Genomic DNA, 110211 nt, shown 5'->3' with positions numbered 1-110211 from the left:
GCACATGGCTCATCACAGCTGCCACCTCTGCCTGCGGGCGCTTCCCCGTCCCAGCATCCCCATCACTCAGACCTCAGCATGGACGGCGCCCTCAGAGGGTCTGCCCAGGGCACACGTCGAAGCTGCCGCCCTGTTGTTCTCCAGTGGTCACTGTTTATTATTTTATTTTATTTTAATTTTATTACTAGAGGCCCGGTGCACGCTTTGCATATTACGCTTTGATTGGTTGAATGGACGACTGGACACTTAGCATATTAGGCTTTTAGTATATAGGATATAGGATTTTACTTTATTTTCCCCCTTGTTCATGTGCCTATTCTCGCGTGATCACGTGGCTCCACCCCCTTATTCACATGACCACTTCCAGGTGTTTACATGCCCCTCCCCACTCCCCCTTGTTCACATCCCTACTCTCCCGAGTTCACGTGCCCCACCCCAGGCTCACCTTCAGGGTCACTGTTTTGAACTGATGTAGAGGATGTCACTGCCCAGCGTTTTCTTGTTTGCTTCTGGTTGGTCTCCAGCAGAGCCCTCCTCCTTCCCGGTGACAGTGCCACGTGAACAGGTCTGCGGTCCCGGGCACAGTGCAGTGGGTGAAGGCACCAGCTGCAGAGTCAGGTGGACCTGGTACCAGGACTGAGCCCAGTGACAGCACCTTCTGTGCCTCTGCTTCCTCATTTGTACAAGAAGGCTAACAATAGCCGCCACCTTGCACGGTTGCCGTGAAGTTTAATTTAACAAGGTGGTGACAGACCTTCAGAAGAGTTCCCAGTAGGTCGTGAGTACATTGTAACTCATAGCTTGGCCTTCATCACCATCACCATCATCATCACCATAATCACCACCATCATCACCATCATCACCATCACCACCTTCATCACCATCATCACCATCACCACCATCACCACCATCATCATCAACATCACCACCATCACTATCATCACCATCACCACCATCACCATCACCATCATCACCATCACCACCATCATCACCACCATCACCATCACCACCATCACCACCACCATCATCACCATCACCACCACCACCATCAGCATTATCACCACCATCACCATCACCACCATCATCATCACAGTTTTCATCATCACCATCAGCAGCAGCAGCACCATCATCATCACCATCATTATCACAGTATTCATTACCACCATCATTACCATCATCATCACCATCACCACCATCATCACCACCACCACCATCATCACCATCATCATCACCATCATTATCACAGTATTCATTACCACCATCATCACCATCACCACCATCATCATCACCATCATTATCACAGTATTCATTACCACCATCATCACCATCATCATCACCATCACCACCATCATCATCACCATCATTATCACAGTATTCATTACCACCATCATCATCACCATCACCACCATCATCATCACCATCATTATCACAGTATTCATTACCACCATCATCACCATCATCATCACCATCACCACCATCATCATCACCATCATTATCACAGTATTCATTACCACCATCATCAGCATCGTCACCACCATCATCATCACCATCCCCCTTTCCTGCCACAGCGCCCAGCACAGGCTGCCACCTGAAGGGCCACGTGGTTGGAGAGGCTGGATTGGGGTCTTCCTGTTCTGGGACCAGCCTGCCCCTCCAGGCAGACGGCTGCGCCTGGGAGAGGCGACCTGGAGGCGAGGGGTAGAGGAGGCCATGGCTTTCCTGGGAGAAGGAGCCTGTGAGCAGCACTTTGGGCTCTGCAGATGTGATGCTCGTTGCCATGGGGACTGTCCTAACAATAACCTCCCAGAACTGAGATTCCCACACCCGCCCCAGCTGCTACTTGGGAGGAAGAGCCCTCCTTATGGATGGAAGCCAGCTAGAAAGGATGAGGAGGGGGCGGGGATGACACGGGTGCGGGTGGGAGAGGGCCCTTCCTGAAGGAGAGTGGGAGGCCAAAGCCAGGTGAGAGGCCTCCGGGGGCCCAGGAAGAGTCATGGCTGACAGCCCTTCCCCCTTCCAGCTCTTGGACCCCACTGCCTGGAGGGAGAGTGGGCTGTTCTGTGAGGGGGTGAGGGGAGGGGCTGTGGAGGCAGGGGCAGTCTGGGTCTTGGTAACCACCATTCCCCCTGGGGGTGCCCTGATCACCCCACCTTCCTGCCTGCATAACACCTTTAATATTTCAGCCTGGGGAGGGGCTGCCTGGGGAACCCCAGGTGCTAACAGTAGAAGGAGGGCCTCAAGCTGCACCCCTTAGTGACCCTGACTTCTTGTGTAACCTTGGTCCTGGGTGGCCTCCCCACCAGGGGAAGGAACCTCAAAGCAAACCCCAGAATGCTGCTGTGTCCTCACCTGGGGCCGCGGAGGCCATGCACATGTGAGTGTGAATGCGAGGCAGTGTAAGTATGAGTTTATGTGATTGTGAGAGTATGTGACTGTGAGTGTGTGTAAGTGCATGACTGTATGTGAGCATGCAAGTGTGTGTGAGTGTGTGTGTGAGAATAAAAGACAGGGGTTCTCTGGAGCAGTGGGATGTCAGGCCCAGGCAGTGCTGGGCTGTGTGACACTGGGCAGGTGACCTCACCTCTGTTTCTGCTGTCCACCTAGTAACGTGGGGGTAACGAAGTACCTGCCTCGGACTGCCGGTGAGTGAAATGAGGTAAGACGTGTGGAATACGTGTGGAATACGTGTAGAATACGTGTAGACCTGGCATGGCTGGTGCCGGTAGGAGTGTGCGTGGCCTTGGCAGTGCCTGACGGCTTGTGGCCTAAGAGCCTGGTTTGTCCAGGGGAGGATGTTGTTTTGTTTGCTAATTGCGCTCTATGTGTGGGTCTGCCTCCTCTCTGCTGAGCTCGGGGTCATGCCCAGGGCCCAGCGTGTGGGGGACGATTCCTGGGGGTCTGAGCACATCCCCAGAGCCAGCCGCCGCGCTTGTGTGGGCCTCACGGAGAGGTGGGTGTCAGCTGCCGGGACAGGCCAGTGGCTCTGCCAGGTGTGGAGGTGGAGGTGGTCTCCCCTCCCACCCCCCTGCTGAGAGCAAGGCCAGGCCCCCACAGGCCCTCCATGTCCGCCTCCCCCCCCAAGGGCTTACCGTTACCCAGTGTCCTCTGCCCCTAGCTGTCTCCTGGGTGTAAATCAGATCTGTAGACCCACCCAAGACCCAGACTGGCCCCCCTGGTCTGCTAATCTGTGGGACAGCCATGCTCCAAAGGCATCTTGGGGGGAGGCCTGACTGCCCCCACCCCCAGAACCCCTTCTATGTGAACTTTGACCCAGGAAGCATTTATTGTGGCCAAGGCAGGCCCCGTGCTGGCCACCAAGGTGAGCGCTGAGCGCACAGGCCCGGAACCCACAGCTGGAAGCTGGTGCCGCCGCCAGGGCTCACATCGGGCAGCTGGGCGACCCAAATCTGGAGCTGGCTGCTGGAAGCTTCCTTCCTCGGGGCCTGCCCGGGACTGAGCCTGCCCTGGCCCAGCCCCTTCATGTGGGGGCACCAGAGCCCAGTGGCCTCTCGTTGGATCCGAAGTCCCTGTTCTAGATGGCAGCCTGGGCGGGCCCTGGGGAGGCTCTTCTGTGGAAAAACGGGTCAGCCAGCCTCTGCCTGGCCGCCTCCTGCCCCCGCTCCGCTCCGGGGCTACTTTCAAGATGGACCCCGTTGGATGAGGCCGGAGCAGGGGCCAGGCAGGTGGACTAGGCCCGGGAGAGGGGAGCGTGTCCCCAGGCAGGGGGCTGTGCGCGCTCAGGGGCCCCGAGTTCCTCAGGGAGCAGCCCCTGTTCCCCTGACTCGGCCTCACTGCGGGCGCCCCCCCCCCCCCCCCCCCGCATTCCTCTCTGGGACCCCTCGTGCAGACACCACTGCTGGGAGGAGGGAGGGGGCTGGGACCCTAGAGGAGGGCAGCCTCTGCCCTTCCATCCCTCCCCCACCCCGCCCCCGCGTCCCCAGTGGGACCTGGTCCGGAGGCCTCAGAACAGCTCCTGGAGGGATGGGGACTGGGGTGCAGCGTGCGGAGGGGTGGAGAGCATCTCCTCCTGGGGGTGAGGAATGGATCCTGGGGAGGCCGACGCAGGCGTCCTGGCCGCCCACGCGCTCCCAGTCCCTCTTGCAGCCCAGGGCAAGGGGGCCTTCAGGGGAGAGGGGGCTGGTTCGTGTACAATCCGTGTGTGTGTGTGTGTGTGTGTGTGTGGTGTCGCGCGCGCGCGCAGGGGGTCACCAGCAGGGAGCCCGTGTGCGGGGCCCTGATCCCCAGGCGTGTGAGGAGGGAGGCACGGGCGCGCGTGTGCGGGGCGCGGGGCCGTGTGCGGGGCCATGAGTAGGGAGCGGGTGCAGGTGAGGGCGCGGGCGCGTGCAGGTGGTACAGGCTGTGGGCGCGTGTGCAGCGCGTGTGCGTGTGCAGGGCGCGGGCTCGGGTGCGGGCCTCGCGCGGGGGGCGGCGGACGGGGCGGAGCGGCGGCTCCCGCTTCCCGGCTGCGCGTAGGTGTGCGGCGCGTTCCTGGGAGCTCGGAGCGCGCAGCTCTCGCGGGCGCTCGCAGCCCAGCCCGGCCCCCGCCCGGCGCCGAGCCGAGGTGTCGCCGCGCCCGCGCCCTGTAGCCGCCGTGCCCGCGAGCGGGAGCCGGAGTCGCCGCCGCCCGAGCGCAGCGGAGCGCACGGAGGCCGCCGCCGCCGCCGCCGCCGCCGCCATGGCCACCACGGTGCCCTGCACCCGCTTCACCGACGAGTACCAGCTCTACGAGGACATTGGCAAGTAAGAGCCGCGCGCGGGCGGCAGGGCTCCGGCGGCAGACCCGAACCCCGCCGGCCCGGGCGCCTGCAGCCCCGCGCGCCCCCGACCCTCCGGCTCCCCCGCCCGAGCCCAGCGCACGGCCCCGCGCGGCCCCGACCCCCGGCCCCGGCCCGGCCCGGCCGGACCTCAGCGCGCGGCCCTCCGTGGCCCTGCCCCGCGCAGCCGCCCGGCCGGGAGCTCGGCTCGGGGCACAGCGGGGGCGGCAGCAGGTGTCCTCGGAGCGCGGGCAGACGTGACGCATTTGGTGGCGGGAGGTCGGAGGGAAGGGGCTCGTGGCGGGGCCTGGGAGCAGGGCAGGGGCGGCCCGGGCGAGGGGCGGCCCGTCCTGCGTGGGTTTCGCGGTCCCCGCCCCCACCGCGCAGGCAGCGGGTGCGGGGGCGGCAGGACCTGCGCGGCGCCGGCTCCTCCGCGTGGCTCCCTCCGAGCGGGAGGGGGCTCCTTGCGTGTCGGGCAGCGGGCAGCGTGGGAACAGCCTCGGCCGCGGGTGTCCACCGGCAACCTGGGTTCCGCGTGTCCCCCCCCCCCCGGCCCTTCTGGGAAGAGGGAGTGGGAGCGGGGGCCGAGGTCGGGGCGGTCGGGTCAGTCTCTGGGGCTGAGCCTGCCGGGAGCCTGGCGGGTCCTTCAGGGTCACGGGAGATGGGGCCTGAGTTGGAGGGATTCGCGTTGCTGGTGGGAAGGGCAGCTGAAGGCGGTTCGGGTGGGAACTCCGCGGGACAGCTGGCTCCTGGGCCGGGGGTGGGGGTGGGTGGGGGGGGGTCGCTGACCCGGGGAGGCCCGGGAGGGGGGCCCCGAGGCCTGGGCGTCTGCTCAGTGAGTCTGGGAGGTTGCTAAGGCCAAGCCCCTTCCTCCTCCACCCCTCGCGGCTGCTGGAGGATTCCTCTTACACACCCGGGGTTGGATCCTTGTTTTCTTCATTTCTTTAAAAAATACATGTTTATTGATGTCAGAGAGGAAGGGAGAGGGAGAGATAGAAATATCAATGAGAGAGAATCATGGACGGCTGCCTCCTGCACGCCCCACACTGGGAATGAGCCCACAACCCGGGCCTGTGCCCTGACCTGGAATGGAACCGTAACCTCTTGGTTCATAGGTCAACGCTCAACCACTGAGCCACACCGGCCGGGCCTTATTTTCTTTCTGAAAACACCTTTGTAATGATCCCTGGGATGGTGAGGGGTGCTGATCGTTGGTGACTGTTGGTGCCCAGATGCTGATGGTTGGTGACTGTGGTGACCAGATGCTGATGGTTGGTGACTGTTTGTGCCCAGATGCTGATGGTTGGTGACTGTTGGTGCCCAGATGCTGATGGTTGGTGATTGTGGTGCCTACATGCTGATGATGGTTGGTGACTGTGGTGCCCAGATGGTGATCGTTGGTGCCTGGTGCCTGGATGCTGATGGTTGGTGACTGTGGTGCCCAGATGGTGATCGTTGGTGCCTGGTGCCCAGATGCTAATGGTTGGTGACTGTGGTGCCCTGATGCTGATCGTTGGTGACTGTGGTGCTCAGATGCTGATGGTTGGTGACTGTGGTGCCCAGATGCTGATGGTTGGTGACTGTTGGTGCCCAGATGCTGATCGTTGGTGACTGGTGCCTGGATGCTGATGGTTGGTGACTGTGGTGCCCAGATGCTGATCGTTGGTGACTGTTGGTGCCCAGATGCTGATCGTTGGTGACTGGTGCCTGGATGCTGATGGTTGGTGACTGTGGTGCCCAGATGCTAATGGTTGGTGACTGTTGGTGCCCAGATGCTGATGGTTGGTGACTGTGGTGCCCAGATGCTGATGGTTGGTGACTGTTGGTGCCCAGATGCTGATGGTTGGTGACTGTGGTGCCCAGATGCTGATGGTTGGTGACTGTGGTGCCCAGATGCTGATCGTTGGTGACTGTTGGTGCCCAGATGCTGATCGTTGGTGACTGTTGGTGTCGGATGCTGATCGTTGGTGACTGTTGACCAGATGCTGATCGTTGGTGACTGTGGTGCCCAGATGCTGATGGTTGGTGACTGTTGGTGCCCAGATGCTGATCGTTGGTGACTGTTGGTGCCCAGATGCTGATCGTTGGTGACTGTTGGTGTCGGATGCTGATCGTTGGTGACTGTTGACCAGATGCTGATCGTTGGTGACTGTTGACCAGATGCTGATCGTTGGTGACTGTTGGTGCCCAGATACTGATCGTTGGTGACTGTGGTGCCCAGATGGTGATCGTTGGTGACTGTGGTGCCCAGATGCTGATCGTTGGTGACTGTTGACCAGATGCTGATGGTAGGTGACTGTGGTGCCCAGATGCTGATGGTTGGTGACTGTTGACCAGATGCTGATCGTTGGTGACTGTTGGTGCCCGGATGCTGATCGTTGGTGACTGGTGCCCAGATGCTGATGGTTGGTGACTGTGGTGCCCTGATGCTGATCGTTGGTGACTGTTTTTGCCCGGATGCTGATCGTTGGTGACTGTTGGTGCCCAGATGCTGATGGTTGGTGACTGTTGGTGCCCAGATGCTGATCGTTGGTGACTGTTGGTGCCCGGATGCTGATGGTTGGTGACTGTTGGTGCCCAGATGCTGATGGTTGGTTACTGTTGGTGCCCAGATGCTGATGGTTGGTGACTGTGGTGCCCAGATGCTGATCGTTGGTGACTGTTGGTGCCCAGATGCTGATCGTTGGTGACTGTTGGTGCCCAGATGCTGATCGTTGGTGACTGTTGGTGCCCAGATGCTGATGGTTGGTTACTGTTGGTGCCCAGATGCTGATGGTTGGTGACTGTTGGTGCCCAGATGCTGATGGTTGGTGACTGTGGTGCCCAGATGCTGATCGTTGGTGACTGTTGGTGCCCAGATGCTGATCGTTGGTGACTGTTGGTGCCCAGATGCTGATCGTTGGTGACTGTTGGTGCCCAGATGCTGATGGTTGGTGACTGTTGGTGCCCAGATGCTGATGGTTGGTTACTGTTGGTGCCCAGATGCTGATGGTTGGTGACTGTGGTGCCCAGATGCTGATGGTTGGTGACTGTTGGTGCCCAGATGCTGATGGTTGGTGACTGTTGGTGCCCAGATGCTGATGGTTGGTTACTGTTGGTGCCCAGATGCTGATCGTTGGTGACTGTTGGTGCCCAGATGCTGATCGTTGGTGACTGTTGGTGCCCAGATGCTGATGGTTGGTTACTGTTGGTGCCCAGATGCTGATGGTTGGTTACTGTTGGTGCCCAGATGCTGATCGTTGGTGACTGTGGTGCCCAGATGCTGATCGTTGGTTACTGTTGGTGCCCAGATGCTGATGGTTGGTGACTGTGGTGCCCAGATGCTGATCGTTGGTGACTGTTGGTGCCCAGATGCTGATCGTTGGTGACTGTTGGTGCCCAGATGCTGATCGTTGGTGACTTTGGGTGCCCAGCTGGAGGAGTGTGGGGTGTGCGAATTCTCCGGCTCATCCTGCAGGTGCTGGGGTGTGCCAGACCTAGGACAGAGATGTGGCTGAGGGAACCCCTGATCGGGGCAAGGCCAGGCCCTGGGGACCCACAGATTCCCTTCCCTCAGGTGGGGGCTGGTGGGGTGCCTGGCCTCTGGAGAGCAGAGCAGAGGTTAGCCCCCTTTTGCCCCCGAGTCCCCGCCCTAAAGGAAGGCATGGGTTGGGGATCCTCAGATGGGGCAGCGGTTGGCTGGGGGAGGAAGGTCGGCCATTCGGAGGTTGTCATGTTTCTCTGCTTGCACCAGGGGCACCCCATCCTCGCCCTCGTAGTGCACCCCGATACTTGGGCCTGAAGTTCAGAGCTCCTCACTTTTCGGTGAGCTCTCTGGGTCCACAGCTGCGCAGGCCCCGCCCCCAGCTCTGACTCCAGCCATGGCTGCTTACAGTGCTGGCTGCCGTCCACCCACCCTGGGGAGTGGAGGCCCTTGGGGCTCCCTTGGGAATGAGAGGGGGTGGCATGCCCTGCAGAGCATGCTGGGTGCCCACCTGCCCGCAGGGACAAGAGCAGCTGACAGCGGACAGGGAGCTGAGCCCAGGAACAGGCCTGAGTGGGTGGGAAGCCTCGCGTGGAGGTGCCAGGAGCCAGGAGGGCTTCGGCTCTGCCCCCTGTTGGAGCTCCCTGGGTGCCAGGTCCGGTGAGGGCTGCCGAGGGGCCTGTCGCAGCTCTGCTGGGTGTCTGGGCAGGGAGGAGGCCAGGCCAGTGTGGGGGAGCCCGGCGGGGGTCCATGGTGGCCATGTTGGCCGGCTGTTGTCAGCGCCGGGCCTGCTGGAGGCACAGTTGGTGTTGCTTCCTGGCCCAGGTGGACGCGTCCAAGTTTATTTAAAGCTGCAGCCCTGGCACCAGTCCGGCAATGCCGAGTGCCCACAGCCGCCCCCTGAAGTGGCCTCAGCTTCTCTCCTCCTGCCCCCTCTCCTTGGCCCGTCCCCTCAACTGCTGCCTCTGCAGGCATTGTCTCCAGGGCCTGGGCAGTGGGGTCTGAGGGCCCAAAGGAGCCGTTTTCTGGGCTCTGCCCTCTCTCAGGCAGCCGGACTTGGCCCTGGTCCCGGGTTAAGAGCCGCCTCGAGAGGGGTCCCAGGCCGGGCAGGGAGCCGGCGGTGAGGGCTGGGCCAGCACAGGCCAGAGGAGAGAACTCAGGAGCAATAAATGAACACACGTGTCTCTTCGACCAGAATTGGAAACGTACTCTTTTACCCTTTTGGCTTTAAGTACTTTTTAAAAATATATATTTTTATTGACTTCAGAGAGGAAGGGAGAGGGGGAGAGAGAGAGAAACATCAGTGATGAGAAAATCGTGAATCGGCTGCCTCCTGCACACTCCACGCTGGGGATGGAGCCTTCAACCCAGGCCTGTGCCCTGACGGAATCAAACCGTGAACTCCTGGTTCATAGGTCGAAGCTCACCCTGAGCCACGTGGCCGGCTTACGTTCTCTGTTACAAGCCGTATGGTTGCAGGTCGAGGTGAGCCTGTGTGGGTGTCGGCCTTCCAGACCCCCTTTGGTTGATCTACACGGATGTCCGTGTCCACCCCTAACGTAGAGGGTTCTCCGTGTGCGTTCTCGGCACTTTACCTAAAAACCCTGAGACCCGCGTTTGCACTCAGCGGCGCCTCCAGGGCCCGGGTGTGGAGACCCCTGTGACCTCCGGCTGCTGCCTGTGCACCGTGACCGAGCACGAGCACGCTCCCGCCCCCGGGGGCGATCTGGGTTGTTGGAGGTTGTCCCCTCTCTGACCCCACGGCAGGTCTGCTGGGCACAGGCCTGTGGCTCCTCGGTGTGTCCCGGTGCTGGGGCCGCTGCCAGTCTGTGCCCCCGTGGCTCACGCCCGCCAGCCCCTCGTGGGTCTTACACGCTGGGTCTTTCATTGAGTCAGAAGAGGTGCTGTCTCCTTTAAAATGTGGGGGCTCACCCAGGAGAGAGCAGCTCGCGGGAGGTTCTGAACAAGGACCCGCGCCGACACCTCCGAGGAGCAGGTCACCTTGAACCTGGGGTTTTATTTAATTAGTTGCCCATTTGACGATGCTGAGTGAGGCGGGTGACTTGCCCCAGCAGTGAGGAGGCCAGAGCTGACCTTGATGTGCCCTTGACTCCATCCTGTGGGTGACCCTGGCTGAGGCGGTCCCTGGCTGGCTGGGTGTAGGGGGTGTAGGGTCTGGAGCCGGATCGAGGGTGTGGGTGGAGGAGGAGCGAGGGTGTTCACTTCCTCCCGCCCAGCAGCCCTCCTGCCTCAGGGCCTTGGCCTCTGCTGCTCCTCCTGCCCCCACGGCCACGCAGCTCCCTCCCTGCTGCTTGGCGAGGTCACGTCCCAGACCCCATTCTGTCTTCCCCGAGCACCTGGCACCGTCGGACACACAGGCAGCCCCCCCAAAGGTGGGGCTTCGGGCCCCCTCACGCTGCCTCTGCTCCGAGGAGGGACGCCCAGGGGCTGGAGCCCTGCCTGGGAAGGAGGGCTTCGGGCCGGCGCGCGGCGCTGCTGCAGGAGCACAGGAAGGTGATGCTCGCTTAGTTACTACCGAGCGGTATTTTTATACCGTAACCTACTTTGCCGAGAGCTAAGAATATAGCTCGCGCTCGCTACCTGCACTCTTTCTGCTCTGGTGACAGGCACCAGCAGTGACACGGTGGCTGTTACATTAGCGCTGGGTCTGCAGTCGTGGCCCGTGTGGGAGAGGTGAGCGCGGCCTGGCCTCCATCCAGGCCCAGCCCCCGGGCTCTGGGCTCTGCCCTCCGCTTCTCTCAGGAGCTGGTGGCCTTACTCCCTCCTGCCTTGTTAAGGCTGCTGTTGCACCAGCTGCTGTGGAGCGTCACCGTGCACCAGTCTCTGGTCCTATTCCCAGTCAGGGCACAGGCCTGGGTTTGGGCTTGATCCCCAGTAGGGGGCGTGCAGGAGGTAGCTGATGGATGATTATCATCATTGATGCTTCCATCTCTCCCTTCACCTCCCTCTAAAACCAATTAAAAAGCATATTTAAGCTCTGGTCTGTGTGGTTCAGTAGTTGGAGCGTCAGCCTGCACACCGAAGGGCAGGCGTCCTCACACTACGGCCCGCGGGCCACAGGCGGGTGTTTTTGCCGTTTTGTTTTTTTACTTCAAAATAAGATATGTGCAGTGTGCATAGGAATTTGTTCATAGTTTTTTTTTAAACTAAGTCCGGCCCTCCACCGGTCTGAGGGACAGTGAACGGGCCCCGTTTAAAAAGTTTGAGGACCCCTGCCGAAGGGTTTCGGGTTCGATTCCCCATCAAGGGCTCGTAACTGGGTTGCGAGTTCACTCCCCGCCCTCTGTTGGGTGCATGTCGTGAGGATTAATTAAAAAATACAAAAACATTTTATATTTTAAATATTTTTATTGATTTCAGAGAGGAAGGGAGGGAGAGAGAGAGAAACAGCAGTGATGAGAGAGAATCATGGATCGGCTGCCTCCTGCACGCCCCACACTGGAACCGAGCCCGCAACCCGGGCCTGTGCCCTGACGGGAATCGAACCCTGACCTCCTGGTTCATAGGTTGACGCTCAACCGCTGAGCCATACCTGCTGGGCAAAAGCAAACATATTTTTTAAACGATGTTAAAAAAAACGTTGTTATTCCCCTGGCTGAGGCTTGTGGTCCGCTCTGACCCTCAGCTCCTCAGGCGGTTCGTCGGCCGTCCTTGTGCCTTCTTAGCACGAGGCTGACCCTGCCTCCCTGTCCTCGCCTCTCCATGGCAACCAACACTCTGCCCCCATTTGGGAGAAGCAAGGCTCAGGATTTTATCTTATTAATCAAACTACAAGGACAATTTCATCTTATTAAAAAAAAAAAGCAATTCACACGTATGTGCAATAAATGTGACTCGTACACGCATCGTTTCCTCGCTCCCAGAGGACCCTGGACTATGTGTTAACGTCAGCACAGGGATCTGTGTGGGGGTGCGATACCTGTGTGTGTACAGACACACGTATGCACATCACACACACACACACACACACGATTTTAAAAATGGAGGTGGAATCTCCGTGTGCGTGATTCTCGATCCGTTGGCTCCCAGCCCTTGTCCGTGACGACAGCTGCATGTCAGCCCAGGGCCTGCCGGCTCTCAGACGCAGGCACGTGTGTGTGTGTGTGTGTGTGTGTGTGGGGGGGTGGGTGGGAGGGGGTGGGGGGGCGGATTTTTAAACAAAAAATGGAGCCCAGCTGGTGTGGCTCAGTAGTTGAGCATCAACCTATGAACCAGGAGGTCAAGGTTTGATTCCCAGTCAAGGGCACCAAAAAATATAATAATAAAATAAGAAGTTAAGTAAGTTCCTAGCAGAGGTGGTTTCCCTACGTGTCCACACTGAGCCGCCTGGACTGAGCCGCGTCACGGGGCAGGCCACGCGGAGGGGGCCAGTGCCCGCTGCCTCAGACCGCCTGGTCCCAGGCAAGAGAGTGCCCTTCTGGAGGTTTCCAATATATTTTCAAAAATGTGATTTTCTCTCTGACTGACGAAAATGGAACCTGATTATTTTTAAAGCATCCTTCACCACTGCGAGCCGCTTTGTTAATGTAGAGACATAAAATGCATTATGTAGCGACGAGGTTTTCCAGAAATGATCCTCTTGGCACAGTACAGGAAACGTATGTTTTATTCATGCGAAGAGCGGGATCTGTTCAAAAGGAAAACATGCCATCGTGCCCGAGGGGCTGCCAGGTGCCAGCCTCCAGGCCTGCCGGGCGGCAGGGGCACCAGCCTGCACAGTGGACCCGGCGGGCCCGTCCTGCCTGGGAGGGCGACTCTCAGGGCTTAGTTAGCTTCTGTGTGAAGCCAGCGCCGAGCCGCTGTTGATTCTGGAACAGATTGGCACTCGCGGGCACAGATTTGAGAACATGGATGGAGGAAGCATGAGCCACGCTGTTCCGTGGGAGCCAGCGTGAGAGCCGCCCCCACCGCGTGACGCAGGCCGGCAGCCGCAGGGGGGGCGGGGGGATGGCGCATGTCTTCCGATGTGACGCCCTCTGGGCGCGCAGCACCTCCACGTGGGTGCCTGTCCCTTGAGGAGGCCCCTGTCCCCAAGCCCACGGGGTCCCAGGGCTCGGGGCGGTGCCCACTGAGCGGCCCTGCACGCTGTGTTCTTCCCAGTGTGTCGGGCACTCGCCCGTGGAAGGTGGGGCCGGGGGGGGGGGGCGGCGGGAGGTGCTGGTGGCCCTGGGTCCTCAGGTGGCCCGAGGGGCCACACAGCCACCTGGTGAGGTCAGTGCAGGGCTGGGTGGGAGCCCCGAGCTCAATGCCAGGGGGTCTGCAGCCTGGAGAGGCAGCCGGGCCCAGGCATCGGTGTGGCGTCGGCTAGGGGCTCTCAGGGTAAAGGGCCGGCGCGGCCGCTGGAGAAGGTGACCGGGGCCAAGTGCCAGACCTGGCTGCACAGAGGGGACGCCTCCCAGGCCGGGGCGACGGGCCCTCAGTGTGGCCAGGGGGCGGCGTGGGCACGGACCTGCTGGGGCCTCTGTGCCCGGCCGGCCCACGTCCCCTCTCGCTGCCCCGCCCAGCGGAGCTCACCTGGCCGTCCGTGTTGGGGACTTGGTGGTCGTTCCCGTGCACAGCGTCGGCCGCCCCATCGAGGTCGCTGAGCCCAACACTGTCCAGAGAAACAAAATTCAAGCCATGAGTGTAATTCAGAGTTTTTATTACTTAAAAAATAAATAAAAGGAAACAGGTGAGCCCAGCGGGCATGGCTCAGTGGTTGAGCATCAACCCATGAACCAGGAGGTCAGGGTTCGATTCCCGGTCAGGGCACAGGCCCGGGTTGTGGTCTCAGTCCCCAGTGGAGGGCGTGCAGGAGGCAGCTGATCCAGGATTCTCTCTCATCACTGATGTTTCTGTCTCTCCCTCTCCCTTCCTCTCTGACATCAATAAGAACTTATTTTAAAAAATAAATAGGAGAGGAGGGTGTCTTGTTCAGCCCGTCTGAGGCCACAGTCCCCGACAGTCACACCAGACAGACATCACAGGACAGGAGACGAGAGCCGCGTCCCTGTGAGCGAGGACACGACTCCGTCAGGAAGGGCGGCGCCCTGGAACGGGAGCCCCCGCCCGGGAGGCGGGGCTGGTGCAGCACAGAGCCCTCAGCCCGCGTAAGCCGCTGTCCGCAGAGCACACGGCGGAGCTGCAGGCCGCTCCCCACAGACATCCAACCGTGTTTCCTCAGTGAAAACACTCAACCAACCAGAAACAGGACGGCTTCCTCCGCTGATACCACAGCGACAGCCGGAAGCTTCCTCCAGAGACCAGGAGCCGGAGGCCGTCCTGAGCCTCCGTCAGAACGGAGGGCGCGGCCCGCCGAGCGCACCGAGACCATCGTGTTTCATCCCCAAATAAAGTGAGGAAACAGTCCGTTCACGGCAGTGTCTCAGACAGCGCGGTGCTGAGGAATGAACCAACAGAGGCCGATCAGGACGTGAACGTTGGACACAGCCTGCTGCTGGAAGAGGTGAAAGGTCACACCTCCGTGCAAAGACGTGAGCTCTGGAGACCTGGTGCCGCACCCCCTCTGCACTGACCGCGGTTCAGGGTGACGCCTGTCGAGGTTCCAGCTGCTTTTTGAAAAAATTCACAAGCTGATTCTTTTTAAAATACATTTTTTATTGATCTCAGAGAGAGAGGGAGAGGGAGATAGAAACATCCATGATGAGAATCGTGGATCGGCTGCCTCCTGCACGGCCCCCACTGGGGATCCAGCCCGAAACCCGGGCATGTGCCCTGACCGGGAATCGAACCCTGACCTCCTGGTTCATAGGTCGACGCTCACCACGGAGCCGCGCTGCCGCTCACAAGCTGATTCTACGGTTCATATGGAAATGCCGGGACCCAGAAGAGCCAGGACAGTCTTGAGCAAGAGGAGGACTCGGGACTCACACTCCTGATCCCAAAGCTGACGGTGCAGCCACAGCCATCAGAGGCGTGTGGGCCACGCGTGGCGGGAGGCCAGACACGGCCCGGAGGCAGCGTGGGGCAGGCATCCGCCGGGCAGGCATCCGCGGTCGGCAGCGGTTTGACAAGGACAAGACAGTTGAATGAGGACAGAATCAGGGTCCATTCAGCAAGGGGACGGCTGGGCACCCACCAAGAACGAAGTCGGAACCCACCCTACCAGACACAACATCACCTGAAAACGGGTCTCGGGCGTCATTGTCGGAGCGAAAACGGCACCATTTTCCGAAGAAAACGTAAGCGTCGTTTGGGTTTGGCCGCGGTGTTTTAGATACGACACCAGAGACACACGACAGAGAGATGGACAGATCGGACGTAACGCCGAGCCCTGTGCGCTTCCTGGACGCCCTCGGAGGGTGCAGGCGTGGAGCTGGCCCGGACTCGCGTGTGGCACAGGTGAAGGACTTGCTGCTGACGGTAAAAAGGTAAAGGACCCAAGCGGACAGTTAGCTTAGGAAGAGACATCGGGGAGGCACGACGAAGCCTCGGTGCGGTCCCCGGGACGGCGTGAGGGGCGTGGGAGCCGCGTGCCCGCTGGCGGGCGGGGCTGCCGCAGCTCCTGGGGAGACGGTGGGCGGCTCCTCGGTCCCACGCCCACACAGCCGTGGTCACCGCAGGTGGCCCGGGACAGCCACAAAGCAGACGCCTGCCCTTGCCATTGGCGATGGTTGGAGCTTTGTCCCGACGTCGCACAGACAGGAACAGCCAATGAATGCGTAAAGAAGTGGGACAACTCGTCGGTGTTTCTTTCTCTTTAAAATCAACAAGTAAAAACCTGAAAAGAAAAAAAAATGTCCCAAATGTGCGTCCACTGATGAGTGGGTAAAGAACGTGTGCGGACCCCGGGCCTGCCCGTCCTGCCGCGCCCCGGCCGCCCCAGCCCTGCCCCGCCCGTGCCCTGCCCGTGCCCTGCGCCTGCTGAGCGATGTGATGCCTGAGCGCCGTCTCGGGGGTGGGCCAGCTTCTCAGAACCGCCTCTTAGGGTCCCTCCCTGCCTTCGTGCCTGACAGCCACGGCCGCCCGAGCCCCCCGGGTGTCACGGTAACGGGCTCCGTGCTGTGGTCCTGTGGAACCCGAGTCTTCCCTCCGGACCTGCCACGCGCTCACACGCGCTCACACGCGCTCACACGCGCTCACACGCGCTCACACGGACAGTGAGGCCCGCGATGGCTGACCTCCCGGTATTTGCGTTCCTCGTGAATAAAGCTGAAGGCGACAAAGTGTGATTGATCTGCAACGACACAAGCCCCCGTCGGCCTGTGGGCCTGTGATGTGGAAAGGAGAGCGGGGGTGGGGGCTGTGGAGGTGGGGGCAGGGGAGGTGGGGGCAGGGGAGGTGGGGGCAGCGGGAGTGGGGGCTGTGGAGGTGGGGGCTGTGGGGGTGGGGGGCAGGGGAGGTGGGGGCAGGGGAGGTGGGGGCCATGGAGTGGGGGCAGCGGGGGTGGGGGCCATGGAGGTGGGGGCAGCGGGGGTGGGGGCAGGGGAGGTGGGGGGCTGCTCCTCCAGCTTTGCAGCCAACTGACCTGGTGCTTCTCCACAAGCCTCGGTGAGCCCTGTGTGGCCACACTGACTTCCATCCATGGGAACACGCGCTGGGTCTGGCTGGGTCCCCTCTGGGCCTCGCTGGGTTCCCCTAGGCCCCCCTGGGTCCTGCTGACCCACGAGGACCTGGGTGGGGGCGGCTCACTCTGCAGCTGCCAGGGAAGAGCCCGCTGCGCTGGGGCAGAGTAGAGGCAGGAGCTGTTTGGGGAGGGAACCCCTTCCTTCACCGCTCCCTGCCCACGGCCGGCCTCACGCGGGGGCTGGGCGTCCAGGGAGACTAACCCGCTCTCTGTCTCTGTCCTGCTTGATCCCAGGGGGGCTTTCTCTGTGGTCCGACGCTGCGTCAAGCTCTGCACCGGCCATGAGTATGCCGCCAAGATCATCAACACCAAGAAGCTGTCGGCCAGAGGTAGGTGAGCCCTGTGCACAGGTAGGTGGGCCGTGTGCAGAGGGTAGGTGGGCCGTGTGCAGAGGTAGGTGGGCCGTGTGCAGAGGTTGGTGAGCCGTGTGCACAGGTAGGTGAGCCCTGTGCACAGGTAGGTGGGCCGTGTGCAGAGGTAGGTGAGCCGTGTGCAGAGGTTGGTGGGCCGTGTGCAGAGGGTAGGTGGGCCGTGTGCACGGGTAGGTGAGCCGTGTGCACAGGTAGGTGAGCCGTGTGCACAGGTAGGTGGGCCGTGTGCACAGGTAGGTGGGCCGTGTGCAGAGGTTGGTGGGCCGTGTGCACAGGTAGGTGGGCCGTGTGCAGAGGTTGGTGGGCCGTGTGCAGAGGGTAGGTGGGCCGTGTGCACGGGTAGGTGAGCCGTGTGCACAGGTAGGTGAGCCGTGTGCACAGGTAGGTGGGCCGTGTGCACAGGTAGGTGGGCCGTGTGCAGAGGTTGGTGGGCCGTGTGCACAGGTAGGTGGGCCGTGTGCAGAGGTTGGTGGGCCGTGTGCACAGGTAGGTGAGCCGTGTGCACGGGTAGGTGAGCCGTGTGCACAGGTAGGTGGGCCGTGTGCACAGGGTAGGTGGGCCGTGTGCAGAGGGCTGGCACAGGCACAGAGGGTGTGAGTGGGGTCCTGGCCACCGTAGGACCTGAGCGGGGCAGGAGGACGGGGACCCCACCCTCAGAATGGGGGTCACACCTTCTCAGGGGTTTGGTGGCCTCCCTGGGCTGGAGGGCAGATGCGTGGTGGCCAGGTGATGCCATCTGCCGTGAACGGGGCCGGACGGGTGCCGGGCGATGGTGAGGCCGTGTGAGCTGTGAGTCCTTCCCAGCCCCAGGGTCTCGCACACGGATGCCTGCCTGTCCTGGGGGTGCAGAGGGCCTGCAGGGGGAGCATGGCCCTGGCACTGGCCCCACCTGCCCGCACCTGCAGGGCTCCTGCTGAGTGACGCCCTCACGGGGTCGGACAGGGTCCCCGGTGTGGGGAGAGGGTGGAGTGTGGGGGGTGAGGATGTTGGTGAGCGGCGGTGACAGGCCTGCTGGTGGGGTTGCTGCCCTGGGAGTGCAGATGGAGGCTGCCGCCGGGCCGGGCCGGGATGGAGGGGCTCTGTCTGCCCAGCCTGTGGACTCGGAGATGCTTTGTTTTCCTGCTTAACTCCTTATTATGGAAAACTTCAGATGTCCCTGAATAGAGAGAAAATGATAGAATGAGGCCCATCTTCAAAACTTATCGGCCACTTTTGTTCCATCTTTACCACCCTCGCCCCCCCCCCCCCCCCCGCCATCTTAGGGCAGAGCCCAGACGCCAGCGCGAGAGTTAGTTTTAAAATTTCATAGTTAAAGGGGGTTGTGAGACATCAGGCCTGCGGATGTGCTGAACAATTCGAGGCCATTAGACCCCTGTTCACAGCGCAGCCAGAGGACAATTAATTGACGGGGCGAGGGGAGGTCATTGTGGACACGTGTTTTCAAACGTTCTGGTTCTGCCCCCCCCCCCATGTTGGCATTGCACGGCGATGTGGGCGACGGTGCTGGGCACCCTGAGGAGGTGAGCTGGGCGTGCGCTGGCTGTGAGGGCCCAGAGAGCAGGCCCAGGCGTGACCCTTGGCCCGTGGCCGTGCCCAGTGGGGCAGGAGGGACCCTGGGCATCGACTGTGCCCAACCTTGAGCCCCACTGTGTCTGCCATGGCTTCTCAGTGACCCCTCAGCCCCCCGAGATCCAGAGTCAAGGATACCTAGCCCCCCAGAAGCAGAGCCCCAGGAACCACAGCCTAACGCAGAACTGGGTGCATGGGCTCTGGACTCCACGGGGGGGAGGGCTGGGCTGACCTCACAGCTAATGCTGACCTCCCAGGGGGCTGACCTCACAGCTAATGCTGACCTCACAGCTAATGCTGACCTCACAGCTAATGCTGACCTCACAGCTAATGCTGACCTCACAGCTAATGCTGACCTCCCAGGGGGCTGACCTCACAGCTAATGCTGACCTCCCAGGGGGCTGACCTCACAGCTAATGCTGACCTCACAGCTAATGCTGACCTCACAGCTAATGCTGACCTCACAGGGGCCTGACCTCACAGCTAATGCTGACCTCACACGGGGCTGACCTCACAGCTAATGCTGACCTCACAGGGGGCTGACCTCCCAGGGGGCTGACCTCACAGCTAATGCTGACCTCACAGGGGGCTGACCTCACAGCTAATGCTGACCTCACAGAGGGCTGACCTCCCAGCTAATGCTGACCTCCCAGCTAATGCTGGCTTCCCAGCCGAGGGTCAGGCCACAGGGAGGAGATCTGGGCTGACCCCTGCGCCTCCTCTCACATCCAGGCTAATGCCATCCCCTCCCCAGGACTGGGGGGCGCCCCGAGGAGGGAGTGACAGGGCCCGTAGCTCACGACCGGGGGCGAGAAGCGACCCCACTCTGGAGAGGAGAGGGCGCCTCGAATCCCGGGAACTGGGTGAACAAGCAGCACGGCACCGCGGGGGGGGGGGGGGCGGCTGAGCATGCGCAGGGGCGCCCTCTCTCCTCCACGCCCTCCCACACCCTCCCCTCCCCTCCGCCGCCCCTCCCCCACTCTCCAGTCCTCACCTGGGCACCTCCGCCCCGCCCCCTCCTAAGTCCCCAGGCCAGCCTGTGCGGAGGTCCAGGTCCCAGCAGGGAAGCAGCCAGAACGGATGCAGGGCAGGTGCCCCTGCGGGGGGCGGGGGAGGGGCCACCACCCACCGGGTCCCTCTGTCTTCCTGGCTCCCCCATCCCACAGCCTGGGAGCCCGTGGGAGGCAGGGCGTGGGGTGGGCCTGGGAGGGTGGGGTCAGGACGGGCTGTCACCAGGGCATGCAGGAGGCGCCAGCCGTGGAGGGGCGCCCTCCCGCTGCCTCAGTTTCCTCCGCCTGCCTGGCCCGCTGGCTCCACGTCCTCTCCCAGCTCCTGATCCCTCGCAGCTTCCTTCATTCTGTTTATTTTTTGGTTGATTCTCCCCTGAGGATATTTTTTTCACTGATTTTATTTTAAAAAAATCTATATTGTCAAAAGTATTACATATGGCCCGGCCTGTGTGGCTCAGTGGTTGAGTGTTGACCTATGAGCCAGGAGGTCAGGGTTCGATTCCCGGTCAAGGGCACAGGCCCGGGCTGTGGGCTGGATCCCCAGTGTGGGGCGTGCAGGAGGCAGCCGACCAATGGTTCTCATTATTGATGTTCCTCTCTCCCTCTCCCTTCCTCTGTGAAATCAATAAAAATATACTAAGAAAACCAAGTTTTACATGTGTCCCCGCCTTCCATTGACCCTTTCTATCCCGCCCCACCCCTACTCCAGGCCTCCACCACCTTGTCTGTGTCTGTGGGTGCTGCATAGATGCATGCACGTTCTATCCACCCGCCCTCCCTCCCCGCCTTCCCTCTGAGGTTCTGAAGTCTGTTCCCTGCTTCCGTGTCTCTGACCTATTGTGTTCATCAGCTTATGCTGGTCATCAGATTCCACGTGTGAGTGTGATCATGTGACACTTGCCTGTCTCCGACTGGCTTATTTCGCTGAGCAGCACACTCTCCAGGCCCCTCCAGGCTGTTGCAAATGGTGAGTTCTTTACACCTGCAGCGTGTTCCATGGTCAGATGGACCCCAGCTTTTTTATCCACGCGTCTGCTGGTGGGCACTCGGCCGTTTCCAGATCTTAGCTATTGTAGATTGTGCTGCTGTGAACATAGGGGTGCATGCGTTCTTTCTGATTGGTGTTTCTGATTTTTTTCCATCAATTTTTAGAAAGAGTGGGGGGGGGAGGGATAAAAGAGAGAGAGAAAGCATGGATGAGAGACACATCTGTTGCTGCCTTCCTGTGCTCCCGGCAGATGGAACCTACAACCCAGTAAGTGCCAACGCTCTGACCACTGAGGACACCAGCCAGGGCGAGGGTCAACTTTTTTAAAAACAACATTTTACCTAATTATGAAAGTAACACCAGGTCATGGTCAAAGCTGGGAAGCCTGTACAGAATAAGTAGAATCCCTCACAGTCCCGCCACCCGGCGTGAAGCGCTGTTACCATGGTGATGTATTGTAGGCAGGTGTGGTGATGGAGTCCTGACCGCCCCCGCCCTGGCCAGGTGCCGCTGCGCTCGGGCCATGAAGGCCAGCGACTGCCGTGATGGGTGGACGGGGCGCCTGCGTGGGGCGGCCCCACACAATAAGTTACGTCCCAAACCCACAGGAGCAGGCGGAGACCTGGGCTCCACCCTCGAGACAGGTCTCAGTAACGACACGGTCCTTAGTCGTTTACCCAAAGACGGGCTCCCACGTGCATCTCTCCCTTGGTCGTTATTGATGATGGAAATCAGGCAATTGTCCCGAAGACACCCACCCCCTACCTCCCAGGCTCCCCCTGACCTCGGCCTGGCTCCGCCCCCTCCCCACAGCGGGTGTCTCCGCTGTCACCCCCGGGACACGGCTGGGACAGGTGGCAAAACTGGAGTGTGGGCTGTGGGCTGGATTCACGTGCCATCTCAGCGTGGGGCTTGTTATGTGGGCGACTGCACCGAGATTGTCCTTGTAGGCACACGGATGTGCATGTGTGTGCGTGCGTGTGTGCATGTGTAAGGAGAGAGACAGAGAAGTGTTGTCCCTGAGAACTCCGTGCTGATCTCGCAGCTCTTCTCCGCGCGGAAACGTCCAGACACGAAGTTTAAAAAACACCAGGAACGGGAAAGGCTCCCTGTGAGCCCGCGCCTGCACCTTCGTCCCCGTGAACCCGCGGGGGGGGGGGGGGGGGGGCGGTGTCGGGCGGCACCCTGCCCGCTGGTGCTGGGCCCCCCTGGACCCCACGGATGGGGGTTGCATTGCCGTCCGTCCGTCTGTCTGGCGGGGGTGCTGGTGCGTCCAGTGTCTGATGGCACCTGGGCTGCCGCCACAGCGCGGGGTGCGGAGGTGAGCGCCCTCCCAGGGCCAGGGACGGGGCAGCGGGAGGCGCGGGCGCCGGCATTCCCCGGAGGTGGAGTGCCGTCCTGGGCGGGACAGCTGGATGCCCAGGTGTCCCCTCCTTCCCACCAGCAGTTCGTCTGCAGGCGCGGCTCCCCGCTAGGGAAAGGCACACGCGTGTTTGCAAGTATGTACGTGTGTCCTGACCCAGCCTGTTAGCAGCACACGTGTACATAGTGGCGTGTGTGTGTGCCCAGTGACACGTGTGCTTGTGTGTGTGCACACATGTGTGCAGAGCACAGTCTGGCTTTTTCTCTGCCAGTGGCTTTTCTCGCTCGGCCTTGCGTGGGCTGGGTGATGCTGGCGTGGGGACGTGTGCTGTTGTGAGGCAGCCACGCTCTGCTCTGCTCTCTGGTCAGTGCACATGTGTGTTTTCCCGTTTTTGCTTTCACAATCTCCATCAGCTTTTAAAATCCTCCCGACACCTGTTTGTGTGAAGTATTTCATTTCTGGCTGGTGAGTGGCGGGGTCCTGGGGTGGCCTCTGGAATGGGGTCCTGCATCAGGGTGTGGGTGCAGGGCAGGACCCGTGACCTCGAGCCCCCCTCCTGCCCACGTGGCAGAGACAACCCACCAGGCGCGGGCCCCTGTTGAGGGGTGTGCGGGGGGGGAGGTCAGGGCCTGTGCCGTCTTCCCAGAGGCCTGCCCGAGGCCCCTGTCCCAGGCAGCCACCTCCGGAGACGGCGGCCGGTCCAGCACAGGTGGTCAGGGGGCCCAGGCCTGGGGAGTGACCGGCTGCCGGGACCGGAGGTGACACCACGTCCCTTTCTGCCCAGATCACCAGAAGCTGGAGAGAGAGGCTCGGATCTGCCGCCTGCTGAAGCACTCCAACATCGGTGAGCGCGGGGGGCTGGCGTCCCCTCCCCCCGCAGCGGGCGGCCTGTCCCTCCGGCCCGAGGCTGCCTGTTCTGCATCAAAGCCCCCGCTCCCCCGCTCCCCCGCTCTCCCTCATCAGGGGGTCTGGGCCAGGCAGCCCCTTGGGGAGATGGAGGTCATGCCCACCCTCGTAACTCCCAGTCCGGGTTCTCAGGAGGCAGGCAGGGGCCTGGATGTCCTGCGGCTTCAGAAGAGCCACAAGGGGGCTGCTCACAAAGAAAAACCGTGGAAACCACAGACACGGCAGGCACAGCCCGGCTGGGGTCCGAGGCCTGGTTCTGCAGAGCCCTGCGTCTCAGCAGCCCCGGACCCAGAACTGTGGGGGGAGGGGGTCCCACCCGCCAGCTGCCCCTCGGGGACGGGACACGTGCAGCCTCCAGAGCCAGGTCTGGTCTCGGGATGCAGCTGCAGGAGGCCCTTCTCTCCGACACCCCAGAGCCGGTCTGTGGGTGGGACAGTCGCCGGAGCTGCTTGGTCCCCAGACGGTGCTGACCCTGGAAATGGGGGTGGGTCTCGGCCTGCCTGGCCCTCTGCCTGCCCCTCGCCCCCCGCGGGCTCCTTTCGGGGCCTGGTATGCGAGTCTCATTGGGATACCAGACACCCCGTGACCCGGCCCGGCCATCAGGGCCATGGCTTCCCTCCGCTCTGGTCCCCGCCCCCGTGTGGTGGGAGCCCAGGCCCTGGGGGGCTCTCCCCTCACAGGGCGGCTCGGCTGCCCGCCTCACGGTCTCCTGTCCCCGCAGTGCGCCTGCACGACAGCATCTCGGAGGAGGGGTTCCACTACCTGGTCTTCGATCTGTAAGTGCTCACGTCGGCCCGGGGGGTCGTCCCGGCTCCCTGGCCTCGCCCCCCTCGCCTCCCCATTGCTTAGCGCTGGGCTCGTCCCGTGGCTGAGGCCACTGCTCTGGGCCCTCCTCCAGACAGAACACTCGGGGGGGGGGGGCAGAGGAACAGGCCTCCCCTCCCCTTCTCTCCCTCGGTGTCCTCACCACCTGGGTGAGGCACCTGCTGGCATGTGCACGGAGTGTGAGAGTGCACGCGTGTGGCTCTGGTTCCATGTGTGCATTTGTATGTTGATGAGTGCGTGTGTGAGTGATCGCATGCACGCGTGTGTGGGATTTGTGAGGGTATGTCTGTGCATGTGTGTGTACCTGGGTGCATGTGTGAACTGTGATTTGCAGGGGGTGTGCATGTGTGTGTATGCGTGGTTTGTGCATGTGTATTTGTGGGGCGTGCATGTGTGCATCATGTCGTTTGTGGGGTGCGTGCATGAGTGTGGGTGCATGTGTGTGTGCGTGCGGGGGCTGAGTGGGAAGGCACCTGGCCCGGCCGCCTCTGGCTTCCTGCTGGATTTAGAAGTGGTGATCTCACCCCTGCTCCCCGACAGCACCCCCGCCCCCCCATCAGCGCCGTATTTAGCTTCTGTGAGTCAGTGCCCTGGGGATGTGGGGCGGGCAGGGCCATGGGCTTCAGGCAGCCCTGGGGCCTCCAGGCTGCCAGGGGCAGGAAAGCCCCACCGGGTGCTGTCGCCATGGTGACGGGGCTGCCTGCACGGAGGACACTCTCCCCTTAAAGGACAGCTGCCTCGGCCCCGGGGGGGCATGAGGCCTGAGGAGCCCTCCGCCCACTCAGCTTCCTGGGTCAGGAGAGGCTGGACTGTCCCTGCGAGGGTGCGGCCTCCGCTCAGTACCGTGTCCCACAAGACACCACTTCGGGTCACCCGTCAGGTGGCCAGGCCCGCGGCTAGGCTCTGCCCTGAGCGCTGTCCATGGTCCTTCAGAGGTAGCAGCTCCCCCCCCCCCCCCCAGGCAGTGCCAGGCCCCGAGCTGGAGGTGCCCTGCCCAGGGACTGGGTGGCTGAGGCGGGCCTGTGGGACTCAGGAGCAGATGGGGAGGGAATGGTGTGTGTGTGCACGCTTGTACATGTAAACGCGTGCACTGTGTAAGTACGTGCACCCGTGTGCACGTGTATGTGTGTGCCCACAGGACTTTCTTGTCCCTCCTGCCCACACGACCCTGCTTTCTGCCCCTCTGTCCACACCCACGTGTCCCAGCCCAGGGCACCCTGGAAGGGCCGGGACCCCCTCCGGGCCCCCAGGCCCTCCGGGCAGTGGCTCTGGGCCGGGGCCACCCATGGAGGGACTGACCCTGCGGGAGGGTCTGCGGACGGCGGTCGCTCTCCTGGCCGTGGGACCTGGAGCCCCTGCAGACCTCGCCCCCGGGGAGGCCAGACCCCTGCTCGGGGGGGCCGCCCTCTGGCCTGTGGGGGGCGGAGGAAAACCCATCTTCTCCTCAAGGCCCCAGCACCACTGCAGACCTGGGTCACGTGGGCGGGTCTGACCTCAGCTTTCTGAGCTTGAGGGCCACTGTCACGGGGGGGGGGGGGGCGGGGGGAGGCAAAATGTGAAATGCCCCCAGCGAGCCGTCAGTCCTGGGTGGCCGGCGATGGGGCAGAGGTGCTGGTGGAGGAGGTGGGGGAAGTGGGGGAGCTGGGAGGGTAGTAGGGGGAGGAGGTGGGGGAGGGGAGCCGGGGGGGGGAGCAGGGGGAGGGGGAGCTGGGAGGGTAGTAGGGGGAGGAGGAGGGGGAGGGGAGCAGGGGGAGGAGGTGGGGGAGGGAGAGCCGGGGGGGGGGAGCAGGGGGAGGAGGGGGAGGGGGAGATGCCCTGGAGGGGACTGACGGGTGTCCTAGGCCGTGACTCACGTGTGCTCCCGCAGGGTCACTGGCGGGGAGCTGTTTGAGGACATCGTGGCGAGAGAGTACTACAGCGAGGCGGATGCCAGGTGGGTGAGGGGCCCCGCCCCGCCCTGCCCTCACCCTGCCCCACACCTGCCCCTCTGGCCCCGCTGCCCCTAACACGGGCCAGGCAGACAGTCAGCTGGCGGAGATGCCAGTCTGCCCACCCCGGCTGAGCCCGCTGGGGCCCTGTGAGCGGGTCGGGGGCAGGGAGGGTGGCCGAGTGCAGGAGGACCAGGCCCCCGGGGGAAGGGTGCTGTCCTCGGGGTGGCTGGTGGCAGGCAGGTGGAGAACAAGCAGGTGGGCGTCCTCCTGCCCCCCTGCATGTCAGTGCATGGCCCCCAGCCGCCCCCACTCCCCGGTGCCTCCTCATGCAGTTTCCAAATCCTTGTCCCAAAGACAGACCTGGATTCCTTCCCCAGCGTTCTCCGGGGCCACCCTCACGGCCAGAGTCCTCTGCCCCCAGATGTTCGCCCTGGAGTCCCTGTGGGGTCCGGGCGTGGACAGGAAGCCAGGCCCCTGCGTGGGGGGGGGGGCCCTCCAGGCAGGGCCTCCCAGGGGACGAGGGGACTGTGGCCCCAGAGGTGCCCTCTGCAGTGCGGCTGCTGGGGGTGCAGGGCGCGTCCTGGAGGGTAGGCCACGGCGGGGGGAGGGGGGACTGCGTCCCCGCCTGTGGGCCAGATGCCACCCGATCTGTGCCGGGAGGGCTCCTGACGGCTCTCAGCTGAGGGCGGCCGCCCCCCTGCCCTCCTGGCCAAGGAGACGGGCGTTTAAAAAGGAAGAGGCTGGCCGTGGCCTCTCTAGGGAGGGGATTGCGGATGCTCTTCCATTTTTAATCCTCTTTGTCTATTTTAAAGCTTTAATGAATATGCATCACTTTTCTAATCAAGGAAAATGAAGGTGGTTTTTTACAGTAGCTTCTGCACCCACAGGCCACCGTGCCCGCTGTGGGGCCGGAGTGCCTGTGAGAAGGTGTGAGTGGGTCCTGGTGGCGCCCGAGCTGGGCAGCTGGGGGGGGGGGGGGCCGGGCCACCGCGGGGCAGGCGCTGGCCGGTTCTGAGGCTCCTCGAGGAGGAGTTCCATCGCACGCAGCCTCCTGAGGGGAGGGAGGCACTACGTCTGCTCAGGGAAAACGCAGGCTGTGGGCACAGCCTCTGCCTCCCGCTCGCCTGTCCAGGGCCGGTGCCCGCCTGCCTGCTGGGAGGTCGGATCCAGGGCCAGGCTCCTGGACTGAACCCACTGGAGGGGGAGGGCGCCCCCTGGCTGCTGGGAACAGCTGCTGCCCTCGCTGTCATTTCCCGCCCTGGACCCTCAGTGCCCACCTCTGGGCACCACCAGGCCTGGCACCTTCCCTTGGTGTGGGGAGGGGCACGGCCCGCAGCCCTAGCCCGGCTCTGGGCCTGGGGCCTTGGACCCTCCCTGGCTGCGCACAGGGACTTCCTGGAGCGCCCGTGTGGACCACGCCCTGGGCATGCCACACCCAGTGTGCCCACCCCACGCCCACCCCACGCCCACCCCCACCCCTGCCTCTTCGCCTGTGCCCCTCCCGCATCCCACCTGCCCCCCAAGCCAATCACCTTGGCTCACCTGCCCCTCCCTCCGGGCCTCACCCCTTCACTCCTGGGACCCCTCCTGCCTGCTCCCTGCCCTCGAGCACAGTGGGGCCCCCAGCTTTGGGGCCCTTTGGAACTGGCCCGGGGAGGGGGCTCTGCGCTGGGCCGCTCCTGCGACGCCGTTTCCTCTCAGCCAGACGGGGAGGAGGGATGCTCCTAGCCGTCCCCGCGGGAACCCTCGGAGCCTCTTTCCCGGGGTCCTGGCCCCGAGGGGAGCCGGTGTTTGTTGTGCTGGTGCTTTGGGTCAGGAGGGAGTCGGGGGGTCACCGCGGGCGTCGTGGGGAGAAGCCCGTCGGGAGGGCCGCGTGTCCTGGGGTTGTGCTGAGGCAGGAGCCCCAGCCAGACCCGGGCGGCTTCCCCAACCAGTGACCCCCAGGGCCTGTGTCCGATGGGCGACCTTGTGTGGGCCCCTGGGGTGCCTGGGGGAGGCAGGCCCGCGGGAGTGGTTTGGTGACCTCGACCCAGGAGGCGGAGTCTCGTCTCGGAGGAGGAAGCCGAGCCGTCTCATCAGACCTGGGAAACAGCGTTCGAGACGTGTACAGCCTGTTTTAAAAGCCCCAAAAGCAATTTGGCTCATGAGATGGGGCGGGGGGGGGGGGGGGGGGGGCGGGGGATGCCGGCTGCTGGCGCGGAGAGGAGCCCAGAACCGCGAGAACACGCCTGGGGCCCGGCCAGCGTCTGGGACGTCTCTCGGGAACAATTCTGACCACAAAAGTGACTCTAAACTGCTCGGAACGTGGCGGCCCGAGGAAGAGGTGCGTGTCCCTGAGCCGGGAAGAGGCAGGACCCGTGGCCGGCCGTGCCAGGCGGCCTCATGTTCCCGGCCGTGGTCTCAGCTTGGAGGTCAGTCCAGGGCGAGGGCAAGGTGAGGGTCCCGGAGCCGTCCCCAGAAGTCCCCAGACTTGGCTGTCGGAATGGGCTGCTCCCCAGGCCGGGGGTGTCCTGGGCACCCACGGGCTGCAGACGGGACTCCCACATGGGGGAGACGCCGGGAAGAGCCAGCCAGACGCTCAGCACTGCCCGTGGGCAGGTGGCACCGTGCTCGCCCAGCCCGTGGCGAGCCTGGCCGAAGCCCGGGAAGTCTGGGTCCTGCCTGCCCAGGCGGCCTGGCCATCGTGCGGGGCCTGCAGGACAGTGGACGGCAGGATGCGGGCCTGGATGTCGGCGACACTGACGAGTCCTCGGTGCTGGGAGAGTGCAGACCCAGCGCCTGCTCAGCGGGAGCCCAGTCCCCAGGAGGGGGCTCCCCGAGGGCAGCTGTGCAGACGTTTGGGGAACTCCTGCCAGGCTGAGCCCGCGAGAACGGGTCCTCCGGTTACCGCGGCCTCAGTCCGTGGCTGGATGCCGTCCGATGCACACAGGACCGGTCGCCCAGGACGGCCGTGGGGACCGCATGGTGCTTCGAGGACGCCCGACCCGGAGATCCAGAGGCGACCGGAGGGCGGGGCCTCGGGTGAAGACACTCATGGATTTGCCCAGAGCGGAGACGCCTTCGCAGCTGCGGGCGGGTCAGGGCGGAAAGGTCCCCGCGGCGTGGGCAGCGGCTGGAGGCACGGAGGCTGGGCCGTGAGGGCTCTGGTCCCAGCGGGAGGTCGGGCTCCGCAGGACAGCGGGCTCACAGCGGGCACGCAGATACCCCCACCCGGGGCAGAGCCAGGGTCTGGCAGCAGCAGAGCAGGGCAAGCGGGTCAGCGGGGGTCACGCTGCCGCGTGGGTGCTGCGTGTGGGTGAGTGAGCGCCGGGTCTGCGTGAGCCCCGTCCTCCTCGGCACGTCCTGGGGGCTTTGTGGGCCTGGCCTCCTGCCCGCAGCCCGGCGTGGGGGTCAGCCCTGGGGGCCTGCAGTGACGGGTCAGGACACAGGCCGGGCTGTGCCAGGCAGTGAGGGAGTTGTGGGAGGGGCGGGGCAGGAGGGAGAGCCTGGGGCACTGGCGGTCTGGGCCTGGCTGCCTCTGCCTCCAACTTCAGCCAAGGGCGTCGCTGGGGGGCGTGGGGGCGGGGCTCCGTGGGGGACTCGGTGCAGTGGCTGACGGTGCCCAGATGTGGGCACAGCTTGTTGAGGAGAGGGCTGGCCCGCTCCTTGTTCTCCTTGGTCGTTAGAAAACAGAGCTGGCCCTCGGTCACTCCGCAGGGCCCAGCAGTGGCAGGAGGGGTCCTGGGGGATCTGCCCTCCCCCCCCCCATTCGGAGGGGCTGTGAGGGAGACCCGGGTGGTGGCAGCACTACCGGGGCGGGGGGACCCTGAGGGCCAGTGCCTGGCCCTGGGGGCTGCTGGACACTTGGGGGCGGCTCGGGCCACTGGCCTCCTGTGTGCGGGGCAGGGACACTGAAGCACAGTGGGCAGCGCGGGGCGGCCTGACCTGGAGGAGCCTGGCTCAGGCCCGGGTGGTGCCTGCCGGTCGCCCGAGAGAGCGTCCGGTCGTGGGGGGCGGGTCCTAATGTATTGGGATGAGTGGCACCTGCTCTGGCCCATGAGTGACTGGGGGCTGCAGCATCAGCACTGCCCACACCCCGGTGCCCACCTTCCCTCTCGCTTTGCCCTTTCACCTCTGCCCTTTCACCTCTGCCCTTTCCTGCCTGGGTTCCCCCAGGCTATGTTGCAGGGTGTGGGCTCCACCCTGGCCTCCCTCCCAGAGGGCCCAGCTCAGGGTCAGGCTTGGCCAGCGTGAGCCTGGGGAGGGGGCCGGGAGGGGTGGGCCTGGCACCGGGGAGGGCGTGGGCACGGGGCCGGGACACGGCTGCACTGACCTGGGCGAGGGGAGCACCCGGGGCCCCTCCTGGCTCCTGTCTGCTCTGGGCAGACGGTGCCTTGATTCCCCGCCTCCCGTGACCCCGCCGGGCGGGGGCCTCACCCCAGTGTCCAGCCCCCGCTCCTGCACCCCACGGGCCAACACCCCCCTCCCCCGCCCCCGCTCCTGCGCCCCACGGGCCAACCCCCCCTCCTGCCCCCGCTCCTGCACCCCACGGGCCAACACCCCCCCGCCCCCGCTCCTGCGCCCCACGGGCCAACACCCCCCTCCCCGCCCCCGCTCCTGCACCCCATGGGCCAACACCCCCCGCCCCCGCTCCTGCGCCCCACGGGCCAACACCCCCCTCCCCGCCCCCGCTCCTGCACCCCACGGGCCAACACCCCCCCGCCCCCGCTCCTGCACCCCACGGGCCAACACCCCCCGCCCCCGCTCCTGCACCCCACGGGCCAACACCCCCCCCCCCCGCCTCTGCTCCTGCGCCCCACGGGCCGCACTAATGCACGTGCTTCTGCTGCAGCCACTGCATCCAGCAGATCCTGGAGGCCGTCCTCCACTGCCACCAGATGGGGGTCGTGCACAGGGACCTCAAGGTGAGTCCCCGCCTCCGCACTTCGCCGGGGCCCTGTCTGTACCTGCGTGTCCTTGGCCTGAGGGCCCCTGTGAGCACACACCTGCACGTGCATGTGTGCATGAAGGTGCGTGATTATGCGTGTGAGACGTGTGTGCATGTGAGATGTGTGTGCGTGCACGTGTGTGTGTGTGTGTGTGCATGGGGTGTCTGCACACAGCCCTCATAACACCTCCAGGCTCCAGGGCTGAGAGGGGATGGCTGTCAAAAATCAGACCATGAGCACATGACCCCTCAGGGTCTCACTCTGACCGACTGCGATGCAGACCTGGCAGGGGGGGCCCAGATGAGGTGCTGTAGGCGGGGCTGATGCCCCAGGAGCAGAGGGTGCCGTGCCAGCCGGGGTCTCTGCAAAGTCCCGCCTCGTCCTGGAGACCCTGTGGCCCTCAGCTCAGCCCTAGGCCAAGCGCCCCAGACCTTTCCAGAGGGGTCATCTTCCCCCCTCCCCCTCCCTCCCCTTCACCCCGCCCCCTCCCCTCGCCCTTCCCCCCTCCCCCTCCCTCCCCTTACCCCTCCCCCTCTCCCTCCCCCCTCTCCACCCCCTCCTTCTCCATCTTCGGCCCCAGCTCTCTGGGCCGGGCCTGGGCTGTCCTTTCTGCTGAGAGGCCCCCTGGTGGCGGTGAGGCAGCCTTCCCTTGGAGCTGGCCCTGAATGTGTGTGTGTGTGCGTGTGTGTGCATGTGTGTGTGTGTGTGTGTGTGAGTGTCTGTGTGCTCTGGAACAGGCATGCCCTGTGCCCTTGCTGTGCCCGGCTCCCTCTGCATGTCCTGTGGTCCCCGTCCTCCCAGTGTCTGCTTCGTGCGCCTGCCCTGCCCCCGTCACTGTCTCCTCTGAATGAGCCTCACTTGGGGGCCTCTAAGAGGCGGGGCCACAGGGGCGTGGGAGGAGTCCCCCCTCCTTCCTGGACCCCAGCATTCAGAGGCCAAGGCAGAACTATGGGGGTGGGCCCCCAGCCCGGAGTGAGGGGCGGGGAGGGGGAAGGCGGCAGCCTGTCCCGCTCCAGCTCCAGCTCCAGCTCCAGCCCCGAGGCCGGCCTGGCGGAGCCCCCTCCCCGGTAGCACTGTGGGTGCTCTGGGCCTGGCAGGAGCGTGGGGTCCGCAGAGCGTCGTCACCATTTGGGGCTGCGGGGCGGCAGGGGAGGGAGTGTCCTCATTGCTGGGGGGCTGTGACCCTGAGATTCAGCTCCAGCCTCCGCCGCCCGCAGACCTCCTGACGTGGGTGCCCAGAGGTGGGGTCCCCGGCCCGGCTCTCGCTGGCCGTGGGGGCCTGGCACACTGGGACACGAACAGCTCGGGGTCACAGGTGGTGTCCGCAGACTCGGGGTGTGGCGTGGGACTTTCTTGGTGGCGCTGAGTGTGTGCCGGGAGCGTCGGGGCGGAAGGAGTTTGAGCTCATTCGCGCCAACGAGGAGGACAAGTGGGGAGCAGACGCAGAGGCTCCGAGGCCAGCAGTTCGGGGTCTTTCAGAATCGAGGGGACGGAGGTTCGGGGGCTGGACTCCGGGTGTGACCAAGGCCAGGGCTCTCCTGAGGGTGGTCCCCTCGTACAGGTGGGTCCCAGACACACAGAAGCCCTGGGCAGGCCTCACTCACGGCAGAGGGGCCCCTGACTGAGTGACAGGCCGGACGTGACCTCCACGACCTCCCTGGGTGGACGGATGGTCGATTGCCCGGTGGAGCTACTTTCCACAGAGCCCTTTCCTCGTCCCCGTGCCGTGTGGTCTCGGGGCCGGCCTGTGGGGAGGGCGCCCGGCGGTCAGGGGCGAGCCGTCCAGCAGCCGAGAGCGCTGAGCGCTGAGCGCTGACCGCGGGGGGAGGTGGGAGAGGGAAACAGGTGGGAAGGGACCACCTGGGGTCGGGCCAAGGTCCTGGTCAGAGGGCAGCAGCCCCTCCCTGAGCGAGGGTGCTGCTCCCTGAGCGGGAGGCGGCCGTGCCCGGCTTCGGGGCCTCGGCCATCCCTCTGTGCGCTGGGGGGTCACCGTCCTGCAGGAAGTGCCCGAGCCCCAGCAGGCACCCCCGCCGTGTCTCCCAGCAGCCAGACGGGGCGGGAGGGAGCCCCTCGGTGATGGTGCCCCCACCAGGGCTTGCGGGGAGCACTCACTCTGGTCCAGCGCCCCAGTCCCGTCCCGGGTCCCCGGGACCCCGGCCGCACTCGGAACCAGCTTTTCCCTATGAGGGTCCTGTCCCTCGGGGCTGGGGGTGCAGGCCCAGGGCCCACAGGCGTCAGCGGTGCCGGGAGACACCACGTGCGGGTCAGGCCTGAGCGCCCACCTGCAGCCACTCTCCCTCTGTCTCTCCCCTTGGGGGTCCCGGCGTGAACCCCGCGGCTCCCGCAGCCCGAGAACCTGCTCCTGGCCAGCAAGTGCAAGGGGGCGGCTGTGAAGCTGGCAGACTTCGGCCTGGCCATCGAGGTGCAGGGCGACCAGCAGGCGTGGTTTGGTAAGCTCCCGGCTGGGCTGGCGGGGGGCAGGGAGGGCTCAACTGCCCAGGCCCTCACACCCCCTCCCTTCCCGCTAGGGTTCGCGGGCACACCGGGCTACCTGTCCCCCGAGGTCCTGCGCAAGGAGGCTTACGGCAAACCGGTGGACATCTGGGCATGCGGTGAGGCCCGGGACCGGGCTGGCGGGGGAGGGGGGTGGGAGGAGTGGGCCAGTGGGGCAGCAGATGAGACCACCTGGGGCCCCCGCGGCTGCTCTGTGCCAGTGATCATGGGTTCTGGGGGGCGTGCAGACTGCCCTGTGACGTGGGTGAGGATGGGGGTGCGGTGAGAGGCCGTGAGTGACATTCTGCCAACGTGAGGGTCCCCAAGAACGACCCAGGCTGCCCGTGGGGAGCCCAGGACCCCGGTGCCTTCCTGGGCTGCCTGGCTTCAGGCAGGACCCCCCTTAGCCGGGGCTGGGAACCCCTGCCGGCCGCACACTCCACCTCCGGGCACCGGGCTCCCGGGCGCGGGCACGGGGCTCGCGGGCACGGTGGGCGCGGTGGGCGGGCGGGGCCCGCTGAGCCTGCCCTCGCCGCAGGGGTCATCCTGTACATCCTGCTGGTGGGCTACCCGCCCTTCTGGGACGAGGACCAGCACAAGCTGTACCAGCAGATCAAGGCCGGTGCCTACGACGTGAGTGCCCCCCCCCCACCTCGGAGAGCCTGGCCCCTGCTGGGGGGCCCGACCCCCCTGAGCACCGTTTGTCCTCCAGTTCCCCTCCCCCGAGTGGGACACGGACCCGAAGCCAAGAACCTCATCAACCAGATGCTGACCATCAACCCCGCCAAGCGCATCACCGCGCACGAGGCGCTCAAGCACCCGTGGGTCTGCGTAAGTCCCCGGCCTCGGCCTCCCGGGCGTCGGGTGGACCCTGGTCCTGTCCCTGCACCTGGCCGCCCTGAGCCCCCCTGTCCCCTGCCCCCCTTCCCCCTGAGTTCCCCCTGAACCCCCCTGAGTTCACTCTGAGCCCCCCTGAGCCCCCCTCTGCCCCCGGAGTCCCCCCTGAGCCCCCCAGAGTTCACCCTGAGCCCCCTGTCCCCTGAGCCCCCCTGTCCCCTGAGCCCCCTGCCCCCCTGAGTCCCCTCTGAGCCCCCCTGCCCCCTGAGCTCCCCCTTCCCCTGAGCCCCCCTTCCCTGAGTCCCCTCTGAGCCCCTCTGCCCCCTGAGCCCCCCTGCCCCCTGAGTCCCCCCTGAGCCCCCCTGTCCCCTGAGCCCCCCGTCCCCTGAGCCTCCTGCCCCCTGAGTCCCCTCTGAGCCCCCTGTCCCCTGATCCCCCTGTCCCCTGATCCCCCTGCCCCTGTCCCCACAGCAACGCTCCACGGTGGCCTCCATGATGCACAGGCAGGAGACGGTGGAGTGCCTGAAGAAGTTCAACGCGCGGAGGAAGCTCAAGGTGAGGGGGCCGGCCGCACCCGTGTCCGGAAGGCGCCTGCCCCTCGAGGGCCCTGTGCTGGGAGGGGGGAGGCTGCAAGGCCCAGCCGTGCCCCCCCCCCCTGGCAACCACACCCAGGTGCCCGGCTGGCCCCACCCAGCCTCCCGCCCCCCGAGGGGCTCCAGGTGTGAGGGCGTCCCCAGCTTCCTGGCCAGGCCCTAGTGCTTGGTGGGGGATAGGAGGGAGGTGGCCTGGCCCCACTTCAGGCTGCTGCAGGCAGGGGGTACCCCGCGCGCCCAGCACACGTGGCTGTGCCGTCAGGGAGAGGCCCCGGGTCCTGGGCGGCTGTGGGCGTGGGCAGCTCTGGAACGGGAGGCTCGTGTGGGAGCAGCTGGTGAACCTGCCAGGCACCGGGGGCTGAGGCCTGGGGCTCCCGGCCAGCCCCGCGTCCCAGCCCGTGTCTCTCCCCAGGGCGCCATCCTCACCACCATGCTGGCCACCCGGAACTTCTCAGGTGAGACCGCTCCTCTGACAGGCTCCGTGACCCCCGCCCACCCTCCCTCCCCTGTGCCCGAGGCCCTCCCGGGGCACTGGCAGGCCCCCACCTGCCCCGCGTTTGGGTCCGTGTCCCCACCCGACACCCAGCTCTGTGTCTGTCCGGGCGTCCGTAGGTCGGCGCCTCTGTGGCCTGTCGTTGTGCTGAATCCGGGCACCGTCTTGTGTGGGTGAGAGGGCCGGGCCTCTGCAGCTCCGGGCGTGCTTGGGGCCGGCCGGACCGCGGAGGTGGTGGGGCCGGGGCGTGCGGCCGCGGGGGTGGGTGGGGGGGTCTGGGGCCCGAGGCCAAGGGCCCGGCAGGCCCGCCAGGGACAGCGTCACCCTGTCCTGTGGCTTGTGTGTGCGGCGTCTGTGGTCCGTCCTCACTGTCTGTCTGCACCCGGCACCCTCCGTGACCTCGCTGTGGCCGTGCTGCGGGCGGCCCGTCCCCGAGACGCCCAAATGTGGGTCCAAACGTCAGTCTCCACCTGTCGTCCTCCTGTGAGGCCCTGGAACCCCGCGCCCCGCCAGACGCTAACCTTCTCTGCTTCCTTTGTCTCTTCTCTCCCTCACCTCGCCCCGTCTGCCGCCCTCCCCTTCTAACGGTGCTAACAGTGGGCAGACAGACCACCGCTCCGGCCACCATGTCCACCGCGGCCGCCGGCGCCACCATGGGGCTGGTGGAACAAGGTAGACGCTTGGACCCGCGTCCGCAGCGCATGGAGCCCCCCTGGCTGCACGCAGCCCCGGGCAGGGAGCCCCGCTCCCGCCGCACCCACAGCCCCGCCCCTTAGGCCCCTAAGCCGTGCCCACACGCGTTTGCCTGAACCCCAGCCCTGGCCCCTGAGTCGGGGGTCGGGAGACCCCTTTGGCCAGAGCTCTTTGCTTCGGAAGCTCCGTCCCCCTGGTCCATCCTCATTCAGAGTGACCCTGACCCACAGGAGGACTCGGGGCTGCTGCTGGGGTCCCCGTGCTACAGGGGCCTCAGGAGGCCTGAGGCAGAGACCCCGCCCGAGAGCCTGCGGCCATCCGTCCACCTGGCCTCGCGCGTGCCCCCCCCGCCCCCCACGCACACACACTGGCTCCGCTGCTCACACGCCACCGGGAGTCTGTGCTGAGCCAGCCCTGCGAGCCCTGGCGGGGTCCTAGGCGCCCCGAGAATGACGTTGAAGGCCGCCTGGCTCTTTCTACAAGGGCCCTCTCCCCTCGTCCCAAACCATGAGGGGAGACTCTGGTTCTGCCCACCTGCTCCCAGGAGGCCCAGGTCTGCTCCCGCCCACTGAGGCCTCGGCCAGACCCCGAGGGCTGCCGACCTCGTCTTCCTCCTGGGCCCACAGCCGAGGGTGGGCTGAGGGCCCCGCCCAGGCCCAGGCCTTTCCCTCCTGCACGCCCACCCTGCCCCGCCCTGCCCCACAGCCTGGGCAGCCCCCCCCTCCCCCCAAGAGGACCCAGCCTTCCAGCTGCCTCGGGGCACAGGGGCGGGGCCCGCCTCGGGGAGGGTCTGTGGGCACGTCAGCAGGCCCATAGGGCTGTCCAGTGCCTCATTCTTGGGGTCCTGAGGCACCTGAGGGTCGGGGAGCAGGGAGCGGGAGGCAGAGGCTCCGGGTGGACGGCACAGGAGTGAGGCGGGCGCGGAGCTGCCCTACCCGCTCGCCCCAACGCCGCCTCCTGCATGAGCCGCGTGCATGGGGGCTCCTGGGCGCTGAGGGCCAGTCGGGGAGGTCAGTGCATGTGGGGGACCAGCATGGCTGCCTGTGACCAGCTGCGGGCGAGGCAGACTGGCCTGTGGACCGAGGCCCCCCGGCCTCACTGACCCGGCAGACGCGGTGGGGGCGGCGGTGGGGTGGGGGTGGGGTGTCTCAGGTCTGAGGCCTGGCTTCTCTGTGGGTGACGGGCACCCTCCGCCCGCGGAAGTCTGGGTGTCTCTGTGGAGACGGTGCCGTTCGTCAGAGCCCTGGTCGGGTCCCGCCCGCCTGGCCCCTGGAGGGTGGTTCGTCTCCCGGGCCTGGGGTGCGTGCTCAGGCCCTTGGCTGCTGCCGGTAACCACGCATGAGCTTGCCGGGCCTTTGCTGGGACCGACGGGGCTCGGCGGGCTCAGGGTCGCTTGGGACAGCGTTGCTAGGAGACGGGCTTGCACAGGGGCTGGAGGGGAACTGGGTAACAGGACGGTGTTTGCTTGGAGCCCAGGCGGGGGCTCGCCGCTGCGCCCGCGGGTTTGATCGAATCGGGCTGGAGGGGACCCGCTGCCCGGGCCTGGCCCGGGGCCTGCGAACGGCCCACGGGGACCACGGCTCCCTCTGTGCCGGGCACAGCACGGCCGCGCTGCCTCTACCTCAGCCTGGGAAAGCCCGTCTTCCATCGGAGAGGGGGCCAGCGTGCTCAGCCCCAGGCTGATGCCTCTCCGCAGGCCCAGCTGGTCAGCCAGCCGGACGGGTCCCTGGGCGCCACCACCTCAGACCACTTCCCCTTGCGGGGTGGGCTCCCCTCTCCTGGGGCAGCGGCGAGGGGATGGGGAGGCGAGGGCTGTGCTCTGGGGACGAGCCCGCGGGGGACCCACGCTGAGCCTGTGGGGCTGTCCGGGCCCGTCCTGAGGAGGTGTCCACGCGGCCCCAGGAGTTCCAGGTCCTCGGAGCCTGAGGGCAGGGCCGCCAGGGTGTCTGTCAGGGTCCTGAGTCCGGCTGCCCTGGCCTGGCCCTTGGAGGGTCTGATGGGGGGACGAGGGAAGGACGGTCTGGGGTCCTTCATGCCCTGGGACCCACAGGCAGCGCGTCTCACAGAGGGGGGCCAACATGAGGCAGGCTGCTGGTCAGCTCTGCCCCGAGGATGCTGGGAGGGAAGCGTTTTTATACGCACGCACGCACACACACACACACACACACACACACCCTGGCCGGTGTGGCTCAGTGGATAGACCGTCAGCCTGCGGACCAAAGGGTCCCAGGTTCGATTCTGGTCAAGGGCACGTACCTCGGTTGCAGGCTCCTCCCTGCTCCGGTGGGTGCAGGAGACAACCAATTGCTGTGTTTCTCTCACATCGATGTTTCTCTGTCTTTCCCTCTCTCTTCCCCTCCCTCTAAAAATCAATGGAAAAATTTCCTCGGGTGAGGATTAACAAAAAAAAAGAATATATATGTATATATATATTAATTGCTTTTAGAGAGAGGAAGGGAGAGGGAGAGAGAGAAACATCAGTGATGAGAATCATCAATCAGCTGCTTCCTCCACGCCCCCCACTGGGGATGGAGCCCACAACCCCGGCCTGTGCCCTGACCGGGAATCGAACTGTGACTCCTGGTTCCTAGGTCGGCGCTCACCACTGAGCCACGCCGGCCGGCTGGGAGAGGAGCGTGTGAGAGGAGGGACAGAGCCCGGGGAGCAGGAAGCCGGTGCAGCGTGGCTGCTCGGAGGGCCTGAGGGCTTCTGACCGAGCAGCCCCCTTGTCCCCGCGCGGAGCCCGAGGGCAGCGTGAGGCCCTGGCCCCAGGGGACTGTGGTCAGAGGCGGCTCGTGGCCCTGGCCCCCGCTGGCCACTGCACCGGTCTGAGCAGCATGGGGACCCCGCAGAGGGCTTGCTGAGCAGACACCCCCCCCCCCCCCGCATGTTTCTGTCAGAGGGCCTGGGAGTCCAGGGGGTGCTAATGCTGCCAGCAGGGGACCCACACTCTCTGGGTCTAAGTGCCCGTCTTGGCCAGGGATGCTCCCAGCAGGCGTTTGCTCCCCGGGCCTCTGTGGGGCCCTCCCCCTCCCCCCTCCCCTCCCCTCCTCGTCCCGGAGAAGGTGACTCTTCAGGCTGGCCAGCTGGAGCCTTTGGGGCCCGGAGCAAAGGACCCTCCCTGCTTCTCTGACCACACCTGCCAGCCTGCGGGGCGCTGCTTGACTTGGGGGAGAGGGCCGGACGGGCTGTGGTCCTGGGCGGGGCTGCACTCTGCCTGACTGACAAACCTGTTTTCTCTCTCCCTCACGCCCTACCCTCCCCTCTTACCTTTGTGTGAGGTAAGCTGACTTCCTTTTCTTGGCAGTCCTGTCATTACCGTGAGCCTCTGGGGAGGGCAGGTGCTGGGCCGAGGCCGAGAGCTGTGGAGGGCAGAGGGGAGGCCGGCAGGCTGCCCTGACCTCCATGGAGGGGGCGGGCAGCCTGGGGTGCAGGTGGCCTTTGACCCTCCCCCATGCACGTCATCCTACTGACCTCACGGAGCCCGGGAGCCCGCACAGAGGCGGCAGCTCCAGCTGCCAGGCAAGGCCAGGAAGTGGCCCCAAAGGAGAGGTGCCTCGGGCTCCGGCCGCGGGGCAGAGCGAGTCCTCCCTCCAGTGGAGGGACCCAGAGGCACCTGGGTGGGGACGGCCCCCCTGTGGGCACCAGCGGCACCCCACCCGCTGCGAACGTGCAGTGAGGAGGGGTGCCCGCCACACAGCCTGGCGCCCGTCCTGTGTCCTCACCGGGGGCACCCACCGTCCTCCCCACACTGCCCGTCCCTGCAGCCAGGGTCCCGAATCGGGGGCGACACCTCGGTCCCCCAGGGCAGCCACCCTGCCTCACTCTTGGGGAGCCCGGCACCTTGTGGGCCCCGAGGTCACGCGTGCCAGGGGGCTGCAGAGGGTGGCCCCTCACGATGCCTTTCCTCCCCATGCAGCAGCCAAGAGCATGCTCAACAAGAAGGCCGACGTGGTGAAGGTGAGGCTCCCGCTCCCCAGGCCGACCCCAGGGAGGGGCCTCGTTCTCCCCCTGACGCCCTCTCTCTCCGCTGCAGCCCCCGACCAACAGCACCAAGAACAGCGGCGCCGCCACCAGCCCGAAGGGGACGCTTCCTCCAGCCACCCTGGTACTGGGCCCGCAGCCCCCTCCTGGCCCCGGGACCCTGGTCCTGGCCCCGCAGCCCCCTCCTGGCCCCGGGACCCTGGTACTGGGCCCGCAGCCCCCTCCTGGCCCCGGGACCCTGGTACTGGGCCCACAGCCCCCTCCTGGCCCCGGGACCGTGGTACTGGGCCCGCAGCCCCCTCCTGGCCCCGGGACCCTGGTCCTGGGCCCGCAGCCCCCTCCTGGCCCCGGGACCCTGGTACTGGGCCCGCAGCCCCCTCCTGTCCCCGGGACCCTGGTACTGGGCCCGCAGCCCCCTCCTGGCCCCGGGACCCTGGTACTGGGCCCACAGCCCCCTCCTGGCCCCGGGACCGTGGTACTGGGCCCGCAGCCCCCTCCTGGCCCCGGGACCCTGGTACTGGGCCCACAGCCCCCTCTCTTGGCCCCCGGGACCGTGGTACTGGGCCCGCAGCCCCCTCCTGGCCCCGGGACCGTGGTACTGGGCCCACAGCCCCCCCTCTTGGCCCCCGGGACCGTGGTACTGGGCCCGCAGCCCCCTCCTGACCCCGGCACCCTGGTACTGGGCCCACAGCTCCCCCTTTTGGCCCCCGGGACCGTGGTACTGGGCCCGCAGCCCCCTCCTGACCCCGGCACCCTGGTACTGGGCCCACAGCCCCCCCTCTTGGCCCCCGGGACCGTGGTACTGGGCCCGCAGCCCCCTCCTGACCCCGGCACCCTGGTACTGGGCCCACAGCCCCTCCTCTTGGCCCCCGGGACCGTGGTACTGGGCCCGTAGCCCCCCCTCTTGGCCCCCGGGACCGTGGTACTGGGCCCGCAGCCCCCTCCTGACCCCGGCACCCTGGTACTGGGCCCACAGCCCCCCCTCTTGGCCCCCGGGACCGTGGTACTGGGCCCGCAGCCCCCTCCTGGCCCCGGGACCGTGGTACTGGGCCCACAGCCCCCCCTCTTGGCCCCCGGGACCCTGGTACTGGGCCCACAGCCCCCCCTCTTGGCCCCCGGGACCCTGGTACTGGGCCCACAGCCCCCTCCTGGCCCCGGGACCGTGGTACTGGGCCCACAGCTCCCTCCTGGCCCCGGGACCGTGGTACTGGGCCTGCAGCCCCCTCCTGGCCCCGGGACCCAGGCCTGTGGCAGCCGCCTGTCAGGAGGCCTGGGTGACGATGGGGCCCAGCTCCAGCCGGTCTCTGACGAATGACACGGCCCCCAGCCCTAGCTGCTCCTTGGGGGTGGGGTGAGGGGTGAGGGGTGAGGCTACGCCGAGAGCCCGCTCAGCAGCCAGACAGGCCAGCTCCTGCCTCCCTGGTGGGTCCTGGTGAGAGGCCCACAGGGGACCCGGTGCTGCCTTTCGGGCTCAGAGGGGAGACGGTGGCAGCGGGGACCCGCCCAGCCCCAGTGGGGACCCCGCACAGCCTCCCAGGATGAAGGCGGGGCTGGTCTCACTTCTCCGCCCGCCGAGGTCTGCAGGGAGGCAGAGACCCCGCGTTTCCCATCAGTCACACCTGCCGGCCCTGGGCAGGCGTGGGATGGGCCTGCTGGCCTGTGGCTGCCCAGGGGGAGGGGAGGGGCTGGCGAACATGGGGCCCCCCTGCTGGGCAGGGATCCTGGGCTCTAGGCCTCGCCTGGGGGCGTCCTGTCCAGGGGACCCCACGGCTGGTGGTCAGGCCGTGGGGGCGGGATTGCTGGTCCACCTGTTCTCAGAGATGCCCCGGCCGGCCCTGCCCCCAGGGCCCATGTGACGCCCCGGGAAGGCTGGGTTTGCCCAGGGCCGACCAGGACGTGTGGGGGTCCAGGCCCAGCAGGGGAAGTCCCGTGGGGCCTCACAGCCACCCCGTCCTGGGCCCCTGCACCCCCTGCCACCACATCCCGCGCCACCTTCCAGCCCAGGCTCCACGCCAGCCGCTTCTCCCCGCCCTGGCCAAGCTCTTCGCCGCGGCCTGGGCATCCCTGGGTGTCGCGTCTGCTTCATCGCCGCCCCTCCCCCTCCGTCCCTGCCTTCCCCTCTGCTCCTCGGCTCTGCTGGGCGCCCGCGGCCCCTCCTCTCACTCCCTCCTTCCTTCCTCTGTAGGAGCCTCAAACCACCGTCATTCATAACCCTGTGGACGGGATCAAGGTACCGCCCTCCCCCTCGGGAGCTTCTGTGGGGGCCGGAGGCAGACCCTGGCCCCGGGGGAGGGCTGGGCATTGACCCTGTGGGGGCAGGTGTCCCCAAACCCATCCCGAGGTAGCACGGAGCCCACGCGTCCCTGGCTGCTCTGCCGGGAAGGCCCAGCCCGCTGCGCCCAGCCCGTGGACAGGCTCCGTGATTGCAGGGCAGGGCCACTTCTCAGGACCGCCTGCTGCCGTCCCCTGTCCACTCTGCCCTGGCTGAGTGCAGGGCCTGTGGGCGGGTCTGGGGCGCACAGACCGGTGACCTCGCCCACCTTCACCTCGCTGCCGGCGCTTCCTGCCGGGCTGGCCTCTCCTCCATCCCACCCGCATCTCGGGGGCGGAGAAGGGCTGTGGCCTGAGTCCTGGGCCTGGACAGGCAGACCCTCCTGCTGGCCACAGCTCGGAGCCCGTTCGCCAGGCGGGAGGGGGTCCCTCGGGGACCCTGTGGAGATATCCCTTCTGGGGAGCCGGCTGCCTGGGAGCTTGGTGACGGGCGGGTGGCAGCTGGTTTGTTATCTGAAGGGCAGCACCTGGCTCCCAGGCCGAGGAGGGGTGGGCCGGGCCCGGCTAGACAGAGCAGGCTGGGAAGGAGGTGTGGGCGCCCACACTCGGCCTGGGCCCCCCAGGTTCCCTCCCACTCTGGGTGTCTTCCTGGTCCCAGGAGCCTCGGGACTTTATAAGCCGGCTTCCCTTGCTGTCAGACCGTCCAAGCAGGCTTCCCACCACGCACGGTGGCCTTGGACGTGGGCAGTGGGACTGGGTCATACGAAGCCCCGGCTGCCTGTGGGTCTCTGGGGCCAGGGTCCGGCAAAGGCACCTCCCAGGCCCCTGCTCCCCGGGCCCTGACCCCCAGGCCCCTTGGGCGGGCCGGGCAGTCAAGTGCTGACCCTGCCTCCCTGTCTCCCCAGGACTCGTCCGACAGCGCCCACACCACCATAGAGGACGAGGACACGAAAGGTACCGTGCGCTCCCCACGGCAGGGCGCGGGGCAGGGTGCGTCGGCGGCGGTTCCTGGTCAGGGTCTGTGACTCGGATGCCCCGGGGCCTGGCCGTCCTCGGAGACAGCGATCGGCCCAGCCCGCGTGCCGGGCTGTCCAGGGTGCAGGCCTCCAGCCACGCCTGCCAGGCGGGCACCCTGACGGCAAGGAAGCTTCCGCCGCCCTTCGCCCTCCCCACCTGTCCCTCAGCTCACCCCAGGGCCAGGCGCCCAGTTTTCCAGGAGAAACAAGTTCACAGTTGAATTTGCTCAATTTCTTCAAGTTCCTTGAAGTCATGACTGTCTGGCGGGCAGTTGAGTGGACGAGCAGCCGGGGGCCTTGCCGGGTTCGGTGCGATTCCGTGGGGCAGGGATCTGGTGCCCAGGCCCCAGCCTAGGCCACACCCCACGTGGGGCTGTGGACCCCCTGACACACCAGCGCCCTCGGGGCTGCCCAGGGCACCCCAGCCGGTCGTGCTGCAGTTCGGGGGGAAGGCCAGGCCCACCCTACACGGCGGCTGCCCAGCATCCCCAGCCCAGTGCGGGGCGGGGGGGAGCGCGGCACGGAGCATGAGCCTGAGCAGGGAGACGGGCGTGTGTGTGGTTCCCAAACAGACAGAGACAGGCTGGAGCCAGCAGCATGGAGGCCAGCCTGGCCTGTGGGGCTCCGGTCCAGGCCTGCTGCGGGGAGGGGATGGTGGGGGCGGGGCGTCTGGCCGCTGCTTCCCAAATCTGACCCCGGCCCTCGGCTGGGAGGGGTGGGAAGTGCCTGGCCTGTGCAGCTGAGCCCACTGCACTGAGGGCCTCATACACAGAGGAGCCCCGAGTCCCCCCCGAGCCTCCCCCACGCCGGGCACACGCAGGCCCCCACCCGCTGCGTGGACCTCAACACCTGCTGTGACGGGACAGCCTGGACGCTCCTGGGTCGGGGTTCTCCAGCTTCAGCCCCACCTCCTCCTCCTTCTGCCCCTTCCCTCTGCAACCCCCTCCCCGCCTGCCTCCTGGTCACGTCTGTCTGTCCACCAGCCCCCGGGCCCCGACTTCCTGAGCTCGGTGAGGAGGGCTCGGGCCCGGGAGGCTGAGGGCCCCCTGCCCTGCCCCGGGTATGTAGCCGGCCCTGTGGCCGCGGGGTCTCCTCCAAGGGCCTGCAGTCCCTCTCCGGGACCCTGAGAGCCCAGGGCGCTGACCCCCCGGGTCGTCTCCGCTGGCTCAGGCCTTGCTTCCACCTCAGGGGGCTCCTCCCTGAGACAGGCCCCGGCGGGAGGCATGGCTCCCTGTCCCTTCCTCACGCCCACCGTCTGCCAGCCCCCAGGGCCTCTGACGTCCTGAGCTCCAGCCGGAGGGGCTCAGGGACCGTGGAAGCCGAGGGCCTCCTGCCCACCCCGTGTAAGTCACGTGGCTCTGCGCCCCGCCAGGCATGGCCGAGTGTCTGGCCAGACACCCCTGCTCATGCTGCAGCCAGCACCCCACACGCTCGCTGCTGCCCGGCTCCGGCCGGCAGCCTCTGAGGCTGCAGGCCCGTCCCCTCGCCTCCCCAGGCGTCTGCCGTGGCCTCCACAGTCACGCTGCCTTCACGGGGCCCCACCCTGAGCCCCAGGCAGCACCGAGGGAGCCCCTGACAGCTCGCAGGCCTATGGCTAAAGGAGCAGAGGGCCCTGCTCTGCCCACATGTCCTCCCCACGGCTGGCGGGTCCCGGCACATTCTCACCCTCCGATCACCCATTTACCAGGCCTGTCACCTGCTTACCAGGCCTGTCACCCACTTACCAGGCCTGTCACCTGCTTACCAGGCCTGTCACCCGCTTACCAGGACTGTCACCCACTTACCAGGCCTGTCACACGCTTACCAGGCCTGTCACCCACTTACCAGGCCTGTCACATGCTTACCAGGCCTGTCACCCACTTACCAGGCCTGTCACATGTTTACCAGGCCTGTCACCCACTTACCAGGCCTGTCACCCGCTTACCAGGACTGTCACACGTTGTCCTGGGCCAGGTGCCCCCCCTTGGCTGGCACCTCTGCTCCAAGCAGCTTCCCCCCCACATCTGCCATGTCCCCCACACCCGCCATGTGACCCTTCCATCCTTCCACGACTCCCAATGTCCCCCTACTTCCCCCACAGCCCCTCCCTCCCCTGCATGTCCCTCATGGCCCCCTTTTCCTCCGCCCCTATGACCCCCCCTGTCTCCCAAAGTCCACCATGACCCCCTCTGCGCTTCCCCATGCTTGGCTGTCAGCCCTCAGGTTTCCTCTCTTGCACGCCCCCCCTCGTGTTCACATCTGTTCTGTTCCGCCTCAGCCCCCAGGATCTCTGACATCCTGAACATAGGAGGGGCTCAGGGACCCCAGAAGCCCAGGGCCCCCCACCCTGCCCGTCTCCGGCTCTCCCAGGCCCCCCACCCGCCCCAAGTAAGTGACACCTCAAGGGGCCCTACAGCTGTGGAGACGCAGGCTGCAATGTGGGTCCCCCACCCCGGGCCCCGCTCTGGGACAGGCAGCTGGGGGCACGGAAGCGGCCGGGGCTTCCACGTGAGGTGCCTCTGGCCTCAGAAACGGAGTTCATGGCTAAAGACGGGGTATGAACACCCGTGTCCGTGAGCACCTGGAGATGGTCCAGGGTGAATGGGGCCTGCCCCCCGTGACCTGCGGGGTCTGCAGGCAGCGAGGCTCGTGGGAGCAGAGGGGCCAGCGGCCCCAAGGGTGCCCGGGAGTGTGTCTGGCGTCCCTCCGGCTGGGTCCAGGGCCGGGGCAGCTCCGTGGGGTGCTCCGTGGCAAGGGGAGGTCTGGCCCTGCAGGGAGGGTGGAAGCCGGCTGCCCCAGGAGGGAGGAGCGAGCGCTGGCCCGTCTGCCGACTGCCCGCCAGTATCACTTACAGGGATGGATGACACCCCGGGCTGCAGCCACCCCCACCCGAGGGGAGGCTCCGGGCTCAGAGGAGAGGCAGCAGGGCCAGGGGCCAGGCATGGCGGGGGAGTGGCTGGGTGAGTGTGGCCCCTGCCCACCCTGCGGGCCGAGTGGGGGGAGGCCGAGGCAGGGCGGAGGGAACGGGCTAAGCCGTGGGGGAGGGCTGGCGGTCTGTGGCCTGCCGGCTAGAGCCCTGTGGGCGGCCCTGCCGAGAGGGCTCTGTGCTCGGCTTGAGGGGCAAGGGCCAGAGTGGGGGCCCTTGGACGCTGATGTGGCTGAGGGCTTGGGGCGAGCGGGGCGAGCGGGGTGGGTGGGGGGTGGCACCAGTCAGCTGGTGGAATGGGGTGGATCTGGTCGGCACACGGGACTCTGCAGTGTCTCGTCCGAGTTCAGAGGCTCCATGTCCCAGACACTGGACCCCTGCCCAAGGCTTGGAGACCTGCAGGATGCTCCCAGGGGTCACCTGCATGGACCAGCCCAGGCTGCAGCCCTCCCCGTGGGGCCAGTGCAGCAGCCTGGCGGGCTCTGCGGACAGGCCTGCGTGGGGCTGCAGCACGACTCTGCCTGCTTAGGGGTCCCCTCAGCTGACTAAGGGTCTGGGGACCACAGAGGGGCTGTGAGCAGGACCAGATGGCAGGGGATGGGTTCTGGAGCCAGCAGAGGGGGCCTGGCCTGAGGGTGGGGGTGGGGCATTGGGGTGCCGAGGGCAGAGGCCTCCCAGCCAGCCTCCCTCGGGGAACAGGGTGAGTCTTGCTCCTGGATGTGCCCCACTCGAGTCCCTGGCACCCCAGCAACTTGAGTGTGAGTGAGTGAGTGTGGGTGGGGAGGTCCCCAGGTGTCAGGACGGGGTGGGGCAGCCTGGGGAAGGGACTGTTTGGGGCTGAGGTCTGCTCTCCATGGGTCTGAGCAGGTGAGCCCACCCCAGGCGCCCCATCTCCAAGTTGGGGATGCCCAGCTCGGAGGCCCAGGCACAGGGGTGTCCTGGGAGGTCGGGGGGCGGGGGCGGGCGCCGTGGGCCCTCCTCTCTCAAGTGCATGCCGCCAGCTGTCTCGGTGTGTAATGGGGTCGTGCTCACTGGCCAGGCCGCATCTCCATAATCGGGATTATACACAATCCTGATCCTGCAGCTGTCTGCCTGGATGGCTGGGGCTCCGCGCCCCGGCAGACACCAAGGCACAGGGCTTGGTGCCAGCAAGGAGTCACCGGGGTGCCCCAGGCCCCTGGCCAATGGTGGGAGCAGCGGCCCCCTTGAGCTGGTTCGTGTCCACAGATTTATGCTGTGAGCTTGGGAACGTCCTGTTCATTTAATACTTTCTCTACACCAGCTCCCATTTTAAATTACAATTGGTTTAAAAACATTCATCTCCCCTTAGTGGAAGGTTGGGTCACTCTGGCTGGTGACTGTGACCTCAGAGTGTAGGGGAACCAGCAGGAAAATGTCCCTCGGCTCCACGGGGAGGCCTGGGGGCCAGGCTGCGTGGGCGGGGCAGCTCCGCCGTCTGAAAAGAAAGGATGACCCGGTCGGTCGGTCGGTCGGTGGGAGGTGGGGGCTCTGGGCAGGGGCTGGACTCACCCTGAGCAAGGGGCCCCGGACAGGCTGAGGCAGGAGCGGGCAGCTGTGGGAAGGACGTGGCCAGGCCTCACTGGGAGGGTTGGGGGCGGGGGCGGGGCAGCGATGGGCTGCAGACGGGGGAGCCGGAAGCTGGAAACGGCCTTCACGACGGTGACAGGTGAACCTCATGGGGTGGATGAGGTCCCAGAGCAGAAGGGAGCTCAGCATTGGGACTCGCCCAGGCAGAGGGCAGAGAGGTGGGCCGGCCGCTGGGGACGCACAGGGACCTGAAGCCTCGGATGCGGCCTGCACGGGGACCTGGGACCTGGGAGCTGGAGCCGCAGCCCCTCCTAGAGGCCAGCCTCCAGGACCAGACCTGCGGGTCAGACAAGGGGCAGGGAGGGAAAGCAGCACGGAAGCAGCGGGGCCGTTTAAGACGGGAGCCTACGCACGCTTGCAGGCTGGTGCACATGCACTCAGGCCCACACTCCCACCTGACATGCACACGCGTGTTCCCACCCCTCAGGTGTCACACGCAGCAGGCAGCCTCTTCTGCCACGGACTCAGTCTCCCTCCAGGTGGGTTCCCGGGAGAAGGAGCGCCCAGACAGCCCCAGGGGCGGCCGGCCTGGACCGTGGGCAGAGCCCATGGCAGCTTCAAAAGCCCATCCCACGTGGCAGCCCTCAGCGCCATGGTCCCTAGCTCTGCCGGGAACGGAGGGCTCGCACGCAGACACGCGGCTGGGTAGCCTCGACCCCTGGGGCTCTGGGCGAGGCTGTGGGATCCTGAGTTCTTCCAAGCCATTGGGTCGTTGCTGTAAGAATCACCGCTGTGTGCATGCCTGTGGCACGTCTGTGCACGGAAGTGGTGCAGCACCTACCCAGGGACAGTGAGTACGGAACCAGATTGAGGGAACACAGGGGCCTGCAACTATGTAAGGTTTTGTTTCTTTAAAAAGCGTCTGGAGCCAATAGGACAGTGTCCAGATCTGAGTCCCCGGAGTGGGCTGGATCATCCTCTCTGCTGCTTCCATGTGTTGAAAATGTTTTGCACAAAAATAAATGTACTTAGAGACAAAGGGCCCCGGGCGACCACCCTGGGGGCCAGGCCTGCCGAGGCCCAGGGGCCAAGTAGGCCGGAGCCTGGAGGATGGTGGAGAGTGCGGGATGGACGAGTGGTGTGCTGGCCGGCTCCTGGGCCCAGGACTGCAAGCAGGGAGAGCCAGAGGAGGCGGAGGCCAGCGCCTGGTTTGCTGCCTTCCAGGGAGAGGGGTGAGGCTCACGCACTCTGCTCTCTGAGCTGCCTGGCCTTTGGGTAGAGGCCTCCCGAGCCCCCAGCCTTCTCCCTGCTGTGCTTGTTGTTGGATTTGGGAAGGATCTGTGGGCGGAGCCAGGAAGGCAGATCAGGGCTGCAGAGGGCCCAGGCTGTGATGGTTGTGGTGGGTCTCACCCCCTTTCTGCATCTCCCAGACATGTGCCGGAGAGGGAATTCTCTTACTCAGAAACGTATTTACGGCAGCCGAGGTAGAAACTTGTTGGACTTGTGGGAGCCGTGCTGGCCTTGGAGAGAAGGGCTGGGCTGGGCGGGTTGGGCACAGGGCTCGGCCCTGGAGAGGAGAGGAGAGACGGGGGCCGTGGGTCACTCGGCCTCTCCCCCGCAGCTCGGAAGCAAGAGATCATCAAGGTCACGGAGCAGCTCATCGAGGCCGTCAACAGCGGGGACTTCGAGGCCTACGCGTGAGTCGGGGCCTGTGCGGCTCCCGGGGCAGCCTGGGGGATGGGTGGCTGAGTGTCCCCAAGAGAGGGCTGGACGCCCTGGGCGGGTGCAGAGGGGGCCCTCCTCACCTGGGTCTGCCCCCCAGGAAAATCTGCGACCCAGGCCTGACCTCGTTTGAGCCTGAAGCTTTGGGCAACCTGGTCGAAGGGATGGACTTCCACAGGTTCTACTTCGAGAACTGTGAGTGAGGCCGCGGGGTGGGGGTGGCGCGGAGCCCCGGGGAGCCCCTCCCTGCCCAGGCCGCGCAGCCAGGGCCCGGCCCCGGCGGGAGCGGGCAGTGCCGGGTGAGAGGCGGCCGCAGGCTGATCCCAGCCCGTCCGCAGTGCTCGCCAAAAACAGCAAGCCGATCCACACGACCATCCTGAACCCGCACGTGCACGTCATCGGGGAGGACGCGGCCTGCATCGCCTACATCCGCCTCACGCAGTACATCGACGGCCAGGGCCGGCCCCGCACCAGCCAGTCCGAGGAGACTCGCGTGTGGCACCGCCGCGAGGGCAAGTGGCAGAACGTGCACTTCCACTGCTCAGGGGCGCCCGTGGCCCCGCTGCAGTGAAGGTGAGCTGTCGGGGGGCCTCGGCGGGGGGCGGGGTCTCGGGGCGGATGGAGCCACGGTGCACGCAGGGGGCCTGGGGTGCAGACCTGGGGTGCACGCGGGAGCTGACCCTCTGCCCTCACCGTTGCAGAGCCCGATGGATCGTGTTCGGCGCCCAGCCGCTAGGCTCGCGGCCTGCCTGTCGCATGTTTGTGTCTGCCTCTTCCTCCCCTGGTGCCTGTGTCTGCAGAAAACCAAGACCAGATGTGGTTCCTTTTTAAAAACAAGATGACGGCAACCACAAAAAAAGAAAAACAAATAAATGTCGGATGAAATGTGAAAAAAACTTACAAAGGAAACGCTGTAAAAATGACTGGCATTGGCGGGGCGTGAACCTGCTGGCCACTCCGCACCGAGCTCCACTTGTCTGTCCGCCCCAGGCCTCCAGCCGGGGGCGCACGTGCCCACGGGCAGGCCTGCTGCCCTCACGTGTGTGTTCGATGGGACCCACCCCACCCTGCTCGAGGTGGGTAGTGTCAGGTGTCGTCTAGGGGGCTGCGGGCCGCGGCCTGAGCGCAGCTGTTCCCTCTGCTGCTTTTCCCTTCCTCTACCCCCTCCCCCGAAGGTGGGTGTGGGCTCCTCCCGTGCCAGCGCCTGGTGCCCCGATGCCCCAGTGTGGACGGGCAGTGCAGAGGCCAGGCCAACCCCAGGGAGGATGCCTGTGAGAAGCTCTGAGGGCCCAGGCTGGCTCTGCTCTGCCCCCGCCCACCCCCCCAGGGGCTGGAAGTGCGGACGGGTGCAGCTAGCTTCAGACTCTGGGGGCGGCTACCCTTGGCAGCAGCCCTGTGGGGAGGGGACCCGTGGGCTGGCCTCCCTCCTGTTCGGGGGCGTGCCTCTGACACAGAGGGACGTGGGCTGGAGGGCCCAGGGCTCAGGGCTTGGTCCTGATGCAGGAAGGAGGGGTCAGAGGAGGCGCGGCTCCCTGGGCTCCAGGCTGCTGCAGGGTCCAGGCCAGAGGCAGTTGCTCTGGGGGAGCACAGGGCAGGCCAGCCACTTGCCAGGCTTCAGGGGGGACCCTGAGTGGGAGGAGGGGGCTGGGCTCACTTCCTGGAGGCTCAGGGACGGCCTCGTGGTCAGATGGCGGCAGAGAGCAGCCAGGGGTGGGGCAGGTCCGACCAGGCCTGGTCACAGAGACTGGGCTCCTCCTGCCCCAGCACCAGGCACTCTTCAATTCACATTGTTTTCAACAAAGGTTTTCTTTATCTTCCCCCCAAAATCAACCCCAGGGAGGGGCATAGGATGGGGAACAGGACATAGGACCTGATCTCCACGGAGACTGTCCATGCCACTCCGAGTGGACACTCATCTGCCCACCCACAGCTCTGCTCAGGACAGCTGTCCCCACCGTGGACGCGGTAGACATCCGCCCGCCCTGTGGGCATGGGCGGTGAGTGGCAGGGCTTGCCTCCGACAGGGTGTGCCTGGCCACTCGCCTCCTGGGGCCTCCTCCCACTCCTCCTCCTCTCCATGGAGCTGCCTGTCTGGGTTAATTTGGGGATTTTTTCTGGGGGATAGTTCTTTTGCATGACCCCACAAGCAGGCCACACCCGCTCTTCCAGCTCGATGTCCATGGTGCGGCCTCGCTGGCCCGCCCTGCGGGGTCGGCCTTCCTCCTCTCTTTTTGCTGAGTTTCGTTGTCTTTTCTTTCTGAGCCTTGTAAGTGTACAAAAAACTATTTTGTTCTGTCTCGGGAAACTGCAAATAAAAGGAAAACAGGACAAACTGCTTCTTGTGCAGCTCGGTGCTTTCTGCTGGGACCCCACCACCCCTCACCCAGCCCCTTCTGTGGGGCCCCACTGGGCCTGGCTGTAGAGGCTGAGTCCAGACCTTCCTGAGCCTGGCCGGGCGGACGGCCCGCCTGGGGCCCCTCTGCAGCTGCAGGTCACAGCTCCAATACCTGACCCCCCACACCCCCAACCTCTCTCGTCACCCCTGTGGCGTCTGGGGTGGGAGGAGCCACAGGGCCGGGCTCCGCTGACCTGCTGAGTCGTTCCCTCCATCAGCCACCTCGCCGGTGTGGTTTGCTGACCGCCGGCCACAGGGGCTGGGGCATGTGGTGTCCATGGCCATCCTGCCTGCTTGCGGGAGCCCACACCCTGGGTTGTGCGGACAGCACACAGGCCTGCACGGTTCAGACACCCACGTCACCCATGCACAGCGGTGGCTGCTGGGAGGCAAAGATGAAACAGCAGGCGAGGACAGGCAGGCTTCTCAAGGCCCAAATGGCCCGAGCCCCCGGCAGGATCTGGGGACAGGGCTGCCAGTGCTGAGCCTAAGGTGCCCAGACGGAGGGAGAGAGGAAGGACTGGGTGGCAGGGCTAGACGCTCCCCAGCAGGCTCCCTTTGCAGCGGCCCCAGCATGACACCCCGGGACACCCCCAGGCCTCTGCCCACCCTGTGCGCCTGGTCCTGGCCCTCAGGGGGAAGGTGTCACCCAGTGCACCCTGCAGCCAGGACACGAAGCCTGCCTGTCTGCCCACCCTCTGCGCCTGGTCCTGGCCCTCGGGGGGAAGGTGTCACCCCGTGCACCCTGCAGCCAGGACACGAAGCCTGCCGGGCCTCCCTCGGGAATGACCACCCTGGCCTGTGAGGCTGTTGGCACTGACCGCATGGCTGCTGACCTGACTGACCACCAGCTCCCAAGGCCATCTGAGCGCATGGCCGCCCTCGGGCCCAGCTGCAGACCTTTCCCTCCTCCCTCCCAGACATGCTCACGGGGAGGCAGTGGCCTCCCTCACCCCCGACCCCAGGCCTTGCTGCTGCCTGTCTCTACCTGTGCCGCGTGCTTTTCTGGGACAGAAACGGGGCTTCAAAACCACCCTCGACCTCAGTGCCCACGTGAGCCTGAGGCTGAGAATGCAGGGACCCAGGGACCACCTCGGCCACCTCCTCCAGCTTCCCCCCGGGCAGACGCCTCGCCAGGCCCATGCCAGGCGGCACTTGGCATCGGTGTCGGTGCCGTGGGCTCCCCCGGCAGCACTCGGGGACCTGAGCGGGTGGAGAATGTAGGCCAGAGCCAGAGCGGTGCCGGGCGGTGTCTCCTAGACCCAGGCCTATCAGCTGTAATCAGAGGAGCCTCCCGCCCGGCCCCCAGTTCCTGCGCCTGAGGTGGACATGGCATCCCAGCGGCCGGCAGGCCTGCGGGCACCACAGCAGAGGGAGGTCAGGAGACCCTTCCTGTCGCGCCTGCTTTGGGCAGAGCCCCCCCCCCGCCCCCCCCGCCCCCGGCCGCAATAGGAAGGGGCCGGGGCTGCTGTGGGTTTGGACGGCCACGCAGGGTAAGCTGAGCACAGGGTCCTGGGCCAGGACGGACCAGGCTGCCAAGTCTCCACCGACCTCCCCGGACCAGCTGCTGAGGCCACGCCCTACACTGGGCCAGGCTGGCTCCCCAACCCACAAGGGTGCCCGAAACCTGCAGGGTCTGGTCTGCCTGCTGCCCCCCCACCCCCCACCCGCTCCTGCCAGGTCGGAGATACAGCCTGCGCCTGGGGCTAAGGCAGATGCCCCCTCCCTGCCCCACCCCCAGGCCTGGCCCTGCCCTCCCCTGCAGAGCAGAGAACAGAGGGTGCACTGACAGAGGGGGACACACTGAGGAAGGGCCTCACGCCCCCCCCGCCCCCCCCCCCTCGGCTCAAACAAAGCACAGGACCATGTTGGGAATTTCAAAAGACAACTTTATCCAGATAGGAATCTCTCAAACAACACAAGAAAAGTTAGGCAGCGATTAAAATACACTCTGAGCCGATGACATGAACAGAGCACACGGGCACAGGGCCTCCGCCAGCCACCCTCCCTCCTCCCAAATCCACCCACACCCAGGTCCTCCCCATCATCCATGACCTAACTGTCCCAAGTGGAGTCACAGCCACCTCAGAGGCCACGAATAGGATGGGCCTGCCCCTAAGGCGGGGTCCAGGAGAGGTCACAGGACAGACAGCTGCCTCAGGGAGGCCAGCAGTGCCGGGGAAAGGCAGCCGGCAGGTGCACCTGTTGGGGCAGGTGCTCAGGAGCCACACCGATCCCATCCTCTGGCCCAAGCGAGGTTTGGGGCTGCGGCACTTCCTGCTGGGTGAGTGGGACCTTCGGGCCGGACAAGACCCAGCACCCGAGGAAGGACCCCCGGGGAGACCACACTGGCTGAGGCCACCCCAGCAAGGGCGCCTCGTCCACAGGTGGCACGCAGAACGAGGAGGCAGTGTGGACAGGGCAGCACGACCCAGGACCAGGCAGGCCGAGGGGCCGGCACCTACTGGGCCATCGCCTGGGCTGCTGTGCGGCCTGGTTTCCTGCTGCTGAGGGTCAGGAGGGATGGGGGGCTGAGGGGTCAGGAGGGATGGGGGGCTGGGGGGTCAGGAGGGATGGGGCGACTGGGGGCTCAGGAGGGATGGGGGGCTGGGGGTCAGGAGGGATGGGGGGCTGCCACACTCAGACAAGTGGGGTGCTGGGTCCTTGGTTGGCTGGCACCTGCTCTTGATGCCCAGTAACAGTGGCCACGGGAAGGCCACTTGCTAAGACACGCAGGCCCAGGTGGTTGCCAAAACAGTTTTGCTGCCAGAGGCCCATGCCTGGGATCCAGGTTCAAGGCCAAACTGCAGGTCAGACAGGTGCCCCGCCCCCTCCACCACCTCCATGGCGTCAGTGGAAGTCAGTCTCAGCAGAAATGCAAACCGTGGCTCAGAACTTGTGAATCCCACGGGCTGTCTCCTCCTGGCCCTGCTTGCCCCCACCCCCGTGACCCTGGGCGGCTTTCCCAGGAGAACCCAGTGTGCGCTCTGCCACCCCGAGCCTGTGGATTGAGAACCCCCGCACTGAAGCGTTAACACAGTTGATGTGCAAGTAAAACCCAAAGGCTGCTGAGGACCAAAACAGACAGGTTAGACTAGAGCCCTTGGGCATCTGCAGGAGTCATGGAGTGTTTACGGTTTCCTTTGGCCCCAAAACACCTCTGAGGACCTCAAATTATCTTTTCAAAAATTACCAGAAATACGAATGTGAACATTCCCCACCCCAGGTCCCTCCGCTGCCTCGGCGCTTCCAGGAGCTCCAGTGAACGGTGACCGTGCTCTGGTCTGGCCGTGGCCGAGGCGTCTCCGGAAGCCACGGTTCTGATGGAATGACGGGGACTGCAGCAAGGGGGCCCTGCGGGCGACGGTCACATGACTGCACAGCACGAGTTTTGCTTCCGGGCCTAGAAAGAGACAGAGGAGCAGAAGTGCGGCTGAGAGGCGGCCTGGGCACACGAAGGGAGGGAGCCCTGAGCACAGGGGAAAGGACTGGAGGTGCCCGTCCTTGCCGCCTCCCGGCAGCTGCAAACAGGTCACACCATGTCCTCCTCGCCCACCCTGCCACCAGGAAGGCGCCCAACACAAAAATGGGCATGGGCATGGCTGGCTGAGGACCCCCTCGCCCACCCTCGACCCAACAAGACTGGCAGCTCCGAAGTTTCTCCAGACAGCAGAGTGGCTCCCCCTTAGGTCCTGGGCCCCTGTGACCTCCTCTCTTGCTTCCTTTTCAGATACCCCAACCCCACAGGCCAGCTCCCCCCAAGACACAAACGAAAGCAGTGGTGTGTGGAGCACAAGCGAACTCGCCCCACTGCTCAGTGAGATTCTGTGCAGGGAACCTGCGAACAGGCAGCGTCAGAACCTGGGGGCACTGCACCCCACAGCTCGGCCGACAGCAGGCAAGGGTGAGCCTAGGCTCAGAGCCTAAACCCGCCTGCGCCCCCTGCAGGGCAGCCTGAAGACGGGGACAGGCCCCGGCTCGCTCACTGCCGCAGCACCCAAGCAACAAGGGTGTGCTTCCTGCTCGTGGCAAGAGGCCTAGGACGCCAGGCACTCACTGTTTTGTAGAAGGCTTTAGAGTGAATTCCCAGCACTTCGGACTTGGACACCAGGTCGTCTATCTTCTCGCCTCGCTCTAACAGGGACTCCATGGTGTTGTGCTGCAGGAGGAACAGAAGGGAGGCTCTGTCCCTTCACCACGAACGGCCACAGCCCTCATCCAGCCCCTCAGGGGCAAGCATGTCCCGAGCCCTCCCCCCCACAAGCACCCAGCACATGTCCGACATGGGCATGCACCAGGACCTGTGACCTTCCTGTGGACCCAGAAGGGTCTACTAGCGCAGAGAACATGTCCCAGTTGTGCACGGCACAGGCATGGACAGCCATGCAGGCAGAGGTCGCTAGTGCGTCCACATGGACTCCCATTGGACAGGGCACTGCCGGATTCCCGCGAGGGGCCTGTAAGTTCACAGACCCTCTCCAAGGGGGGAAAGGGCCACAGCCCCACTGCCCACTCACACCCGCCCCCTCCCTCTCTCCCAGCCCCAGGGCCATTGCCAGAGCGGCCGCCAGGCCCACTGGGCCCGATTTCACACGTGTGAAAAGGCACGGAGTGAGGAAGGAGCGGAAAGCTCCCATCTCCACATGGGCCTCGTCACTCAGACTCCCATCACCGAAGTTAACTGAACTGCCCAACTGGCATGGCTCAGTGGTTGAGTGACGGCCTATGAACTAGGACAGGGGTCCTCAAACTTTTTAAACAGGTGCCCGTTCACTGTCCCTCAGACCGTTGGAGGGCCGGACTATAGTTTAAAAAAAACTATGAACAAATTCCTATGCACACTGCACATATCTTATTTTGAAGTAAAAAAACAAAACGGCAAAAACACCCGCATGTGGCCCGTGGGCCATAGTTTGAGGACGCCTGAACTAGGAGGTCACGATTCAATTCCTGGTCAGAGCACATGTCCAGGTTGTGGGCTCAATCCCCAGGGTGGGGCGTGCAGGAGGCAACCAATCAATGATTCTCTCTCATCACGGATGTTTGTCTCTCTCTCCCTCTCCCAAACAATAAAAAAACACTTTTTTAAAAAGTTAACTGGATTAAGGTACAGATGCAAGTAAGGCAGTGTGGCCCTTTACCCAGGTCCCCGCAGCCCTCATCTCTGACTTCCTTACCAGAATGATCTTGGTCTCATCGAGTTCAGCCTGCACTTTACTCATGGGGTCAGCTTCTCGGGGATTCTAAGGAAAAGCCGAAAATAAAAACAAGGTCAGGACTGGAGTGACCACCTAGAATCAAAGCTCAAAACCCAGCCAGCTGGACACACTCTCACAGGCTACTTGAGCCCACGGCAGCAGCGGCAGCCTGCACGGCGCCCAGGTTCCAGGCCCTCGTGTAGTCCCCGAGACCCCCAGGGACCGACATCAAGGCTGTCGGGAAGTCACTGCGCCCAGCTGTCAGGCTGGGAGGTTCCCGAGGCTCCGGGCCCCTACCTGGTAGGTACTAAGGTAGCCATCCAGGGCTGTGTAGTGGATGGTAGCAGGGGATCCGACTGGCCAGTCGATCCTGTCCACCTGCTTGGAGAAATCGTCCAGCACCTGAAAGACAAAGTTGCTCAATGACACTCCTGTGCTCGCCGTGCCCACAGCAACAGGACTTGGCCCCAAGAGGCTCTCTGGCCCCCGGGACCCCGGGAGGGCAGAGGCAAACAGCCAACGGCAAGGGAAAGTCCAAGCGCAAGTTCCTCCTCCTCAAGTCCTCTGGGCATTCACATCCAAATGTGCCCAGCCCGAGACACACCTCAGCTGGTGAGTGATACAAGTATTAGAATTCTGAAGATCAAAAATGGCTGCCGTGGGAAGGCAGGCTGCAAGATAGTGAGAGAATGAAAGGACATGTGGGGAGTGCCTATTTGTGGGTGAGGGACAGCTATATTCCAAGGGACTGTTGGGGACTGCCGGACCGGGCTCCCCTGACCGGGCAGCCTCCACTGCTGCTGAAATCTCTCCTGGAGCGGCTGGCTCTGCCGCAGAGACCGCACCATCTTGAAGGGGAGAGTGGCTGTGATCGGAAGCCTAGCCTCACCTTCAACCGGGAAGAATCGGATACCTCCCGGGACCGCACAACCACAACACCCAGGGGCCAGCTGCGAACCCACAAACACCGGGTCTCAAGCAGCGAATACACGGACTCGGACAAGCTCTGCACCTTCTCACGGAAAGGTCCGATTTCGCCCGGAGAAAGGTGAAGTCTGCGATCCAGGCTGAAGGGAGAAACACACAGCGGGATCTAGAGGTTCGGGAGAAGTCTGTGCCCCACAGATTCCGCAGACGGGGCCAGCGTAGTCCGTGAATGTGGAAGGGGGTCCACAGGGCTGCTGACAGAAGGGAACTGTAGAAATCAACCACAGCCGGGCTGGGCACAGAAAGGCAGCCTGAAGCTTTACCAGTAAACCGGCTGCGCTGTGCCAGGGGGGAAAGACGTGCACAGAGACGTGAGCAGAGGTGCGCGCAGTGCCGGGGCGAGAAAGTGAGTTCGAGAACTTACTCTGGCTCTTTTTTCTCTTTAAATCCTTGCTTTTGATTACTAAGTACATAGGATCACCCAATTAAAAACACTCTCAGAGACTGCAGGGGAAAGCTGTTTTTGTGGAACCTGGGGATCAGAGCGGGGAGAAACAATCAGAAAACCAGCTCTGAGGCAGTCCATATCCCTAAACCAGTATTTAGTGCAGCAGTGAACACAAATTCTAAATACTGGCTAGAGAGGACTTATAGCCCCGGATGTCAATACAAACACTGTCACCCAGGGGTTGAATCACAAACTGACTCTTGTGTAAATACAACCACAGGCAGGCTGAGTAACAAAGAAATACAGCCTACTTGAAAACAAGAGTGTGGCGTACGACACAGAGGAGCTGTGAACGCAGAGAACTTCAATCCTGTCCTGACTACCTGACAGGAAACAGGCGTTCCAAACAGAACAGTAGAGGAAGTGAATGACCTTCACTACTGCACATTTTTATTTTTTATCTTTTACTTAAGAAACTAATTTTTTTTCTCACTTGATTTTACCTTTTTAATTATTATATTTTTATTTTTAATCGGTATTATTACTATTATTTTACCTCTTGTTAAGTTTCATTTTATTTTCTCTTTATTTTATTTTATTTTATGATTAGTGTTCTACATTCTATTTTCATTTTTCCGTTAGCATCATTTTACTCTATCTCAACTTTACCTTTATGCCATCACTCTCTTCCTTACTTTTTCCCTTTTGTTGTCCTGTTTCTCTTATCGTATTTTCCGGCATATAAGACAACTTTTTAACCCAGGAAAATCTTCTATACGCCCAGTCGTCTTATACGCCAGAAAATACGGTATCCTATTCCTGCTTTCGATTTTCCCTATTCCTTCTTTTTACCCTGTTAAAAATTCATCCTACTTATATATCTAATTTCCAATCCCCTGCTCCAAGTCCATACACACTTCTCTCTTCTCTTTCTTCACTATCCAAATTTTTTCTCTCTTCCCTTTTTTGTTTTTTGTTGTTTTTTTAATTTATGTTTTTTGTTTTGTTTTGCCCTTCTTTCTCTCTGTCCTATTGTTGTTAGTTTGATTGTTGATTAGATTGTTTTTTTTTGTTTTTGATTGTTTCTATTTTTCTTGCTTCTGTTTTTCCTTTCCTCGCTTGTTATTAGTTGTTGTTTGTAGTTTGCATTCATATCTGGGTGTTAGTTGTTTGCATTTTTGGGGATTAGTGGTTGTTCTATTGGAGTTTTCTCCCCATATTGTTTCCTCACCCTTTTTTATTCTCTTTCCTTTCTCTCTTACTTTTTTTGCTTTTCTCAATATCATTTTTGCACTCTTTTTTTTTTTATCCCCTAATTCTCTTTTCTCTGGTGGTCACCTTTATTTGGGGTTATTAGTATCGTGAATACATTTGTGTTCAGTGCCTTGTGCGTTGTGCCTTGTTGTGTTATATTTTGTGCCTTTAAGTCAACACAGGAGAGAGACAGCTACATAACCAGACACCCAGCAAGGAGAGATCATGGGAAAACAAAGAAACAGCCCGCATACGAAAGAAAAGGAGACATCACCAGAAAAGGAAGTAAACGAAATGGAGGCAAGCAATATGTCAGAGAAAGAATTCAGAGAAATGGTCATGAGGTTGCTGAAAAGGTTGGAAGGCAAATTCAACTATATGTGTAAGAACGAAGAGGAAATGAAGAAGAACCAAGAAGAAATGAAAAATGACATCACTGCAATAAAGAGCTCAATAGAAAGCATCAACAGTAGAGTAGAAGAAGCAGACGACCGCAGTGGGCTAGAAGACAAGGTAGGAAAAAATACCCAAGCAAAGCAGCATCTAGGAAAAAAAGCTTAAAAAACAGGAGAGCCTAAGGGAACTTTGGGACAACACGAAACAAAACAACATCCGCATAATAAGGGTGCCAGAAGGAGAGAAAACTGAGCAAGGAACAGAAAACCTGTTTGAAGAAATAACAGAAAACTTCCCTGATATAGGGAAGAAAAAACCCCACACAAATCCAAGAAGCTCACGGAGTCCCAAACAAAATGAACCCCAAAAGACCGACACCAAGACACATTATAATTAAATTGGCAAACACCAAAGACAAAGTAAGAATCTTAAAAACAGCCAGAGAGAGACAGAAAGTTACCTGCAAAGGATCCCTCATCAGACTAGTGACTGATTTCTCAACAGAAACACATCAGGCCAGATGGGAATGGAACGAAACATACAAAACCATGCAAAGGAAGGGTGTGAATCCAAGAATACTGTACCCAGCAAGGCTATCAATCAAAATTGAGGGTGAAATCAGGAGCTTCACAGTCAAAAAAGGACTAAGGGAGTTTATTACCACCAAACCAGCAATGCAAGAACTGCTAAAGGGTCTGCTGTAAAAAGAAGAAATAGGAAGCGAAGAAGGAACACAGGGGTAAAGAATAAAAATGGCAACAAACAAGTACCTATCAATAATAACTTTAAATGTAAATGGATTAAATGCCCCAATCAAAAGACATAGGGTAATGGATTGGATAAGAAAACATGACCCATATATCTGCTGTCTACAGGAAACCCACCTCAGAAAAAAGGACTCACACAGACTGGTGGTGAAGGGATGGAAAAAGGTATTTCAGGCGAATGGAAATGGAAAAAAAAAAAAAAGCTGGGGTAGCAATACTTATATCTGACAAATTAGATCTCAAAGTGAAGGACATAACAAGAGACAAGGAAGGCCACTTCATAATACTAAAGGGAGCAATCCCACAAGAAGATATAACTCTGGTAAACATATACGCAGGAGCACCCAAATACAGGAGCACCCAAATACATAAAAAAACTCCTGGAGGATATCAAGGGAGAGATTGACAGCAATACAGTCATAGTAGGAGACTTTAATACCCCACTAACACCACTGGACAAATTCTCTAAACAAAAAATCAGCAAAGAAATATCAATCCTAAATGACACACTAGATCAGATGGATTGACATCTTCAGAACATTTCCCCCCAAAGCCACAGAATATACATTCTTCTCAAGTGCACATGGGTCATTTTCAAAGACAGACCATATGTTGGGATACAGGCAAAGTCTCTTCAAATTCAAGAAGATAGAAATCATACCAAGCATCTTCTCAGATCACAGTAGCATAAAAAAAATCTAGAAATCAACTACAATAAAAATAAAAAAAAATCAAACACCTGGAGGCTAAATAGCATTCTATTAAACAATGACTGGGTTACCAGAGAGATCAAAGAAGAAATAAAAAGCATCATGGCAACAAACGACAATGAAAACACAACAATCCAAAATCTATGGGACACAGCGAAAGCAGTCTTGAGAGGGAAGTTCATAGCTCTACAGGCCTACCTCAAAAAACAAGAAACAATGGTAATATATTATCTAACCCTACAACTCAAAGAGTTAGAAAGAGAGCAACAAGAAAATCCCAGCATAAGCTGAAGGAAGGAAATAATAAAGATCAGAGCGGAGATAAACGACAGAGACAAAAAACAAAACAACAATACAAAAGATCAACAAAACCAAGAGCTGGTTCTTTGAAAGGATAAACAAGATTGATGAACCTCTAGCCAGGCTCACCAAGAAGCAAAGAGAAAGGACTCAAATAAACAATATCAGAAATGAAAGAGGTGAAGTAATAACCGATCCCACAAAAATACAAATGATTATGAAAAAATACTATGAACAACTCTATTCCAACAAAATGGACAACCTAGATGAAATGGACATATTCTTAGAAAAATACAAGCTCCCAAAACTCAACCAAGAAGAATAAAAAAAACCTGAATAGGCTGATAACTACCAAAGAAATTGAAACAGCGATCAAAACTCTTCCAGCAAACAAAGCCCTGGTCTGGACGGCTTTACAGGAGAGTTCTACCAAGCAATCAAAGAAGCACTAAAACCTATCCTCCTCAGACCACTCCAAAAAATTCAAGAGGAAGGCACACTTCCAAGCTTTTTCTATGAAGCCAGCATCACCCTAATACCAAAACCAGATAAAGACACCACAAAAAAAGAGAACTCTAGGCCAATATCCTTGATGAACATAGGTGCTAAAATCCTCAACAAAATCCTAGCATCTTGGATTCAGCAATACATTAGAAAGATCATACACCATGACCAAGTGGGATTTATTCCGGAGATGCAAGGATGGTGCAATATACACAAATCAATAAACGTGATACATCACATAAACAAACTGAGAGACAAAAATCACATAATCATATCAATTGATGCAGAAAAAGCATTTGACAAAATCCAACACCCATTCTTGATAAAAATTCTCAGCAAAGTGGGAATAGAGGGATCATACCTCAACATAATAAAAGCCCTATATGACAAACCTACAGCCAACATCATACTCAGTGGGCAAAAACTAAACTCATTTCCCCTAAGAACAGGAACAAGACAAGGATGCCCACTTTCACCACTCCTGTTCAACATAGTACTAGAAGTACTAGCCATAGCAATCAGACAAGAAGAAGATATAAAAGGCATCCAAATTGGAAAAGAAGTAAAACTGTCCTTATTCACAGATGACATCATACTATACATAGAAAACCCCAAAGACTCCATCAAAAAACTAGACCTAAGAAATGAATTTGGCAATGTAGCAGGATATAAAATTAACATCCAGAAATCTATGGCCTTTTTATACACCAATAATGAACTCACAGAAAGAGAAATGAAAAAAAAAATCCCATTTACCATCGCACCAAAAAAATTAAGATACCTAGGAATAAACTTAACTAAGGACGTAAAAAACCTGTACTCGGAAAACTACAGGACATTGAAAAAAGAGATAGAGGAAGACATGAACAAATGGAAGAACATACCATGTTCATGGGCTGGTAGAATCAACATCATTAAAATGTCCATACTTCCTAAAGCAATCTATAGATTCAATGCAATACCTATTAAAATACCAATGGCATATTTCAAAGGTCTACAACAAACTCTCCAAAAATTCATCTGGAATAAAAAAAGACCCCAAATAGTCACAGCTATCCTGAGAAAGAAGAACAAAGTTGAAGGGATCACAATACCAGACATCAAGCCATATTACCAAGCCATGGTTCTCAAAACTGCCTGGTACTGGCACAAGAACAGACATATAGACCAATGGAACAGAACAGAGAACCCAGAAATTGACCCAAGCCATTATACTCAATTAATATCTGACAAAGGAGGCAAGAGCATACAATGGAATCAAAACAGTCTTTTTAATAAATGGTGCTGGGACATTTGGTCAGATACATGCAAAAAAAATGAAACTAGATCAAAAACTTCTTACACCATAAACAAAAACAAACTAAAAATGGCTAAAGGACTTGAATGTAAGACAGGAAACCATAAAAATCCTACAAGACTCCATAGGCAGCAAAATTGCAGTCATATGTCATAGCAATATCTTTACAGACACAGATTCTAGGGCAAGAGAGACTAAGGAGAAAATAAACAAATGGGACGACATCAAAATAAAAAGCTTCTGCACAGCAAAAGAAACCATCAACAAAGCAAGAAAGCCCACTGCATGGGAGAACATATTTGCCAATGTTATCTCCGATACGGGAACATTTACAGGGAACTCATACAACTTAACAAAAGGAAGGTATCCAATCAAAAAATGGGCAAAGGATCTAAATAGACCCTTTTCGAAAGAAGACATTCAGAAAGCCAAGAGACATATGAAAACATTCTCAAAGTCACTAATCATCCGAGATATGCAAATCAAAACAACAATGAGGTACCACCTCACACCTGTCAGAATGGCTATCATCAACAAATCAACAAACCACAAGTGCTGGCGAGGATGCAGAGAAAAAGGAACCCTCCTGCACTGCTGGTGGGAATGCAGACTGGTGCAGCCACTGTGAAAAACAGTATGGCGTTTCCTCAAAAAACTAAAAATGGAACTGCCATTTGACCCAGTAATACCACTTCTAGGAATATAGCCTAAGAAAACAGAAACAGCAATCAGAAAGGATATATACACCCCTATGTTCATAGCAGCACAATTCACCATAGCTAAGATTTAGAAACAGCCTAAATGCCCATCAGCAGATGAGTGGATTAGAAAACTATGGTACATCTACACAATGGAATACTACACTGCTATAAAAAAGAAGGCATTCTTACCATTTGCAGCAGCATGAATGGAACTGGAGAGCATTATGTTAAGTGAAATAAGCCAATCAGTGCAAGAAAAATACCAAATGATCTCACTCATTTATGGATAATAAAGAACATTATAACCTGATGAACAAAAAGACAGATACAGAGGCAGAGAAGCATCGAACAGACTGTCAAATTATAACAGGAAGGCTGGGGAGGGGCGGGGGAGGTAAGAGATCAACCGAAGGACTTGTATGCATGCATATAAGCATAACCAATGGACACAAGACACTGGGGAGGTGGGGCGAGGGCATGTGCGAGGGGGTAGGGGAGGCCGGGGAAAGGTCAATGGGGGGGAAAAAGGAGACATATGTACTACTATTTGTAATACTTTAAACAATAAAAAAAAAAAATCATTAGACTTTTAAACTACAGATTCCATTTTTGCCAGGTTATGAATTTCCAGGAATCAGGGAAAATTAGTCCTCTAATTTTCCAACCAATTCTTCAAAAAGGAAAGATTTAAGCCACCACCAAATTTCATGTGCTCCTAAGTGTATCAGTCCTCTGGGGACAAGACACAGCAGTGCCTTCAAGGAGTCTGTAATCAGCCCATGTGAAGAAACCGAAGAACACGGGGTGCTGAGTCCACGCCGGGGAAGGGGCGCAGGGGTGGCTCGGTGGAGGGGAGGCAGGGCTGGAGTTGGGTGACACAGGGGAGAGCACAGCCACAGCTGACCCAAGGGCTCGTCCCAGAGAAGAGAGGCGGAGACTGTGGGCAGCCTGGGGCACAAGCCTGGGCACAGGGCAGGAATCGGTGCCACGGAGGAGCCTGGGGAGGCCGAGGGGAAAGCTGCCCACGGCTGCCTGTGGACACACTACTCCACCCCGAGGCCTCGGGCACTGTGGTCACCGGCCCCAGTCCCACTCGCCCACCCAAGTCCAGTCCCGCCAAGTACACACTCACCTTCTCCAGCAAGGTGAAAGCCACCCGGGACGGGTACTCGCTGTCAGCAATGACCACTCCCGCAAGACTGTCGTTCCGCACGTAGACGTGGCACAGGTATTCTAAGGAGACACACAGAGGACAGGAGGGCCTTAGACTCTCCACCCCAAGCCGTCAACCCGTTTCCTGCTGGGCTCCTGCCTTTGGATCAATGAAGCCGCTCTGCAGACCCGGCTAATGGGTCACATACAGGACTAGATGCACACGGGACAGGACACACGCAAGACACAGCTCGCGGGAGCATGGCCATCAGCACGGCCCCGAGGCCCAGCGTGCTAAACCAGGGTCTGAGCCACCTTCCCACACACAGCCTTGAGCTCCAGCCCAACCTGGCAGTGTCTCGGGGAGACACAGCCCCCCAAGGCTCTGCTCCGGAACTGAGGAAACCCTGGGCAAGCAACGCAGTCTCACGTTTTTTAAAAAACCTATAAGAGTGGCCCCAAGTCAGGAAATCAGCTCTCTGGTCCTGTCTGGCCAGCTCCATTCTGGGGAGGGGAGGAAGGGAGCGAGGAGAGGGGTCCACACAGGCTGGGGTCTCCAGGGAACTGTGAGTGTCCAAGTAGCAATAGGCCAGCCTGGACAAGGCTCTGCTGGACATTCACAACCCACAGAATTAACGCCTGTCACTCGGAAGGACTGCAGCTGACAAGGAAGAACCTTCTTGTCTTTAAGACTCTCAGCCAGGAGACTCAGAACTAAACAAGGAAAACAATTAAAGAGGCCAGGGGAGCCATGAACCCTGAAATCAGAAACAGGCAGAGATGAGCGACCACAGGGATGAGAGGGACAGGAGCTCACACCGACACGCTCCAGCCAGCCATCCCCAAGGAAGAGACTCAATATGGGGACAAGCACACACCACAGAGAAGTGGGGTCAGGGTCTGAGGAAGTGTCCCTGAAAACCAAGCTGAGAAGGCCAAGTTCCTCCCGAGGGGATTGAGAATATTCAAATGCCCAGGATCCAACCACACCACCAGAGGTGAGCACACAGGGTCCCACAGAACACAGCCCTGACACCGCCCACACCATCACCCTGGACATAGCACCCCATACCCGGGACCCACAGTCCCAGCATCATGCAACAGCCCTTGCTTCGGCCGGAAGTTCGCGCACCCCTCCGGACGTGCCTGCAGACACTCGCCCCCTGTCCACATCTAAGCACACAGGAGGCAGCAGCCCTGGACAGGGCAGGCAGGAAACCCTTTCCGGAGAGGCCCACGTTCTGGAGGAGGCGTCGCTGCTGCTCCGAGAGACGGGCCCTAATCGGAAGCACGTCCAAGCTCTGGGGCTGACTTTACCCAGGCAGCTAGTCGCCCACGCAGGGCACAGAATTGTGTGCAGAAGGAAGAGGAGGAGGAGGGAAGAGAGGTCAGGTTGGCGAGTGGGTCCTGGCAGCCTCGTCTCCTCGAGGTGAGCGGGCGTTCTCAGCGCAGGCTGCCTGAGGCATGGCCGCCAGGCCAGCACACACGCACGGGAGGGTCCTCTTACCTTGCTCCTTGACGGAAGCTCTGCTACCTTTGGCCGAGCGCTCCACAATCAGCTGGCTGGTGAAGGTCATGAATTCCTGAACACTAAGAAACAACACACGTTACCTACTCCCGTCACCTTGTCCGCGGGAGACATTGCTCCTTGGTTTCCTTCCTCCCCCCCAACCTCAGACAAATAATAAACTCTCTGCAAACGAACAGGTCCAGAGTGTCACAAATCGTCACAGCCATTCAAACCACCTCTGTTCGCTACCCAGCTCACCCCAACAGCCCCGTCCAGACTTGTGGGCTGTGGTCAATTTCACAACCTGGTCAGAGCATGATCTGGGACACGGGAGCTAAGCAGAAGCCAGCGCCTGTTCTCCAGGCCCCACTCACTTCCAGGAAGAGGGCAAACAGAGCCTGTTCTGGAAAAACACAAGTGGCCAGAACTGCTTGGCAGGTGCACAGCCAGTTATGGCCATGGCATGGGCCCGGGAAGGAATGAAGGACAGCAGCTGGGCCAGGACGTGGAAACGGAAAATGGCTGGGACAAAGGCTTAGAGGGAGGGGGAGCTTGTCGGGGGCCTCACACGAGATGTTGGCCAACGACAGACTGCAGATACAACAGTGGTCCCACAAGAACCTCCAGGAAAGCTCACAGTGAAGGGCTTAGCAGAAGCACTCGCAGGGCTCGACAAGCTCCTTAAAAAGTAGGGAAACAGCCTGGCTGGCGTGGCTCAGTAGCTGAGCATTGACCACCAGGAGGTGATGGGTCAATTCCCGGTCAGGGCACATGCCTGGGTTGCAGGCTTGATCCCCAGTAGGGAGTGTGCAGGAGGTAGCCGATCAATGAGTCTCTCTCATCATTGATGTTCTCTCTCTTCTGTCTCTCCCTCTCCACTCTCTCTGAAAATCAATGGAAAACTATCCTCAGCTGAGACTAAAAAAAAATTTTTTTTAAGTTTATAAAGTAAAAATGTTATAGTAAACTAAGGTTAACGTATCATTGAAGAAAAAAAAATAATATAAATTGGTGTAGCCTTGGTGTCCAGGGTATAAAGTCCACAGCCGTGTCCAGTCATGTCCTTGGCCTTCACCTTCACTCACTACTCACCCCCACCACACCCAGAGCAACGTCCAGCCCCGCGGCTCCACTCCTGGTGAGAGCCCTGCGCAGGGTGCCTTCCCTCTGAGACTGTTTTCACTGCACCTTTCCATACCGAGCTCTTTAGGTGCACAAACACCACTGTGACCATTGCCTACAGGACCCAGCACTGTAACTGGCTGTGCCATGCAGCCCAGGTGAGCAGCGGGCTGCACCATCCAGGTGTAAGCGCACCCTGTATGTTCGCACGACCACATCACGCAATGACACACTTCTCAACGTATCCCTGTTGTTAGGTGACACATGACTGCAATCCTCAGATGAAGTCTCCAAATAAGAAATCCTTGCGGTAAGATCACAGACAGCGCTTAGAGCAGGGCTGTACTTAGACGAGGCCGAACTGCATTCATCGTGAAAGCCTGCAAACAAGGGCCAGACAGGCTGGGAAACTGCCCTGGCTGGTTTGGCTCAGTGGTTAGAGCGTTGGCCTGCAGACCAAAGGGTCTCAGGTTCGATTCCCGGTCAAGGGCACGGACCTCGGCTGCAGGTTCCCCAGCCCTGTCGGGGGCTCGTGTGGGAGGCAACCAATCCATGTTTCTCTCCCTCTAACCCCTCTTGCACTGTCTCTAGAAATCAATGGAATAGTATCCTCGGGTGAGGATTTAAAAAAAAAAAAAGCTGGGAAACTATTAGAAGGTTTCAGGTTTGGGGTCTGGCCATTGAGAGACGGGAAGGACAAAGTGAGGGGCCTCAGGAGAAAAACAGAGCCCAGCTGGCATGTGTGCTGTCGCTGGAAATACCCCTGCAGTTTTGCTGTTGGGCTAACCACCTGAATGGGTGTGGGCACCCCAAGCTCCTGAGGGGTCAGTCCTCCCCGGGAACCTTCAGTGTTCACCCGCAGGGAAGAAAAAGCATCGGAGTGAGCCAGGCTGGCACAGACACAGAGAAGCCGCCGCACAGAGACGATACCACAGACTGACCCCAAAGAAAAACAAGTGTCAGTAAAATAACAGAAACTGTTTTAGATCCTGGGATCCTGCCAGCAAGCCACTCTCATGGAGAACCAACAGCTCCGCGGGAGCGGCAGACACAGAATCCAGCTGGCAGACGGCACCAGGCCCGGCACAGACCACAGGCAGACTCTGGGGTCCCTCTCCTTCGTGCCCGGGTCACCCCACCCTCCCACGGATGGGCTGGAAGTCTGTCATACTTACAATACCCACCTTTGTGCAATAAAGCGCCCCAGAACCCTTCAAAGCCCACAGATCCCCTGCTTCCTTCCAGGTCCTCAGTGGAGAACCCTTCCGTACCAGGGGCCCAACATACGAGGCGCACAATTTGGGTCCGAGTCCTGGCGGGCCGGTCTCTTGGGGCCTCAGTGACTCCATCCGTGAAAGGAGGAGTCCGCCAGCACCGCTGCCCCGAGCGGCTGGGATACACGGGTTCCCAGACGGGGCCGAGTGGGGCCTGGCCGCCCAGGGCCGGTCCAGAACCACCGAGAGATTTCCGGGCCTCGGCCTACTAGCCCAGACACCCAGACGTGCACCCGGGGAGCCTGCATTTTCAAAGGCCCCTGATCATTTTTATTGGGCGGAAATTTGAAAAACACTGAGTTCAGGAGTATTTTCTAGAATGGCCTCTACCCAGCCAGAGGCTGACGCTCAGGACAGTCCGCGGACCAGGGAGAAGGCCACGCCCGACGCCCCCAGACCCCCGCCCCCCTCCCCGCCCCGCCGCCGGCCCCTCGGCCGCGGCCCGCCCACCTGGTCCTCTGGAAGAAGCTGAAGGACGACACGTCGTAGGCGGCGCTGAGCAGCACCGCCTTGGGGTCGCCTTTGTACAGGACGCTCAGGCTGAATAGCTTCATGGCGCCGCCGGGGCCGCCCGCCCGCCCGCCCGACCGACCGGCGAGCAGCGAGCAGCGCGGCCGCCGCCCCTCGAGACCGCCGGCTGCTGACGGGTCCGACGCTGCTTCCTCCTCCCGGCTCGGGGTCCACTTCCGGTTCCGGTCAGGGCCGCCGCCCGAGGCCTGCGGCGTGAGTCCGGCCGGAAACACGCAGGCAAGGGGCGGGGCGTGCGCGCACGCGCGTGAGCCCGGCCCCGCCCCCCCCGCAGGGCTGTCCCGCGTCCTCCCGGGTCTCCCCGAGCCGCCCCAGCCGCCGGGATTGTCCATCCCCGGCCGCTCCTTCCCGCGTGGTTGAGATGCCGCTCCGTCCACGGAGGGCGGAGGCGGCAGTTCCCGCGCCCTTGGTGGTCAGCGGCCCGCGTAGTCGGGACACACGCCCACCCCAGGGGATGAGGCGTCGGGGTGGAGGGGACCCAGGGATTCCGTGCACCTTTCACACCTGCTCTCCGAGTCCGCAGGTCCGGGACTGAGGCTGCGGGGAAGGGGCGTCGACGTCTGCGCGCCGAGTCCCGGGAGTCCGGCTCCTGTGCGCTGGGCTGGCACGCTCCTCTGCACCGAGCGGAGCAGCCCGCCCGTGACGTGACGCGGGCCTGGCCTCTCGGTTCACCCGCTGGGCAAGGCTTAGGCTACAAGACACTAGCCACGAAGGCAGCTGCAGAGCTCAGGGGCGCTCTGGGCACGGGCTGCCCACGCCCTCTCCTCTGCTCATTAGGGTGTGACCCTGCCTGGGCAACTGAACAGGTGGCGAAGTCTGGTGACAAGGCCATTGGGCTGTTGCTATGGCGATGGGGATGGAGGCCTTTTGCCTTCAGCCCCTGTTTTCTGCATGGCAGCTCTAATGACCGGCGGACAGCCCTGCGGAGGCCCAGCTCCTGGTTGCCATGGCAGCGCAGGCCTTTTCCGGAGCAGGAGGCCCCCCGCAGGAGAATTCCCCACTGCACACCTGGTCACTGCACACCTGGTCGCAGCAGGAAGTGTTGGGTGGCAGCTGAGCTCCGGGAAGCAGGTTGGGGTGTGAGAGAAACAGTCACCTTCAGCCTAATTACTCAAATGCTGTCCCCAGCACCGAGGGGACAGGAGCTTTTCTGCTGAGTCTGCCTGGAGGCTGCACCGCAGCACAGCTCAGCACAGCCTGGGAGAGCTGAGCGGCCGGAGCCCAGCGATGGCCCTGCCCCGGCCACACCCGGCCTGACCAGGCCTCTGTGGGGAAGGGTCCCAGGTGTGGCCCTGAAGACCAGGCTCGTGGGCTTTGCTGGGAACAATGAAAAGGAGGAAACTGTGACTGAAGCTCCAGCCAGAACCCAGCCGAAGGGGGACCATAGTTGCCCAGGAGCCCAGGGCCAGCCAGCCCCTGGTGGGGAGAAGCCTGGGGACAGTCCTGCTCCGGAAACCTGTTGGGAAAGGCGGAGGGGTCCCAGCCCCCAGGAGCGGGCTGCGGTGCCGATGCCGGATGACGGTGCTGGGATGGAGACCGCCAAGAAGGAAAAGGTAGCTCTGCCTCCTCTGGCTCTGGAAGCCTCTGTCCCAGGTCCCCACACCCAGGGGTGGGTTTAGCTCGGACACACGCCTGCCGCTCAGAATCTGACTGAAGCTCGGGCTCCGTAGGGAAGCCCTGCTGGGAGGGATCCTGGGTGCCCACTGTGTTGGGCAGAAAGACCCTTCCTCCCAGCAGACCAGGCCCCCCCTGCTCCAGACTCCAGCCCGTGGCCTGGAAGGTAGGCGGCCAGGAGGTCCGGGAAGCGACTGATGTTGGTTTGAGGTCTGGGCCGTTCAGAGCCCGGGGTCTTAGTGGAAGACCAGCAGCCCAGTCCTGAGACAATGCTCAGCAGACACGATGACAGGTCTCAGGTGCCCACACGTCCTCGTCCTCAAAGGAATCGCTTCATGGGGAGCCTGAGGGCCATTCCCCCCCGGGGAGGAGCAGAGATCAGTTACTTTTTCCAAAACAAATTGAAATCCAGACCAAGTAGTGAGCAAGGAGAAGGGCAGGCCCCGGGGCGAGGGGCCGGCTGGGGTGCAGTGGGGGCCCGGGAGAGGCCTGGGCCTTCCCTGCGACATGATTCTCACCTCACACGCCTCCTCCTCCCATGAAACAACAAGGTCAGCACAAATGGCGCTGCTTCTGCTGCTGGCAGAGCTGATGATGTCAGGAGAAAACCGCCAGCCCAGGCAGGCGCCCCGGCCAGGCAGCCAGGCAGGCAGAGGCCCTGCCCGCGGCCCCCGTGCCGGCAGGGTTTGGAGACAGCCCAGCGGCCGCCTGAGGAGGAATGGGGGTGGGGGGTGTCTGTGACACGCAGAGAGATGGCGTGGCAAGAGTGGGAGGGGCTGTGGCCGCCGTGGGGAGCCCATTCCCAGACGTGGGCTGGCCCCCGTGTGTCCAGGGGACGCAGGGCTCCACGGGCAGACCGTCTCTGCTCCCGAGGGAGGGGTGCCGGTCCCAGCCAGGAGCCAGGCTGCCTGCAGCGGCCAAGGGTCGCTGGTCTGGGGCGTTGAGAGCCTGGTCCGGGCTGAGCAGAGTGAGGCACATGCTTCAGCGAGGCAACAAAAGCATCCATCATCGAGATAAATGCCATTTTAATGCAAGAAATCGTGCTTCGAAGGGAACCTAAGTGCTGCTGGTTTCTCGTCCGCGTCTGTGGTTCCTCTCACCTGCACTGACCTCCAGGCCTTACCTGTGGTCATCCTTCTGTAACCTGCAGAGCTGTGTGGCCACAGGCTTTCCCCATAGATGTCAGCTCCGAGCAGTTTCTAGAACTACTCGGGGGCAGGTCTGCGTCCACTGATGCTGTCCTAAAACTGGGCCCTGGTCCGTACTCCCCCACCCCTCACTGGACCCTCCGCTGGCCCAACCCTGCCCACGAATACCTGGAGCCTGGGAGACACGAGCTTCAAAGCGTGTCCAGTTGGCCGTGTGTGAGTTGGCTCCGGCAGTGAACACAACAGCTCTGGAGACGGGAGTCCGACTGAGATCAGGGCCAGAGTAGCCGGTCCTGGTGTGGCCTCTTCTGGGCTTGCAGATGTCCCCTCCCAACTGTGTCCTCCTTGTGGGGGGAGGGTGCAGTGAGTGGAATGAGGGGCACCAGCTCTCCGTCTTCTCAGAAGGACACTAATCTCCTCTCGGGGCCCCACCCTCTTCTAACCCCAATCCCCTTCCAAAGCCCCACCTGCAAATCCCATCACATTGGGGTTAAGGCTTCGGCCTGGATTTGGGCACACAATTCGGTCTGTAGCATGGGTCAGGGTGGACAGCCTGGGAGGAGCTGACCGCCCTCCATTCTGGCCCTCAGGCTGCCCGCACTTTGCCCCCAGGAAGAAGGAGGCTCAGCAATGGGGTGAGGCCCTGTGCATGCCCTGCTTCCCGCCTCTGCAGGAAAGGCCAGCAGGTGTGCTGGGATGGGGCAGCTCGGGGAGGAGTGTGAGAAGACCCTGAGTGTGGGGGACAGGCTCCCTGTGGGCAGGAGCAGGCTGCGTAACCACCCACCCTCCCCGCTGAGCTGGCCCCCTGCAGAGGCCACAGCCTCTGACCACCCACCGGGCGGTGGTGAAGACCTGGGTGGGCCCAGCTGATCCACCCCTGCCCCTGGGAGGAAAGGGGTGGGAGAAGATAAAGAAGCCCCCTTGTGAGCATCCCAAAAGAGCAGAACTGACCCGGCCCAGGGGAGGGAAGGCTCCCATCTCCACGTCTAGCACCTGCACCCACGCTGGGCGGCTCTCCTCGTTCCCAGCACAGTAGCCTTCAGAAACAAAGTCCCTCCAGGCCTCAGTGTCCCCTCTGGAGAGGCCCTGGCTGCTGTGTGGGTGAGACCCCCAGCGTGCCTGGCGGGGTGCCCGGGCTCCTGCTGCAGAAGGCTGCCCTGGAACGGAAGTGCTGGGAAGCCCTGCAGCAGAGAATGGGGAACGGATTTCACGCCACCGTGACACACCCCTTTCCAGAACACACAGAATCCCCCCGCTGGCCCTCCCTGCCCATGACGTTTACCCACAGACAGGCTCCGGGGAAACCACATCATATGCAACAGGTGTGCCCTGCGGTCCCGCCCACGGGCTCCTGGATTTGGCCAGAGCAGAGCCTCGAGCAGCGCCCTCCCAGCTGGTGGACCCCAGGCCCCTTTCCGGGCACACAGGTCAGGCAGGCATGCCTGGGGAGCACCCCCTTCTCCCTGTCCCTGCACCCCCAGGCTCACTAGCAGGCGTGTTGTCCCCTGAACAAGCTATGAGAAGCATGAATGCATAAAGTGGTAAAGAAAACTGCAATGAAAGTCGTGGCAGCTGGCTGTTAGAAGAGCCCAGCCCTCCCTTGGGAACGTTTCCTGGTACAGCAAGAGGTTTCGGGATCCATTCCGGTCAGGGCACACACCCAGGATGGGGTTCCATCCCCACGGGGCATGTACAGGAGGCACCTGGTGGATGTCTGTCTGTCTGTCTGTCTGTCTGTCTCTCTCTCTCTCTCTCTCTCTCTCACACACATCAATGACCATATCCTTGGGTGAGGACTAAAAGGACAGCCCCCAGAGGCCCACTGATGGGCAGGCGGAGATTTCAGTTGGTTACAAAGAAGTGGTGGGTGTTTCCCTAAACACACACACACAGTCTCTACTCAGCTTCTGGCCAATGTATCGCCTGTTAGTTATTTAGAAACTACTAGAGGACCGGTGCACGAAATTCATGCACGGGGGTGTGTGTGTCCCTAAGCCCAGCCTGCACGCTCTCCAATCTGGGACCCCTCAAGGGATGTCCGACTGCCCGTGGATCGGGCCTAATGGGCAGTCGGACATCCCTATCACAATCCAGGCTCCCAACCGCTCACCTGCCTGCCAGCCTGATCACCCCCTAACCACTCCCTGCCAGCCTGATCGACACCTAACTGCTCCCCTGCCAGCCCGATTGCCCCTAACTGCCCTCCCCTGCCGGCCTGGTTGCCCCCAACTGCCCTCCCCTGCAGGTCTGGTTGCCCCTAACTGTCCTCCCCTACAGGCCTGGTTGCCCCTAACTATCCTCCCCTGCTGACCTGGTCACCCCAAACTGCCCTCCCCTGCAGGCCTGGTTGCCCCTAACTGTCCTCCCCTGCAGGCCTGGTGCCCCATCAACAGCCCTCCCCTGCAGGCCTGGTCACTCCTAACTGCCCTCCCCTGCTGGCCTGGTCATCCCCAACTGCCCTCCCCTGTAGGCCTGGGTCCCCCAACTTCCCTCCCCTATTGGCCTGGTCACCCCTAACTGCCCTCCCCTGCTGGCCATCTTGTGTCCACATGGGGGTGGCCATCTTTGACCACATGGGGGCAGCCATCTTGTGTGTTGGGTGATGGTCAATTTGCATATTACTCTTTTATTAGATAGGATAACAGAGAGAACAAATATGGGGGCAGAGCTCTGGTTTTCCAGTAACCAAGTCCATGCTTCTGCTCACAGGGAAGGAAGCTCGTGGCACACTCAACAGGTGCCCAGCCACCCCAACCCCCTCTGTGCCTGGAACCACCCCCACCCCCACCCTGCCCCCCGCCAAGGCCAGGCCAGGCCCACAGCAGAGTGATGGTGCTCATGAGCCCCCAATAGAGCCACAGGACGAAAGGTATTGGCAGGGAGACCCGTACCTGGGTCCCTCGAGGCCCCAGCCCCCACCGCCCGGACTTGCCTTGTAAATGCTTCCCACCCTCCACACCCACCCTGTCTCCGAGCTCCTGGGCACAGGGGTCCGGGGTCCGAGTGCCAACAGCCAGCTTTGCAAACGGCCCCAGTCCTGTGGCTGGAGGCTCAGGAGCTCCACACCTGCCACCACACTCGGGCCACCCCAGGCCAGTGCCCTCCGCTGCCCTCTCTGGCCTCTTGGCCTTGGCTGTCGGTGGTGCCCGCCTGGTGTCCCTGCCGTGTCTTCCTCGCTAGCTCTCAGGGGGCGCAGGCTGGGCGGGGGGGGGGGGGCGGGGGGGGGGCAGCCACAGAGGAAAGGAAATGGTCATGCTTCATCTGTGACTACCTGGCCTTTCGCTTGCTGCTGTCTTTCATCCTTGGCCGGCCCACGTGTTTGCTCTTTTGAAAGAACTGGTGTGGGATTCGTTCATCGAGTTCACTGTTGTTTCACGTGTGTGTTTTCTGTGTGATTCGTTTCCGCTCTTATCATTCCTGACTCTTCTACCCCGTTTCCCGTGGGTGCACTGTATCTCTGGTGTGTTGGGGTTTGGCCTCTTGGGAGCCTGCTTTGCTCGCCGACGCCCATTTATTTGGCTGCGCCCTCTGAGGGGTGCATGCTCCCGGGAGCCCTGCTCTGGCGGGGAGCCAGACTTCATGTATTTGGTGCCGTCACCGTTACGCATCTGTGAAGGGTCTGCACTCCAACCAGATGTCCTCTTCAGCCCAGACACTGCTGACCACAGCCCTCTGCCTGCGTCCCGTCCAGGCCCTCTACCCCCCTGCACTTCTGCCAATGTTTCCCTCCCTTCCATTCTCTCTAAAAATCAACAGAAAAAAATATCCTCGGGTGAGGATCAACAACCACAACAGAAAGACAGACGGGGGGCAGAGTGGTAGGCATGGGCCGAGGCCACCCACCCTCCCACGAGCCAGGAGCTGCAGGCTGCGCCTGCTCAGCAAACACCGGTGCTCGGATCTGCGCGTTTGCTCATAGACGCTGTCAGCCGTGCCTTTGTGACTGTCCCTGGGTCTACATGTTCCGTCGTGTGGTCTTGATAAGCGGCATGGCTCCTAAGTTAGGACAGGCACCCATCAGGGTGCTCCAGGCTGCAGGAAACCGGAAACCCTCACCCTGGGTCTGGTGTCGGTGTGCGCTCCCCTGGCCAGCACCGGGGTGGGTGTCTGGGGTGACATCAGTGATGTCACCAGGGCCGCTCCTCCTCCCCATCTGTGGTTCGCTAGCAGCTTTCCCTTCCGCCGTGGCTGCTCATGGTTGCGGGACAGCTGCTGCCGGCCGGCCTCGTGCCTCCCAGCTGTGTTCACAGCCTCAGAGGCACTGCCCTTCCCAGAAGGCTCTCCTGCTAACCCAGCTTCCTTCACCCGCCATCGGCCACTGGCTTAGCCCAGTCACAGGCTGGTCCCTGGCCTGGGGAGGGGCGGCCTTCCTTCAATATGCCACTCCCTACCCTGGCTGGATTCCCGGCGCCTACGTGGAGGAGGCCCCCAGCTTTTATCAAGTATCTTTCCTTTCCTTTGGGTCCAAACAGCCAGTGAATCTAAGCGGCCTCCTCTGCAGGAATGTGCCTATTGTGCAAGGTGGGCGGGAGCCAACCCACCCACACGCGGAGCAGAGCGAGGTCCAGTCACGGGGCGCATGGGCACGGCGGCTGGTTCGGGAGGGGCCGGCCACACCCCAGGAGGTTCAGGAGGAGACCCCTCCAGGCCATCACACTCGCAGGGAAGGTGGCGCTGGCTGCACAGGCCTCGCTCCTGTCAGTGCACGGGGACCCCCATGGCCGCAGAGCCTTCCACCTTTGGACGGCAGCACTCTCAGCTGCCCTAACTGTCCCTCTGGCCAGTGTGCACGTGGTGCATTCACGCCCTTAGCCTCAGCCTGGAGCGGGAGTGACTGCGTCCCTCACACAGTAATGCCTCTGCCCCCCGCCCTTCAAACAGGCTGTCCTGGCCTCACCCGCTCTCCTGCTCAGCGCCTTCTCCCCCCCTCGCCTCCCGCATCTGCCCTCTGCCCTCACCCTGGACCCCGGCCCATCCGTGAGTCTGGTCTTGGAACGCTTGCTCTAACTGCTCAGCTGGTTTTAACTGTGGTGATTTGGGTCATCACCCCGGACCAGGGCCAGAGAGCAAAGGAGACCCTCGTGTGAGTGGGGAATGCCTGGTACCCAGCCTCCCGCTCCCCCGTGCAGGCAGAGCAGATCCTGGCGGAGTTCCGACTGCAGGAGGAGGACTTGAAGAAGGTGATGAGGCGGATGCAGAAGGAGATGGACCGCGGCCTGAGGCTGGAGACTCACCAGGAGGCCAGCGTGAAGATGCTGCCCACCTACGTGCGCTCCACCCCCGAAGGCTCAGGTACTGCCAGGGCGGGGGTGGGGCCGCCCTGCTGGGGCAGCTGTCCCCAGCCCCTCCAAGGGCTCTGGCCCCAGCAGCCTGGAATCAGGCCCCCGGTGCTGGGCCCCAGACAGGCCGACCCTCACCTGGGTTGCAGGCTCACCGTGGCCTCAAGAACTGGCTTTCCCCGTCTCATTGGGAAAGTACTCCCTGTGGTCACTTGCCCCCCTCCCCGCCCCCAGTCCTGAGTCTGGGCCATTTCACTAGTTTTTCAGTTGAGCTCTGGACTGGGGGTGACTTCAGTTCAAGGCAGGGGGGTTCCCACGGACTTCCCAGTTCACCTTTGACCCCTCCCCCCATTGAAAGTGGTATCCCCAGACATCTGGCATTGCGGCCCCTTGTCCAGTGCCTCTGGGCCTCCTGCCTGCCCTCTTCCTCTCCCTGTGGCTGCAGAAGTCGGGGACTTCCTCTCGCTGGACCTGGGCGGCACCAACTTCCGGGTGATGCTGGTGAAGGTGGGGGAGGGGGAGGCCGGCCACTGGAGCGTGAAGACCAAGCACCAGATGTACTGCATCCCCGAGGACGCCATGACGGGCACCGCAGAGATGGTGAGCGGGGCCTCGGGCTCTAGTCCCTGGGCCCTCCACCTGGGTGAGCCCATCTGTCCACCTGGGGAGCCCACCTGTCCACCTGGGGGACCCACCTGTCCACCTGGGGAGCCCACCTGTCCACCTGGGGGACCCACCTGTCCACCTGGGGAGCCCACCTGTCCACCTGGGTGAGCCCACCTGTCCACCTGGGGAGCCCACCTGTCCACCTGGGGAGCCCACCTGTCCACCTGGGGGACCCACCTGTCCACCTGGGGAGCCCACCTGTCCACCTGGGGGGGCCAGTCCTCCACAGCTGCAGGGGGGTGGCCAGGACACCTGGAGGAAACAGAAGTCATGGTCTTCTGTGACTTAGTCGCGGGGTCACTGGGACAGAGCACAGTTGGGGGGACCAGCCTTGTCTGAGCCACCCTGTCCTGGGGCTGCCGTCGGCAGGGCTCTAGGGGAGGCTCAGGACCCAGTAAATGGAGGGACTGAGCACAGCGGAGCCGGCTTCCCTGGGGGCTGGGGGTTCCCTGGGGGGTGGGGGCGCAGCACAGGCTCTGGGTGGAGGGGACGGGGCTGTGGCCGCCCACCACTGTGGCCGCGCGCTTCCAGCTCTTCGACTACATCTCCGAGTGCATCTCCGACTTCCTGGACAAGCACCAGATGAAGCACAAGAAGCTGCCCTTGGGCTTCACCTTCTCCTTCCCTGTGAGGCACGAAGACATCGACAAGGTGGGGCCCAGGGGCTGGGCAAGGGGACGACAGCGGACAGACAGACGGAGGGACGGACATGCACCCGGGAGAGAGGCACCCCGTGCGCCTTCAAACACAGCTCCTCTGTTGGGAAATGTGCCTGTTGCCCGCACTCGTGACACGTGGGCACAACGTTGGCTGGGGTCACTGTTTGCCTCGGTCTCCCCATAACATCGCCCTGTTCACACCCCCACTGCCGATTAGGGAACCGAGGTCAGTGACCGGCCCGGTGGGAAGTGGCAGCGTGGGCTCCCCAGCAGCCGGTGTCATCACTGGTGACCCCTGTGCTGGGGCTGAGGTGTGCGGGCGGAGGCTGACCCCTGCCTTCGAGCCTGGCAGTTACACACACGCCAATTACACATGCATACACAAGCACATCAGTTGTGTGCACACCATACCTTTACATGTATTTGCACGCATCAAGCACACACACGTCTGTGACACGAAACCCCATGCACAACAGCGACCCCACACGCACTGAGCGCAGGGGTTCCCTCGCCTGCAGGGGGGGCACCACAGAGGAACCTGCTCACTTGCGGCTGCTCCACCCCAGACCACACCCTCCCTCTGGGGAGACGCCTCTGGGCTTTACTAGACAAACATCCTCCAGTTGGGGACCCCGCTCTGCAGGAACGGGAACAGTTGTGTGGTCGTCAGACCTCAAACTGCGGGAGCCTCAGTCTGCTCACCCGCTGAGTGGGGTCTGGGGTCCGAGGTAGCTCCCCCCTTCACACCCGCCCCAGCCTCCTCAGCGGCCACCGTGGTCCTCCTCCCGCAGGGCATCCTGCTCAACTGGACCAAGGGCTTCAAGGCCTCAGGAGCAGAAGGGAACAACATCGTGGGGCTCCTGCGAGACGCCATCAAGCGGAGAGGGGTGAGGAAGCACCTCTTCCCCGCCCGCCCCCCCCCCCACCTCCCTGGCCCCTCCCCGCTCAGGCCAGGATGTCAGGGAGGGCGGGCGTCTGGGTCTCCTCAGGAAGAGTCCCAGCTCCCTCCTTGGTGGGCCAGCCCAGGACCCCCAGCCCAACCCCCACCCCCTCTGTGCTCTTGGCAGGACTTTGAGATGGACGTGGTGGCGATGGTGAACGACACGGTGGCCACAATGATCTCCTGCTACTACGAAGACCGCCAGTGTGAGGTTGGCATGATTGTGGGTAAGGACGCATGCCCTGCCCTGTCCAGGGGCCTGGGCCTCGGGCCCTGAGGACTGAGGGCCACAGTCAGCGCGGGGCCTCTGCACCCCGGGGCAGGCTTGGGGAGGGGCAGGGGCGCCCCAGATGCAAGCTCTGTCCTGATAGGAAGCGTTCACTCTGCAGTCACTGCGTCGGGTGGCGCGCTTGCTGCACCTGCCCATCAGGTTCAATTAAAGCACTTTATCTGGTAAATTGACCAAACTAGACAGACTTGTCCACGTGGAAGGGAATAAGCAAAAGTGGCGTCACCTCTTCCTGGAAGGTCTGCCTGCCCTGCCTGAGGAAGAGGCAGTGCCTGGAGCGGAGGCTGAGCTGGCCCCAGGGCTCCCTGCAAATTCCACAGCCGGTCCCACACTGTGCCTTACCTCAGGGTGCCCCCCCCAAAAAAAAAAACCACACAAAACAAAACAGAGCCCAAGACAGTGAGGCTTAAATGCATGAATGGAAAAAGCCAGAAAACAAGGGTGGAGCGTAGACAAAACCATAGCACCCAACACCCGTCTCTGTTTTGCACATTTGACACATTTCTCTCAATCCTCCCAACACCCAGATAGGGGAGGAGGAGGTGTTACCATCCCCTGTGGGGAAGAGGACCAGCCCAGAGGGGTGGGTTCCGACCAGGGCCTGTGGGGGCTGAGAAGACTGCCCTGGGGCTTCCTGCGGGCGGGGTGGGGGCGGGGCACCCAGGAGAGGGGGCGGAGCATCCAGGAGAGGGGGCGGGGCACTCAGGAGAGGGGCTGGGGGTGGGACGTGTAGGAGAGGCGGCTGGGGAAGCGCAGCCCGGGCCGGGTCCCTGGGTCCGACGCCGCCGCTCCCGCAGGCACGGGCTGCAACGCCTGCTACATGGAGGAGATGCACAACGTGGAGCTGGTGGAAGGGGAAGAGGGCCGCATGTGCGTCAACACGGAGTGGGGCGCCTTCGGGGACGCGGGCGAGCTGGACGAGTTCCTGCTGGAGTACGACCGCGCGGTGGACGAGAGCTCGCTGAACCCGGGCCAGCAGCTGTGAGGCCCACGCGGATAGCGGACTTGTTTCTAACCGGGTCTGGGGGAGCAGGCCACAGCCTCCTCCAGCTCACACGCGCGTCGGGCCGCTCTGGGAACCGGCTCCGTGGGCGTTTGGTCCTGAGAAGGGGGCGGTGGATAGATGAGCCGGGGCCCCTCTCCGTTCCGACAGGCGTAGGGAGGTCTGAGGTGCCCCCGCCACGTTAACGGGCTTAACCCAGAGTCCCCAAGCACAGGTCTGCCCACGGTCACAGAGCGGTGCAGCGTCTGGCGGAGTATATGCTGCCGGCGCGGGCTCAGCGGGTGCCCTAGGAGCCCTCCCGCGGCCAGGCCCTGCTGGCTCCCGCGTTAGCCTGGCCTGGCTCGCAGACACCGCCGTGTCTGTGACCGTCAGTGCGCTTCAGGAGGAAACACGGAGGCTCACGGCGGGGACACAGGTGCCAGGGCCGCGCGTGCCAGGGGCGCGGGGCCCTGTGAGCGCGCCCCAGAGCGGTCACCAGCGCCCTGAGCCTTCGTTTCCCGACTCTACCTGGGCGGTGAGCATAGCACCCCATCGCCTGCGGGAGGCCCGCGTGGACCCAGCGCAGGTCCGTTCCAGGCCCCAGTCGTTAGCTGAGCGCGGGAGCAGGAGCCCGGGTTTGGCAGAAGGTGTCGCGGCGGCGCGTGGCCGCGAGGGGGCGCTGGTGCCCGGCCCCCGCCCACCGCCCGCCCTCCGCCAGGTACGAGAAGCTGATCGGCGGCAAGTACATGGGCGAGCTGGTGCGGCTCCTGCTGCTGCGGCTGGTGGACGAGGACCTGCTCTTCCGCGGGGAGGCCTCGGAGCAGCTGCGCACGCGCGGCGCCTTCGAGACGCGCTTCGTGTCGCAGGTGGAGAGGTGCGCGGGGGTAGGGTCCGCGGGGCGGGGGTGGCCTCGGTCCCAGGGCCGCTGGGTAGCTGACGGAGCCCGCGTGTCCCTTCCGTGGCTCCTGTCTCACGCCATCCACGCGACAGCGGGAGGCCCTGGGCTTAAGGAGGAGTAATGACCCGGTCACTGCCCGTCGCTGGCGGAACCCGAGTCTTTCCTGGCCCCGGCCCCGAGCCCCAAGCGCTCTGCCTGGACGGGGAGGGGAAGGGAGAGGAGGGGGCCGCCGGTGGGTGACAGGCTGGCTGGGGCCGAGGGCCCTCCAGCGACGCCCTGCCCGCCCCTCCCGCCCCGCAGCGACTCGGGCGACCGCAAGCAGATCTACAACATCCTGCGCACCCTGGGGCTGCGGCCCTCGGCCGCCGACTGCGACCTCGTGCGCCGCGCCTGCGAGAGCGTGTCCACGCGCGCCGCGCACATGTGCTCCGCGGGGCTGGCCGCCGTCATCAACCGCATGCGCGAGAGCCGCAGCGAGGACGTGATGCGCATCACCGTGGGCGTGGACGGCTCCGTGTACAAGCTGCACCCTAGGTGAGCCTGCGCCCCGGCCCAGCCCCCGCCTGGCGAGCGTCCTCTGCGCAGAGCCCCCTCCCCGGCCTCCACCCAGGAAACACGAGGGGGGCCGGGCACTGCCCCGCTCTCCTGCTGCTCATGGATCCAGGGGTTCTTACCGCATCTTCCCCGCAGGTCCCAGGGGCAGGGGAGGGGCCCCCTGGGCGCACGCATGGCAGGTCCCTGGCGGGGGCCTGGGTAGGCGGCGGGGGGTGGGGGGGCGGGGAGGCGGGCCCTCAGCCCGGCCTCCTCCCGCTCAGCTTCAAGGAGCGGTTCCACGCCAGCGTGCGCAGGCTGACCCCCAGCTGCGAGATCACCTTCATCCAGTCGGAGGATGGCAGCGGCCGCGGCGCCGCCCTGGTCTCCGCGGTGGCCTGTAAGAAGGCGTACATGCTGGGCCAGTGACAGCGGCGGCGGCCAGGCCCGGAGGAGGCTCCAGGGGACAGACTCCCCCACAGGCGCCCCCAGCCTGGCCTGCCGCCCCACCCGCTGCCGCCTGGAGATGGGGACGACACGAAGGAGAAGGCCGGTCTTCCTGCGTCAGTGGGAGGGCAGCCCCGGGCCCTGCCTGGGTTGGGGGCTCCCGGAGCAGAAATGGAGATTCCCACCGCGTCTCCCGTCTTTCTGCTGGAATCGCCACCCGGAGGGCAGGGCTCGCTCAGGACTTAGTGGGAGCTTTCGGCTTGGTTCAGCCATGCCTGGGCCCGCTCTGGGGAGCGGAGCCCTGTGGACCTGCTGTGGCCTGGTTCCCTGGGACTCAGCCCGCATGGGGAGGCAGCCCGGGGGCCTGGCCAGATCTCCACCTGGCTCCACGGCGGGCAGGGCTGCTGACCACCCAGGCCTGGTGGGCTTCTCTGCCTGGAGATGGGAGAGAGAGGGGCAGGGATCAGCTCAGCGTGGAGACCGAGAACCAGGAGGCCTGGGATGCAGCCTCTCCACAGGAGGTACCAGAGAGGCCCCCACAGCCCCTGTCAAGGACCCAGGAAGAGGAGGACCCCCATGGGGCTGCCACACAGCAGCCCAGCAGCACTCAGCACGGCCTCTTCATGCCCAACATGGGACGGGGTGGTTTTTTAATTAAAAGTTCTAAACGTTTAGAGCACGGTCTTGTCCACGTTCTTTGACTTCTGTGCATAAGGGCTGTGGGACAGTGTACAGACATGGTCACCTGTGCAGACACTGATTTGTTATTTCCTCCGGCCAGCAATGGGGGCCGGGGGGGGGGGGGGGGGCGGGAGGACGGGACAGAACGCGGAGCAATAGACCAGGCTGATCTGGGTGGTGTCAGAGGTCCTAGATGTGCCCAGGCCCCACCTGCCTGTGGGATTTGGGGTGTGGATGCCCTGATCAAATCTCCGGGAGCCCCAGGAAGTGCCCAGGAGGGGGCAGGGCTGGTCTCTGGGGGCTGATCCTGCCCCAGGTCTGCCTGAGCAGGGGGTCCCTCCATCCCACACCCAAACCCACTGCTGTGGAGCTTAATGAACGATGTGAGTGTGAGCAGGGCGATCCAGAGCTGTCCTCCGTGTCCCTGGTCTCAGGCGCACGGCTCGGGTCGCTAGTTCTCTGGCATCTGAATGACGCACCAGCTTCTTGGAGCTGTTAGGTCACTCCGGTGCGGACGCACTCGCGTCCCAGGTCCAGAGCCCCGCACGCATCGGGTCCCCTTCAGTGGAAATCACTTCCTAGTTGTCCTGCGGCTACTGTTCGGGGCATGGCACTGGTTTTTCTGTGTGAATTTCGTTTTAGGGGTGGGAAGAAGGTGTCCTAAAATATTTCCTTGTTCTACAAAAGCGGGTGAGAGGCCCTGCTCCACAGCCGGGCCGCCTGCATGCCTCGCCCCATCCAGCAGGGGGCAGCAGGGCCACTCCTGCTCCAGGTCTCCTGCTTCCCATGCCTTCTTTGCCCCGGCCGGCCCCTCACTCAGCGGTTGGGCCCGCATCTGGGGCTTATGACCCACCTTGGGGTGGAGGGGGGGGGAGGTGGGGGGGCGGCGGGGCAAGTGACTGTTTGGAGTCCAGGCCGTGCTCCTGCTCGGAAACCCTCACATGCAGGTTCTGTTTGGGGTCACAGCCAGGAGGCCAGGGCCAAGCCTCAGCACCAAGGCCTCTGGGAGTCGCTGGGGGTCCTGGCCAGAGACCACCACTGCCCTCCAGGCCCAGGCCCCCAGGCAGCCCTCCCCTCTCCCCCCACTGTCCTCTTGGACTGGGCAGGTCTGGGACGGACTGCAGGGGGGATAGTCAGAGGGAGGTGACAGGGGCCCATGAGCACCGGGAGTGGTGACAGCCAGGAGCCTGCTCTGCTCTCTGCGCTCAGGAGGCCTGAGCCCACGCCTCCCGGATGGTGGACACCGGGTGTTACATGTCAGGGGCCTGAGGGTCACTGGAATGTGGCTGGAATCTGGGGCCCTGTCCTCCCCCAGCCCAGGCAGGGGCTGCCAAGTTTGGGTCTGTCCTCTCCTCCTCTCCTTATTTGGTGCTGCAGGTGATAAGGCTGAGACATAAGGGAGGCTGCGGGCCCCTCGGCCACCAGGCTGCCACCGAGAGACGATGGTGAGGGCCAGGGTGGGGGCACCCTGGGGCTGTCCTCGGGGTGGGAGAGCAGGGCAGCGACTCCTGTGCCTGCCTGGCCTGTGCCTCTAGGGGTGGGGAGAGGACCCTGAGCCCGGCTCTCCTGGGAATGCTCTGGGGTGTGCACGGGGCATCTTGGGGGAGCCCTGGAGAGGACCCCTCCCCACCCACACTGTTGCAGGCCAGCAGGAAGGCGGGGACCCGGGGCAAGGCCGCGGCCACCAAGCAGGCCCAACGCGGCTCTTCCAACGTCTTTTCCATGTTCGAGCAGGCCCAGATCCAGGAGTTCAAGGAGGTGAGCGGCCCGCCCCAGCACCTGCCCCCGCACCCCTTCCCTGGAGGTGGTCCTGGCCCCTGGCCCTGCTCTTCCCACACCCAGCACTCCCTCACTGCCCCCTCACTGGGGTGGGGGCTGCCCCCACCTGGAGACTGTGGCCCCCACCCTAGGCCTTCAGCTGCATCGACCAGAACCGTGACGGCATCATCTGCAAGTCGGACCTTCGGGAGACCTATTCCCAGCTGGGTGAGCACTCCCACTCCCACCCATGAGCCCCCCCTGCTCACCCTGGGAGCCTGCTGTGGGGGGACAGGCCTCCTCCTCCCTTCACTCCCCACCTCCCCCACCCACAGCTGCCTCTGACTCTCCACCCCTGGCTGGGAAGGATGGGAGGGCAGCCTGAGCCCTGCTGGGGACACTGGGTCCCTGTGTCCACCTCTGCCCGCCCCCCCCCCACAGGGAAGGTGAGTGTCCCGGAGGAGGAGCTGGATGCCATGCTGCAGGAGGGGAAGGGCCCCATAAATTTCACCGTCTTCCTCACGCTCTTCGGAGAGAAGCTCAATGGTGAGCCGGCCGGTCGGGATCCCAGAGGGCAGTGAGCTTGAACCCCCATCCCGCCTGGACCCCACCCAAACCCAATGTGTCTTCAGTCTCCGCTCCCAGACCCCAATCTCCCTCCAGACCTGTCCACCTTAGGACTTCCATCTTGGCCTATCTGAGCCTCAGGGACACTTTGTAACCGGAAACACCTTCCCACCTCTTCTGGGGTGTGGAGGGCTCCCTGCACCCTGGTTCCTCCTGGGTGAACCTGGAGGCTGGGCCACGGCTGCTCACCTGGCCCCTCTGCCTCCAGGAACAGACCCCGAGGAAGCCATCCTGAGTGCCTTCCGAATGTTCGACCCCAGTGGCAAGGGCGTGGTGAACAAGGACGAGTAAGTGGGAGCTGGCCAGGCTGTGGGGAGGCCCCTGGAGGGGACCGCCCTCATTGGAAGCCCTCTCTGCTCTCTGGACCACGGGGCCTTCATCTCAGACCTGTGCGGCCACCCAGGCTCCCACTGCTCCTCACCCCCCCCCCCCCCAGGTTCAAGCAGCTGCTCCTGACCCAGGCAGACAAGTTCTCTCAGGCCGAGGTGAGGACGCCGGCTCCTTCGTGGGGATCACCCCAGGGGCACCGGGGAGCCTCCGGGGCTCCTGCCTCCTGGCCCTGGAGCCCAGCTCTCCGGAGGAGGTGCCATCCCTGTTGAGACCCGGAGGGTGGAGAGTGTGTAGTCCACAGGGAGAGGGTGTGCCAGGCCAGGAGAGCCCAGTGTGCAGGGGCTGAGGGGGGGCACCTGCAGTGTCTGGAGGAGGGCTCACTGGGGGTGGAGGTGGCACAGAGAGGGGTGTCTGGGGCCAGAGGGGACTATTTGACCCTTGGCCCCTTAGGGGCCCGCCTCTCCCCAGGCTGCCCAAAGTCAGACAACAGGAAATGTTAGCTCCGAGTTTGGGTTTGGGCCCCACAAGGCGGAGGACCAAGGCGTGCCCTCCTCCCTCGCCGGCTGGGCCTCTCACTGCCCCTCCAGGTGGAGCAGATGTTCGCCCTGACGCCCGTGGACCTGGCGGGGGACATCGACTACAAGTCCCTGTGCTACATCATCACCCACGGGGACGAGAAAGAGGAGTGACGAGGCTGCGCGAGACGCAGGGCCACGCTTCGGCACCCCAATAAACGCCATTTCCAAGGAGCCCTGTGTGGTGGCCTCTCTGTGATAGGGGTGTGTGTGCGTGTGCGCGCAGGGTGGGGGGGGGGGGGGCGAGGGAAGCTGAGGGCCAGATGCAGGGACCACCAGCCCCTCAGTTCTTCCCACTCTGCCCAGTTTACGGATGGGGACACTGAGGCCCGAGAGGGTGGGGAATGACCAGCTGCATCAGGCCCAGAAACCATCTGGTCTGGCTCTGCCAAGGCATCGGGGGGATTAAATGTTTGACCGAAGTAGCCACCTAATTTTAAGTGGGTAATTCTGTAAGGCCCTCGAACGATGTTATAAATATTCACATGGCCCTTGGCAGAGGAAAGGTTCCCCACCCCTGCCCTGGGCCCCGAGCCCACGGAGCACACAGCCCCACCTCTGCACACGCGTGTGGTGTGCTGGGCCGTGTGAAAGCACAACCAGACTTTACTTGGAAGTGCAGGTGAGGCGCCATGACCCGCGGAGGGGCTCGGGGACATGCGGGGGCCTGGCTGCAGGCTCAGGGTTAAGGGTCAGGTGGCTGCAGAGGGAGGGGTTCCCCGCAGAGGCCTGCAGTGTCCCATCTGGGTGCTGGAGAGCAAGGACCCCCCGAGTGCCCATGGGGGAGGGGAAGAAGGGGGAGGGGGGCCTGGCCAGAGTGGGCACAGAGTCCTGGTCTGGACAAGGACAGCTGAGCCGGCCTCCTGCCCCCCAAGACCCCCTCACCCAGCAGGGCTGACTCGCCCCCATCCTGGAGGGCAAGCATTTTGTGGGGAGAGGTGTTTTTGTGTTGTTTCCCCTCTCATCCCATTTATTAAAGAAACAGTAAGAAAAGCTACAACGCGGGAAAACGCCAGCCATCCTTTCCCATCAGGCTGGACAGAGCCGTGATTTTCCCTTCAGCCCCGCCCCCACCCCGCCCCCACCTCAGTGTAAACGCTGGGGCTCTGTGATGGGTCCGTGGAGAGGGAGCCGGATGAGCAGTGGAGCCTTGACTCTGGCCTCCTGAGTCCAGAGGAAACCGCAGGGCCTGCCCGTGAAGTGGAAACTAGCTGGTGGATCTTCGAAGCGGCTGCCCAGAGAGGGGCTCAATTGAGAGTTTTATCTGGGACTTGGCCATTTTAGTTACTCACTGACACTGGAGTTTGGACCTTATCTGACTCTTGCTCATCAGTGATCACAAAAGTCTTGGCCCAGAGACCCCCTCCCCCCCCTCCCCAGGGCCCCTGAGCAGGTGTCCCAGCCTGCGGCCCTCCCTGGGACTGTGTCCAGGATGCCCATGCCCAGCTCCTGTGGGCTCTTGGCCCTGCCTGCTCCTCTGCAGGGGCTCACATTCAGTCCAAGGGTTTGCAGAGGACCACGTCCGTCCCAGGCTCCAACCCAAACCCTGCTGCCCACCCCCCACCCCCTGCAGACCCTGGGGTCCCCAGCGGCAGCACAGCCTCACTCGGGGCTGCTGGACACGCAGAAGCTCGGGGGCCCAGGAAACAGGCCTGCTGTGCCGCCAGAGGTGCCCAGAAACAGGAAAAGGTTAACACTCCTGGTGCAAAAGGGGGAGCCCTTTTCTCGGGGCAGTGCCTGTAGGAAACTTGTAATCCCAGGACTTTCCCACCCCTTCTTGTGCAAAACTGTCTAAAAGCTCAGTGAGCCTCTTGCAAGTTTTACAGCCCAAGACAGCGCCAGGGGCTGGGCCATCGCTCGGAAGGTCAGGCCCAGCTCCCAGTTCCTTGGGAGGTAGGAGCCTGACTCAGGCCCCAGCCCACTGCCAGGGGGAAAGGTGTGAGAAGAGGTTTTCCGCCCGGTTATGGCGATGAGCCAGCCCAGGGGAGAGGATGGGGGCAGGCAGGTCTGTGGGCGTCTCCTGAGTTCGGCCGGTGGGTGCGCCCGATTCCTCCGTCGTTGTGAGGAGCACGCGGTCCAGTTGAATGCTCATTAACAATAAATCTGTTTTCCTTCCCGTTACTTGTGTGGAAAGGCTGTCTGTGTTGATTAGCTTCCCAGCAAGGCCTAAAGCTCCCTCCCACCGGAGCCTCAGCCACGCCCAGGGGCCGGGCTCAGCGGCCTCACAGTCAGTGAGTGTCCGGCCCGTTTGTGGTATTTTCAGATTTTATCCTGAAACCCCTCAGCCCCCAGCCAGGGCCCCAGTCCCTGCCCTGCCCCCGCCCCACCTCTGGCAGGGTGTACCTTCTTTCTTTAGACGTGTTAACTCTGCTGACCAAGGCGAAGACGGGCTCTTAAGCTCATCCTGGCAGGAGTCTGAGATCTGCACCCTCCTCCTGGCAGCTGTCCTGTTCCCACACCTCACCTCACCCCCACCCCCACCCCGCCCCGCCCCGCACAGCTTTCCCTGAGTGCAGGCTGGCTCCCACAGGGGCTAAGGCCAAATCCCCCAGCCTGGGCGGGAGGGCCCCAGAGATGGCAGTGCAGGCACTTGGCTGGGTTATACCCAGCAGCAATGCAGGACAAACTAGTAGGTAATAGGTCAAACCCACTCCCCTGCCTTTGCCGGGAGCCGTGCAGACACTTCTGGTCGCTCTGGTCAGAGGACAGGGTGTGGAAATGCAGAAGAGCATGAGCTGGGGGATGCCCTCAGAGACGTGGAGCTGCCTGGGGGTCAGACCACTCCCTGTGCATCCGTGAGCTTGAAGGATGCCGGCTCCCTCTCTGCGACTCGCTGCCTCCTCTGTGAAGGAGAAGCTGGGCTGGATGTCGACAGCAGCTGGGTCTCCCTGAGCCTCCAGGTATGGTGTTGAGTCGCCCACCGGACAGGTACTCCCCACCCCGCCCAGAGTCCCCCGGACACTGACTTAGCTCAGGACCAGGCACAGCCACAGGCAGGGCTGCCACAGCACTTGGCTCCATTTTTCTGACTGAATGGCATATGAGGGACGTTTGGATAGATGGGGTGCAGCTGGAAGACTTTCGCCCTCCCGGGGGAGTGGGGAGAGGAAACCTCGGCACAGGAGGGTGCTGTGTCCCCTCGTACAGAGCCGCCCGGTGAGTGATGAGGGGTGTCAGGAATCTAGACTCCTGGAGTCTGCCCGCGGGCCCTGCCCCCAGGAGCCAGCACAGAGGAAAGGGAAGGAGGGGGTGGCTGCAGCCTTGGGGACGGGACTCCCTCTGCCGGCTGCCCTCCCATCTGTCCCTTCCCTCTCCACCATCTTTGTCCTTCAATGCCTCTCTGCCCCCCAGGAGCTGGAACAGCTCTGACCTCCCACCGGCCCTCCTGCTGTCTGGGGAGCATCCCCCCAGGGACAAGCTGATGACGTGAGAGCCACTTGGCTCCAAAATAGAACCTTATCAGCCCTGCCTGCCCGCCTGGCGTCAGCAACACCCACTCTCCTTCTCCCAGGACCTGCCGAGCACCCTGCTCCCCCTTCTCAACTGCCACAGCCAACCCCCCGCCCGGATCCCCCTCCCCAAAACACCTACAGGGTCAAGCAGTGGCAGCCTTGAGAGGCGGGGCCCCTGCCTGGGGCCACAGGTGACTGACTGCACTGGGGTGGTCACTGCTCCCAGAGGGACACAGAGCAGAGGTGGCAGGTCTGTGGGGACAGAGGCACTGGCCCAAGACCAGGGACAGAGAGGGGAAGGGCCAGCCCCCCCGGCCGTGTTCCTTCAGGGCTGTATCCTGTAAAGTGGTAACTCTTACACTATATATACTTTTCCACAATGAAACACACGAGGAGCACCACAGAAGACCCACCAGCCCTTGCACTTATTTTGAGGGGCGCACTGCTCTGAAGCCTCCTGGGAGCCTCGCCCACGTACATACCTACATATTTCATTTAAGAACATCGTGGTCTCGCGTTCAGAAAACCCAAAGTGGAGAAAGCCAACGGGGTTCACGTTTTTGCTATGAAATAAGAAGTCAGCAGTTGCTGGGCTTGGTCTGGTGGCTAAGCGGTCCGGGCTGCATCCCCTGTTCCAGGACACGAGACGGTGGGAGGGCAGCCAGCTGCACCCCTCCCTTTGATCACACAGGCCTGCTTCTCAGAAGCCCAGACCCCTGGCCCTGCCAGATGCTCCGAAGTCTCTGCCAGATCTGATCTCACACCGCACATGGCGGCCAGGAGACTGGGAAAGGCAGCGCTCGGACTTTCCATCCCTGCCCACAGCAAGGAGAGGGGGTGAGGGCGGCGTGGTGTTAGCCCCCCGCAGTGGGGGCACCACTCCCAGCCCCCAGCATCCTACTATGGCTGTGTGCCCAACACAGGCCACGTGGCAGAGTTTCCGGGAGGGGTTGCTCAGCTCCGTGTTAGCTGGGCCGCTTCCTGGCTGTGCCACGTGCCACCATGAATCATTCCGTAAAACAGAAATGGTAATGGTGCCGGCCTCACTGGGCTGCGGCGAGATCCAATGACATAATGCTCTTAAGACTCTTAGCACACTGCCTGCTCCCCGAAAAATACTCATTCATTCATTCAGAAACAAGCTCACCCGGGACTCTCCCACATGCCCCCTAAGGGCAGGCTCTTTCAGTCTGCGGGGAGCTTGGCAAACCGGAGCGGTGATCAGCTGACCTTGGCGGACACCGGCTCTCGGAGAGACCCAGCACCCCTACGTTAGTCAGGCTGCCTTGGGCTGGGTCCAGCTGCTACTAGCTGTGACTTCTCGGGGCCTCAGCTTCCTCATCGCCTCGGGCTTATGTGGGGATTAGGTGGAGTGACGTGCGGAGAACGGAGAACCCAGGCAGGTCTACAGCGAGGGCTCATGTGTCATCCATTAGCCCTGAACACTCGGTCGGTGGGGACAGGATCAGGAATGAGCAGGGGGCGTGGTGGGAGCGGCGTGAGGCTTCCCGGGAGCGTGAGATGCGGGAGGGCACCCGCGATGGGGCGGCTGGGAAGCCGGTGGACGGGACTGAGCCGCGCTGCATGGAGGCTGGCGGGGCCGTGGCCGGTGCGGAGTGCCTCCCACCGCCCGCTCCCCGGCCGCGCTCCTCGGCCTCCGCGGAGTGCCCGCTCCCCCGGGGTACGCGGCCTGCGGGCTCAGTGCGCCTACCCTGCGGTCAGCACGGGCGGCCGCCGCAGAGTCTGGCGACTGGCAGGTCCCGGGGTAGCGAGAGGGACGCCAATTACCCCGAAGGCACGAGGACCTCGGGGGACCTGCCTCCTAGGAGGGTCCCGTCTGGATGACGTGACGCCCGCACGCGCACACGGGTTCCTTGGCGCAAGCCCCGCCCCGCGTTGCCCGGGGGACGGGGGCGTGGCTCCGCGCACGCGCACGGGTGGGGTGGGGCGTGCGCGGATTGGAGGATTGCTATGGTGGCGGGCGGGGCGCGCGGTTGGCGGGTAACGGCGCACGGCGGTGGGCAGGCCCCGCGGTGATGGACAGAGCGAGGCGCTCGACGATTGGCGGGATTCGGCGATGGGCGGGCAGGGCGCTCAGATTGGCGGATGCGGCGCGCGGCGGTGGGTGGGCCCGGGCGCGCGCGGAAAGGTGAGAGACGTCCGGAGTGGTCCCGGCGGTGTGGGGGCCCCTGGGCCGGGGCTGAGGGGCGTCTCGCGGACTCTGAGCCGGTCTGCGCTGTTCCCCTCGAGCGGGTGCGGGGCTGGGCCTGCGGATCTCCATCCGGGACTGCGGCCGGGTGCAGGGCCCCCCCCCCCCCCCCCCCCGTCTGCACGTTTGGGCTGAAAGTGAATCAGACCCGCCCCAGATCTGCCCGGTGGAAATCGGCACAGTCACCCACGGCGGTACCGGGAGGGAGAGGAGTCGGTGGGCCTCGTCCGGGTTGCGTGGCGGGGCCACTCTCGCGCGCACGGGGCAGCCCTGGGGCTCGGACGCCTGCAGCCGGGTCGGGCTGGGGCTGCGGCTGGGAGGGTCCGGCGCTGCACCTCTGCAGCCCCGAGAGGAACTTTCAAACGCACCGTGTTAGGAGGTGAATGCTGGGAGGAAACACCCCGAAGACGCGGAAGCGCAGGGAGGGCTGGGCAGGAGGAGGCGAGATGTGAGCCACGACGAGGGAGAGTGCGGGGCCCCTCGTGTGGGTGTGGGTTTGGGGGGACCCGGGCAGGGGCAGATCTTACAGGCCGCTGTAGGGACTGGGGTTTCGTTCAGAGCACAGGGCTGACACCTGCTTGTATTGTACAGTAATAGGCTTATGGGGCAGGTTGTCTGGCCTCACGCCCGAGATGGAGCAGGTGCTGGGGCGCTGGACGGGCAGAGGAATCCTTTGGGGCCTGTGGACTGGAGACCTGGTAGTTGCTCAGGTGGAGGTGGGGCAGGCAGGGGACAGGGCGGTTCGGAGAGCTCTCCGGGAGAAATGCCCAGCCTTCCCTCTGGGTGGGTGCAGGGTGAGACGCATCCAGCACAACCGTTTCCCGAGCAGCTCGGCCCTCTGGTGGGCTTGCAGCCTTCCCTCCCTCCCCAGGGCCTGTGGGTGCCCGGTGGTCAGCTCCGATGGTCAGCTGGGTGCAGACACACCAGGAGAGCAGCCCTGCGGGGGGCAGGGGTTGCAGGAGTGTCTGTGTGCTCACAGGGTCCACCTCCTTGGCCTGGAACACACCATGTTTGCCGAGCAGGCTGCCCAGAGGGCCCACACTCTGCTGTCCCCGCCGTCAGCCAGCAACGCCACCTTTGCCCGAGTGCCCGTGGCGACTTACACCAACTCCTCCCAGCCCTTCCGGCTCGGGGACCGCAGCTTTAGCCGTCAGTATGCCCACATCTATGCCACCCGCCTCCTCCAGATGAGGCCCTTCCTGGTAAGCCGGGCCCAGCAGCAGTGGGGTAAGTGCCTCCTCCCACCAGCCGGGAGGAACCTGGGCTTCAGCAACGCCTGAGACCGGGCAGAACTGGGACCTTCGTGTATCCCCTCCCCCAGGCCTGGGGAGAGCTACGGCTTTCAGCCTCAGAGTCTCCAGGTGCTGAAGGGGTTAAAGGCAGGTGTCACTACGGTTGGCCAGTGGCTGGTAACAGTGGTATTGCCCTGGCGTAGGGACATGTCTTCCTTGTCTTCAATGCAGGGGGCACCCACCTCCCTTGGAGGCGCCCACCACCCTGGAGGGGCCTGTTGTCACTGACCTCTCGACCTCTCTGCCCAGCCTCCGTGCCTGCTGTCTCGCTTTCCTACGTACGTGGCCTGGGCAATGCCCGTTTCTTCCTTGGTGGCCTCTCCTGCAGTTCAGTTATTCTTGGGGGTGAACCGAGACCCCCTTTCACATTTTGGGAGATGCTGCATTCTCCCATTGTCGCTGTGAGCGTGGCTGTCCGTGTAGTTTCCAGTTAACCTGTTACTGTTACTAAGCGGGCATTGTGTAGGTGAGACCCTGTCTTACTCGCTTTCCTGCCCCGGCACCAGGCGCGGGGCTCAGCCTGGCTGCACACTGGCCCCCAGGGAAGCTTTGGGAAGCGCTGTGCCCAGGCCCACCCCGCAGGCCAGTTGGATGACTGGTTTTATCAGCGGCTCCCAGCTGGATGGCCACATTCACGAAAGGCGTTCTGTTTTCTTTGCTGCAGGCAGTGTTTTTCCGCTTCGGCCACACAGTAAGGGTCTCCTTCCACTGGCTCCCAGGGGCCTCCTCACTTTCCTGGGAGCCCGGGCTCCCCCTCAGGCCCTGTGTCGCTGACACCTTTTAGATTCCTTACAGCAGCGCCCTCTCTGGTACCAGATTTCTCTTCCAGTCCCTCCTGCTGCTAACAACTCCCCAGAGATGGAACAGCCGCTTCATCCTGCTCACAGACTGGGGTCAGGAGCCCCGACAGTGGCCCCCAGTGCACGGGCCTCACTGGGCAGCATTGCTCCTCACGGGCCTGGCTCTCACGCTGGCCTCACCCTGAACACCTTCATGCGGCCTCCAGTGTGACCGGAGTCCTCTCTGGAGCCCAACCGGTGCCGGGAAGCGCCTCTCCGTTCCCCTGCTTCCTGAACAAGCGCCCTGTCTTGCCTGTGGCTCTCCCTTCTCCTGCTGAGGAGGCTCCGTCCAGCTTCCCTCGGGACCTCCGTGCGAATGTCACGTGCTTCCAGGGGCCACCTCAGCCATCAGGGCCTCCATTGCTGTCTCAGCTGCCGGGTGGCACTTGTCACAGTGGCTGTAGCTCTGCCTGGTGCTCAGAACATGTTGCTGAGCCTCTGTGCCTCGGTTTCCTCAGCCGCACGCACGATGGGGCTGTCAGGCCGGGGGAGCTCCATGCACAGGGCTCGGCATAGCGCCTGGGGGTGAATGCGGCTCTGGTGTTGGGGCGTTGGGGTCTGTGGTTCCCGTTGGCATCTGGCATTTGTGTCCGGTGTTGGCGCCCTCATCATCTTGTTCTGAACGACTTCTCCACCCCCGGGGGTCGATCTGTGCTATGCTCTTGGTTATTCCAGGCAGGAGGGGCTCGTGCTGCCGTCGGCTGAGCTGAGGAAGGGGCTGGTCCCACAGCCACATGATCCCGTCACCTCCGGATGGCGTTCTCCCCAGGCCTGGGGGCTGACGGGTTCAGGGGCCTTCGGGAACCTGCGCTCTTCCTCCCTCTGACCCCTGAGGACCAGCCTGTACTGTGCATCCTGATGGTCCCCGCGCTGTTCCCAGGGCCCCAGGCGCCTGAGTCCACGGGGAGCCGACGGGGTGGGTGGGGTGTGGTTTGATTGGCGGTGTCTCTGTTTTCAGAGGACGAAGCATTTGTGGCGCTCTCAGAAGAATCCAAACTCTTAAAGGAACGTGCCATATTTCTCAGACAGGGCTGTGTGGAGACGGGCACACCTGTCTAGGAGCCGTGCTCTAATGTCGGTGTGAACGAGGTGTGCCTGTCCGAGGGCCGGTGGCTGCTGTAACAACAGAGCCAAACACTGGGCAGCTTGAAGCACATTCATTCTGTCTGGAGGCCCGAGTCTGGGGTGCGGGCTGCACCCCTCAGAGGCTCCAAGGAGGTCCTTCCCGCCCCCGCCAGCTCCGTGACTGCTGGTGCTCCAGCTGTGGCCCTGTCCCCGCAGACGCACCCTCTGCCTGTTTGCTTCTCAGACGGCCCGTCCACACCCCGAGTCCCGTCCCCCTGGGCCAAGTGATCCTTTAGGTCTCGGGGGTCTTTGCCCTCAGTGGTCTCGCCCTCCGGCAGAGGCAGGGTCCCTGGGCGGCCTGTTTCCGCCCCTGTAGGGGGGTGGGTGCAGGAGGGCCGCCTGGTCTCTGAGCTCAGGTCTTGTGCCCAGGCAGTGGGGTCCGAGTGAAGAAGCTGTGTGAGCTGCAGCCCGGGGAGAAGTGCTGTGTGGTGGGGACTCTCTTCAAGGCCATGCCGCTTCAGCCCTCCATCCTGCGGGAGGTCAGCGAGGAGGTGAGCACACTTCCCTGGGGACAGTGGGCCGCTTGCCTCGGGGCTGGGCAGGGGGGCGATCTCGGTGAGCAAGCACGGGAGCCCTGGTGGACTCTGGCCCCGACCGCCTTCACTCTGCCTTCCAGCACAACCTGCTCCCCCAGCCCCCCCGGAGCAAGTACATCCACCCAGACGATGAGCTGGTCCTGGAAGATGAGTTGCAGCGAATCAGACTGGAAGGCACCATCGATGTGTCCAGGCTGGTCACAGGTGGGGAGTGGGGCGGGTGGCCTGTAGGGGTCAGTGCTCCTGCCTCTGCCCAAAGGCAGTGTCCCAGGAAGCAGGTCCTGACTGGGAACTCGGCCATCACGGCCGCGAAGTGGCAGGCCTGGCCGTGTGAGTGTGTGTGTGTGTGTGTGTATGTGAGAGAGTGTGTGAGTGTGTATGTGTGTGTGTGAGTGTGTGTGTGAGCGTGTATGTGTGTGTGAGCGTGTGAGTGTGTATGTGTGTGTGAGTGTGTATGTGTGAGTGTGTGTGTATGTGTGAGTATGTGTGAGTGTGAGTGTGAGTGTGCGAGTGAGTGATGGAGGAGGTGGTCCCTCGGCTCCCCTCCTGGGCCTGACACTGCCGCTCCCAGGGACGGTGCTGGCCGTGCTGGGCTCTGTGCGAGACGACGGCAAATTCTTGGTGGAGGACCATTGCTTCGCAGGGCTGGCTCCTCAGGCGCCTGCACCGCCCCTTGACCTGGACAGGTGAGCAGGTGCTTGGGGCCCCGTGCAGTGGTCCAGGGGAATCACGGTCCCTGGGCTCCATCTTCCTGCTCACCTGTGAAGGTGATGGGGCCGGGGGCACTTGTTTCCATGGCACCCAGAGCACCCTGACTTGTGCTGCAGGTTTGTGCTGCTGGTGTCCGGTCTGGGCCTGGGTGGCGGCGGGGGCGAGAGCCTGCTGGGCACCCAGCTGCTGGTGGACGTGGTGACGGGGCAGCTGGGGGACGAGGGGGAGCAGTGCAGTGCTGCCCACGTGTCCCGCGTCATCCTTGCTGGGAACCTCCTCAGCCACAGCACCCAGAGCAGAGATTCCATCAACAAGGTAGGGCACCACCTGCCCGCAGCAGCCCTCCTTCCCTGCGTCGGGCACAGGGTCTAGCAGTTCTCGTGGGCAGTGCCCAATAGCGATGCCGGGGCCACCTTTGCTCAGGGACCGTCCTGGCTCAGCCCCCGCCTTCTGTCCCCTGCCGGAGGGCTTTGCTCTGCTCCCAGCCCAGTGCCCCAGGCAGTAGCTAGGTGACCCTCTGATCTGAGACTCCCCTGGGCCTCACAGCCTATGGCTCTACTCCCAGGCCAAGTACCTGACCAAGAAAACCCAGGCCGCCAGCGTGGAGGCCGTCAAGATGCTGGACGAGATCCTCCTGCAGCTGAGTGTGAGCACCCGGGGCTGGCAGGGACGGGATTGGCACTGAGGCTGCGGCGGGCACCAGAAGGCAGGTGGCAAAGGGCATCGGGTGGGCAACAGGCTGCATGGTGGGTGCCGGCCCTGAAGCTCCCCCGCCCTGTGCCCTCCAGGCCTCGGTACCCGTGGACGTGATGCCAGGCGAGTTTGACCCAACGAACTACACACTCCCCCAGCAGCCCCTGCACCCCTGCATGTTCCCACTGGCCACCGCCTACTCTACGCTGCAGCTGGTGACCAACCCCTACCAGGCCACCATCGATGGAGTCAGGTAGCCAGCACAGCCCAACTGCAGCCTGACCCATGGCTTTGGTCTCCGTGGCACCAGGAGGGGAGGGTTGGGTCCAGGACTGCAGAGCCCACCTCGATCGGCCCCTTTCCTAAGGGTGGCTGGGAACGCCCCACGTGCGCCTGGTGAGCTCGGGCTGCCCGTGGGAGGAGTGCAGGTGTCAGATCCCCTTGCCCTGCAGGTTCCTGGGCACAGCGGGACAGAACGTGAGTGACATCTTCCGGTACAGCAGCATGGAGGACCACCTGGAGATCTTGGAGTGGACCCTGCGCGTCCGTCACATCAGCCCCACAGCCCCGGACACCCTGGGTAATGCCTGGGGCTCAGCTGTGTGGGGTGGGACCAGAGACCAGGGACGGCCCGGTGGCCCGTGATGCCCGGCGGCTTCCGCGTGGATTTGCACTTGCCGGCCTTGCCCCGGAGTGCGACGCCGTTCTAGGAGCTGCCCTGGAACCGCCCGCGCTCAGCTGTCGGCCCCCTTCTCCAGGTTGCTACCCTTTCTACAAAAGCGACCCGTTCATCTTTCTGGAGTGCCCGCACGTCTACTTTTGTGGCAACACCCCCAGCTTTGGCTCCAAAACCATCCGAGGTAAGCTTTCTCTTGTGGGCGCCCGCCGGGCTGTCACAGGACACGTTCATCTGGGGACCCGGCTCGTGGAAAAGCCTGCCTGGAGCCCGGGCCCCCTGGCGCTGGCTCACTGCGTGCCGACCGGGCGCTGAACGTGCGCGCCTGTGGCCGTGCCAGGGCTCCTCTCTGGTCGGCGTCACGCTAGCCTCTGACTTTTGGGGTGTCCTCGGCCCTTTCCATTTCTGGCCCAAAGCAGCTTGTGTCAGCACTCCCACGTGCCGACGGAGACTCCCGTGTCTCGTGGTGACTTCCCTTGGAGGCGGGCTCACCCAGAACCTAAAGTGGGTCCCCACGTGTCTCGTTTGCAGGCCCCGAGGACCAGACGGTGCTGTTGGTGGCTGTGCCGGACTTCAGTGCCACGCAGACAGCCTGCCTGGTGAACCTGCGCAGCCTGGCCTGCCAGCCCATCAGCTTCTCGGGCTTCGGGGCCGAGGACGACGTCCTGGGAGGCCTGGGTCTGGACCCCTGAGTCGTGGCGGCGGCCCTGCCCTGCTGTCAGCACAGAGCAGCTTGTCTGTAAATAAACCTGATGCTCACGGGTGATCTGGGTGGACCTGTGCTGCGCCCGCGCCCTCCTGTGGGGGAGCCCACACCGCGTGGGCCTCCGGCCCTTTCCCCCGCCGGTCAGGCCCGCGGTCAGGGACACCTGTGCCATGAGCGTGTTTATTAGTGTGGCCTGGGCAGCAGTTCACAAGGCTGCCCTGGGCTCGCCTCCAGCTCCGCCTGCAGGTCCCACCTCTCTGAGGCCGGGCAGTCCAGGAGCCTGGCAGACCTGGCTCGGAGGTGGTGGGCGTGTGTGTGCCACACCGGGGGGCCTTGGTGTGCTGATGGCTGCCGAGCGGGCCCAGCGATGTGACCCTGGCATGGGCTCCAGCGTTTCTGACCTGTCCTCAGAAGTCCCCGAAGTTCACCGTGTAGGTCTCCGCGGTGGTGAAGGGGAGCTCCGGGCCTGCGGCCCCCTCCCCCTCCTCCTCCTCCTCCTCCTCCACGGGCCCCCACTCAGTCCCAAACTCCTCAGTCCCCAACTCTGTCACCACCTCCGTGTAGGTCTCCGTCTCAGACTCCCCCCAGTCCGCCGTGGGCTCAGGTGGAAAGCCCCAGGGCCCCAGGGTGGAGTTGGGGACGGAGGAGGGGGCAAGGGAGGGGGTGGGGAGCAGCATGGGGGGCAGCGTAGGGGTGGTGGCTGGGCCCGCTGTGGCGTTGAGGCGGCGAAGCCGCATCTGTTCACGCATGCGCAGCCGGTGCTGCAGGCGGCGTTGCTGCAGGCGCCGCTGCTGGGGGGTCATAGGGCGTGAAGGGTCGATGCGCGGGATGGGCCGGTTCCCGTTCATGGCCAGGATCTCCCGGATGCGCTTCCAGTTGGAGCGCGCCAGGACGAAGTTGCACTGGGTGGCCCCGATGTCGTAGTCCACGTTGCAGGTCTTGGCGCTGGGCGTGTAGCCCTCCGCCTGGGCGGTCACGCGGTACTCCCCGGGGTTCAGGATGCGCCAGTAATCGCCGCCAGGGGCTGCAGGGGAAGGTGGGTTCAGCTGCTGGAGGGTACCCCACCCAGGCCCCAGGCCCCTCTGCTGGGCAGACCCCAGCGTCTGGAGGCACCCCGAGGAGCGGGGCCTGGGCAGGCCCAGGCTCACCTGCCGGGACCAACACAGATTGGGCCCCCACCTTGGGAAGGGGGGTAGAGGTTACAAGCAGGTACCTGTCTTCACACCGTGGTTAATGCCACTCACGGAGATGGTGGCATTGGCAATAGGGATGCCCTGTTCATCCGTCACAACCCCCTTGATGCCGCGGTGAACCTGCGGGAAGGGGTGAGGGGGGTGTCCACAGGCTGACCTGCGGCCTGCGCCCCTGCCCTGTCCAGGCCCCTCTGGGTGGGAGTCCCAGGCCCCAGGCCCCAGGCCCCAGCCCTTCCCAGCCTCCCAGCCCCACCTGCTCCATGAAGGTGAGCAGGGCTTCCTTGTTGTTCTCCCACTCGCGGGGCAGCTCGCTCTCGTGGGGGAACTTGTCGCAGCCCAGGTAGATGGAGAGCTCCAGGCAGTTGGTGTGCAGGTAACTGAAGTCATTGATGGCTGGTGGGAGCAGACAGAACCCAGTCACCCTCACCCCGCCCCACACGCCCCACCGCCCGCTCCAGTCGACTCACTCCCGGATCTGGGGTTCCACTTGGCCCCGTTGACGATGCCCATGCCCCCGGTGTGGTCTTGCGCTTGGCACCCGCCCCGGTAGGGCTCGGTCATGGTGAGGTGGGTGGAGGCGAAGGAGATGGCCAGCCAGCGGAAGATGGCATGGTCTGGAGTCTCCTGGGCCTCAGACACCTCGTCCTGGTCCTCTCCGCGGGCGGCCGCCAGGGCTGCGGCCATCAGCTGCTCCTGGCTGGGCGTGCGGGCCATGTCATAGGGGTAGGACACGAGCCGCTCGCCGCCATTCAGGTTCGCCCCCAGCACGAACGGGTTCTTCTCCATCCAGGCGATGATGGCACGGACCTCCGTGGACACCTGGGGGCGGCTCCGAGTGAGGTCTGGGCCACGGCGTCCACCGCCCTCCGTGGAGACCTGTGCCGGCCCTCCTGCCCCTGTCCCCCCAAAGCCCTGCAGCCAGTGCCCCAGCTACCCCCCTGACCCTACTGGCCAGGCGGCGGCCTCACCGTGGCATCCGGGGAGAGGTAGCGCTCGGGGATGGGCAGGTTGTTGTTGGGAACCCGGTAAGGGACCCACTTCCTCTCCTCCGCTCCCCAGAGCACGGAGTTGAGGTCTGGGAAGTCCTCGTAGATGTCGAAGCCCTCCTCGGTCCACAGCCCCAGTGCCCAGTTCCCGAACTCGGAGCCCTGGGCGCGGGGGTGGGGTGTCAGCAATTGGTGGTCCAGACCTGCCCCATGCCATCCCTGCCCACCCAGCCTGCCCCCAGCCCCCACCCCCCGCCTGCCCCTGCACCCACCATCTGCGCTGCCACCTCATAGCCATCGGGGTTCAGCGAGGGCACCAGGTGGATGCGCGTGTCATGGACCAGGCTGCGCACGCGGGGGTTCCCGTCGCGGTACTCGCGGCACAGGTACTGCATGAGCAGCAGCAGCAGCTCGCGGCCCAGGACCTCATTGCCGTGGATGCCGGCTGTGTAGCGGAACTCCGGCTCCCCTGCAAGGGCAGGGCCTCAGCAGCCACTCGGCCCACCGAGGGGGCGTGGCCGCCGAGGAGGAGCAAGCTGCCCTCACCCCGAGGGCTGGGGAGCTGAGGCTTGTGGGGCCCAGCGAGAGGGGTTCCGAGGGCAGGCAGAGGGGAGCTGTAGTGCAGGGCCTTGCCTCTAATCTGTGGGAGGCCAGGCTCAGGGGGCTATGGGGGCCTCACCCAGCTCATGGTCCCCAGGGTTGTCGGAGATCTCCATGGCGTAGATCTTGAGCCCGCGTGAGCTCTTTCCCAGGCTGTAGGTGCGGGTGATCGTGGGGCACTCCTCGTTCACCACCTTCATCAGCTGGGCACGGGAGAGGACCCGTCACACAGCCCAGCACCCACCTCCCCAGGGACCATGGCCCCTGCATCGCCCATCTGCTTCCTGAGAAGGCCTCTGTAGTAGGCACGGCCCCTGCAGGGAGCCCGGCCCTCAGGTGCTAGTGTGGGGTGGAGGGTTCCTCCTTCCTGAGGCGAGGGCCAGCCCACCTCCCCCAGGGGGCCGTGTTGGGGAGGGGAGCAAAACGGAGCTCCAACACAAGACCCTGAGAGCCAGGAGCCTGAGCTCTGGACAGGACCCCGTGCCCTGGGACGAGCACCCACCTGGCGCATGTCCTTGTAGCTGTGGTGCCGGAAGTCCAGGTCGTCGGTGGTGACCACCTCATTCTTTGCATAGTAGCTGTGGACAGCTGCAAGGTGAACAGGCAGGGCCCTGAGCTGGTCAGCTGTCAGCCCAGCCCCGGTCCTCCAGCCGCCCCTCCAAGCCCCTGCCCCCGCCTGCACTCACGGGACACGGGGCAGCCCAGCACCTCTAGGCGCATGCACAGGCTGCCATTCCAGGTGAGGGGGTACACACGGATGAAACGGGCTACCACTGGCTCCGGGAGCTCGCTCAGAACGGGCGTGTCCTTGTCCACGTTCCCGTGGAAGGTCTGGGGAGAGGCAGGCCTCAGAGCAGCACCCCATGCTGGGCCAGGCCCACCTGAGGCCCAGATGCCGGGAGCGAGCAGAGGGCTCAGGTACCCACCATTTCCTCGTAGCCGTTGGTGTACATCCTCCATGTCTGGCTGTCGTTGCTGAAGCCCACGAAGAAGGAGGTCACGAAGTCGTCACTGGGGAGCGACAGTGGTCAGTGGCCAGGGCAAGGCTGGTCTCCGGCCTGGTCTCGGCCGCCAGATGGCTGAGGCCCCTCTCCCGGGCCCAAGCACTTAAGAGCTGGCAGGGGTGTGTAGTGCGCTGCGTGGCCATGGACACACCATGGACACGCCATGGCCACGCAGGGGGCTCAGGCCCGGGGGCCCACAGGAGTGTCTGCAGTGGGACGGAGGTGGGCCTGGGCTCCCCACCCCCGAGCGCCTGTGAGCGACGTACTGGACGCTGGAGTCGCGGCCCTGGGTGATGACGCCTGTGAACCTGGTGGTCCTCCTGGTGTCCACCTCGATCCATTGGTTCTGAGCGTCGTCCTCGGCACACCACGCCCCGTCATAGTAGTCGTCCTCAACGGCACCGGCCTGCCGAGCAGCGGGAGGCTGAGCGGGTGGAGGAGCCGGCCGGCCGGGAGAGGGGCCCTTCCCAGCACCCACCTGCATGTTGAGCCGGCCCCGCTGGGCGCCCAGGCCGTGGCGCAGCATGGAGGAGGCTCGAATCTGGTTGTCCTCGATGTGGTGCGACTCCATCCCGATGGGGGGGCACTCTGAAGACAGACCCCAGGCTGGTGGCCCGTGGCTCCACTCCTCCCTCCACCCAACTCAGAACTGAGGACCCCAGAGCCCTCTCCCCTCACATCGGGGAGCCAGTCGGGGCAGCTCCACCCAGGCTGTGCTCCCGGCCCGGCCCCGGCCTTCCCGAGAACAGGCTGATGACGCCCCGCTCCAGAGGCCATGGCGCACAGGACATCACGGGACAGCCGCCCCGGGGCCCAGCCACCCCCGGCCTCACCCACTCAGGCGTCTGCACACCTGCCTGTGCCATGAGCTCTGTGCCCTGGGTTGGGCCTGGGTAGAGCCACTCCAGGCCCCAAGAACTTAGGAGCAGGAAAGGGCTCTGGAGGCCTGGAGCGATGGCAGGGAGACCAGGTTGGGGACCCACGTGTGCCCTTGGGGGGGTCGCGTGTCCCAGGCCGGCCATGCACACCCTGCGCCCACACTCCTAGGCCCTTACTCACTGATTTTCTCTGCTGGAGCCCACTCTTCCTCCTCGCCCTTCCGGGGCCCTGAGCACAACAAGAGAGAACTGGGTGCCGAGGGTCCTGGGGCACCAGGAGCCCAGAGTTCTGCCACCAGGACCTGGCCGTGTGGGCCCAACCCCAGCCCCAGCCATACCTTTGTGGTCCTTGCCTTTCTCCAGCGTCCACTTGTCATCGGTCTCCTCCTGCTTGGGGCTGCTGCCCTCCTTTTTGGGTTTCTCTGAAAAGTGGAAGGTGGGAGGACCTGTCCCTCAGCCCCAGGCTTCACCAGGCTTGTTGGGGCGGCAGGCTGAGCTGAGAAGGTAGGTGGAGGTGGGCGGGGTGGGGGTGGGGTGGGGGCAGCCTGATTCCACTCACTCAGCTCCTCCTTCTCTTCGTCAGTCTCCAGCTCAGAGTCAGGCTTCCGGGGGCTGGGAGGCCGGAAGTAATAGTCCACTGGGGGAGGGAGAGCCCTGCTGAGATGGCTAGCTGCTGCTCCCAGGACCCCCCAGCTACTCCCAGGACCCCCCAGCTACTCCCAGGGCCTCCAGCTACTTCCAGGGTCCCCCAGCTACTCCTAGGACCCCCCAGCTACTCCCAGGGCCCCCCAGCTACTTCCAAGACCCCCCAGCTACTCCTAGGGCCCCCCAGCTACTCCCAGGACCCCCCCCCAGCTACTCCCAGGGCCCCCCAGCTACTCCCAGGGCCCCCCAGCTACTCGCAGGGCGCACAGTGGAGCAGGCAGGACCGGCCCCGGGCGCCCACCACGATGAGGAAGTGGGGTCAGTGGGCCTTGAAGAATCCACACAGGCCCAGAGGAGGGGGGGTCCTCTTGGACCGAGAGGCCACCTGGGCTCAGTTGGGGCCAGAAACCCCAGGAAGTCAGCAGCCCCACCCAGCAGGGCTCGGCCTGGGGAAAGGGGGGCTGTGGGGCAGGGAGTGGGAGCCTCGAGTGACAAGTGGCTCCAGTGATCAGGAGGGTGAGTTACGAGGGCTGAGCTGGGCCAAGGGGTGGAGGGTGGATGGGACAGGACAAGGACCTGCTAGGCCTGCAGCCAGGGAGGGAGTCACCCCAGGGGACAGGGAGCGGAGGGAGGGGTGCAGAGGGCAGGAGAGGTGGGGCAGGAAGAAGAGCAGTCAGGAACCAGGAAGGGGTCCAGGGGAGGCCTCGCCTGAGCAAGGAGAGGAAGGAGGGCAGCAAGGCTGGTGGCTCGGGACGGCGGGTCACTGCCTCCCAGCTGGCCTCGGGCACTCACTGTCGTCATAGTCGGGAATCACGTAGCCGTCCCCATAGTCGGGGGGCAGAAGGGGCTTCACAGGCGGCTCTGTGGAGAGGGGGAGGCAGTGGGCACCGAGCTCCTGGGAGGACTTCCCCCGCCCCCCTGCCCCATCCTACCGATCCTCTCCTTCTCCTCTGGGGCCTCGACCCCCTGCCCTGGGGGCTCGGCCTTCTCCTCGGGGTGCTCGAGCCAGGGTTTCTCGGGCCTCCTCCTGCTGGGGGGCGGTCTGGGCTGCTTCTGGCGCCGGATGTACTCGACTGGGGGAGAGGGTGGGCTGAGCGGGCGGAGGCAGCAGGGCTGGGAGGGGTCCCGGGGGGATCATCTGTGGACGCCCAGGGCAGGGGTCTGGATCTGGATGGGGACGTGGGGCCAGTGGTGGCTGGACAGCTGGGTCCTACTCACAGTCCTCGTAGTCCTCCCTCTCTATCTGGTCGTTGTAGTCCAGGGTGGGCTGCTCCGGCTCCTCCTCCGGCTCTGGGAGGAGACAGGAGCGCTGCCCCATTGAAGACACTCACTGACGCCCCCACCGGCCCCTGGCAGCCCAGCAAGCCCAGTGGTCGGTCTCCCACTCACCAGGGTGGTGCTCCACAGGGGTCTCTCCTCCGGGACCTGGCCAGGGGCCTGGGAGGGCCCCACCTGCAACACAAACCCAGCGCAGTAGACGGAGGCCTGGGAGCTCTGCCCTCAGCACCCTGCTGGCATTCCCAGGGCGATGGCTGGGTGGTAACCTGGGAGCCCAGCAACACACAAGGGGTGGCTCTGAGTGGGATCCAGGGGACAGATCCCAGGACAGTGGAGAGCAAACCCCCAGCGAGGCCATCAAGCCCCCACCCAGCAACCTGAGAGAGCTCCATCCCAACTGTGGGGGCCCTGAGGGTCTGCAGGAAGCAGGGGCCCAGGACCCACCAGGGACCCCCTCACCCCTCGCTCCCCGCAGCCCAGCAGGGCAGAGCCCAGCACCCGGAAGAGCTGACACACACCTTCCTCCTGCGGCGGCTCCTTGGGGCTGGGGCTGAGGGGCGGGGGCCGTGGCCACCACGGGGCTTCTGAGGGGGTCGGGGTCGGGGGCCTCTTCCCGGCCAGGGGCCGCTTGGTGGCCTTGGGTGGCTTCTCCTTGGGCTTCTTAGTGGTTTTGGGTGGCTTCTCCTTGGGCCTCTTAGTGGCCTTGGGTGGCTTCTCCTTCGGCTTCTTAGTGGTTTTGGGTGGCTTCTCCTTCGGCCTCTTGGTGGTTTTGGGTGGCCTGGGGGATCCCTCTACCAGCTTCCTGGCCGCCTTGGGGCCTTTGTCCTTCTTCCCTTTCTTTCCTTTGTCTTTGGTCTTTTCTGGAGGTGCTGACCAAGATGCAGATGTAGGGCTCATCAACGGAGAAGCCACTCTGTGCCCCTGGGCCCCCCCACAACCCTAACGCTCCTGTTTACCCGTTTCCCAGGTCAGATGGGAGATGACGTCACCTGCCCCGTGACAGAACCCAGGTTCTGTCTGCAAGACTGCTGTCAGCACATCCTGGCTCAGGGCGCACACCCACCCTCACCGTGCTGGCTCCGCTCCCATGAGCAGGCCCTCGTCCTCCCACCGGTCACAAAGCCCTTCCCAGTACGTCCCCTCGGCCAGTCAGGGAGTGCTGTTCTGTGCTGGACAGAGAAAGCGCCAGGTGACTAAGCCCTCCAGGTCTGAGGGGGGGGGGGCACCCCAGTCTCAAGGGGGAGGCAGTCTCCTCCCTGCCAAGTGCCACCAAAACGAAGGGCATGGTGGGTGTGAGGGCACTGCTGGGCCTCAGGTGCGCTCTCAGGGGCAAGAAGAGCTTCCAAGGTACGGGGCACCTGTGGCAACGCCCTATGAGAAGTGCGGGCGGGGTGGTTGGAACCATAACCGACAGGGGGTCTGGGCCACACAGAGGACAGTCAGCAGCTGCGTGGGGGTGGGGCAGGGGCCTGTATGCTGTTGAGAGTTCAAAGGGGGTTGGGGGCCAAGGGGTGAAACACAGGAAAATGCACAGAATGAGACTTTGGGGAGAAACAGGGCGGTCCCCAGCATCCCCCAAGCCTGGAATGTGAGCTGGAGGTGGGGGAGGCTCAGGGGATCCCAGGACCGCCCCCTACAGGGGTAGGAGCTAGAGTGGGGGCGGAGGCTGCTGAGCTCAGGACGGAGAGGGGCTGGTCTCCTGGAAGAGAGACCAGCAAGACCTTGCCACCCTCCCAAAGGCACACAAGCAGCTAAGATTTATCGACCACTGATTGCGCAAGAGGCCAAAGGAATGCCTTGGGGATGCATCATCTGACTGAGTGCGCCCAGTGAGCCCTGCGGGAGCGTCTTCCCCGCCTCTGAGCTCTGGGGGTGGGGGCCAGGCAGGAGGGTGCGGGCACCCTCCAGGGTCTGCTGAGTCTGGGACGCTGGCGGGGCCAGGAGCAGTGTGTGCCTTACAGAGGCTGAGGGCCCCACTGGGAGAGCAGGCGAGTCACAGAGCAGACTGGGGCGGGCAGCAAAGTCCCCTGTGGTCCAGGCCTGGCCTCCCGGGTGGCTGGGAGGTGGGGACGAGGTGCCGGGCCGATCAGAGCTGCGGGCCAGCAGACCTGCCGCATGCGTCTGGTGCCCAAAGGGCTACAGGCCAGCGCCGGCCGCGGCCTGGCACGGAGTCCCCAGACATCTGGGCAGTCCCGTGCTTTACAGAACCGTTCCTCACGCCAGGCGGCCGGACAGCAGCCAGCCCTGAGGAGGCCGCCAGTCCCACCTGAGGCACGGGGTGCCAGGGCCCCCATCCCGCCAGAGGCACCCCTGTGCGGGCACTTACCCTCTCCGTCCACCCCGGGGCGCGCCCCCTTGTCCCCGGCCTGGGCTTTGCGGAGGCGCAGGGTGGGCTCAGGAGGCGGCGGCTCCAGGCCGCCCTCGTCCTCCCGCGGCCCGGGCTCCAGCTCCGACAGGAAGCCCTCGAGGAACTCCTCGATCTCGTCGTCCGTCAGCACCGTCTGCGGGCGCCCCCCGGGCAACAGCGCCAGCAGCGCCAGCAGCGCCAGCAGGGGCGCCCCGCGCACCGCCGCCATGGCGCGCACGCCTGGGGGACCGGGGGCGGGGGCCGGGCGTGGATGGGGAGGGGGCGTGGATGGGAGGGGGCGTGGGGGCTCCGGGGTGGAGCGCGGGAGGAATCCGGGATGAGATGCGCGAGGAATCCGGGGTGCGATGCGGGGGCTCCGGCCCGGCAGTGGCGCGTGGGCCGGTCGGGACGCGGGCGAGGCGGGGGACTCCGAGGCGCTGGTCCGGCGGAAAGCTCGGCCCGCGTGGCGCGCTCTGGCGCGGACCGCCCTCTCCAAAGCTCCGGCGGCGGCCTGGGCGGGGGCGTCGAGGCTTCCGGAACCGGCTCCCCAACCCCTGGGGTAGGAGGAGGAGCCGGGCCTGGATGGAGGGGCTGCGGGGCGGGGCGGGGGGGTGGGGTGGGGGGGCGCTAGCGGTCCGGGCGCAGCGTGCTTGGCGCTTCCCGGAGCGGGATGGGGGCGGCGTCCCGGGCTGGAGGCCTGCACCTCGGCCGCAGGGCCTGCGGGAAGGGCGGTTGGAGTGGATGGGAGGTCCCGCGGGTGCGGGACCAGGGAGCTGACGTCCCTGTCCGGCTACGTCGCCAGGTACCACCGCGCCCGCTGGAAAGAACCGGGAACGCGGGGAGCAGAGACCAGCGCGGACTCTGGCCTCTGGGATCCTCCCATCTCAGCTGCGGGAGGGTCCTGTGGGCGCCGGCCAACCCGTGTTTCCAACTCTGGAGCCTGGGGCTGGCAGCTCTGTCATTCAGACATCAGCTGACCTCCCGGGTCCATGACAGCCCCGGGCAGCTGCTCTGCTGGGTGCGAGCCCCAGGCGAGGGTCCCCTTCCATCAGGTCCTGGCCCAGCGGTGACGCTTGGAGAAGGGCAGAGACAGAGCAGGTTGGGGAAGAGCCTTTCATGAGGTTGTCTGTATAAATCACAGGAATAGGCTGTCCCCGGGTGTGTGTGTGTGTGTTGAAAAGCTTGACACTCACACAGCGATCTCCATACAGGTGCAAAGGGTTCTTGCCCACTCCCAGCAGCCTAGGGGGTGGGGGTGCCTGGACCCCAGTGAAGAACCTGGCCAGGAGGTGGCAGGCTGCGGCCTCTCTTGAGCGGATGGCACAGCCTCCGGTGAGCCCAGGTCAGATCAAGGGCGGGTGTTAGGGGCCACACCTGTGAGCCCGGCTCCATGTGGAAGACGCGGGGCTTCGAGGGCAGAGGCAGACTGTGCCCAGAGGAGGCGACCGGCTGGGGAGAGTGCCTTTACCCCGGAGGCCGCATGGGATGTGCCCGTTATGTGCCACCCAAATGGGGCACAGGCTCCCCCACCCCATTTCTTTCACTATTTCCCCAGTGGACATAGCCTCACCTCTAGGGACCCACTGCTCCCTGCCAGGTGAGGTGCCAGACAGCCATTCTCTCCTTCCTCTCCGCTTACTAGACCCAGAACACAGGCCAGGACGTACCTGGGCCCTGCAGGGCCCTGGGCAGCAGCTGTGGGTAGGGCTGCTGGCCCAGGAGGGCTCTGCCTTCTCTCACCTCCTTGCCAGGCCCTTCCTCCGCTTCCCACGGGCTCGGCCAGGTACTTACGTTTTTTTAAAATTTAAATTTTTTTTTTTAATGATTTCAGAGAGGAAGGGAGAGGGAGAGGGAGATAGAAACATCAACGATGAGAGAGAATCA

The 110211-nt window shown here is 63.2% G+C and overlaps 6 protein-coding genes across 11 annotated transcripts; 4 read left to right on the top strand and 2 right to left on the bottom strand.

Moving 5' to 3' along the window:
- Nucleotides 1–4474: 4474 nt before the first annotated feature.
- On the top strand, nt 4475–51520 carry CAMK2B (calcium/calmodulin dependent protein kinase II beta). Its single transcript, XM_079786139.1, is given in 21 exon segments — nt 4475–4740; nt 17039–17133; nt 22890–22949; nt 23733–23787; nt 25704–25769; nt 30599–30671; nt 33043–33145; nt 33224–33307; nt 33727–33821; nt 33901–33922; nt 33925–34019; nt 34497–34580; nt 35031–35073; nt 39724–39764; nt 39841–39912; nt 41974–42018; nt 42965–43013; nt 49150–49225; nt 49351–49445; nt 49589–49823; nt 49952–51520. Coding segments are annotated over 20 exon segments (1551 nt in total). The 5' UTR covers nt 4475–4675; the 3' UTR covers nt 49822–49823; nt 49952–51520.
- A 1993-nt stretch (nt 51521–53513) lies between these two features.
- Nucleotides 53514–69900, bottom strand: YKT6 (YKT6 v-SNARE homolog). Its single transcript, XM_079786144.1, has 7 exons — nt 69656–69900; nt 66807–66889; nt 65280–65380; nt 57141–57245; nt 56823–56888; nt 55703–55804; nt 53514–55048 (listed from the first exon to the last, which is right to left on the bottom strand). Exons 1-7 carry the CDS (start codon nt 69757–69759, stop codon nt 55013–55015), a joined length of 597 nt encoding a protein of 198 aa, XP_079642270.1. The 5' UTR covers nt 69760–69900; the 3' UTR covers nt 53514–55012.
- Nucleotides 69901–69913: 13 nt separating this feature from the next.
- On the top strand, nt 69914–83809 carry GCK (glucokinase). Of its 4 annotated transcripts, none has more exons than XM_079786141.1 (10): nt 69914–71286; nt 77625–77787; nt 78220–78374; nt 78972–79091; nt 79891–79986; nt 80167–80266; nt 81126–81198; nt 82029–82184; nt 82509–82742; nt 83024–83809. In XM_079786141.1, the coding sequence occupies exons 1-10, from the start codon at nt 71242–71244 to the stop codon at nt 83166–83168; spliced, it is 1287 nt and encodes a 428-aa protein (XP_079642267.1). In that variant the 5' UTR covers nt 69914–71241; the 3' UTR covers nt 83169–83809. The 4 variants fall into 4 exon arrangements, with proteins under 4 accessions (XP_079642267.1, XP_079642266.1, XP_079642269.1 ...); XM_079786140.1 differs by having other exon boundaries at nt 81126–81309; XM_079786143.1 differs by having other exon boundaries at nt 78133–78374; nt 81126–81309.
- A 1690-nt stretch (nt 83810–85499) lies between these two features.
- Nucleotides 85500–87271, top strand: MYL7 (myosin light chain 7; the record flags this gene model as incomplete). Its single annotated transcript, XM_079785333.1, has 6 exons — nt 85500–85625; nt 85778–85853; nt 86067–86171; nt 86461–86539; nt 86689–86737; nt 87170–87271. Exons 1-6 carry the CDS (start codon nt 85590–85592, stop codon nt 87269–87271), a joined length of 447 nt encoding a protein of 148 aa, XP_079641459.1. The 5' UTR covers nt 85500–85589.
- A 5390-nt stretch (nt 87272–92661) lies between these two features.
- Nucleotides 92662–99517, top strand: POLD2 (DNA polymerase delta 2, accessory subunit). 3 transcript variants are annotated; one of them, XM_079785937.1, is made up of 11 exons: nt 92662–92758; nt 93798–94045; nt 96444–96565; nt 96691–96814; nt 97182–97296; nt 97438–97636; nt 97887–97967; nt 98110–98267; nt 98467–98594; nt 98773–98874; nt 99222–99517. In XM_079785937.1, exons 2-11 carry the CDS (start codon nt 93826–93828, stop codon nt 99380–99382), a joined length of 1410 nt encoding a protein of 469 aa, XP_079642063.1. In that variant the 5' UTR covers nt 92662–92758; nt 93798–93825; the 3' UTR covers nt 99383–99517. The 3 variants fall into 3 exon arrangements, with proteins under 3 accessions (XP_079642063.1, XP_079642064.1, XP_079642065.1); XM_079785938.1 differs by lacking the exon at nt 92662–92758 and adding an exon at nt 93080–93197; XM_079785939.1 differs by lacking the exon at nt 92662–92758 and adding an exon at nt 93305–93516.
- A 45-nt stretch (nt 99518–99562) lies between these two features.
- On the bottom strand, nt 99563–108869 carry AEBP1 (AE binding protein 1). Its single transcript, XM_079785936.1, has 21 exons — nt 108307–108869; nt 106499–106849; nt 106092–106154; nt 105921–105992; nt 105635–105775; nt 105495–105563; nt 104617–104694; nt 104396–104479; nt 104239–104286; nt 103658–103767; nt 103446–103585; nt 103102–103186; nt 102862–103006; nt 102678–102763; nt 102255–102378; nt 101848–102044; nt 101558–101737; nt 101057–101408; nt 100843–100982; nt 100610–100709; nt 99563–100420 (listed from the first exon to the last, which is right to left on the bottom strand). The coding sequence occupies exons 1-21, from the start codon at nt 108554–108556 to the stop codon at nt 99804–99806; spliced, it is 3432 nt and encodes a 1143-aa protein (XP_079642062.1). The 5' UTR covers nt 108557–108869; the 3' UTR covers nt 99563–99803.
- Nucleotides 108870–110211: the final 1342 nt, after the last annotated feature.

The sequence above is a fragment of the Cnephaeus nilssonii genome (genome assembly GCF_951640355.1).
Source record: "Cnephaeus nilssonii genome assembly, chromosome: 12".
NCBI lineage: Eukaryota > Metazoa > Chordata > Mammalia > Chiroptera > Vespertilionidae > Cnephaeus > Cnephaeus nilssonii.
The sequence above is the reverse complement of the archived record's forward strand: the minus strand, read 5'-3'. Positions and strand labels throughout refer to the sequence as shown.

What these genes read in the sequence shown, in the direction of transcription:
- YKT6 (XM_079786144.1), bottom strand. Translation starts at nt 69,759, where the DNA reads ATGAAGCTATTCAGCCTGAGCGTCCTGTACAAAGGCGACCCCAAGGCG. An exon ending in AGCTTCTTCCAGAGGACCAG is followed by an intron (nt 66,890 to 69,655) that starts GTGGGCGGGCCG and finishes GTTGTTTCTTAG; the next exon opens with TGTTCAGGAATTCATGACCT. An exon ending in CTTTCACCTTGCTGGAGAAG is followed by an intron (nt 57,246 to 65,279) that starts GTGAGTGTGTAC and finishes TTTGTCTTTCAG; the next exon opens with GTGCTGGACGATTTCTCCAA.
- GCK (XM_079786143.1), top strand. Translation starts at nt 71,242, where the DNA reads ATGCCGGATGACGGTGCTGGGATGGAGACCGCCAAGAAGGAAAAG. An exon ending in AGACCGCCAAGAAGGAAAAG is followed by an intron (nt 71,287 to 77,624) that starts GTAGCTCTGCCT and finishes TCCCCCGTGCAG; the next exon opens with GCAGAGCAGATCCTGGCGGA. An exon ending in GTGTACAAGCTGCACCCTAG is followed by an intron (nt 82,743 to 83,023) that starts GTGAGCCTGCGC and finishes CCTCCCGCTCAG; the next exon opens with CTTCAAGGAGCGGTTCCACG.
- POLD2 (XM_079785937.1), top strand. Translation starts at nt 93,826, where the DNA reads ATGTTTGCCGAGCAGGCTGCCCAGAGGGCCCACACTCTGCTGTCCCCG. An exon ending in GCAGAGATTCCATCAACAAG is followed by an intron (nt 97,637 to 97,886) that starts GTAGGGCACCAC and finishes CTCTACTCCCAG; the next exon opens with GCCAAGTACCTGACCAAGAA. An exon ending in GCCACCATCGATGGAGTCAG is followed by an intron (nt 98,268 to 98,466) that starts GTAGCCAGCACA and finishes CTTGCCCTGCAG; the next exon opens with GTTCCTGGGCACAGCGGGAC.
- AEBP1 (XM_079785936.1), bottom strand. Translation starts at nt 108,556, where the DNA reads ATGGCGGCGGTGCGCGGGGCGCCCCTGCTGGCGCTGCTGGCGCTGCTG. An exon ending in GAAAGGCAAGGACCACAAAG is followed by an intron (nt 104,287 to 104,395) that starts GTATGGCTGGGG and finishes TGTTGTGCTCAG; the next exon opens with GGCCCCGGAAGGGCGAGGAG. An exon ending in TAACCACGGTGTGAAGACAG is followed by an intron (nt 100,421 to 100,609) that starts GTACCTGCTTGT and finishes CTTCCCCTGCAG; the next exon opens with CCCCTGGCGGCGATTACTGG.